This window comes from Chrysemys picta, chromosome 20, assembly GCF_011386835.1.
Source record: "Chrysemys picta bellii isolate R12L10 chromosome 20, ASM1138683v2, whole genome shotgun sequence".
Classification (NCBI taxonomy): Eukaryota; Metazoa; Chordata; order Testudines; family Emydidae; genus Chrysemys; species Chrysemys picta.
In genome coordinates this window covers 16,800,628-16,917,089 of record NC_088810.1, presented here as the reverse complement: position 1 = coordinate 16,917,089, position 116,462 = coordinate 16,800,628, and the positions used below count along the sequence as shown (strand labels likewise).

Here is a 116,462-nt window from a genome sequence, read left to right as displayed (position 1 = left end):
GTACACACACTTCTGGAAATAGATCATGGAATGTACCCAGCTCACACAAGACTGTTCAGGGCTATTACCTAAACCATCTTAAATTGTGGGCATGTTTACCAGACCCTCAGCAGGGAATACTGTAAGCAGGCAACTCTATTTTGCAATCCATTTAATTTCCTTATAGAGGGCATTGCAGTCCTCCCAAGTATAGAAATCTCTTTCAAAGCCATCCCAACATTTGGAGTTGCAAACTTGAATGGAGGTAGGCAGACCTGGTGCTGCCCATTCAGTGACTGACAGCATGGTTCATGGGCGGTGACCAAAGTTTGCTCCATAGGATCCTGAACTGGCTGAGCAGGACGCTTTTAATTGTAGAGGGTCTGTGCTTAGATGGAGACATGCTGAAGACAAAGGCTTCAGGTTATTATAATGAATGTGAAAAGAGGACTGACTTGCCAAGTTCATCAGCCCTTGCAACAGGAACCCTCTTCGTTTCAGATGAGTTAACACTGTTATAAACTCTGTTTGGCTCTGGAGCTGCTGATCTCCAGAGTTTCCTGCTTATTTACTATGGAACTAGGTTTGATGATATCCTATTCCAGTATCTGACACTTCAGTAACATTATTTAACACCATGAGGTGATACAGAGCAAAACGTCACTGTTACATCACTTATTCCCAAGGCTGGTCATTCTAACCCAAAAGTGCAGTGTTCTCCCCTTCCTGCCCACTATGCTCCACAAGAGTTTAGCAGCTGTAAAGAGATCTTACTAGGCCAGCCTTGCATTTACACAACCTGTTACATGCTAATAGCTGAAGTATTAATAAAAACAGAGACTTGGGAAAATAAAACTGTTCTGAGATGCAGTCTCTTTGCTTCCCATGTGCTCAGTTTCACAACTTAAGTAAGCACTCTGCAAAGCTTTAGGGTAGCATCAAGCATTTTGGGATGACTTGGCAAGACTGTAAGCCTGGCAAAACTAAGAGCTACCTGGTTGTAGGCCTCAGTCTCTCAATTTACCTTGAAGCTGAACTGAACTGCATTTCAGAAAAACATCAACATTTAGTAGAGGTGTGACAACCACTCAAACAACATGGGCAGTCTGGAATACCAACAACTGTTGGAGAAACAGGGTCATGAATTTGTATCATGATCGGTAAAAACTTTTAGCTTACCTTTTAATCCAATACCAGGTGCATTACGCAAAGTAAAACTACTTCCCCATTTTTATCCTCTTCCCCCCCCCACACTTCCTTACACCTTCTTGTTAACTGCTGGAAATGGGCCATTTTGATTACCACTACAAAAAGCTTTTTTTCTTCTCCTGCTGGTAATAGCTCACCTTAACTGATCACTCATAGTTTTCAGAGTAGCAGCCGTCTGTATCCGCAAAAAGAAGAACAGGAGTACTTGTACTCCTGTTCTTCTCATTATAGTGTGTATGGTAACACCCATTGTTTCATGTTCTCTGTGTGTAGATCTTCCTACTGTATTTTCCACTGCATGCATCAGATGAAGTGCGGTTTAGCCCACGAAAGCTTATGCTCAAATAAATTTGTTAGTCTCTAAGGTGCCATAAGTACTCCTGTTCTTTTTGCGGATACAGACTACCACAGCTGCTATTCTGAAACCAATTTTTAATAACACCATATGGAGCAAGTGCTAAACTACACCAGCTAGATAACACAGGGCTCCAACCTTTCCTCACAAGTAAGTCTGGAGGGAAAAAAAAAAAATCAACGTGACTGCAAGTGTTGACTAGTGTGCCTACTGTCCCCATATTTAAGCACTACGCAGGAAAATCAGACTTGCAAAGACTACTCACAAATGAGTGTTTTATGAGCAGGCTTGTACTTAAAACATATTAAGTAGTCTAATGTCCTGTGAGGAAAGTACTTCAATATCATCTCCATGGTGCAGATGGAAAAACTTGATACCAAGAGATTAAAGATTTCAATTTTCAAACTTAGGTGCCTAAAGTTGAACAGGGACTTGGATGCCTAACTTTAGACTCCAGTGACTTGGCTGGGGCTACATAATATCAGCGCAGAGCCAGGATTAGAACTTGAGTTGCTAGCTCCCAGCCTGTGCTCTGGTCACAGGCCTAATGCTTTACCGACCTTTGTAAATAGTAAAAACAAAACCTTTGCTCTTTAGCTTATAGCTGTCTTAAGAAAAAAAGATATTGCCTCCAGAGAATTAAAATACCAGTTCATTCAGTTAAATAGATGGTCTGACACATTTATACTTTCACAAATGATTCTGTATCTGACTGGTCTTCGACAGTCTTACAGCTCTTACCATTCACTGGTCTAACAAGAGGTCCTGCTAACATCGAATTCTAAAAGGACTTGGATGAAACCCTTGAAAGAGAACCTCACCTCAACAGTGATTACAGTGAATGAACTAAAACCATTTAAAATTAGGAATTTTAAGAGTTCTGTAATCAAAGGGCCTCATCATAATAGTAGGAGACACAGTAGGATACAACTTGGTATGAACATCATACAAATAACTGCCCATAGCACGCATGGTCTTAAGACACATCATACAAGGACTTAGAGATGAGATGCCTCCACTTTTTTGGGATCGCAGGTCATGTGTCTATAACTAATACATTAGGAGGATAGTAAAGAATGCAGCTACATGTAGCTAAAATACTGAATAGTCTGCTTAAATTGGGCCATCTCTTTGCAACTGATTTACCCTTGTAATTATAATTCACGACTGCTGCTTAAGTTTCATTTAAATAGAGTCCATTTATCAGCATTTATGAGGTAAACAACTTAAAAGCTTTAAGCTGTAGTTTAAGAATGTAGAGGTTGCCAAATAAAGATGAAATGCAATGAATGTTTTACAGTAGACTATAAATACGTATGATTTATGCTTTTCAGACTTAAAAAAAAAACCCCTCAAAGTCAGGACAACAGGCTGTCCCACTTAACCTACTGTAGTTAATATATGGCAGTTAGGGGCCAAACTCTGCTAAAGTCACATTGATTTTGTGGAGGGTTGCAAGGTACAAGTGAGGGCAGAATCAGGCTCTTAAGTGTTAACTACATGTAAACCCATTTCATTACTATCCCATCTCTGGCTTTTTTTCCCAGACACAGTGAGCTACTGAGTCCCTTCCCAAGCAGGGGGTTTGTGTACAAATTGAATCAAATCAGGAATTGGTCATGTCAAACAAAAAACTTCATCAGCTTCACATTTTTTGCAGAGTTCAGAGGAGCAAGAGAATTAATTTAGAATATGTACTTTTCTATCAAATTCACAAGAGCTAAATACTTCTCCATAATAAAAACACATGTTTATAAATCCATTTCCCTGGTTTTATTAAATGTTCCACTTATGTACACTTTAAAGATGAACCATTTACAGGTCTGCACATGCTGCCTCCTGCTTTCCTTGGGTAATAGGGAAGGTTCTCAAAAACCTCTATGGAAACAGAAAGGTGCAGGTGCTTCTGATTTTTGTATGTCAAAATGCTTTCAGTTTATACCATAATACATACAATTAAAAAACCCTCAAACATGCAAATTGTAGAAAAATTTAAGCTGGCAGTGAAAAATAAAAACAAACGTCTTCCTTTTGTGCACATCACAGTTTGTTTCATTAAATCAGATTTTCTAATTCTAAGGAACGTAGTGTCTGATGCCACTGGTTAAAGCAGGTTTATCAACTACTAGTAGTTTAAAAAGGTTGTTTAATGGTCCATATAGTTTTAGCTCCCATCTATTGTACAGGAAGATCAAGACAGACTTGGCTTGTCTCTTCCATCATGTACCCTCTGTCAGTAATTCTTTGGAGCAAGGTGGGTGGGTGTCAGATGGTTTCCTGGGTGGAGGAATGAAACCATCACACACAGTGTCCTCCAGTTGTCATGAAGTCTACTCAAAAACGAGAGGCTGGCTTTAACACTGCACCTAACTCCCTAAATACACATCTCAGTTCAACCCCAGTTCAAATACTAATGGCTCCTAAGAACCGTTGCTGGCATTGAACAGGCAAAATTCTATCCCCGTGTTTTACCCCGTGTCAAGATTCACAAGCAAAGTCATTGCTCTTCTTTTTCTTTTTTAAAAAAGAAACAAAAACCCAAATCTCCATGGCCAATAATAGAAGGTTTCACACATTAAAGCAATAATTCATATCTAAAGTTACTACAGAAACCTAAATCTCTGGGTCAAATGTTAAAAAAAAAAAAAAAAAAAATCTGTGTTAAGACAACCAAAAGATTTATATACTGGTTCATTAGCTACATATTTTTTTTTTCCTTTCTTTAGAAATGGTCACATTGACGATGTAGTATAATTCAAAACATTTTTGCACAATAAAACAGAAAACTATGATACAGTGAGGTAAAGAAAACGCAAAAATATTCACCCACAATATAGCGTCAGAAAATACCAACACAGTGATTTCTTTCTTTTTTTTTTAAAAAAGCACAAAACTTATAAATGAACAGCATAAATGGCTATTAATCTGAGTGATCACCTACAAATTTCCTAATCCCACAAATCCACAGGGAAGTGTAATGGTCTCATCCAACATTTATTTAAAAAATAACCCTTTCTGGATCATGATTCTCAGATTAGTGCTCAGATTTCCATCAGATCCAAATCAGCATCTTCGAAGCCATAGAAGGATTCAGTCTCGCTTTCCCCTTCAAAGAGCTGGTGGAGGATTTCTGGGTCTGTAGATTCTTCGGCACGGGTCCTATCCTGGAATCCAACTTCTTCGTCCTGCAGCTCATCGCTCAGCTTCAGCTGCTCCTCCAGAGAGGCGATCAGCTCCTCCTGCATGTCAGCATTGCGTGTGGGAGAGTTGGCCGTGCCATCGGGGCCAGGCAGCACGCTAGCCACCAGGAAGGACTGCTGCACGAGTTCAGGACAGTCGCCAATGACTTCCAGAACCTCCGCCAGCCAGCATAAAACCAGCTGGAGGAGAATGTCCGAGTCGCATGTGGAGTCCGCCATTTCCTTGGCTTGCTCTTTCCACTTTTTATGCAAGAAGTTTTTCACAGTCCTTTTTATGCACACATCCAGGGGTTGGATTTTGGAGCTGCAGCCAGCAGGGACTACGGCTGGCAGAGTGCTGGATGCATTCAGTAAGGAAAGTACCTCTTCAGACAGATGTGTTCGGTGGCAATCCAGCACCAGCATGCCCTTGCTGTTCTGGCACTCCGTGTGCTTCTGCCACACTCTAGAAGACCACAGCTCCATGATTTCATCATCGCTGTACCCATTCTCCTTTGCTTCCAATATAATAGACTCCGGCACATTGGCAGGCTGCTCTACATGACCCCTGTAGAACACTAGTGTTGGCAGAATGCTGCCATCAGCTAAGATAGCGAGGACAACGTCGCACCAGGGCTCCCCGGTCCCCACTGTCTGCAACGCATTCTCTTTCCTGTCATCGCTGCTCAGTACCTCCACATCAAGGAAAAGAGAGATCTCATCAATGGCTGCGATCATGGAGAGCGGCAGGTCCTGGGTGTGGATCTGCCGCTGCACAAACTCAATGAAGCAGCTGGCATTTTCGTCTACATCTTTGGGGAGAGGGTGAGCCACCGCTCTGCGGGTGTGCATGCTGAGGTTGTGTCTGAGCATGAACCTCACTGCCCATTCGTAGGAGATCTTGAAGCCTCCCTCAAGGGACCGGCCAATCTTGGTTGCCTTCTGAAAGAGAGTTTCCTCATTCACAGGCAGCTGCTGCTCTCTTTGTGTGAGGACCCACTCTGCTAGCTTCTCTTCAGCCTCCAAGCTGAGGTACTTGCCTTCTGACAAAGATGCTAAGTTATCTTCTTGGAAAGCTTGAAACCTCCGCAGCCAGCGCCGGATACGCCTCTGAGGATTCCTGAAGTGCTCTGCTGCCTGTTCAGTGTTGCAGCACAAAGCAAACAGTACAACACGAAGCTTTTTCACGGACAGTTGTTCCTTTTTGCTTACAGGTTCGGGCTCTTTTGCTGGCTGTTCTTCTTCTTGATCATCAATATTTAAGCACTCTTCCTCCTGACTAACTACAGGTCTCTTATATGCCTCTGGCACTGCTTCAGGCTCCAACTCATCCTTCTCAGGTAACGAAGGCTTTGATTTCACAGTAGCAGCTTTACTTGGGGGATAGGTGGAGTATATATTCTTCATGATTCCGTCATGGGCCTGGCTGTGCCTTGAAGGGAGAGAACACAAAGAACCAGCTTAAAACAAGAAAAACAAAAACAGGGAACAAAAACTAGAAGAGTATTTGGCAAATGAGAGATGTCAAACAGTTTACCTTGAATGTGAAATCCAAGTGGGCCCTGAAAAAGGAAATATTTGGAGGTTAGTTTGCAAACATCAAGACAAACAACAACAAAAATCATTTTTCTAGGATGATGATCTTGTACCTCTGCAGTGCCAGTCATCCTGAAGGATCTCAACACAATTTGCAAACACTTTATATGTATAATTTCATACCCATAGAGTAATCACTGTATCCAACACTAAAACGCAGCGACCTCTGGGTTGATGCACAGCAGCTAACAATGCACAGTGACACTAGACAATGACCATTAAAACCAGCAGAGAAATACTGTATTCATTTGAAGTCACAGGAGGAATATAGTTAGGCTGGATATAGGCCAGTAAATTGGAATTTGCCCAGGCCATTGGAGGTAACACTTTCCTTTAGCAAAATGTAATAGGGATATTTAATGACAAGCGTCTAGGATACAAATTTTAAGCCTCATCCAAAATTGTAACTTCAGCAGCAGTACAATGCCTCTTAGCCTCTCACTGGTTCAATAGTCTCTCAGAGGAAGAGTAACTTACTAACAACATTCATGCAGCCCCTGGATGAGTCCCACAGCCCACAGCAATATAGCTGTAACTATTACCAAAAAAGGAAAAAAGAGATATTAAACCAACCCCATAAACCTCCAGAATAGACAAACTCTCTCATTCTGTTATGAAGGGTCCACAACACTACACATCTACCTACAAGTCCTATGGCCTGGGTTATACAGCAGGTCAAAGTAGCTGATCACAGTGGTTCCTTCTGACCTAATCTATGAATCTACTCTATGTTTTACATATAAATAGCATGGAAAGCTAGAGGACTACTAGGCCAAATTCATCCCAAATAGATACACCAGGGAAGCATCTGGCCCATGGTCTATAAATAATTGCATTATGCCCAACATTACTATTACACTACAGTATAATGTGACATTTCTGCTCCATCTCAAACTCTTACCTCGGAAAATGATGTTACTGAACTCATGTGATGGGTTGAAGACCAGATGCTTGGCCATTGCATCACCTTCAGATGTTGCAAAAAGACAGGAGGCACAAGCCAACTTTACCCCGCTAGGAGGGGAAAGAGAAAAGAAGTGTGTAAGAACACCAGCATCACAACAAACATATGCATTTCACAGAAAGCAGCAACCATTAATAAAGAGATAAGGAAAGTTCTCAAGGAGACTACAGAGGCTATAAAAACAGAAAACTTAGTTGAAATCCCCCATTAATATTACCTCCTTATTGACTGGGTATATGTCACCTCGGGATGGATGAAGAGAGAAAATTTCTAGACACCATTACTGACTGCTTCTTGGAGCAGTTAGTCCTGGAACCCACAAGGGGAGAGGCAATTCTTGATTTAGTTCTAAGTGGAGCACAGGATCTGTTCCAAGAGGTGAATACAGCTGAACCACTTGGTAATAGCGATCACAATGAAATTAAATTTAGCATCCTTATAGGGGAGAAAATACCTAAGAAACCCACCACAGTAGCACTTAACTTCAAAAAGGGGAACTACACAAAAATGAGGCTAGTTAAACGGAAATTAAAAGAAACAGTCACAAAAGTGAAATGTGTGGAAGTGGCATGGAATTTATACCCCCCCCCCACCATAATAGAGGCTCAAACAAAATGTATTCCCACTCCCAAAAAACAGTAAGAGGACCAGAAAAAAGCCACCATGGCTAAACAACAGAGTAAAAGAGGCGGTTAAAGACAAAAAGACATCTTTTAAAAACTGAAAGTCAAATCCTAGTGAGGAAAACAGACAGGAACATACATTCTGGCAGGTCAAACATAATTAGGCAGGTCAAAAAAGAATCTGAAGAGCAACTAGCAAAAGACAAGAACTAAAAGTAAAAAAAAAATATTTTTTTTAAGTACACCAGAGGCAGGAAGCTGGCCAAACAATCAGCAGGGCCACAGGACAATTGGGGTGCTAAAAGAGCACTCAAGGAAGACAAGGTCATTGAGGAGAAGCTAAACAAATTCTTTGCATCAGTTTCCACTGCGGAGGATGTAAGGGAGATACCCTCACCTGAGCCATTTTTTTTAGATGACAAATCTGAGGAACTGTCCCAGATTGAGGTGTCAGTAGAGGAAGTTTTGGAACAAACTGATACTTTAAACAGAAATAAGTCACCAGGACCAGATTTCTGAGGGAACTCAAATATGAAATTGCAGAACTACTAATTGTGATATGTAATCTATCATTTAAATCAGCCTCTGTGCCAGATCAGTGGCAGAGAACTAATGTGACACCAATTTTTGAAAAAGGTTCCAGAAGCAATCCTGGCAATTACAGTCTGGTAAGCCTAACTTCAGTACCAGCAAAATGGTTGAAACTACAGTAAAGAACAGAATTATCAGACACATAGATCAACATGATATGTTGGGGAACACCCAACACAGCTTTTGTAAAGGGAAATCATGCCTCACCAATCTATTAGACTTCTTTGAGGGGGTCAACAAACATATGGACAAGGGTGATCTAGTACACTTCGACTTTCAGAAAGCCTTTGACAAGGTCCCTCATCAAAGGCTCTTAAGCAAAGTAAGCAGTCATGGGAAAAAGAGGCAAGTTCCTCTCCTGGATCAGTGACTGGTTAAAAGATAGAAAACAAAGAGTAGGACTAAATTATCAGTTTTCACAGTGGAGAAAGATAAACAGCAGGGTGCCCCAGAGATGGGTACTGGGACTAGTGCTGTTTAACAGTCATAAATGATTAGGGGAAAAAAAAGGTAAAACAGTGAGTTGGCAAAGTTTTCAGATGATACAAAATTACTCCAGACAGTTAGGTCCAAAGCAGACTGCAAAGAGTTACAAAGGGATCTCACAAAACTGGGTGAATGGGCAACAAAATGGCAGATGATATTCAATGTTGATAAATGCAAAGTAATGTACACTGGCATAATTCCAAATATACATACAAAATGATAGTGTCTAAATTAGCTATTACCACACAAGAAAGCAATCTTGGAGTTATCGTGGATAGTTCTCTGAAAACATCTGTTCAATGTGCACCAGTCAAAAAACGTAATATGTTGGGAAATGTTGGGAAACATCAGAAAAGGGATAGATAATAAGACAAAAAAAATCATAATACCACCATATATAAAAGCATGGTATGCCCATACTTTGAATACTGCGTGCACTTATGGTCATCCCATCTCAAAAAAGATAGATTAGAATTGGAAAAAGTACACAGAAGGGCAACAAAAATTATTAGGGGGATAGAAAGCTTCCATATGAGGGGAGATTAAAAAGACGGGACTGTTCAGCTTGGAAAAAAGAGACAACTGAGGGGAGATAAGATAGAGGTTTAGAAAATCATGAAAGGTGTGGAGAAAGCAAATACGGACGTGTTATTCACTCCGTCACATAACACAAGAACCGGGGTCAGTAACAGGCAGCAGGTTTAAAAAACCATAAGGAAGTACTTCTTCACACACCCCACAGTCAACCTGGGGAAGTCATTGCCAGGGGATGTCATTGCCAGGGGATGTCATTGCCAGGGGTTATTGTAAAGGCCAAAAGTACAACTGGATTCAAAAAAGAATTAGATAAAGTTTCTGGAGGATAGATCCATCGATGGCTATTAACTAAGAGGGTCAGGGATGCAATCTCATACTCTGGGTGTCCTAAAAGAAGCTGGGACTGGATGACAGGGTGTGGATCACTCAGTGCCTTGTTCTGTTTTCTCCTTCTGAAGCTTCTGGCACTCGCCACTATTGGAAGACAGGATACTGGTCTGGGATAGATCATTGATCTGACCTAGTATGGCCATTCTTACGTTCTTATGACCAAATTCTGCCTTCAACTGCATAAATGCATTTCCCACATGAAGTTAGCTCACAGTAAAGCTATGTCTACACTACCGCGATAAGTCAACCTATGCTACGCAACTGACGTACCTTAGGTCGAGTTACCGTAGGGTCTACACCGCGGGGGGTCGACAGGAGAAACTCTCCCATCGACTTACCTTACTCTTCTCATCGGGGGTACAGTACAGGGGTCGACTGGAGAGCGATATGCTGTCAATTTTGCAGGTCTTCACTAGACCCGCCAAATCAACCACCGTTGGATCGATCTCAGAGTGTCGATCCGGGCTGTAGTGTAGACCTGCCCTAAGAAGTCATTAGGAGTTGCAGGTTATCAAGGGTAAAGTATGACCCAGGATCTTGTGCTCTGTTTAAACACTTTTTTGCTATTACAGAAAAAAAATATTGGATCTTCTTGAGAAGTGGATAATTACAGAAGATGACAGAGTTAGAAGATCAGAAAATAAATCACTTGAGATGGTTAGGAAATTAAAATAAGATGTAATCAAGTTTGGCATTACCAGGCAGTATAGTTTTTAAACAAGGCCAAGTATTTTGGACTCTTCCGAGGAACGTGGTTGCTGTAAGATAAAAAACAAAGATATTTACTAGAGGCTCAGGATTATTCTGCATATTTAAGCCAGACAAAAAAATCTTGCACACTTATTCAGAGAAACCTGATCCTATTTTAGAATCATTCTGTTGCAAGTTTCCCTATCTTTCAATTAAGATTTCAGGGGAATTGGATTCCTATCCCTGATTAAACTGCTTGACCCTGGCTCTGGGGGCAACTGTGCTGCATCCATCGTTTTCTAGGATCTGTAGGTTTGTGCGAATGTAGCATGACTCATTTTTGATCACAAGGTAACAGATTAACTACATCTTTCAATTAACTATATACTGGAACCTGTTTTAGGAGCAAGACAGCAATATCCCTGCTCTGAAACCCACACCTCTCAGCGATTTGCACCGGAGGGCAGTTAATTACAGTTCTCACCTAGTAATGTCTTATTTGCCACAGTCACTGATGCTTAAGAACTTGGAGAGGTTTTTAGGCCCAGTGGTCTAGAGTAGAATCACCAAATCCTGATTCTGAATGGGGAGGGCAGCTGCAAACGTTAGACGGGATATTTCTAGGTGGCTGGCAAATGAAAAGGCATTGGGATGCGTGCGTGTCCCTTATGTGAACTGAAATCCACTAAGATTAATCCTCATCCAGCATTTGCCCTCAACTGTTCTCGCCCATTACCACCCTCTGCATTGATACAAACCACATGCACACTGCTCTATAACCCACTTCTAGTGAACTGGAATTTACTGATGCCCCAGTAAAAGAGAATGACAATCTAAGGGGGGCTTCCAGTGTATTAGAGAGGTTTGCTTTTCTAGAGAGTCCTTTTACACCTACTTGATCATATGGTTGGCATAAGCTCTGGAGCAGCAAGTGCTATAACGACACAGCGAACAATGGACGTAGGTAGGAAAGTGGTTTGGGAAATCTGGGATTTCGAAGCTGCACTCCAAGCATGTCTGCCTCCCCAGGACACTCCTGCAGATGAAAGGGGACATTCTCATCAGTGGCTGTACAGATACCTTGTGGAGTTACAATTCCTGTTCCTACAAACCCTTTTAGACTGGCAGACACAAAAGACAAAGTTAATCAGCAAACAGTGAAGACTGTCATCGACAGAGGCAAACTTCTAGAAAAAAATGCAGTCAAAATAATCTCCTCTGACCTATACTTTCAGCCCTAGCTATATAGATTGTCTTAGTGTTAGTCTTTAGTTTCCCCATTTGTGACACCTCTTTAAGGAATCACTCTTTTATGCCATGTACTCAAATGCAGTGGACTGCCTTAACCAGAAAAATTAAGGCTGCAGTGTGGGACCTCTAAGGAAGACAGTATAAGAGGGGGAAGAGAAAGAGAGAGGCTCCTCTGGGCTCTCTACAGGGAAAACCCCACAAAAGAGAAAATAAAAAAACCAAAACTGTTAATAATTTGACTTAATCCTGGTCTTGTGGAAAGCTGGCTTCTCCTGGCATGATAGTTCTTCCTGGCAGTGAACAAGCCGAAACTGCACAGTGCCGAGGAGCAGTCTGCCATCAATGGTGGCATAACATAGCTGACTGCATTTTCTTTAACAACCTTTTAGTTTGAAACTTAGCAAGAAGTTCTGACATTTTCTTGACTGCTCTCTTCTGGATGTTCCTCTGGACGGGTGGGTACAGGAAGATGGGCTGGGGGTCCGAGGAAGTCGTCAGTGGAGTGGCTTCCTGCAAGGTGCCCTGTGGCGCATCATTCGAAGATACTGGCACCGTCCGCGGCTGTCCTCTAGATGCTCTAATTGTAACCTGCAGCAAATGACAGATACAGGCTATACCTCAGTTTTGCATATTTAAGACAGGTGCTGCCCCACTCCTGATCTCTGCTCTTCAGCTTTGCAATGGTCTGCTCAATTTAACATGGAATGGCAGGTGGACTCAGTCTGTTCCAACAGGTGTAGATTTGAAGTGATGCACATTCTGCAAACACCTGTTTTATGGCATCTAGTAAAAACCGGTAGAAAAATGCTGCTGGAATTTTTAGGAAGTACATATTGTTGATATACTTCTGAGAAAATGTAGGAGGAGGAGCGAGGGCTGCTGTCTAGCTTGGATCCCTTACCTTGGTTCCAGGTTTCAGTCCTTCTAGCTGTTTGGGCTTTCGGAAAGTTTTGTGGTGCTGCAGCTTGTGTTCAATTTTATCCTTGGCAAATAGGAATTGCAGACGACACTTGTTACAGTGATAAACACTCTTCTTCTAAAGCAAAATAAAAATGAAATAGATTTAATTTTGGAGAGTGGAGGCAAAAAGGGAAGGTTCTTGGGTGGTTTATTTTATTTATTTAAACAAACCAAAACAATGGCTTCTCTTCCTTTTATCCCCTTGATCTCAAGTCCAGCCAAGTTTAGGGGGCATCTGAAAATACTGTATTAAAAGTAGTTACACTGGTGGACTTTGTTCAGTTTCCAGTGGGTAAAGTGTCCACATCACAAAATCACCTTCACCCCGGCAATTGGTCCCTTTATCAGCAGAGCCACCAACAACTGCAGGATCAAGAAAAATGAACTCTTCTCTTTCTCCTAGAGGGGGTTTTCTCCGAGTCACGGCTGAGGCACACTGGCAGAGCAGCACGTGGAAGCTGCTTGCCTTTCCAATGCCTACCCTATATCTGTTCTGTGGGTAAACTGAGGGCTTCCAGGGTTGTCAATGTGCCACCTGCCAAAAGCACTAACTTTACACAATTTAGAACTTAGAACTACTCACACTTAAAAGAGGTGACCATTCTAGGCAATAGATATGGAAATAGAGCTTCCCAACGGCTGTAAAAAATGTGGTCTGGGGGATGGAATTTATTTTCTGGAATCTGAACTTTTCACCCAGAAGGATAAAGGGCTGATATCACCCACCAATAATTACAACCGGGAAACAAATACCGACAGGGAACATTTCTCACAGTAAATAGAGAGAGAGAGAGAGAGAGAGAGAGAGAGTGTGTGCGCGCGCGCACGCCCTGATTCAGCTTTACGCATGTGCTCCACTCCCACTCAATTCTCTGTGAAAAGTGAACCATTTTAACCAAAACTTTGCAAAGACTGTAAATCTAACTCCGTACTTGGGTTACCTGGTGCCTCATAAAATGCTGCTGGAAGGCATTGCCATTCTTAAAGACTTTCAGGCAATAAGGACAGAGCAGGTGCCGTGTGTCCTCGTGGATCATTCGGAAATGGCTATCCACTTCAGAGTAAAGCGACGAACGATATTGACAGACCTGGGGACGGACAAATGCAAACAATTAACATGGAAGTAATCTAGGAATTTATATCACATCTATAACTATAGTATATGGTTACTTTCACTGAAGCATCTAAGCAGCTGCTAACCTACACCCCCTTTAAGTTACTGAATGAACCAGGGCTTATCTGAAGTAAGCAGGAAGGGAGATCTAACAGGAAGTGAGACCTAACAGTGAGTGATCTCTCTCTGTTAAAAATGGGGCTGGTAAATCTAGGTAGATTCCTGAGCACCTGAGGAGTAATGAGCTCTGAAAGAAAGTAAATCTTATGCAGTCTTCATCACTCAGAATACAGGGCTACAAGAAGAGAGAGGTATCTTGAGGAGTCGGGGGAACATCAGGGTTTACTGAGGTATACCCATAAAGAATAAAAATAAGATACTTAGATTTTTTTAAAGAGACTACTATACTCTTAAAATTAATAGTTCTAAGAACAGATCTCTCCTGAGAATTCTGTTCTTTCAGATGGTTATAAAATTAGCAGTTAATGACACTATCCATCCAATCTAAAAAGAAGAGAGGAGTAACAATGCAATCAGGAATAACAGGTAGTTACTGAAAAGCAAGTCACAGTATGTCAGATAGAAAAATTCACTCAGGCCCTGTGTCACACTGAAAAAGGTTACATTTTAGACGTTTCTTATTTTTCTCCTTCTCCCATTGGACAGGCAGCAGTGGGGGCCAATTTATGGAGGGTAGCATCTGGAGAGTGGATGCAAGCACTGATCTCAGGCTTAGACAGCAACTAGGGATGTAGTGAGTGAGTGACAGAGCCTTATCTTCTCCTCTAGAGTGACAGCTTCTCTTTCCTGAAAAAGCTCCCATCTCCAGGCCCTCAATGCAAACTACTAGTGTTTGCTCCCTCAGCACTGACTCCAATGGCACTAATCACCTACTTAAGTGATTTGTTGGAAAGTTCCAGACCTCCTCCTGGACTTCATAGAAACAGTCTAAAGCACAGAGTTTAAAATGTGTAATACCTGACAAACGTAGGGCATTTCTCCAGGCTTGTGGGTATCCTTCATATGCTGCAAGAACATTGGCTCACTCTCAAATGCCCATTCACAAATCTTGCACTTCGCTGTAGCAGGAAAGAAAAGCAAAGTAACAGTTAAAACCCCCACAATACAAAGGTTGCAGTGAATGACTTTGAAATCAGATAATATTTTACTTCCTTTAAAGGAATGATATTACTGGTTCTCTCCTCTTGGATCTGGGGCATATGACTGAAATCTATCTATCAATCTATTCTCAGCATCTTCTGGAAGGCATCACCAAGATCAACTGAGCAGGGAGTAACCTTCTCTTGTTCTTCGAGTGCTGTCCCTGTGGATGCTCCACTCCAGGTGAACGTGAAGCAATACCCACTATGGCTGATGGGACTTTGGAGTTGCGGCAGGGATGACTGTAGACAGTACTGTGTGGCCTACTATGGTGTCTGCCGTGGTATCCTGCATGATAGCATAACGTTTGGTAAATGTGCGTTCAGATGTCCACGTGGCCGCCTTACAGATATCAGGAATGGGTACGTTATGGAGGAAGGCAACGTTTGTTGACAGCTCGAGTAGAATGAGTTCTGATGCCTTCGGGTGGTTGGGCATTCTGAATGCGGTAACAGGATCTGATGAAGTCAGAGATCCACTTGGAAAGCCGTTGCTTAGAGATAGCCGCATCTTTCAATCTCTTGGTAGTGGAGACAAATAGCTGCGGGGACTTACAAAATGGTTTAGTCCTATCTAGATAAAAGGCGATTGCTCGTCTGATGGTGAGGGTATGTACAGCCGCTTCATGCAGAGTCTCATGCGGTTTGGGATAGAATGCAGGTAAGTATACTGGTTGGTTAAGGTGGACACCACCTTAAGGAGAAATTTAGGGTGTGGTCGCAGGGTAACTTTATCTTTAGAAAAGGTTGTGTAGGGAGGGTAGGCCATCAGGGTGCTTATTTCCCCTACTCTCCTTGCTGACGTTATAGCAACCAAGAAAGCTACCTTCATAGACATGTGGAGAAGAGATGAGGTAGCTAAGGGCTCGAAGGGAGTTTTCATAAGACCCAATGAACTAGATTGAGATTCCAGGCAGTTGCTGATGGATAAATCTCAAGGTAGAGGTTTGCAGGCCCGTGAGAAAGCCTTTTATTGTGGGGTGGTCAAAGAGGGAATATCTGTCCAGCAAATCATGGAAGGTGGTGAGGGCTGCGAGGTGTACTCTGATGGAGTTGAGCAAGAGCCTGCCCGGTTTTAGTTTCAAAAGGTAGTCTAGGATGTTAGGGAGGGTCATGGTATGGGGTGTCAAGTATTTATGGGAGCACCACACGGAGAAGCGTTTCCACTTTTGCAGGTAAGTCTTACGGGTGGAGTCTTTTCTACTATGCAGCAGAACATACCGGACTTGCTCAGAACAGGCTAGTTTGTGGTCTGGAACCATGAAGGAACCATGCCATCAAGTGGAGTTTCTGGCGCTGCGGGTGAAGAAGCCGGCCGTTGTCCTGAGAAAGCAAATCTGGTCTGTTGGGGAGAGTCCGTGGAGGACAGATGGACATGCGGAGCAGGTAAGGATACCATGTCTGTCTTGGCCAAGCTGGGGCAATAAGTATGCCCCGGGCCTTATCGTCGCTGATCTTGCATAAAACCCTGTGTATCAGAAGGATCGGTGGAAAAGCGTACATGAAGAGTTGTTCCATAGGATGAGGAAAGCGTCTCCTAGGGATGCAGTCCCAAATCCCACTTTGGAGCAAAATAGGTGGCATTTGCGATTCGGGGTTGTGGCAAAGAGGTCTATTGACGAGATGCCCCAGTGGGAGAAGAGCTGTTGTTGTATCATGGGATGTAATTTCCATTCGTGTTCTTTGGAGAAGTGTCCGCTTAGTGTGTCGGCGGTAGTGTTGTGACATCCGGGTAGGTATGAAGCGGTAATTTCTATGTGGTGTTGTATGCACCAATTCCATAACCGGATGGCCTCCATGCATAGGGAGTGTGATCGTGCTCCCCTCGTCTGTTGATGTAAAACATACATGCTATATTGTCTGCTAGCACCTGGATAGATTTGTTCTTTATGATAGGGAGAAAGCGAAGGCAGGCTTGTCTCACTGCTCTGAGCTCTAGGAGATTTATGTGCAGATGCGTCTCTGGCAGGGACCAGCGGCCCTGTGCCATGTGTCCCCCCAGATGCGCTCCCCAACCGACCAGGGAAGTGTCTGTGGCGAGCATGGGGAGCGTTGCTGGAAGGGAACGCCCTTGCAGAGGTTCTCTGATCTTGTCCACCATTGTAGGGAAGCTAGTACGTTCGCTGGAGGAGTCAGCATCATGCAGAAACTGTGTCTGCTGGGTTTGTAGTTGGAGCTGAGCCAACCCTGAAGACATCTCATGTGCAGCCTGGCGTACTTGACCACGAAGGTGGTGGCTGCCATGTGGCTAAGGCGCTGTAGGCAAATTCTTGCCTGTATCCTGGGACGAACGGAGAGCGTATGTATGAGATGTGTAATAGCGAGGAATCTATTGTGTGGGAGTGAGGCTCTGGTTCGGATTGAGTCCAGGTGAGCTCCGATGAATTCGATCCGCTGTGTAGATGTCAGGGTGGATTTTTGGAAGTTTATTTGCAGACATAAGCTGTGGAAGAGGGAGATGGCGAAATGGGTAGCTTGTAATGTCTTGTCGTAGGAGTTGCCTTTGATGAGGCAATTGTCTAAGTAGGGGAAAAGTATGATCCCGTGTCTGCGGAGTTGGGCCACGACTACGGCTAGGGTCTTGGAGAATACTCTCGGTGCTGTGGAAAGTCCGAAAGGGAGTACCCTGTACTAAAAATGGTTGTGTCCTAGTGCGAACCGCAAGAAGCGTCTGTGGGCTGGATGAATGGGTATGTGAAAATAGGCGTCCTGTAGGTTGAGGGCTGTGAACCAGTCCCCTTGTTCCAGCACGGGTATTATTGTGCCCAGTGTGACCATCTTGAATTTCTGTACACACACGAATTTGTTCAGTCGGCGTAGGTCTGGTATAGGCCTCCATCTCCCGCTCTTCTTTTGGGTCAGAAAGTAGTGGGTGTAGAACCCTTCGCCTCGATGTTGTGTCGGCACAGGTTCCACTGCACCTAGCTGTAGAAGATGAGCCACTTCTACACGAAGTAGGTGCTCGTGAGAGGGGTCCCTGAAGAGGGACGGGGAAGGGAGAAGGGTAGGAGGGTGGGATATAAAAGGGATGGAGTAACCGGACTGAACTATTTCCAGGACCCAACGGTCCTGTGTGATCTGCTGCCAGGCATGGTGGAAAACCTGGAGGCGGTGGCCACATGGGCAAATAGGTGGTAGAGTCAAGGGGTGGTCGTGCAGACCCTCGACCAACGCTTCAAAATTGTTGTTTGTTTCCCAATGGGTGGGAGGTAGCCGGTTGAGCTTGGTTTTGTCTGTGCCTAGGAGGTCTAGCGCAATTCCTGGCTATCTCGTATGGTCTGGGCTGGGGCTGGTGATATTGTTGTGTGCGTGGCCTCTGATAAGGTTGATACTGTTGTCTCCTCGGAAGGGATGGGTAAATGTCCAGGGTGCGCAGGGTCGCTCTAGAGTCTTTCATAGTCTGAAGGACTTTGTCTTTTTTTTTTTTTTTTTTTTAAATCTTATCTTTGTCAAAGGGGAGGTCCTCCACTTTGGTCTGCAGGTCTTTGGGGATACTAGATGCAGACAGCCAGGAAGATCTGTGGATAACCACCGCAGTTGCGGTAGTGCGGGCTGCTGTATCTTCCATGTCTAGAGATGCTTGTAGGGCTGTTCTGGAGACCAACTGGCCCTCGACAAGGACTGACAAAGTCTGCTTTCCTGTCCTCTGGGATATGGGAGGTAAAATCAAAGAGTTTATTATAATTGTCAAAGTCGTAGCTTGCAAGTAGGGCGGAATAGTTTGCAATTCTGAATTGCAGAATGGAGGAGGTATAGACCTTGTGGCCCAAGAGGTAAAGGCATTTGAGGTCCTTGTCTTGCGGGGTGGGCCAGTAGTGCGGCTGTTTCGTCCTGTCTGTCGCTGCATTCACTACAAGAGAATTCGGTTGTGGATGGGAAAATAAGATGTTTATGTCCTTAGCAGGAACATAATTTTATGTTCAACCTTTTTGCAAGTTGGTGGGATAGAGGCTGGAGTCTGCCAGAGGGTATCAGCTGGTTCTAGGAGTGTTTCATTTACGGGGAGCACGATCTTTGAGGGCACAGAAGGTTGGAGGATTTTGAGGAGTCTGTTGTGTCTCCTGGACCTCCTCCTAAAGGGACCTGGCTGAGTGCCACCCTCTTAAAAAGTTCTTGGAATTGTTTAAAGTCGTCCACATTCTGTGGAGGTGGAGGCATGAGGGATCCGTCTGGAGCTGATGGAGAGTTAAGGGTCCGTGAATCAGGGTATGGTCCATAGCCCACCTCTTCGGGGGGGTGAGGGGGGTTCAGGCGCTCTAGAAGTAAACGGAGCTGGAGATAGAGGCGCAGAAGCTTGTGATCTGGTGGAAGCAGCATGAGGACGAGTGGCAGCAGGAGCTGGCCAAGGGTACCACTGAGGCCAAAGCATGGGATAAGAGAAGTTAGGTGCCGCCCACCGGGGGGTGAAGTAGGGAAACTGAGGCTGGTGGTTGTAAGCCGTGACCTAAGGCGCAAAAGTTTCTGGTGGAGGAGGAGAGGCAGGTGGGGAGAACTCCGCCTGCTGGTGCATATCAGGCTCGCTGTCAGTGAAGGTAGCCAGGTCAGGTGGGGAGAGCGGCTGGTCAAAGAGTGAGCATGGTGTGTCAAGGAGAGTCAGGCTGAGGGGCCACTGAGATGTCATCCTAACTTAAGAATTGCTGCTGCTGCTCCCTGGGCTGTGATCCTGCTGAGCATGATCTGTGCTCAGAAGCATGCACTGACTTCTGTTTTGCTTTCCCCGGTGTCACAGGCCGTTTGTAGGCACCCTGTGGGAGGGTCCCTGCCTCTGCGCTCCACAGGAACCGTGGCTGAGGTGCTGGGACGGTAGGAGGCGCCTGCCTTTGGCGCTGTCAGCACTGAGGGTAAGGATCTCACAGGAGACCCTTTACCCTTTTGAAAGTCTCTGGATGGAGACAGTTGGGCTTCCTGCCTCTTCACATGAGGGTGAAGCCGCGCTCCCGATCAGTTCGGACCTGGACAGAGAGCGTGAGGGAGAGGGTTTGCTATTGCCCATTCCCATAGGCGGCTGTAGGGATTTCTCCACCAGGAACATTTTCAGCCGCAGGTCCCGGACATGACGAGCCCTGGATCTGAGGCTGGTATAATGGACACACTTGGCATGGATGTGCGTCTCACCAAGGCACTTCACATAGCAGGAGTGTCCGTCGGACCATGGTATAGCGCAGGGGTCAGCAACGTTCGGCACGCGGCTCGCCAGAGTAAGCACCCTAGCGGGCCGGGCCAGTTTATTTACCTGCTGACGCGGCAGGTTCGGCCGATCGTGGCCCCCACTGGCCGCGGTTCGCTGTCCCAGGCCAATGGGGGCAGCAGGAAGCGGCACGGGATGTGCTTACCCTGGCGAGCCACGTGCCAAACGTTGCCGACCCCTGGCATAGAGTCTTGACAGGAATCACATTTCTTAAATCCTGAAGACCCTAGCATTATTGCACTAGGAATGCCGGGGAGAGTGTCTCAATAGGAGAAGAACTTGAGGAAAAAGAAGGTTTTTTTGTTGTGTGTTTTTTTTTAAACTAGGTAACTATTCTAAAGGAAGGGAAATAACTGGGATGTTACTATTTCTATGTCTTTGTACTTGTTTCCTTCAGAGACCAGGGAAGGGGATCAGCACTGCCCCGAGTCCCGTCTTCAGCCGAGGACGGTTGAGAAGGAACTGAGGGGGGTGCGGGACGCGCGCGCTCAGGCAGACTCTAACGAGGCCGCAAGACAGCAGCTGAGTGTGTGTGTCCCGACCAGACACTGCTACCGAAGATCTCCGGTCAACGGCGCCGGGACACACCATCACCTGGAGTGGAGCAGCCACAGGGACAGCACTCGAAGAAGAACTGAGTCGTCAAAGAGCATGGAAACACTCCATTTCCTTTGGCCCAGGCCAACGCTGCACTGTTTCCAAACATACATTTTTGATCAGATTAGTTTAAGCATCATCTGAAGTCTATTTGGTAACCTCTATGTGAAATGAATTTGGAAGGTCACACCTAAGCTTACAATAACAGAGACTTGATGGGGTAACTGACATGACTGGAGCACTGTCATGGATGGGTTTAAACTGTTCAGGAAGGACAGGCAGGGGAGAAAAGGTGGAAGAATTGCACTGTATGTAAGGGAGCAGTAGGATTGCTCAGAGCTCCAATCTGAAACTGGAGAAAAGTCTGTTGAGAGTCTTTGGGTTAAGTTTAGAAGCGACAGCAACAAGGGTGATGTCATGGTGGGCGTCTGCTATAGACCACCAGACCAGGAGAATGAGTTAGACGAGGCTTTCTTCAGACAACTAACAGAAGTTTCCAGATCACAGGCCCTGGTTCTCATGCGGAACTTCAATTTCCCTAACATCTGCTGGGAGAGCAATAGAGCAGTGCACAGACAATCTAGTAAGTTTTTGGAGAGTGCTGGGGACAACTTCCTGGTGCAAGTGCTGAAGGAACCAACTAGGGGCCATGCTCCTCTTGACCTGCTGCTCGCAAATAGGGAAGAATTGGTAGGGGAAGTAGAAGTGGGTGGCAACCTGGGCAGCAGTGACCATGAGATGGTCGAGTTCAGGATCCTGACAAAAGGAAGAAAGGAGAGCAGCAGAATACAGACCCTGGACTTCAGAAAAGCAGACTTTGACTCCCTCAGAAACTGATGGGCAGGATCCCCTGGAAGACTAATCTGAGGGGGAAAGTTGTCCAGGAGAGCTGGCTGTATTTTAAAGAAGCCTTATTGGGGGCGCAGGAACAAACCATCCCGATGTGCAGAAAGAATAGCAAATATGGCAGGCGACCAGCTTGGCTTAACAGAGAAATCTTCAGTGAGCTTAAACACAAAAAGGAAGCTTACAAGAAGTGGAAACTTGGACAGATGACTAGGGAGGAGTATAAAAATATTGCTAAGCATGCAATTGGAGTTGCAGCTAGCAAGGGATGTCAAGGGATGTCAACATGGGTTTCTACAGGTATGTTAGCAACAAGAAGGGCTCAGGGAAAGTATGGGACCCTTACTGAATGGGGGAGGCAACCTAGTGACAGATGATATGGAAAAGGCTGAAGTATTCAATGCTTTTTTCGCCTCCGTCTTCACAGACAAGGTCAGCTCCCAGATTGCTGCACTGGGCAGCACAGTATGAGGAGGAGGTGAGCAGCCCTCACTGGTGAAAGAACAGGTTAAGGACTATTTAGAAAAGTTGGACAGTCCATGGGGCCGGATGCAATGCATCCGAGGGTGCAGAGGGAGTTGGGTGCTGTGATTGCAGAGCCATTGGCCATTATCTTTGAAAACTCATGGCGATTGGGGGAGGTCCTGGACGATTGGAAAAAGGCAGATATAGTGCCCATCTTTAAAAAAAGAGAAGGAGAATCCGGAGAACTACAGATCAGTCAGCCTCACCTCAGTTCCTGGAAAAATCATGGAGCAGGTCCTCAAGGAATCCATTTTGAAGCACTTGGAGGAGAGGAAGGTGATCATGAATAGTCAACATGGGTTCACCAAGAGCAAATCATGCCTGACCAACCTGACTGCCTTCTATGATGAGATAACTGGCTCTGTGGCTATGGGGAAAGCGGTGGACGTGATATATCTTGACTTTAGCAAAGTTTCTGAGACCGTCTCCCACAGTATCCTTGCCAGCAAGTTAAAAAAGTATGAATTGGATGAATGGACTAAGATGGATAGAAAGCTGGCTAGATCATCGGGCTCAACGGGTAGCGATCAAGGGCTCGATGTCTAGTTGGCAGCCGGTATCAAGCGGAGTGCCCCAGGGGTCTGGGGCAGGTTTTGTTCAATATCTTCATTATCTGGACGATGGGATAGATTGCACCTTCAGCAAGTTCGTGGATGACACTAAGCTGGGGGGAGAGGTAGATCAGCTGAAGGGTAAGGATAGGGTCTAGAGTGACCTAGACAAATTGGAGGATTGGGCTAAAAGAAATCTGATGAGGTTCAACAAGGACAAGTGCAGAGTTCTGCATTTAGGACGGAACAATCCCAGGCACTGCAATAGGCTGGGGACCGACTGGCTAAGCAGCAGTTCTGCAGAAAAGGACCTGGGGATTACAGTGGACGAGAAGCTGGATACGAGTCAGCAGTGTGCCCTTGTTGCCAAGAAGGCTAGCAGCATACTGGGCTGCATTAGTAGGAGCATTGTCAGCAGATCGAGTGAAGTGATTATTCCCCTCTATTTGACACGGATGAGGCCACATCTGGAGAACTCTGCCCAGTTTTGGGCCCCCCACTACAGAAAGGATGTGAACAAATTGGAGAGAGTCCAGTGGAGAGCAATGAAAATTATTAGGGGACTTATGAGGAGAGGCTGAGGGAACTGGGCTTATTTAGTCTGCAGAAAAGAAGAGTGAGGGGGGATTTGATAGCAGCCTTCAACTAGGGGGTTCCAAAGAGGACGGTGCTAGGCTGTTCTAAATGGTGGCAGATGACAGAACAAGGAGCAAGTTGCAGTGGGGGAGGTCTAGGTTGGATATTAGGAGAAACTATTTCACTAGGAGGGTTGTGAAGCACTGGAATGGGTTACCTAGGGAGGTGGTAGAATCTCCGTCCATAGAGGTTTTTAAGGGCTGGCTGGACAAAGCCCTGGCTGGGATGATTTAGTTGGGGTTGGTCCTGCTTTGAGCAGGGGGTTGGACTAGATCAGTGGTCTCCAAAGTGGGGTGCATGCACCTTAGGGGGTGCGCAAGAAGATCCTTCAGGGTGCGTGGCAGGAGGAGCGCCGCTGGAGCAGCATCGCCTCCCCCTCCTCCCTTTGGCAGTTCGGCCGGGAGTCTGAACGGCTTTTTTTTTTTTTTTTTGCTTCGATAGTTCGGCTGGGAGTGCGTGCTCAAAAATTTTTTACTGATGGGGTGCGTGAGCAAAAAAGTTTGGAGACCACTGGACTAGATGAACTCCTGAGGCCTCTTCGAACCCTAATCTTCTATGATTCTAAGCTTATAATGGATAAGTGTCCTGTTGACATTTAGAACAGACCAAAGAAAGAACCTAAGACTTGTATGGAAACAACAGTCCCATCATGCTTTGCAGATAAAATAAAGCTAACTTTAAGGAGTGGAATTTTACTAAGCATAACATTTGGCAGGTTTTGAAATTGCTGTGACAGATATTTTAGCAATATACTAACCACAAAATGCATGCAAGATGTATAACGACTACCATTGTCCAAAGAAAGGTATAAACAATGACTAGTCATCAGGTTTTAAGACAGCTGAAAAGTTACAAGAGATTGAGTAAGGCATAGTACCTGAACTTTCTCATCCCACAAGGTGGCACTGGTGGGCATACACATCTTATGTGTATAAACTGAGGACTTCAGTCTGCTTTCACCTGCACTAGATTTGTTTTATTGTTTAAAAGAATAAATAACGAGCCCCAATAAAAGCTCTGTGGAGCTACATTAGCTCAGAATTTCATTCCTTTAGGAGGTTCATATCAGAACCTAAATATTATCTGATTATGATTGTTTTGGGTCTTGACAATGAAATCGCTTTGGACTAATACTACAATTTAGTTTGAACTTTTGCAGGCATGCAAAAAAAAAAAAATGTAATTCCACGTAACCCCACATCACAAACTGCATCATGATGGCATGGTCCCAGGATGGATAGACCTCTTTCTCCAGAGACTTACACTGAAATCCTGAAATAAACAAACAAACCACCCGCTACCACCACTTACTGGTTGATTCATAGGGACTGTGAACGTTCTCTAAGTGGCACTGCAGCTGGAAGGGGGTGGAGAACTGCCTGTAACAGTGCTGGCAGATAGTATGGACATCTACCTCCCCATTCTGCTGATCTAGTTCAACATGGTGTTTCATATGATTCATAAACCTGAAGGAGAGCAGAGAGTATGTGAACATAAATCCAAAAACATTCACATCCATACCAACCCTGGAAATGGTGTGAACCAGACACTTTTACATTGGTTATTGTGGCATTGCTTTCACTAGTAGCAAAAACATTTATTTTCAAATAGCTAACTAAAATAACTGCATTTTTGGCATAGTATTAAGATACTCTCTTCTCACTAACCCTACCAAAACCAGGCCTGATATGACGGCAACGCTCCCTCCGTCAAAGAGAGATGGACATGACGTCCCTCACTCTGTGGCCCAGAGATGCTTCAACAGCAGTTTATTCAGCCCCTGGATAGCAGGATACATCTGACTCTGCTCTCTAACTGCCCACTGAAGAAGCAGCATCAAGAGGATAACAACTAAAATTCTCCGTCTGCCATAACAAAGCATATCAGCTCAAAGTCAAATTTTAATACTATTGTAGCAATAAGACACTAGAGAGGCTTCTTGTGCATTGTACAATCTGTTCCACAACAGGAAATTACCTCTTCTCTTCAGCTCTCATATTCAAACTTGACTGGATAAAGCAGTGGAGGACACTCTATAGTGGTTTCTAGGGACTGGACTAGTGGTAAGTTAATAGAACTTTTAACATTTGTAATTTCTGATTAGGACTCAGGATTTTATTATTCTAGCCCAGAGGTTCCCAAACTGTGGGCCGTGGCCCACCAGACAGTCCCGGGTGGTCTACTGGCACAGCCATGGGCGGAGTTTGGAGAGGACATTGGAGATTGTGAAGCAGACAGTGACAGAGTGGCAGCCGGTGATGGCCCCTACTCAGTGCTGGAGGAGCCCAGCACCCCCAGCAGGTGGCAGAAGGCGACGTGGAGCCGCTGTCCGGTGGGCAAGAAGGGGCTGGCCCTGAGAGGTGGCAGCTCCTAGGGTGGCTGGAGGGTTCGTGGCTGTTCCCACTCCAAACCACCGCACCCCACAATTAGGGTGACCAGATGTCCCGATTTTATAGGGACAGTCCCAATATTTGGGACTTTTTCTTATACAGGTGCCTATTATCCCCCACCCCCTGTCCCAATTTTTCAAACTTTCTATCTGGTCACCCTACCCACAATCCATGGCTGTCGGGCCTCCTGGAGTATCAGCTCCTCGGCTCTCCCAGTAACTAGGGCACAGCAGTGCTGCTCTGTTTCCTCCTGGACAATGACCATCACAGATAATGGCCAGGCCCAACCTGAGCGCCTGCCTTCGCCCAGCATTGGCGGCCCCCCCGAGCCTCTCTCTTGTTCCCGGGCAGGGGGTTCCTGTGAGGCGCACAAGGGTGCTGGGTGGGTGACTGGGGCAAGGCTGCCAGATGACAAGCTCAAGGCACTCAGTGGGCTGCAGAGGCGGAGGGTGTCAGTGGGGGCTGGATGTGGCATCTGCCTGGCCCCTTCACCCTTTTGCTGGCCCTGCTCCCTGCTGAGGCGAGGGGCTGCGCACGCTCCACGATGCCCTCTCCCTGATAGATGCGTGGCAGCCATGCTGCATGCTAGACAGCCCCTTGCCTGATTTCCCATTTGATCACCCTGAGGGGACGATGGCTCACCTACCTGGTGGGTAAGGTGGGAGGGAGCACTATCAAACTCTATACATTGATAGTGGGCAGGGCATAATTTAAAGGTTCAGCCGTCCCCTGAACAGCTCAAGTCATACACTCCCCCCCCCCGGAAAGCAGCAAGAAGTGCTAATAGTGGGCCGCAGTGCCTACTGCAGCTGCAGGAGGGCCTCAAGGAAAAATGTTTGGGAACCCTGTTCTAGCCAAAAGAGTTCTGGGTTCAGTTCCCAGCTCTCTGTCACTGACTCATCGTGTGATCATGGGCAAATCATTTCACCTCTCCGTGCCTCTGTTTCTGACTTACCTACCCTATAAGGGGGGCTTTGGAACTTAATTGATTGACATAGGAACTCACTTTGAGATGTGCAGATCCAAGAACTGCGAGGTATTGTTATAGGGGCATGTGGCATTCCTCTTACCGTATGTTGTTCTTTAGCCTCTTGGTGCAGTGTGGACACCGGAAGGATGTTGGAACCTTGGGGAAGTTCAAAAGCTGAGTCACTTTGCCACCATCCCTGCCATAGTAGAAATCATCTACCAACATGATGAGTTTGCTCTGGGACGAGTCACCTGCATTTTCACTTTGCTCGGGAGCTTTGGCGGGTGGAGACAATGCCGGGACAGGTGTGGAGGAGGGCGGTGAAGCAACAGCTGCAGTTTTTTCTGGAGATGGAGGCTTTGTAGGCTGAATATTTGGTTCAGGTTCTAGGGATTTTCCTTTCTTGAGGAATTCAACCATTTCAGGGCAGCAGTACTTCAGGAAAAAGAAAAGCCACACTAATGATTAGATTGTACGTCACAGTTACTATATCACTACGCATACAACGTGGGCTGTGACCTCATTAGTTCGCACAAGCTAAGCACGCTGGGTCTCATGATAGCTGGGATAGGAGCCCACCAAGCAACCTTCAGGAAGTCGTGAGGTGAATGCTCTTCCCTCCAAGTCAGCATGGCTGGGTGAGACTGGTGCTAGGATGGGCAGTGCTAGTGGAGGGACAGTCCTTTCTAACAAGATATAAAACAAGGTCCTGCCTGCCTGGAGTTATTAAAGATCCTGTGGCAGATTTTCCATTCCCCCATCAGATTGTCCTACCCAAGCCCCTTCTGTGGGGGGAGAACACTGTTCTTCAGTATTGCCCTATACAATCCACAGTACTGATTAATGAATTCTTCATCTCAGAATGGTTACTTACACACATATGTCCTCTTAAAGCCTCAGTCACTCGAAATTGGGCATTGCATCTTGGGCAGACTTTCCGGCCACCATCTTGTAAATCAAATGTGGGGACAGGAGAAGAGCTGACTGTAATAACAATAACAATAATAACAACAATAATAAAAACCTGGATAAGCCAGAACTGGAATCTGATACTACCCCTACATTTCAATAAAAACTTGGACCTAACTTTTGGCCCCATTGAAAACGATTCATTTCAAGAGTAATAACGTTAACTGCTAACAGGACTTGAGAGGAGAGGTATGAAAACGTGCAGATTTATGACAGCTCATAGGAGATACACTGCACACTCAGCATTTCCCACAACACAGTCACTGGTGTCCTAAGAACTTCCTGATAAACATCTTGCAGCTAAAATCATCTTCTCCCACTACTCCAATCACACTCCACTCTCCTTGTATCCTTTCATTGACTTCCTCCCCCCATCCACATCAAGTTCAAACTCCTTGTCCTCACCTCCAAACCAGGGCAGAAGTCCAGAATCTGGATGGCACAAAAGGTGGCTTAAAGCCAACTTTTGCCTCACTCCCACTGAGATGTGCCTTCTGTGCAGGAGAAGTAGCACAGAAGCTCCCCCTTTGCATGTCTGTAAAGAGCTCTGTATGCCCATGGTGATATGTAAGTAATAATTCTAACAATGGTAGCATGTGCATCCATAACACTGAATACACAGTAATAAATACAAGGAGTAATCAGGAACTCACATGATAAATATAGAACACTCACTAGGAAAAACTTTAGGGCAATGAAGACATGAAATTCAACTGTATAGCTGTTTAACATGTCTGTTTCCCCTTTTATATGCAATCTAGATAACATGCTTAGTTACTTGTTTTCTGCTTCAGAAACGGAGTGTTAGGAACATCTTTAGAAGTCTGTGCTTTCAGCAGAATCTAGAAGGCTGCCACAGACCATACCTTTCAGCGATGAGGATGATGACTCTGAAACACTGGATCTCTGGGAACCATGTGCAGGGCTGCTATTAGAAACCACAAGTGGACCAGGGCTCTGGCCTAATGAAGGAATGGTATTCAGTGTGTTCACCAGCTTAGCAACCTCATTGCTGTTCTCTCCAGTTACTCCAGGTCTCTTCACAGTCACAAAGCTTGCAATGCTCACTGCCAACAGAAGGGACAATGGAGAGAAAAAAAATTAGGAACACAGGATCTGATATATCAGGCAAGACCCCGCATCTATCATGTCCTACCATCCTGATATATCAGATCAGACTATGGATCTAACATGTCCCCCATCATCTACTGTACCACATAAGACCATCAGTTCTAGTATCCTGACTCTGACCGTGATCAATACCTGATTCACCAGAGTTGTACAAGGAGGGTTGGGGGAGGACAACACTCTTCTGACCCCCTCCAGCTATCAGCTTACACTATGAAACACAAGATTTGTCCTGTGAATAACTATACATGTTATTGATTGTCATAAAAATTATCCACACCCCTTTTCTGAATCTCGCTGCAGTATTTGACTCTGACCTCCTAAATGTAATTACATTGTCTGGACCTCTTGCTGAAAGAAGCCGTATTTTTATTTGTTCTAATAGTTGTTTGCCATTACTTTTGAACAATCCATCATTCTTGTATTATTGGACATCATAATAAAGGAATGACTAATTTCCGTTGTATCCTTCTTAATCTTAAAAACAGCTTCATATATAATGTTTCAAAACACACAAATAAGCAACACTCTGCGTTTCTTAGGGTCTTTCATCTGAGTATCTCAAAACATTTTATAAACACAAATTAGTTAATTCTCATACCCATCTGGGATATATGGAAGGATTATCCCCATTTTACAGATGGGTAAACGGAGGCACAGAGCAGTTAAGTGACTTGCTCACAGTCACGCAGTGTGTCAGTGACAGAGACAGGAATAGAACCCAGGACTCCCACTCCCATACTCTAACCACTAGGCCACATATTTGAAGATCAAATTATAAACACTTGAGTCCCACTGCTTTCCCATGGGAGGTCTTACCTAATTTGGGGTTAGTAGCTTGACTGGATTGCCCTGGCTGCTGCACAGTTAACTGTCCAAGTGTTGTTGGCTGCGTTGAAGTAGGAGTTGTGGAGGTGCTGGGAGTGGACTTACTTTGCTGTTGTGCCTGGGACTGTGGTACAGTGCTCCTGATGGTAAGCGTGGCCGGAATGACCGTAGTGAAAGTGTTGGTAGTGGGTCGGACCGGCATGGTTGTACCTGGTCTCACCTGGGCCATTTGAGAGAAAACCTGAGGAACTCCAACGGTTGGTTTAACAAACTGGGTACCTGGGGCTTCAAAAAGAACAGAAAACCTGGTTAGATCTTATGCTCCCACTTGATGTGTCAGATATCTAACTGCAGTTTCCCAGCAGCACTGAGCTCCCACAACTCCCACTAACTTCAGTGGAGGTTATGAATGCTCAGTACCTTTGAAAATAGTTTCACTTTCCAAGATGAGTGAAATGCAAGAGGAAACATCAGAGAGTGAAAACTACATTTTCATATTCTTCCCTTTTTAATAATTTTGGGTGGGATTTTCCAAAGTAGCACAGTTTTCAATGGGACTCATACTCTTAGTCATACAGACCCTGATCCTGAAAACTCTTACACACGTGCTTGGCTTTACTGCTGTGAGTGAGACTACTCACAGTAGGAAAGTGTTTGCAGGACCAGGGGCTGAGGTGCTTAAGAAAATTCCCACTCTTCAAGGGCTACTGGAAACATAGATATGGAAACAAATTTCAAGATATAATATTTTTAGTTTATGTTCCTTTAGTTAGATAAACGCTAAACAACAGATTTCTACCACATGCCAGTTTAGTCTGTTTCAATGGATACACTGCTTACCTGGGACTAGGGTAATGGGTCTAACCGTTTGGCCTTGCTGTACGTTCAGAACAATTCCAACCTGATTCATTGTGTTTTGTACAGGCCGGACATTCCTTACTGGAAATCCCTGCATTTAAGAGGCAAAATTATTTTTAACATATTTATTTCAACAAACCAAAAACAGAGATAATCAGTGTGAAGTTTACCTATCACAATGTGGCGTTAGTTTCTGAATGGTCTTCCCAAATTACTTCTTTTGAGGTTTGCTAGGTATGTTTAGGAGTGGAAGAGACAAATTCAGCAACCACAGCAGAACCAGTATTTGGTCAGTATGAAGTCTTGCATCAATTTCAGTTGGCATTAGATCAGATCCTATATTTGCAAAGTCATAAATCCGATTTCTCTTCCTGTAAAAATCTGCTCAAAAAGATCCTCTAACCCCAATCCCCCTCCCACCACCCCAAAAAAGTAAAGGTGAAAGAGGAATTTTCACATCGACAGCACTAGTCAGAGTAAGTCATATGAAGTGATCAGAGTGACAAACTGATATAAATATTGGCCAAGGCTGGTTATTCTTCCAAGCATTTTTATTCTCAGTTTTCCACAGAGTGTTTGTGTGTTTGTTATTAAAATAAAACTAAAACAGAACTGACTGATCCAAGAGCCCAGGCTCCTCTGTGCCAGTCAATGGACCAGCACCATTCCCTTGTGTTGCCATAAGTACTGATAAAAAGGACTTTAAATATAAGTGACAAGTATATCTTTACAGAAGTACTTAGAAGTACAATTATATTGTGGAAATACTACTTATGCATGTTATAGGTAAAAAATACAAGTGCAAGTACTTTCAATGCCTGTATTCCCTGGCCAATATATGAACAACTATCTAAATAATATAAGCACATAGTAGAAGAGAAAGAAAAAGAGCAACGATTAAACTTTATTTATATACACAAAAGAGAATGGAACAACAATGAAAAAAATCAGTTAAAAACGTAAATAAATGTCCTTTCCATTATATAATTTTATATATATATGTTATGTACAAACAGCAGCTCATTCGATGAAATGGGCATTTTCTTCAACAACAGTAGACTCTTGAACGTATCATCCTGAAGACAGTTCCTTCTTGGCAAAAAGATTTGTCTAGCACCACTGAATAATCTTTCCACTGGAGCATGACTGGCAGAGTAGTATTAAATTTGATGAAAAGTTTAACGACTACTGGATATTTTTTCAGTTGATCAAATTCATGAGATATATCACTGAGGAGTTGCATACCAACAATTCTTAAGTGGGAATCAGATGCCCCCGATCATCAAAGCAGTAGAAATTAGTGGCATCTTTGGATGTTGTTGCTTGATCTGTAGGCTTTGGTAGGCTGTCACAACAAACCAGATCATGTAAAAAGAACTTCCTCTGAAATTTTTCTCTCAATCTGATTCAGCAGCCAACGCAATTTTTAAAAAAAAATCAGTGTAGCACAGAAACAACAACAAATGACTTTGCACTTTTGTCACTCACAGCTGCATCAAATGTCAAAATACGTCCAAACCTTTTCTATGGCCTTCTTTCACATTATCTACCAAGCAAGAATTGTATTTTGGAAAAAATGAGTCAAGTCCTGATTTTAGCACAAGTGTGGTAGGCAGAACCACACCATAGAAAGACTATGTTCTCCTCCCCTTAAGTTTGTCAAGTCCAGTGGCAACTGCGGACATCACCTGCAACAAGTCACCTAGAAATTCCAGCTCTGTGTTGGAGAATTTTGGCAGCGGGAGACGCTCTAACACAATATTAACTCTATCAGGCATGTTGTAAATATGGTGAAAGCTACTGAACTCTGAATTCCATTGCGTAGAGGTAGGTTTGGGGATTGTTTTTCCAAGCGTGTCATTCACAATCTCAGAACTCTTTGAACTCTGGCATGCAGTGTTGCTTAAGACAGAGCACTTACCCACCACACTTCTGAAGAGACACTTGTATTGAGAGTTCTTAGCAAGAGCCCTAGAAGCATCAGTAGTTGCTACCAAGTTCAGAGTGTACGAAAAACAGTCATATGTATTGGAAAAATATGTGGTGGTAAAATATACATGAACAGTCAGCAGTATCGCTTGTCAAAACGTCATCAATACTCACATGGCTACATCTATCAGAACGTGGGCTGTCCACTTGTTTACTAACATCCTCCTCCACTTTCTTATCAGCATCATCCTCCAACACTCCAGGTCCTGAAAACAGCTTGAAGGCTTTAACAAAACTGCTAACACTGTCTTTGCCAAGTGTTATTTTTATTGAGTCCAGATCAAACTATGAGTGGATCTGAGTCAATAGAGAAGTGATCTTATTGTTACCAATGTGTTCCAACAAAGTGTTGGAAGCCTAAGACTGCAGACTCTTGTTGGATTAGTAGTCAATCCAGTGACAAGTAATACCCATTTAGCTTCTCGCCTGACGTGTCCACGCATCTCCAGTTGTATTGTCCCAGTAGTTTAATTTTTATTTTTTCGGGTCACATGACAGCAGCCTTGGGAATAATTCCAGTAAATAAAGTGCGAAAGCCACACCCTTCAACAGTTGACAGAGTCAGCATATCACTAATAAAATTGAGAATTAGCGTGTCTATTTTTTCTTTGGACACTGCTCCATCACAGAGTCATTGCTGCAGAAAAGTATCAAAACAGGGGGCCTTTCACTTTGGGGTTTCCCCAGATGCTGTGAACAAGTCATCAATAGTTTGCTTGCATCCAAAGTCCTTTTCTCCATGACTTCTCTAAAAAACAAATACAAATTATTTTATTTTATTCAGAGCAACTATGTATATATTAATTTGTAATTATTATTCTGCTCAAATACAAAAGGAAAAACAAATGCTAAGTTGTGTATAAAACATACCATAAATACTGCTTGGGGTCTGCGTTTTATAAAAAACTGAATTAGAGTAAATATGGTATTTATGGCCTTTTCTGGCCTAGTAAATCACAATTTCAGGAAACATATCAAAACAGCAGTTCAAGAAAATAATAAATATGTCCAACTGAGGGGAAAATATAGTGAGCAAAAAATGGAATGAACCATATTTAATTAATAATAATTATTTACCTGCATGTTTGGTGAAATCTGAGAATGCCTTCTGTTGTCTGTGAATTTTTGGTTTGCACAAACTACAAACTGCTTCAATAAAGTTCCCATCATCTTCAACAACATCTGAGAAGTAAGTTCTCACTACAATCGGCAACACTATTTTCAGACGCCATTAGTGACTGAAGAGATATTTCCAGATTAAAGAAGACTAAGAATATTTACAATTCAACAGGAAATGAAACAGGAAGTATAATCAATGATACAATGACTGGCAGTGGTGGCACTAGGCGGAAGCTGACAAAACAATTCCTTAGGCCCCAATTTCCCAATAGCCCCTTCAGCATTGGAGCATGCCCAGTACCTGGCAGGCATTTCTTATCCTACTCTGCAGGGTATGCAGCTACTAGGCTTGTTTTCTCAATAAAGCACACTGAGAGGTATGTGCCTGCCTGCTCTGCCCCCTCCCCCATACTGACTCATCCCTCCAATAGGCTGGACCTGTTGTAGTGACCAATCAGAAATGAAGAGGGCAGGGCCACCACCCTCCCTGGCTGGTGGAACAGCAGGAACAACAGAAAAAAGCCCATGGCTGCTGGAACTGAGGGCCTAAAGTGCCCAACCCAGGACAGTGGTTTCTGGGGACGAACCAGAATCCAGGACAGTTTGAAAAAGAACTTGCAGATTTTTTTAATTTTTTTTTTAAGTTACTTATGATTTAGGTACCTTCAACAGCACTTAAATACAAGCACGAAGTACAGAATACATAAAAGTACTTAAGTACAGTTATGTAGAGTGCTTCAAAATATTTAAGAATACTTAAGTACATGGGAACAGAAAACTCACCTGTGTTGTTATGAAGATAGGTTGGCTGCTCACTGGTGAATTAGTAACATGGTTGGCATTCTGCATCACCTGAACAGGTCGTAACACTGGCTGTGTTACCATTGTGCCTAGCCCCGAGGTTGGGTTCTGGGTAAGGATTAGTGGCTGTCCACCTTGCTGAACAAGAGGGTTGCCAGCTGGAAGAAGAAAAACAGAAGTAGTTGTCAAATAAGATCTGCTTATTTTACACACCTTAAATTTTTCACACTGATTCCTCCGTGACTAGTTTTAGCCTCCACAATTTGAATTAGTTACACAGAACACATTTTAAAATATATTATCCAAAAGACCCACCTCTCCCATGCATCATTTTACTAGTCTGCACATCTGAGATTTTCAAAGCTGTCCAGGGAACTGGGCATCCAAATCCCACAGGCAGTTTTAAAAAATTTTGAAGATGGATTTCTCCTACCCCCCGGCATAGCTGTTGAACACTGCTCCGGCAGCATTGTGAGACTAGAAAAGTCTCCAAGCTGACAAGAAGAGAATTCCACTGGCATGCAGGTACTACTTCAGGGTGAGGTAAACTGTCACAGGACCTCTCACAAGCCCCAGTGTAAGGGGTGTGCCAGGAGTAGAACCACAATGCACAGCATCATAGAAATTCTGGGCAGCACTGCCAACCATAGGCAGTCAGAGAGGGCTGAGGGCTGCACTGCCCCCTAGAACAACCCAGTACTGGGAGGGCACAAAAGTGACCTTAAAGCCACCTTAGCCCCTCTTCCTGGACAGTGCTTGCATGTGCTGCACATCCAAGAGACACAGTACACAAACTCACTTTCAGCCTTAATATACAGAAAAATTACTGAGCACGTTTGGATCACACTAGAGCAGGGGTCAGCAACCTTTCAGAAGTGGTGTGCCGAGTCTTCATTTATTCACTCTAATTTAAGGTTTCGTGTGCCAGTAACAAATGTTAACATTTTTAGAAGGTCTCTTTCTATAAGTCTATAATATATAACTAAACTATTGTTGTATGTCAAGTAAATAAGATTTTTAAAATGTTTAAGAAGCTTCATTTAAAATTAAATTAAAATGCAGAGCCCCCCAGACTGGTGGCCAGGACCCGGGCAGTGTGAGTGCCACTGAAAATCAGCTTGCATGCATGCCATGGGTTGCCTACCCCTAGAGTCATGAGAATATCCTAAAATACTTTAAGGCCTTTGCCCCTTCAGTTCAGAAACTCACTTTTTTTTTTTTTTTAATTAAAGAATGATAACTCTTTTTTTGCCTAGCCTACATGCTGGGCTTAAGTCTGTGACAAAGATAGTATCTTGTGTCCTTTGAATTCAATATCCTGATATTACATGGTATGTGAAATATTCCATCACAATCCCTTTGGTCTCGAAGAGTTATTATGCACCTAATGGGTCTCCTTGAGGGAATAGCATTGCCTGTTACTATTACATGCAGTGCTGGTTTTGCTACTCTCGTTATAGTTGCCTAACACTTTCCCTTATAAAATGGCATTTTCAGTTGCAGTTAATTTTGCAAGATTTTGACTGTCCAGGCTAAATTTTTCCATGACAGGTGTCTGCCTCAGGCTGAATTTTCTTAGGAAAGTTTCAGCATAAAATGGTTCACCATTTCAGAGAGAGAGAGATTAAAAAAAACAATGTTGTTCTACTCGTTAGAAAAATTCTTACAGTGTTTTGTTGAGAAGTTCTAACATCTATGGTCTAGACAGTATTTGGTCCTGCCATGCGGGCAGGGGACTGGACTCGATGACCTCTCGAGGTCCCTTCCAGTCCTAAAATCTATGAATCTATGAATCTATTGGCTATGTAGCAGGAACTTTATATTTGCCAGAGGGATGCCCTGATGTTGAGGATGTTTCTTTTGTCATCCCCATGAAAAAATACCCAAATTTGACTATCAGCATCTGAAAATCTTCATTTGCACATGCTCAACAGAGTTTTCCTAAAGGACCACTGCCCCCCCCCCCCCCCCCCAGCCTAAGGGGAGGATCCACAGGGCCTGGAAACCAAATAATTCCAGGGGACAACTAATGAGATAACAGGCACAGGAGTGAGGTCAAAGGGTCAAACAAAGGGAACCTGACGGGGACACCGAGCAGAGAACCCCGGACAGCACCCACTGCTCCTCGAAGGCGTCAAGGGAGCCAGCGGATGCCGCCCAGAGGAGCTCTGCCCGGATGAGTGAGTGGATGGAGGATCGGAAATAGGCCCCACAGTCGCAGGAGACCTCATCAGCCAACCTCCTCTCCCTGGTTTTATAGATGGCCGTTTTAGCCAGGGCCAGGAGGAGCTTGACTAGGAGGTCCTGTGGCTTTGTGGGGCCACGGATGGCTTAACAGAGGTTTGTTAGGCACTGACTCCATTATTCTCCGAAGATTCTACGTGCACCATCCCCATACAGCTCCTTTATGTCAACCACAGTGACCATGAACCATTCCCAGAGTGCAACTAAGCATGCTCAGTCTTAGGGCTGCAGGGAACGTAGGGGCTTAGCAGGACTGTCCCTGCAACTGCCCCTCCTGGCACCCAGAGGGCTGCTGTGGCACCAGAACTGAGAACAGGGAGATAGTTTCTCCTGTGCGCTCAATGCTTCTTCAGTTGGCACCCAGGCAGCACGAAGGATGGAGAAGGAATAGGAGGAAACAACCTGACTGCACAAAAGAAACGGGGTGGGAAGGAGCAAGAGAAGGGAGAGGAAGACGGAGCAGGCTAAGGGGACAGATGCCACAGGGAACTGGAACAGAATGGGAAAGGGACATACTAGGAAAGGGGAAAATAGGGCAAAAAGGCCTTTAACCACTGAAACATACTCTGCTACAGAACCTGCAATAGAATTCAGGATTCTTGAGTCCTATCATACCTCTGTTGCCACTAAATAGCAGTGAAACTCACTGTCAAATGTGCATCTCATTATCCTCCATGTGGGCTAGCCATCTAGGGGAAATAAGTCTTGTTAACTGAAGTCTATGCTGTGGACCTAAAGGTGCCAGTTTTGCTGATGACCCATGTGGGGGCAATAAAATTCCATGTGATGGAATTTCTGTTTTGCAGTTTACTTGTTTTGTTTTAAGCTTAGGAAGTTAAATTAAAAAAAAAAAAGTTATGTCAAAAGAACATTGTGGTTGCAAAGTTCAGCATGTAAAAGTTAGATAATGCCCAATTAAGGTTGCACAGGCAACTTTAATTCACTCCCTTTGTGCATATACATTATGATACGGACCTTAATTACATGATCACAGAATATATTTTCCACAGAATCTCTGCCTCATTCAGTGAACAGACTAAAAGGTGCTCTGGGAATGAATCAAGGTTGTGTAACAAATGAGGCCGTGTCATCTGTATGAACCAGCCTCATTTGTTGCAGAAGTTGGAAGGTGTGTAGTGAATGAAGCAAAGGACTGAAAGAGGAGAAAGTGGGTTTTGTGCTTATGGCAGTTGAATGTAACCCTAGAGAACAGGAATTTATCCCTGCCTCTCCCACTGAGTTCCTGTCTGATACTGGGTAAGTCACTTAATCCAAAAACTTCTCACAAGTGCCCACTGGATCGTCCTCATTTTCTGGGTTCCCACTTTAGAACACCTGAGATCTGTTCTGAAGAAGTGCTAAGAGCTCACAACTGCAACTGAAGTCAATGGAGCTGTGCTTTGAACATATACAGTGCTATAAAAACACTAAGTACTCTGAATAAAAATCAAGCCTGTGGCATCTCAGATTGGGCTCCTGAAATGAGTGGGGCATTTGACGATTTTGGCTTCAATCTGTCTCACATCCTCATCTATAAAATGGGGGATAATACCATCTTACCTGACAGGGATATTGCAAAGATGAAATTCATTCACTAATGTTTATGAACTACTCAGATACCACAGTGACGCATTTCAAAGAAAAGCCCATGAGGAAATTTATAATATTGTATTCAGGATTTAAATTTGTGTGCAGTAAAAAAGGCATGGGGTCAGACATTAAATGATGAGGATAAAAAGAAGTATTGCATAGCTACCCATTCGGTCAGCAGCATTGTTCCTGTGCACTGATTGAGGCAGGGGTCCTGCAGAAAAAACAGTGTGATCATGTAATTAGAGACTGTATCAAAATGGCAAAATAAGATTGTATAGGTAAGAACTCGCCAACCCGAAACAAAGGAATTTTGCTGGGATCTCTTTTTAATGAGTATTTCATATAGTACCACTGGCAATTCAGTAAGAAGTGTTATTTTTCAAATCAGTACTGAACTAATATTAGCAGGTCTGTGCTCGAGGATATGTTATCTTTCAGAACAGTTATAAAACCAAGGTCCTGAACAATCATGGTCATTAAAGATCCCATGGCAACATTTGTACAACAAGAAGAGTTAACAGTAGTATCTTGGCCAAAATCCAACTAGAATAGAACGTTACATACCCTGCAGTAACTGTGGTTCTTTGAGAAGCTTTGTCCACAAAGATTTTGTTTTTAGTGGGCACACCCCATCCATGCAAGATAGGATTATTTTGGTCAGCAGTGTTAGTTGGGGCTATGCCTGTGCTCCAGTTGCCCTTGCACCTCCCACACTCCCAAGCGCACAAAGGGCAGAGTGAACCCAATCACCCCTCAGTTTTTTCACCAATAGAGAATCCCATAGAAGTAGGAATTAGTAGAACTGGGCAAGGAGGGTAGGTTGTGTAATCTGTGTGGACAACACATCTCGAAGAACCCAGTTAATATAGAGGAAATAATCGTTCTTTCTTCAAGTGATTGCCCTGACAGATTTTATTCTTGGTGACTAAAAAGCAGTGTAGTTGTCCCATTGCTTGGAGGTACATATTACGAGTGCTACTTAAATAAATGACTAGCAGAACAGCCCTACTAAACCAGCATCTGATCTGGAAGCTTCTACTAAGGAACAGTGTCTTGTAAGTGTGTGGATTGGACACCATGTAGCTGCCCTACAAATTTCAGATAGATAGAGACATTCCTCAAACAGGCAGCAGAGGTTGCCTGAGCTCTAATAGAATGAGCTCTCACCTTGCTAACTCTCAACATATCCTTAGGCAATTGCAAACATACCTAGGTAACCTCTGAGAGGATACAAGTTGTCCTTTATTTCTATCAGCAAAGGCCACAAATAGTTTGGGTGTGAGCTGAATGGTTTAGTTCTAAGTAAAAGGACAGTGCCCATACTACATCAAGTGTGTGAAGTTTAACTTCCCCTTGGGCTGAATGAGGTTTGGGAAAGAAAACCGGGATGTGAATGGATTGGTTTTCATGGAACTGAGAGACAACCTTGGGTGAGGTCTAAGAGTGAAAATGTACTTATGAAACACCATATAAGGAGGACCAGTCATGAAGACTGGAGTTGCCTCTACCCTTTGAGCTGATGTAATGGCTATCAAAAATGCAGTCTTCATTGACAAGTGGTATAGTTGCTAAGAGCTCAAAGTGGGGATCATCAACCCTGGTAATACTATACAGTACGTCCTCGCTATAATGCCCTTCATAATAACGAACCTTCGGCTATAAAGAACCCGGTCCCTGAATTCCACTTCGAGCTCCACAACTGCAGTGGAGGCTGACAGCTCCTCTAGCCCTGCCACAGCCACGAGGCTGAAGGAGCTGTCAGCGGCCTCCTCTCCTCTCGCTCCTCCCCACACTCCCTTCCGGGCAGCAGGGCTCTTTCACTATAATGAACCACTGGCTATAACGAACAAATGGCTTGGATCCTGACAGGTTCGTTATAGCGAGGGTGTATTGTACTGAAGTCCCAGGAGTGTGGGGCGCCCAAACTGGAGGAAAAGCCATGTATAAGGCCCTTCAGAAATCTTGCCACTGAGGGTGGGAAAATACCCTGTGACCCCTAGATAGGAAGATGATGTTCAGATATTACTACTAGATGGAGCTGATGGAAAGCCCAGATTGTTTCAGGGTTACCAAAGAATCCAGTATTGGTGATTTTAAGGGAGAAAGCTGGTGGTGATGCCCAAACAGAAAACCTCTTCCATTTAGCTTTGCAATTAAATCTAGCTAAATATTTCCTGCTTTGTAGAAGAATGTTCTGAACCTCAGCTGAACAGCTTCTTTTGGTGGATGTCATCTAGCCAGCATCCAGGCTGTCAGATGTAAGGAAACTGTGTCCAGGTATGGGATCTGAATTGTGATGTCCCAGACCATGTCAGGCAGAGCGTAGGTGAAGTCTAGCATGCTGTACAATGTAAGTACATGTATTCTGGAAGTCTGAGATATGTTCTCATTCGTGTTCCTTAAGGAGTTTCAGCTACATTTTGTTTGGAATCTCATTTGATGGTAATCTCTTGCTGATCTGGAGCCTAACAGTGCTCCTATAAATTCTATACTCCAAATCAGTGTGGATTTTTGTCTGTTGTCTGCCACTCGGATATAGTTTTGTAGGTATGATCATTTCTCATGCTCTTGCTGAAGTCGAATGTCTTGCTCGCCTCGCACCAGAGGTTAACCAGAATCCGGCCGTGTTCCTCTGCCCAGCTAGCAGTGTGCCTGTTGAAGTAAGGCTAGACTGTGATTGCTTGTCTCCTCACATAAGCTGTCACAACCTTGGTGAATGCCCTTGAACATAAAAAGAACATCAGGCTAAACTATCCATTCTTAGCAATGGGCATCAAACCTGCTGCCTTGTGGAAACCCCAGTCTGTGGGGCTGCAGAGGTCCATTTGCGATAGTATCTGTCCCCTCTTCAGAGGCTCCGAGGTCCTCCGTGGCCAACTGTAATATTGGATAGAGGAGTGCTTTATGAAGGATGGCTCCTGAAGTGACTGCTTCCCCGTTGGGGTTGGGATATAGACGCCTGAAGAGTGTAGTCACCCTTGAATCCTTCAAGGAGTAGAGGGCCTCATCCATTCCAGTGTTGAAAAGTTTGTTACCCTCAAAGGAGAGATCCTCAATTGTTGCTTGGACCTCCCTGGGAATCCCCAAAGACTGATACTATTACCTCCTCATGGGTACTGCAGCAGCCATTGTGAATGCGGTAGTGTTAAACATGTACAGCTCAACCTGTAGGGAAGTGTGGGCAGTCAGCTGTCCCTCTGCCATGACAGACTTTGTGTTCTCCTGGGGTTCCTTGAGAAACTTGTTTATAAACTAAGACAACTTATCCCAGTTTAAAAAAAAAAACATATTTCGAGATGAGGGCCTGATAATCACCCTCATCCGAAGGCTAGTTGACAAATATACCATGCAGTTGAAGAAGGCACCATTTTTTATCCTTTTTTCTCAGTGTGGACCTAGGAAGTCCCTGCTATTTTGATCTCTCCTGAACTGCTGCCCCTACAAGAGAACCCAATGCTGGATGAAAATAAAAATACTTGAATCCCTGATCAGGAATGTGGTAGTCCTGGTCAGCTCTTCTGAATGTAGACAGGTTGGATATTTTTTGAAGGCTCCAAAAGCCCTTTATTAATGGGCATGGCAAGCCTGACTAGCATAGAGGGATGTAGAATATCCATGAGTTTGTGCTGCTTCTCTCATATCACTTCAAGGGCTAAATCTAAGGTTTCTGCAATATTTTTCATCAGGTCCTAGAATACCTTAGACTCATCAACTGAGGCCAACATGGATAAACTCACTGCCTCATTCAAGGCATAGCAGGCATCAAGAGTGCCCATCATAAATAGGCATCAAAGCATCACACAAGGAACAGGTCTTAAATCCTGGTGACTTAGATTCTGCAATAATGCTAGTACCCCAGCACAAGGGTAACTTATCTAATTATATAGAAATAAAACCAATGGGTGCAAAAAAGAGAAAACTTCACCAATCAGATATTATACACAAGGCTAAGGAAAAAAATGACAGAGTGTGCAGCGCAAGTAGACATTGCAGGGTTTCAACTCGCTGCCATGGGCAGTAAGAAGGAAGTGAGGGCCAGTTGGGCCTGCTTTTCCCTTTATTCAGTCAGATGGGGAGGTGTGAGGGCACCAAGGGTGACCACTGACCAAAAGAATCAGTCTCGTGTGTGTGTGTGTGTGTGTGTGTGTGCGCATGTCAAAAGAATCAGTCTTCTGCACGGGTGTGTGTGGGGATGGGTGTGTGTGTGTGTGTGAAGCACAGCAAGAGTCCAATGTGTGTGGACTATCACTCCAATGAAATTATAATCTGCCTACCAAAATTCCCCTTGTAGTTTTAACTGGGCATAGTATTCTCTCTCACTTCTTGTCCTTCTTGTCCTAAACTGTTGTATTTGCTGTATCCTGTCAGGCTGTTGTTGTGTATTAAAGATGGGGAAAATATTCCCTTATACTGTTTCAATATTTTAAGCGTGTAAAACACTTTGCTTCTTGGGGTGAAAAGTGCTATAGGAATGTAAATTATATTTTTATTTGACAGTGAAATTATTGAATCAAAACTGTCACACTAACATGAAAGATGGACACCTTCCACATTTTCATAAGAGCATTGCTTCTTTTTTTTTTTTTTTTTTTTAATTAGGGAACACTGTCAAAGCTGGCAGAAAATATTGGACCTTCTAGCGATATATGTAAACACCAAGAATTATTTAGGTGGGGCACAGAGGTAGAAGTAGGAATAATTGAAGAAAATAGGGAACATGTAGACTGAATGCCAATTTAAAATACTTGCTGGAAGTGAGATGTATTTATGAAAATCTCCCCAAGGAAAGTGGTGGAAGCCTAATCAATTCAGACATTTAAAACTGAACAGTAGGGAACAATCCTGCTCCAGCAGAGAAATGGACTAGAGGAACCAACAGATATTGTCCATCTTTAACTTCTGCAATTCTGTTATTTGATTCATGGACACACAAAGGTAACGCTGTCCACTCCACTATGTCCTTCTACTCCCCTTCTTCTGAAGGGGAGTTAGGCCATGTCTATACTAGTGAGCTTACGGCGATGCAGCAGTGACGTGTAAGATCGCTCGTGTAGCTGCTCTAGGCTGATGGGAGAGAGCTCCCCCGCTCTCAAAATAGCACTGTGCACACTATCCCGTATGCCTGCAAAACTTACGTTGCTTAGGGTCCCCCCACCACACACACACCTGAGCGACATGAGATTTGCTGACAAAAGTGGCAGTGTAGACATGGTCTTAGAGTCTAGTACATTTTAATACTGAAAAGGACAACATGCCCATAAGGGAATTCCTGCACAGGGTTTGTTACTGTAGGGTCACAGGCCCAGAAGCTGACTTTTTAATCAACATGGTGGATCTTGTTTAAGAGAAGTTAAATTTTAGGTCTGCTAGACTGCATGCAGCATTGAATAAGAAACAATAATGTATTGGCTAGGAGAAGATGGATGAGCTTTAATGGACTTCTGCAACTCTATTTTGGAATTATTTTTAATGAGTGTAAAGCAAAATGCAACAAGACAACCTAGGAATGTAAAGAACTAACTGCTGAAAGTTGGGATGGCTCCAGACATGGCTCCTTTTTTGAGCCTTCAATGTAGTCTGCAGTTTATAACAGGATTTGAACCTCACAGTTACTGGGCCAGTAGATATTGCAGGGATTGTAGAGGTGACAGATGTCTCTCTGGCACTTTGCCACTTCAGACCCTGCTGGCAGCAAGCCTAAAGGGATTCCCCTGTGAGCCAAAGTCACATAGTAAGAGATGGCATCAGCTCAAATAACACCACTGTTCCAGAAAGAAAAGTCCACATTCACAGCCAAAGAATTTTATTCTTATTGGTCTTAAAAGTTAAATGCCCGAGTTTTTCTCTGTTCTACCAGTAATCCAATTGATATTAATGGAGAAGTAGGACAGCAACCAAAAGAAGAATGTAGCCTAATGTATGTAAACTAATGGGCTCTAGAGAGAGATAGAAAATAGTCATGTTTCTACAACTGCGTTCATCTCAAGGGATTGCAAAGCATTTCGCAAACTTAAACTGATATTAGCAACAATTAAAAAAAAAAAATACAAAAAAAAAAAACCTACCACCACAAAACTAAGTTTAGTAGCAGTTAAGGTTGATGGACACATTCCATCCACTTAAAATCTTAAAAGCATGGAAATAAGAAGTTAAGACTTGTGCACTTTCATATTGCCTACAGCGCTCGATAATGCACTCCAACATTCCACAAGGCTTTCACTTCCATCTCCAACAGATACCAAAAAGCAATACATATCCCAACTTCATCAAACTCGCACTCCTGCACAATGGTCTACAGACATTGGTCTCATATACTATTATATCAGCACATCGGACAGTCATACATTCCATGCATTTGGGATGCTATTCTGCCTCAGTACCATGTGGTCATTGTTAAGCTTCCCTCTCAGCTTCTCCAGAGTATTTTCCTCTTACACACACCTCTTTAGTTAAAAGACTTTGCATCAGAATTCTGTAGTAGCCATAGTGTTACTTTTTAGGCCAAATGATGGCCAAGAAATTGTATGAGACCTCAGACTCACTCCTCTTTAGAGCAGGGCCGGCTTTAGACCGATTCCCCCGAATCAGGCCCCGCGGGTAAGAGGGGCCCACGCCTAAGAGGGCCCCGCGCACTAGGCTCACCCGGCGGCGGTCCGCTCCGGCATTTCGGTGGTGGGGTGTCCGCTCCGGGGTCTTCGGCGGCATTTTGGCGGCGGGGTGTGTGTGTGTGTCCTTCAGTGCCGCGGAAGATGTGGAGCGGACCCCCCGCCACCGAAATGCCGCCGAAGACCCGGACCGCCACTGGGTATTCGAATCGAGCCCCGCAGGTCCTAAAGCCGGCCCTGCTTTAAAGCATCCTATGGCAACCATCGGTCCCAACATACAGTATTCCACCGTGATCTGAGAAGTAGGCACAATATTTAGATGCAGCTCGTACGCTCCTGTGCCATTGCCATCCAGAATTGAACAGAGTTTTGGCAACACATGGAATGCTGCACACTATAATTCTTCATTCATTTCTAGGTCAGGTAGCCTGTGACTGAAAGACAGTCTACAACACACACACACACACACACACACACACACACACACACACACACGAAAAATAACTGTGAAGAATGATAGGGACCCTCATTTGGCTTGGCTCAGTCTATGTGACTGAAGTTTTTAATCTCTTCCTTAAGGATTAAAAGAAACAGAAGGCAGTGCCATTTACACAGTGCCAATTGCTAATGCATTTCTGTAAGCCAGACCAAAAAAAAACCCAAAACCAAAAAAACCCCCAAGGTCTTAGTTAACTGAGACCACACCTCTTCCTTTTAATATAACTGTTGGAGAGACAGATATGTAGAAATGTAATACCAGCTGTTCATGGCCAGGGCATTAACAGTATTGCAAGCATCTAATTCATTAGGAAGACAATTTTATATACTTCTGTGATTTACAGAACACATACTGAAATTTTCTAACTAGCCTGCAGCATTATGTTAGTAATCTTGCTAAGCCTCCAATGTTCTAGATGCCCAAAGGGTTTGCTTGACACATTCAGACTCTATGCAGCAGGGACTGAGAAAGGAAGAGAGAACAGTCAGGTTTCGTTTTCAGATGAGACCTTGGAGCTTTGGATTAGAGTATCATGGCAGCAGTTTTCCAAGATTCTTATTTTTAGACAGCCAAAAAAAGGGGGGGAGGGGCAAAATAAGAGTGTGTCAGACTTTGGCAGGACTATCATAGAATCATAATAATTTTAGATGTGACAAAAAACTATTCTAATTCAATTTCTGTGGCTCCAACCTGTTAGAAGATATTTGGAATCACTTGGATAGTGACCACCCCCTAAGTTAAAAAAAAAACAAATTTTGATACTCTTCTAGCAAGTTCAGATTTACTGATTAATGCATATTTCTAACAGACTTTTAAAATATTGAATATTATCAATCAGTAACCCGTAAGCTTTAGTTTATTAGTGTTAATCTAATTAGCATGTCAATACCACAAGGATTTGTATTTTTTTTTGTGATTGATTTAAAGCATCTCCCTAATCAACCTTTATCATTAAAACTATTAAATATTTATCACAAATATGCTATATAGTGATTCTTAAATATATATGGTATTTTTTCAATAAACTAATTACTACTTCAAATAAAGGTATAGCACCTGTCCTATTACCTACACATCTGATCAATTTTTCTATAAAAAAATTGGTATCTGATTATTAAGTAGATTTATTGGACACTGAATAATAATAACCGTGCATTTATACAGCCCCTTTAATCCCAAAGGATCCTAACACTCTTTATTAACGTAATACATTGAAATACAAAGTATAGAGAGAAATTGCTTTAGCCACCTCTGAAATTAAACACGGCAGCTGCTTAACAGCACACCAATTTTAGGATAGGAAGTGAAGAAGAATACCATTATTCAATTCAAACAGCAGGAAAAGTTCAAGGAAATAATATTATTCAAATTTAAAATTGGCCAATGCACCAGTTTAATATCTCTACTCTTCCAAAATGCAGCACTGGTTCTTTAGTGACCACAAGTGGTCAAGACCTTTGTTTTATACCACATCTGAAAGACTATACAACTGGCAACAGCAGTTCCCCTAACATGCTGGGGCACTGGATTCAGCATTGAATTAGAGAAAAGAGAAGCATCTACTCCACTTCCAGCAGAAGAGGTTACTCAACTTGTGCAGTAACAGAGGTTTTCCGAAATGTGTCCCCCTCTGGGTGGTCCACTTCAGGGGTCGGTGCGTCCCGGCACCACTGATCAGAGATTTTCGGTAGCAGTGCCCAGTTGGGACGCGCGTGTGCAGTAGTTGTCTCACAGTATCATTGGCGCTTCATCTTAGCACTCGTGCGGCCCGACCCCCTCGGTTCCTTCTCTACCACAGAGTCCTTTCTGCAAACTCAAAAGTAGAGGGGGGGAGGGCGGGTAGTGGAGCACCCACAGGGAAAAACATCTTGAAGAACCTCAGTTACTGCACAAGGCGAGTAACCTGCTCTTCTTCTTCTTCAAGTGCTGTCCCTGTGGGTGCTCCTCTTCAGGTGACTGTAGAGCAGTACCCCATTATGGAAGGATGGGTTTCAGAGTTGGCTGTACAGTTGAGGCTAGTACCATAAGGCAAAATATTGTATTGGCCTCTGAACTCCGAGTTATTATGTAGTGGTTTGTGAACGTGTGTACGGAAGCTCAAGGGGTAGTTTGGCATATTTCTCTGACTGGAACATTATGTAAGAATGCGGTCCAGGCAGAAATTGATCTAGTTGAATGGGCTCTGATCCCTGTCGGGGTTCTATATTCTGTTGCTGGTAACATAAATGGATGCAATTCAAAATCCATTTTGATAGTCTGTTTCAAAATGGCTGTGCCCTTTGATCGTTCTTGGTGACTTATGGAAAGATTTCATTCTATCTAGGTAAAATGCTAGTGCTCTTCAAACATCTAGAGTGTGGAGAATAGATTCCTGTGTAGACCCAGCTGGCTTAGGGTAAAACGCAGGTAGATGGATAGGCTGACTGAGATGGAATGATGAAGGTACCTTTGGTATGAATTTAGGGTGTGGTCCCATAGTCACTTTGTCTTTAAAGAATATGGTACAAGGAGGATGGGCCATGAGGGCCCCAATTTCACCCACTCTACGTGCTGAGGTGATCACGACCAGGAACGCTACCTTCATTGATAAATGTAGTAAAGAACAGGTTAGCAAGTGGTTCGAAAGGGGCTCTGGTAAGGCTTTGGAGGACTAGGTTTAGGTCCCATGCTGATGTAGGGTTGCAGACTTCAGGGTACATGTTCTAAATGCCTGCAAGTAAGTGTTTCATAATGGGGTGCATGAAGGCTGAAAAACCATCTATCTTGTGGTGGAAAGCATCTATGGCTGCGAGGTATATCTAAGTGAACTAATAGATAACCCCAAGTGTTTCAAATGCAACATGTGCTCCAAAATCGAATGTATCGGCGCTGTAAGTGCTGATATGTGGCTGTCATGACACCATGAGGAGGCTCTCTTACATTTATGGAGGTAAGTGGTAGGCATGGTAAGTTTCCTGCAGTTTAGCAACAACTTTTAAACCTCTCCCAAACAGGTTAGTTTGTCGTGATGGAACCATAGAGGAGCCATGCCTTCAGGTGGAGTTTTCCCAGATTCGGGTGAAGAGCTTGACCCTCATCCTGAGAGAGAAGATCCCAACGGAGAAGAAGGGTGTATGGGGTGCAAAGTGCAGTTCAAGTATGGAAACCATGTCTGTCTGGGCTATGTCGCAGCTATCAGTACAATCCTGGCTCTGTTGGTCCGTATCTTGTATATCACTCTGGATAATAACGGTACCAGTGGGAATGCGTACAGGAGGGGCACATTCCATCGGATGACAAAGGCATCTCCTAGGGATTGCAGTCCTAGTCCTGCTCATGAGCAAAACCGTGGACATTTGCGGTTTTGTGATGTTGGGAACAGACTGATGTGCGATGACCCCCACATGAGGAATATGTGTTGTGCGATGTCATTGTTCAGTTCCCATTCGTGTTCTTGGGGAAACTGTCTGCTCAATGTGTCTGCCATTGTGTTCTGTTGGCCCAGGGAGGTACGACGCAGTAATGGCAATATTGTGGATAATGCACCAGTTCCATAATTTTATGGCTTCTGTGCACAGGAATGAGATCGTGTTCCTCCCTGCTTGTTTTGTAGAACATACAGGCTACGTTGTCTGTCATTATTCCTAGTGATTTGTTTCTTATCATTGGTAGGGAATGTTGGCACTCATTTCAAACTGCTTGTAGTGTAATAACGACTCCGCAGGAGACCATTTCCCTTGGATTGTGTGTTGGTTCAAGTGTACACCCCATCCGATCAGTGAGGCATCTGGATGGATGTTGGGTCTTGGTGAAACGGGACACCTGCGCACATATTGCATGGGTTTATGCTCCATTGTAGTGACTGTATGACTTTTGGTGGTAGTCTGTTTAGACTGTGCTTGCGTGATATGTAGACTGTGCTCAGACATCCCTGGAGACTGCGCACGTGTAGTCGTTCGTGCTTGATCACAAAGATAGAGGTCACCATGTGTCCTAATAGTTGTAGGCAAGTGCATGTAGAGACCCTTGGACTGTTTGTGACTACGGATAAAAGAGTGGTCATTCTGGAGAATCTGTTCAATGAAAGCTTTGGCTTCTATCGAGTCTAGGTAAGCTCCGATGAATTCTAGTTGTTGAACCAGAACTAAAGTAGATTTCTTATTGTTTATTTGTAACTGTAGGGTATGGAAAAGTGTCATACTCTTCTATGTGAAGTGTATTGCTTCTGCTCGAATGTGACCCTTCAACAGACAATCGTCCAAGTATGGGAATATCATAATTCCCTGTTTACGTAGGTGTGCTGTTACTATGACGAGGGTATTGGTAAAGACTCTTGGAGCCATTGAGAGTCTGAATGGTAACACCCTGTATTGAAAGTGGTCTCTCCCAACTGTGAACCGTAGGAATTGTCTGTGTGCGTGGTGTATAGCAATATGAAAATATGCATATTGTAGGTCGAGGGCTGAAAACCAGTCCCCTTCTCCCAATGCCGGAATTATTGACTTCAGCATAACCATTCTGAATTTGTGGGTATGTATAAATTTGTTGAGTCTTGTGAGATCTAAAATGGGTCTTCATCCTCCATTTTTCTTTTGAGTCAAGAAGCAGTGGGAGGAGAACCCCTTCCCTCTGTGTTGTACTGGAACATGTTCCATGGAACCTAGCTGTACAAGATAGTTTACTTCTTCTCATAGATGATGCTCGTGAGAAGAGTCCCTGAAGAGGGATGAGTAGGTGGGATGGTATAACCAGATCATACTATCTCAATACCCAGTGATCTGTGGTGATGGATGCCCACACTCGGTAAAATGGCCTTAGTCGGTGTCCAAACATCTGGATAGGTTGTGTAATATGTGCTGGTTGTTAGGGGAGGTCGATCAGACCCTCGACCAAATTGTCAAATTGCATCTTGGCCAGTGGTGCCTGTGACGCAGGTTCACCGCATCCACCACCAAGGAGTTTGGTTGAGGGGGCGAGAATAGGAAATCCATACCTTTATTGGGCACGTAATATTTCCTATCTGCCCCTTTGCCCGTGGGGGGTATGGTAGCTGGAGTTTGCCATACTGATTCTGCAGTTCCAGCAGGGCATTATTAATTGGTAGTGCTATCCTTGTCAATGATGCTGGGTGTAGTATTTTTAAGAGCTGATGTTGCTTTTCAGTCACCTCTTCCAGAGGGATGTTCTGACTTTGTGCAACCCGTTTGAATAAGTCTTGGAATCGTTTTGAGTCATCTGCGACAGTAGGCGGAGGCAGCATTACCGCCTCGTCCAAAGATGAAGATGGGTTATGGGCTGGTGAGCAGCCTTGAGTACTGGAATCCTCCAAATCCTTGGAATCCTCATGCGCCTCCGAGGGCTCAGTGGCTGTCACTGTAGAAAGGCAAATCTATTGCCTCTGTGGGGTGCGAGGTCTTTGGGTCTGAGATCTGTAGACCTCCCATGGGTCCCATTGCACCCAGTGCATTGGGAATGGTATAGGTGGGCACATCCATGGGTTAGCCAGCCATAGAATCATAGAATATCAGGGTTGGAAAGGACCTCAGGAGATCATCTAGTCCAACCCCCTGCTCAAAGCAGGACCAATCCCCAACTAAATCATCCCAGCCAGGGCTTTGTCAAGCCAGCCCTTAAAAACCTCTAAGGAAGGAGATTCCACCACTTTCCTAGGTAACCCATTCCAGTGCTTCACCACCCTCCTAGTGAAAATGTTTTTCCTAATATCCAACCTAAACCTCCCCCACTGTAACTTGAGACCATTACTCCTTGTTCTGTCATCTGCCACCACTGAGAACAGTCTAGATCCATCCTCTTGGGAGCCCCCTTTCAGGTAGTTGAAAGCAGCTATCAAATCCCCCCTCATTCTTCTCTTCTGCAGACTAAATAATCCCAGTTCCCTCAGCCTCTCCTCATAAATTATGTGCTCCAGCCCCCTAATCATGTTTGTTGCTCTCCGCTGGACTCTTTCCAATTTTTCCAGGTCCTTCTTGTAGTGTGGGGCCCAAAACTGGACACAGTACTCCAGATGAGGCCTCACCAATGCCAAATAGAGGGGAATAATCACATCCCTCAATCTGCTGGCAATGCTCCTAATGATACAGCCCAAAATGCCATTAGCCTTCTTGGCAACAAGGGCACACTGTTGACTCATATCCAGCTTCTCGTCCACTGTAACCCCTAGGTCCTTTTCCGCAGAACTGCTGCCTAGCCACTTGGTCCCTAGTCTGTAGCAGTGCATGAGATTCTTCCATCCTAAGTGCAGGACTCTGCACTTGTCCTTGTTGAACCTCATCAGATTTCTTTTGGCCCAATCCTCTAATTTGTCTAGGTCCCTCTGTATGCTACCCCTACCCTCCAGCATATCTACCACTCCTCCCAGTTTAGTGTCATCTGCAAACTTGCTGAGGGTGCAATCCACGCCATCCTCCAGATCATTAATGAAGATATTGAATAAAACTGGCCCCAGGACTGACCCTTGGGGCACGCCACTTGATACCAGCTGCCAACTAGACATGGAGCCATTGATCATTACCCATTGAGCCTAATGATCTAGCCAGCTTTCTATCCACCTTATAGTCCATTCATCCAGACCATACTACTTTAACTTGCTGGCAAGAATACTGTGGGAGACCGTATCCAAGGCATCAGGGCATGTCCCTGTGTAACCAGTCCCTGGTACTTGTGTGCGATGGCGGAGGCTCGGTGCCTGATGGACAGGAGTGCCTCTTCTAGGTCATCTTCCTTGTCACTTGAAAATTGCTGGGCATTAGGTGAGTCCATCGGTACCAGTGCAATCGGCACTGGAGAACCGTCGGTGCCGAGTATAGGTGACTCAGGCTTGGATGCTATCTCAATGTCAGTTGAGTGAGTGAGGAAGCGCAGTGCAATGGGCATCGGTGCCGTGCTTTTATGTGTAGATGCCTGTGAGGTCGGTCCTGTCGGTCCTGCCCGCTTGTGTGTGGCCTTGGTTGGTGCTGACTTAGTACATTCAGGCATCGGCTCCGTAGCATGTGGCACCAGTGGAGGTGGCATGGTAATCGGAGGCACTATTGGCACCATGTTCTTCCTCGGGGTATTCGATGCTGTGGAAGAGGAGGCCAATTTGTGCCTACTACTTGACTCCTTATCTCTGCCAAAGAGGTCCCAGTATGGATGGTGCCGGAGGTGCCTGGAGCATCAAAAATGCTCACCCCGCTGGCCGTCAGCACCGAAGGTAGTGATTATGCTACAGACCATTTCCTCTTCAGCAGTTCTCCATGGGTTGGAGATGCTGCCCTCTTCCTCGATTTTCTGGAGGAAAGGGAACTCGCCCTGTCCAGTGGGGAGGCACCCGGAGAATCCCCGATGGGGTTTTTCCAAGACAGACGGTGGTGTTAGGGATTTCTCCATAAGGATCCTTGTAAGTCTGAGATCCCAATCCCTCCTCACTCTGGCTGTAAAGTTGCTCCAATGGTTGCATTTTTGAGGGATGTGCATCTCCCTCAGGCAATGGATGCACTGTGAGCGTCCAACGGAGACAGGCATAGTTTCCTTACACAAAGTATAGCGTTTAAAACCAGGGAAGCCTGGCATTTTCATTGTCCAATTTTGTCATGGTACAAGGAGATAGAAACGAAGAGGAAGGCTCTCAGAGATTTGTTTTTTTTGTTTTGTTTTTTTTTAAATGGGGAAAGTCTAAGTCAGGGGTCGGCAACCTTTCAGAAATGGTGTGCCGGGTCTTCATTTATTCACTCTAATTTAAGGTTTCACGTGCCAGTAATACATGTTAACGTTTTTAGAAGGTCTTTCTATAAGTCTATAATATATAAATTAAACTATTGTTGTATGTAAAGTAAATAAGATTTTAAAAATGTTTAAGAAGCTTCATTTAAAATTAAATTAAAATGCAGAGAGTCCCCCAGACTGGTGGCCAGGACGTGGGCAGTGTGAGTGCCACTGAAAATCAGCTCGCGTGCCGCCTTTGGCGCCCGTGCCATAGGTTGCCTACCCCTGGTCTAAGTCATTAAACGGAAACCTAAGACTAACTATGAACTAACTACTGGGAATTAAACTTAACAATAAGATTACAAATCATTTTCTAGGTAAATTTCTGACACAGCCGATTGAGTTCTGTCCGCAGCCAAGGACAGTTGAGAAGGAACTGAGGGGGTCGGGCTGCGCAAGCGCTAGATGAAGTGTTAACAGTACTGCAAGACAGCTACTGCGCATGCGCATCCCGACCAGGCACTGCTACCAAAAATCTCTGATCAGCGGCACCAGGGTGCACCAACATCTGAAGTGGAGCACCCATAGAGACAGCACTCAAAGAACCTACGCTTTTTAAAAGAGGTCTCCCATCCAAGTACTAACCTGACCCATTCCTACTTAGCTTGTGAAATCTCACAGGCTCACAAGCACAAGAGCATATAGCTACCATTATGGCCTAACATTCCCCCCTGAACACCCGCACCCATAACATATTGAAAGCATTTCTGCTTACCATTGTTGTTTGCAAACAGCGTCACTAGTGTCTTCTTAGCACTGTCACTGTTTTGAGCCCCACTGCTACTGACCGATGTAGCTGTAGAGAGATTACCTCCTATGGATGCATGGGCAACAATCGGCAGAGGGGCAGAAACAGGCTGCAGACTCACTGAAACTGCCAGGAAGGAATTTCATAGTCACATTTAGAAAAATGACACAGAGACACTACAATGTTTGCAGAGATGCCATAACAGCATGCTGTTTGGGCATATTGCTATTGTATTACACTAAGTAAAACCTGTAGTTTCAGTTATCCTGTTTTCTAAGCCCAGTATTTCCTACCAAGCAACACAAGCAAAAAAGGCATTTGGCCAGTTCAAGGCCATTGTTACTTATTGATTATTCCCCATCCCCTACTGGATCGTTTTCTCTTTGCTGATGCCACTCTGTCTGCCACAGAAATCTTCCTCTAGCTCTGCTTCGGCCGGAAGAGCATGAAGAAGCAGATGGCACCAAAAAGCAGCAGAACTACACCCTCCCTGTTGGAGACAGTGTCTTATCCTACTCACCTACCAACATACCCAGCATCTACTAGCTTGTGGTTTCTTGTTAAAGCCTTGGTGTTGAATCCTTCCCCAAATATCCCATGTTAACAACAAGATGCAAAAAGCAGCTAGTCAAAAGAAGTTAAAAAATTAGCTGCCAAGAACACCTCCAGAGCACTGCATAACAGGATTAAAACCTAGGTTCATAGTAGTTAAAGAGGCAATAGGCCAACTACCCTTGAACTAGAGCATGAGATAGTCCCTAAAAGTACCAGATATTTAAACTGATGCTATTCTTGATCTTAGCCAAAAGGCCAAGAAAAAGCAATTCAAATGGCCAAACAAAAGACTAATTTATTAAATATGCCAGTCTGTTCCACCCACATGCACAGCTAGGAAAGGACTTAAAAAAAACAACAACAACCCACAACACACTCCAGACTCAAGAATTTGGGATGAACCAGAAGGATAGTGAGTAAATATTTTTTGATTTTATTCATGTTACTTCTACTCTTGAATTTTAAATCAATCATCGAGTGATAATTACCCAATTTCAATATTTATTACTTTATACCCAGCCCCATTCAGCATGTTCATAACAGCTCAAGTCAATATTTACGATGCATCATTCTTATACAAATACCTAGATTGGGTAATTATAACAAACTATTAAATCAAAACTGAAAAATGAGAAGTGTTGTATCTACCTATTAAGTCCCTTTAAATTAGTCTTAACATTTCTCTTAAAGAAAAACAACAATATAATAAAAAGATATTCTAATCACCAAATTTAATTATAAACAGTAAGGACTTGAGATCCTTCAAGCATGCATGTTTTGAAGTCAATAGAACTACTTAGGTGTTTAAAGTTAAGCATACATGCACCTGCACGATCAAGGCCAAAATCAGTTAAAATAGTGAAATAAAGTGATTTTTAAAAGTAACTAACAACCACACAGGTTGCCATCTTGACAGCCTGATAATATAGGCTAGGACATAGGAAATGCAGTCTGCTGTTGAAATTAGTGGGAGAGTCAGCTTTTCAAAGCTGTTGGAATGAGCATACTACTTAACAGTAATATTTGCAAAAGTATTTGTAAAATGTAAAGCACTATATACACACATACCCACAATGTTATTTAATATATTATTCTTACATAAGTTATAAATTGGGTACTTTTTAAAACAATCACTTTGGTTGATTTAACAATAGATGAACAACTGTTAACCAAAGTTTCCTCCCCCCCCAAAAAAAATCATACCTTCAAATAACTTTGAAAATCTCAGTACATTAATTCCATTGTTAAACTGCATTTCCTGCCTCTTAATAAGTAGGAGGTCCAGTCTGCTGAAGTATCACCAGAATGTCAGCTCCTGCAGAGCCATATGAAAGCTCTGTTCACAGTTACATATCAGGAATTTCTAACTGTTCAGAAAATTTATATTTTAATATATGTATTATATGATAGCTAAATATTTACTGAACAGCACATAAAGGGAAACTTCAATGATTAGTTAAATATAAATACTGTGCTATGCAACATCCGTATCTTGCACAACTCTATACTAAAATAGCTTATTACCCGTAGCAGTTTTATCAACTGAATTATAATCTTCAACAACAGAATCTTCAATCACGTCACTGATTTTCTGCCATGGCTCCAGCTCCTCCTCCTCACATTCCATAAAAAGGTCGGTGTCTGCCATCCTGTAAAGGGAAGAGAGGAAAGCCCCTTTATTGGGTGTTGAGAAAACTAGATTTCGTCAGACAGCAGAAGTCTCATAAAACAAAGAATCCTAATTCCAGATCCACTAGTAATGTCCATTATTTCTTCACTGGGGTGGGGGAAAATGTGAAACTTGGAACTGCAAATTACTTTTTTCTTTCTTGTGTTTTAGAATTTAATCCACATGCTACTTGAAATGGATTTGTTTGTTCCCATTTCAAAAAGAAAATTGTTTTTACCTTAAAACATCAGGATTTCAAATCTTTACATTTCTGTTTCAGTACTGCCAACCATAGGGGCCAACTTCCTCAGTTCCCAGGGGGTGCCTGCCCAGATTCCGCCCTAGGCCCCGCCCCCACTCCACCCCTTCCTCCAAGCCTCCACTCCTGCCCCGCCTCTTCCCGCCCGATTGCGCCTCTTCCTGCCCCTGCTCCTGCCCCCAGTGCCTATGCTGCCAACCTTGATGGTTCAAAAATCATGACCCAGAATCCCCAAATTCATCAAATTTATTTTTAAAAAATCAGGAGATTTGAAAAATAATAATGATTTTTGGTCTATCTTCTGGTTTTTGAGCACTCCCTGACTACCCTCAGTATGTGTGTGACAACTGAAGGCTGAAAACTTCAATCTTAAATGCATACAAGATGTGCACACACAAAAATGCAGGCCTCTGCTCCCCAACCCTGTCCAGAATCCTCCTCAGCTCCCCACTAGCAGACTTTCACAGCCACTAATTCCCCAGCAGGCTCCTATAGCCATCTCTGTCAACACTATGCTTCCTTGTGGCAAAGAGTTCCACATGTCGATTATAAGCTAGTTTTAAAAAAAGTGGATTTCCTGTTAACAGTCTTATAATCATTTCCTTTCCAATTCACTGATTGATTTTATATTATGATAATTTTAAATTGGAATGCCTAATTTACTTTCTCTACACCATTCATTTTCTATACCTCTATCATGTCCCCTCTTATCTATATTTTGTCTAAAGTAAACAATTCCAAACATTTTAATCTCTCCTCATGTGGAACTCTCTCCTTCCTGATAATCATTTTTGTCACTCTTCTCTGAGCTCCAATTTCTTCTACATCTTTTTGAGATACAGTGACCAGAAGTGAATACAGCTGAAGGTGTACCATGGATTTATACAGTGGTAATATATTTTTCAGTGTTATCCACTCCAGTCTTTACACATCCTAACATTTTGTTTGCTTTTTTGACCACCATTGCACATCAGAGAGAAATTCTCACTGAGCTGTCTACAACAATGGCCACGTCTTTTTCCTGTGTGGTTATACTTAATTTAGACCTCAGTGACACATATAGGAATGCAATACTAACACTTATAGATTGTACATCTTTAAGTTATCTAAACATTCAGACCAGCAAGCCAGTATTAAAACAAGATGGAAACTGTTTTACAGTTTTTGATATTAGCCTCTAGCATCACAAAGAATGTCTCTTCTCAGATGGTAAGACAAGTGTCAGTATCAGGCCTCCAAAAAGCTGGTTTTCATTATTACTGTTCAGTTCTACATATAGGTCTCCAATAGGGCTTTACACCTTGATAACTCCTGGGCCAACCAAAATGGAAGCATCATTCTTGTAGAACTAGCTCTGCATTGTTTCATTTAGCAGGAATTAGGAGTCTCTAAACTCCATCTTGACATGTGGTTCACCAAAAAATTCAATTCAATTTAATGGCATATTTATGGCCATGTCTACACTAGAAAGCTTACAGAGGCACAGCTGTACTGATACTGATCGCTTGTGGAGCTGCTCTATGCCGATGGGGGAGAGCTCCCCCGTGGACATAATAAAACCACTTCAATGAGCGGCGGTAGCTATGTCAATGGGAGAAGCTCTCCCAATGACACAGCGCTGTGCACATCACCACTTAAGCTGGTGAAACTTATGTCGCTGGGGGCGGGCGGGGAGTTTCACACGGGGATAGTGTAGACATGGCCTTAGAAATCTTTAACCCAAACCAGTAATTTCAAAAACTGTATTGCATTTTTTTAAAGAAACAAGAGGTTTTAATAGGTTACCATGAAAACTTATTTCCTAATCTTCAAGCTTGCTTTATTGATGTAACCTATTGTCCTTTCCATCTACTATAGACCCACCTGAATGGGCCGAAAGCAAAACAAGTGGCAGTTCTGTAGCATAGCTAAATGAGGCTTCACACTTGCAGAAAGGATTTTTCTCCTCTTGATTATGTTTTGGTGGAAGAGGAGACTGTTGTGATTGCATTTTGTCATCTCTACTACCATTTGACAGCCATTCAATCTGATGAGAAACATTCTGAGACAGATTGGCCAAAGTAAACAGCTGACAATAGAAGACAAGCAAGAAAGTAATCCAGCTCATTTACAGGCAATTTGTGTTATCAATAGCCACAGAAGTAGAGCTGACCAGAATGCTTAAATACAGACCCAGGTTTTCATTAACTTGCTGCTGTAAGGCAATTTTAATTTTATACAGTATACCATAGATTAAGTAATCATACTGGGACTAAACTGGAAATGTAACTCAGATCATTGAGCTACAGTCATTTTATTCCTAATACAATCAAAGTTCTAGCCAAACAAAAGTTGTATCTCTCACAAACTTCAGGACATAACTCACTCGAAAGCAACTGTCTAAACGAGAATGGTTTTTAATGCATCCAAATATTCAGTCATGATTGCTTATGAGTTATCTGTTTGCTGGGTGATGTTAATAGATCACAGACCTGGGTGGGGTCAATTGGTGTACTAAACACCTTCCATTCAGGCTAAATGAGGGAACCATTAAATGATCCATTGTTTACTGATAATTGAAACAATGGAAACCATCACCTGTGAACTGAAGCAGCATGGCAAGCCTGAACAGTGACTGGACCGTGCTGGCTAAGGGGTCTTCCTGAAGGCTGATAGCAAATGCAGGGATTGAGCATCCTGGTAGGTACTGAGGGGGGATGTAAGTGTCTGAGAGAGATATGCAGAAGCACTAGAGCAGACAGACTCTCTGAAGTGGTGAAGGATACATCCAGAACCAGCATGGCCCTTAGAGAAGCCTAGGAAGAGAGCTTTTGGTTTAAGTGCTGCTGACTGGAAAGGGGCTTGGAACTGTGGACAAAAGAAACCATTTCCCGCTGTTTGGTTCCTCCTGGTTTCAGGGAAGCAGAATGTTGTAATTCTTTGTAAATAAACAGGATTGCACCAAAGATACCTGACTCGATCATCAATTTCTCCTCCCAAAAGAAACATCCCTCAGAACCCTGAAATTTGGCTATCACTTCCATCAAAAAAGGGGTAACAATACTGACTTGAATGGGACTTCTTTAAAAAAAAAAAAAAGAAGAAGAAGAGATTGGGTAGTAAGCGCATGAACCAACTCCACAGAGTAAAGTTATACATAACTGTTTGCAGGACTAAAGCCTAAATAAGACTATACACAAGGAAACAATGAGTTATGGGATACAACAAATACTCTGCAATTATATTAAAAAACAGAGGAACTCAAGAGGGTTAGGTTGTTAGGGCAACACAGTGGTGGTATGTGGTTAAGCATGAAAATCAACTTGGGGAAAGTACTGAACCATTTTATCTTTTAATATTAGTTCATAGACCTGATTAGAAGCTTAACTAGGTCACATGCAGTTTTATTCAGAGTAATAGCAGTAGCCCCCACTTTTCTCCACTTTCATATCTGTACGATAGCAGGGTACGGAGGTAAAAAACAAACTGTTGCACATGACTAGAGATATGGGCTTCGTCTAAATATCTTTTTTTTTAATCATTCTTAAAACATATGTTTATGTATTTAAAAATATAACCTGAAGTGACAACTCTTTGCAAAATTAATAGATTGATATAAAATAGGCATTAAACCTGAAACAAATATCTATTAGTAGGAAAACAGATTGTCATTACATATCGTGAGAAGTTTACATGGCATAGATCTGTGACATCCTTTTATTTAAAAAGGGGGGGGGGGGCAAAATGTGGCACTTGGTGTAAAATGTAGTGTTCATATTCCATTGGGGAAGAGTAGGCTTAAAGAACTGGATACACTGTTTCAAAATTGTAATTTTTCATTAGCAAGCACTCAGCAGCCAAGTTTTGTGCAGCTCCATCCGTGACATTTTATTTTAATTATTTAAGTAGATAAATTTGCATGTCAGTACAAAGCAGTTTTGAAAACATTGTGGATTTAGTGCTCATGAAAAGTGCTGGATTGACACTAGATTTCCTTTACAAGGTTTCCCAAGGAGAGAAGCAGGTGTGGGGAGCCATGTGGCTCCTGGGCAGGAGGGGGTGTGTGGCGGTTGCTATAACCGGCCATGTCTGAGCAAGGATCATTCACATAAGTAAGGGTTTTCAGGACTGGGCCTTTCCTCATCACATCTATTTATGATATTTTGGGTTTTTTTACTCTTCACTTCTTTCTCTTTTAATCAAAGAATGTTTACAGGATACCAGGAACTCAAGACAAGTATGTTAAGTTACATGACAAAGACAGGTCATAACTCCACTGGGAGGTAAGTAAAAGAAAAAAAACAGAATGAGGATTTGAAATTGTACACATTCATCAACAAAATGGCTACTACTGCTTTTCTTGCATATCTAGCAAATAACAAGCAAGTGCATTTATGTAGCTGTTGCTATGAGAATCCCTACTAAGAAAAATGATCAATTCACCCCAATAGTTTACTCTTTTTTCTCCTGACAAGATAATGAACAAAAAGTTCATAAATTTAACATACTTTTTGAGCCAGGTTGTTCCAGTTTAGAACAACCAATCTCCTTTACATCTGTTTAACCATGTGTCCATTCAGTAACCCCGTTACTCCATATGTCCACTGAACTCATACAAATATTTGCTTAAAAGAAGCTTGTTCGGTGAATAAAAAAACCTGGTAACCAATGGGAAAATACAACAAATGAACAGCTGACTGGTAAAAATAATAAGTCAATCTTAATTGTCAAATAAAACATTAGAAAAAAATCCATAACTCATCATCATGCACTTGACTAATTGTACATTAGAGTTAGTATGTTAGGCTTCTGTATTCCTTTAAAATGAATTAAACAAGTGTTTTTCATAAGAACTTAAGTGAAGATCTCTCACAATATGGAACCAGCTCCAGTATCACTTTCAGGGGAAAACTATTTTTCTTAAGTAAATTATTCTGTTGAATTATATCACCTCTGCTATTTCTATTATTTAAGTATCACTACAGAGCACTCATCAACATAGTATCTGAGCATTTCAGAAACATTACTAGTGTATTTATCTTAATAACCCCAGGAGGTAGGGAAATATTCTCCTAATTTTAAAGATGCTAAGACTCAAAGTGACTTGCCCAATATTCCACAGGAAGTCTTTGGCACAGCCAGAAACAGAATCCAGGTCTCCAAAGTCCTAGTCCAGTGCATTAACCACAAGACCAAACTCCCCCTCATTCAAAATAAGAATCATTTCTGGATGACAAAAGATAAGGAAACACACCCTGACAAATAAAACAAAAGAAGGCTCTGCAGCATCAATCTACCTTTAAGCTCTGCATAGCAGGAAAAAATAAGACTCTATATGTCCTAAATACAATTTTTTTATTTCATTTGGTACAAATTTATAATAATTACATTTGAACTTATTTTAAAAAATCCAAAATCGTGAGATAGATCTATACATGTTTCTAGTAGATCATTGTCTCAATTAACAAATGCCTGCATATTCGTGATTTTAAATATTCATCCTCTTAGAAACATCTAGAAAAGAATTCCATGCAATAAAGCTCCGCTGAGATAATAAAAGAATGGTGACACTTAAAACAGTAACCATTTGTTTGGAGTCATATTACTCCGTACTAAATGAGCAACAGTGCCTAGACATTATATTGATGGGCACTTTATAAATATTTAAGACAGACAGTCAGATCTGTAAACTAAAGCATGCATGGTACGTCTATCCAGTAAGGTAAAAGCTATGAAGTTTAAAATTACATTAAGGAAATCTTTCCACACATTATTAAGAATACATAATTCAACACCTCATAATTATTCAAAAGACGCTAAGGTAAAACGTTAAAGAGACTGTAGCTACAAGCTTCCTTTGACACTAACTTGCATTAAGTGCGTGGTATTTCATCTGTTCATATCAACTCAACTAAGAAAATGTCTTCTCTCTTCTACAATGTAGCAGCTTTGTTTTTCATAGCTTTGATCTTGAATATTTTTGTAAGTAAGAAGCCCTTGCTCAATAAAATGATTAATCCCAGTGATAAATACTCTACATTTAGCTTTTCAGCTCATAACTGGCAGATTGCTTGCTTGCAAATATGGATGCCAAAAAAAAAAAAAAAAAAAAACCCAACAATCACTAAATGTGCTAAATATACTACGAGAAATAAAACATTTTAGATGCATTTCCCCCCGCCCCCCTGCTGTCAGCTGAAATGTGGGAAAAGACCTTTATAGTGTTGAAAGCCAGTGTGTATTAATTATACATAATTAATTGGCACAATTACAAAATATGGCCCCTTTGGCTTATGTGGACCAACATGGCTCATATTCATCTTTACCACAAGGAAAAAAATCATTAAGCCAATGGTCATTATGTTCTTGTATTAAAAAGGTTAGCATTTGATTATACATTCTGCTAAAACAGCTACCTTCACTGGTGGAGAGCCAGCAATAAAAATTTGAATTTGCATCCAAGTAGACAGATTACCCTAAATTTGAAAAAGGTCTTTTTTCCTTCTCGCCTAGCAGCAAAAAGCTGCTTGTCTCTTTTCTAATTTCAACTGAAATTTGGCATCTGATCTAGGCTCCAATTGTAGTTATTAAAATTAATGATCTGCCATCCTGTACAATTAGATAGATATAAAATGTAACAATTATGAACTGCCATTTTTCTCCAGAAAGCTTGAGGAAAAGGCTAGGAAGAAGAAGAGTTTTTCTTTTAAAAATGTAGTGCTATTTTTAAACCTTCAAAAAGCATCTCACCAAACAAAATTCAGTTAATTCAAATCCTACCACCAAAAAGTCCACAAATTAAGGATCTGATTCTCAACTAATATAACTTTTACCCTAGTGTAGCTCTATTAACTTCAATGTAGTTAGCAGTAATTTATACAGATGTAAGTAAGTGAAGAGAATCAGGTCCCAAATGTGTTTATCAGAAGCACCTGTGGGTACTGGATTCTACATGACAGCTGTAGACTAAGGCAGCTGTGGCTCACTGAATTGATATCTAGGTCATGAGATTATATATTTACTATAAAAAGAACAGGAGTACTTGTGGCACCTTAGAGACTAACAAATTTGTTAGTCTCTAAGGTGCCACAAGTACTCCTGTTCTTTTTGCGGATACAGACTAACACGGCTGCTACTCTGAAACCTATATTTACTATTTCTCTTTCAAGTCTATAATACTTGACACAAAATGAGTTACACCCCCAGATCCCCCCATACAAAAACTTTTTAAGGACTGCAAATTCAAGATTCTCTCTACAGTATTCTTGAAAGCTTGCATGACAGGACATGCTATTAGTGTATAAGCTTTATTTAAAGTTTTTAATTTAAAAAAATAAATCTATATAAATCAGCACATGTTAGGCTACTGCTGGTGGCCCACTTTCTGCTAAATAGTGACCTCATCTCCAACACAGGTAGTCTTGGGGACAGAATATCGGATCACAAAGTGAATATCCATCCTACTATATGGGGGGTTAAAAAACAACTTTATTTTAAGATTAAATAATATTTTCTATTTCTATAGTGTCATTTATTCCAGAAATTCAAAGCTTTTTACAAACATTAATTAATCCTCACAACATCCACATGAAGTAGGGAAGTATTTTTATAACCATTTTATAGATGGGGAAAACTGAGGCAAGGAGATGTGAATTGACTTGCCGAGTATCAAATATAGCAATTTATATAAGAGACTTAAAGAGAATCAAGGAGCTTTGACTTCTGGTCCCCTGATGAAACCACTAGTTAATACTTTCTCACTCAACATAAAGCCCTCCTCATTATTAAAACCAGAATCAAAGCAAAATGGAAACAGATTTCCAGTCTCTGACCTTTCAGCTCCCCCAAATTAATTAATTGCAAATTATGTCATTTTAAACAACATTCACCACCACTAATGCTCACAAATGTGGATTTTAATTTAAAAAAAATTTATTCACAAATACAACAAACATGGTGAGAAGTACTTGACTTCATCTAAATTTACAGGGTATAAAACGAAGATAGTTATCTTTTAAAACAAGGGAACCTGCAAGGATGATCAATCTAAGTATTGGACCATATCATGTTGTTAATTATTTTTTTAGACAAAATTCTGCATTGATTCCAACGGGGATCTTACACTCATGGCCCATTGTTTGCAATTTAAGATTGAATGCTCTTCATGGAAATAACACAACACAGCAAACCTATAAACCCTGATTTAAAAGTCTGGATTTATTTCTCCCCAAAGAATATGGCAGGATAATTTTAATTTGAACACAAAGAGATGGAATCCTGCAAGTCTTAGGCAAAATATCCATTGAAGGCAATGGGCCCTGATTCATCATTGCCCTGCAACCCCTCTTATGCCAACTAAGATAAACTGGTGCAAAGGAGGTGAAAGCCTCTCCAGGAGATCTTTGCAACCGCTCTCAGGCTCTCAATCAGAGGGCATTCTGGGATGGGGACAGGAGAGGAGGTGTGTCAGGGGCAGGAGGCATGTCCAGCACACACCTGTGCCCTTATGATTCTGTGCCTACAAAAATGCCCACAGAGGCCACTGAAGCAGATGCATGATTTGGGCTGTCCTAGCTAAGAATAGGGTTGAATTAGTAGATGCACAAACTGCCTTCTCTCTGTCCCTTCACTAGTGTAAAATCTAATCCAATGAGTTTTGACTAAGAATTGCAGGATTTGACCCAAAATTATCTGTATCCCAGAAGATTAATTTTTAACACTAAATTATATAAGCTTTGTGCACATTCCTTGCCAAACAAGTTCATCACCATTTTTTTACACTAGTCTGGATTTGCTACCAAAGATTTTATTCAAGAGCACTTATAATATAATATTTCAGTCCTCTCCCGCAATTGTTGTTTTTCTCTCAGTGTGAAAAAATATCATCTGCATTAATATGTAATTGCCACTTACATTTTCTTTCCCATTTACTAAAAAACAAGACCAGGATAGGCCTGAAAACAAAATAAAGTTAAAAAAAAAATTGAACCCCCTCACTTGAAAAACAAAGCTAAAACTCTAATGATGCTTCATTTGGTTCTTTATCAAGGACAACGTTAGACATAAATGGAATGTATAAATGCATTGAGTTAACTACTCTCCCTCCTCTAAGCCCATCTATTCTCTCCGTCCCACCTCCCTTCTTGCCTCCACACACTCCCCTCACCTAAACTGTCATCTTGTTTCTTGTCTTCTGCATGTCGTCCCCCTATTTTGATGGTAAGCATTCAGGGGCAGGGAACATGTTTTATCTTTATAAGAGCTATGATAATTGATGGCACTGGAATGTTTCTTAATAACATATAATAAATTAACCCCATGATTAGGGCAGGATATATTCCTCTGCTATTAGGACAAATCCTGCAATCCTTACTCTGGCAAAACGCCCATTGACTTCAAGGAGTATTTTGCCAAGGCAGCATATTGGATATAAAACTGATACCAGACTGGATAGTCGAAAAGCAAAGAATCTATAATGGGTTTTATATGATGTTTTAATTGTTGTCGATATCACTATTTTGACCCTTTTTACAGCACCTCAGGTGAAGTTTGGAGGGGTGGGAGAGTTGTTTGATATGTCAAAGTCTAACAATTACCTCCTCTAGGGCAAGGCAAATTTATTTTTCGTTGGCTGACGTGGTTCATTTTAGTTCACTGGCTACCAGGATTACTTTAAAGGGCATATTAAAATGTGTACAAATGTTATCACTTTGGTTTGTTACATGTTTTATTAAAGGCTTTCAAGTGTGGGATAGCTATTAATTAAAATGTATTATTACTGTACATTAAATTATCATCTGCTCTTACATTTTGAACTGGAAAAGAAAAAAATGTATTTAACTTGCTTTCTGACATACTTGTGCATCTAGACTAGCTTTATATGAGACCCCAAAATTATAAGAGATCCAGGCTATGGGAGAGACTTGCTGGGAGACTGGGCCTGCCCATGAACAGCAAGTCTGTTCAGTCTAGGTTCTTATAACATGCTCATCAACTTTGGCACTGATCTTGCAAATGGCTCTGTGCAGGAGGATTTACAAAGAACCCCACTGACTTCCATAGGGCTCTTTGTGGATTCAGGGGTCTGGCCATATGAACCCAGTTGAAAAATAAGGGGAGTAATTAGTGTCTGGGCATTTGTGATGTGATGCTCATAACTACTAACAATGTATCCATACATACACATAAGCAGGGGCGTGAGGGGGGAGAGAAACCAGAACATTTGCAAAACCCCAACCCAGACTGGGACTCCAAACAGATAGGGGCCGGAGGCCATTTGGAATGATGTGGTGGGTGGATGAACCAAGTAGTGTCTTGTGTAATTCACACTGATGTGTGATTTAGAAATGTGCATTGAGATACACCTCGTGAGGCAGATTGTTAATTTCTGTGACCTCCAAACTACTGGACAGCAGGTAGTGGGATATGGATCAGGGCCATTAGTCTCAAATGCCTGCAGGATGTCCACCAAAAGGAATGGCAGCCTCACAAGAATAAGTCACTTGTGCCCTGCTTGATGTGACTTGGTGACAGCAACTGCTGCCAAGTTCACAAAGCAGAGAGCTTGTTGTTGGTGCATGTGGGATGTTGATGTCTGTACCCATCCCCATATATTCTTCACGCCACAACCTGGTGAAATGGGGTAAGCAGAGGGCAAGTTAAAAGATGCCCTAATGGCAGGTGTCTGAGGTTTCTCAGACACCCACCCAAAACAGACGCTCTGAAGGGGGAAAAGCAGCGAAGAAGCTAAATGGTTCCACCTCACGCTGGGAGGAGCGAAAAGCACATTATGGGGACCTCCAGGTTCATTGAGGCAGCCAGGCTGAGGGGAGCCACAGTCATTCCCTGGAGGGAAGTGGCTTGCAGGCTAAGGAGACCCAACCCCCTCCACTCTGGGGAGCAGCAAGTATGGCCAGAGCAACCCCTCATTGAGGCACTCAGGCCAAGGGGTACCCTCTGAGAGTGACAGCCAGGCTAAGGGATCCCCCTCCTTTCTCTGAGGAGAGCGGCGGGCAGGCTAAGGGGACCCCATCGTTGAGGTGGGTAGGCAAAGGGGGGGCTCACTCTGAGGCCAGGGGGAGCAGCAGGAAGGCCAACCCCCCCTCACTCTCAGCAGGGCAACTAGGTGGACTCCCCCAGTTCATTTTCAATAAAAAGAGTGGGGATGACACCTTCCCCACAGGAATAAAAACAGACTAGCTTCCATTTATTGCGGCTGCTTGGGAAGAAAAGGTAGAGAAAATAATCCCTGTGCCCAACATGGCCGCCCACCCAGCAGCAGCCCTAGGAAGGGGGTGGGAGGCCAGGAGACAAGGGAATCTGCAATCCTTCTCCCCGCAGGGACGGGAACCAGCATGAGGGGCGCGTGGGAGGCACTTTAGGACGGCGCATGGGTTGCTCGGTGCAATGTTTAACCCGTTATGTTCGTCTCCAGCCAGCCGGGAGAAGGGAGGGGGGGGGGGCTGACGCGGAGGGAGCAGCCAGGGCCGCATCACTCCCCTCCCCTCAGAGGGAGGAGAGGGTATGCGGATCACTCCGCCTCCCCAGTCAGCGAAGGCGAGAGAGCGAGCAAGGAGATATTCCGCCGCCCAGCGGGAGCAGCTCCTCCCCCCTCCCCTCAGGAACCCCGATCCCTTCCTCCCTCCCTCCCCGCTAAGCGCGTCTGGCGGCCGCTTTGTGTACGGCGCGCGCTGCCCACCCCCCACCCGCTCACAGACCCGGGCGGTTCGAACCGGTTCCAACGGTCACCGCCACCCGCATTCTTGTCGTGCGCGCGCGCCGCCAACCTCTCCCCCCGCGTGACCCCCCCCCCCGAGTCAGATTGATTCTGCAGCGTCCGCCCCCCCACATAACGGACTCGCGCCAACTCACCTTTCTCTCCGTCTCCCGCCGCCGCCGCCGCCTCCTCAGCCGAGCTTGGCTCGCTCGCACACGCTCTTAAAGTGACACGCACCCCACACAACCTCTTACAGGGCGAAGTGGCCGGGAGGGGAGGGCAGGTTGCATGAGCTCCCCCCAAATATTTTTGCCCCCCCTTCCGAAAAAAACAAGCTGCGGGTTGATACACACAGAAAGGACCAACAGACACACACACACACACACAAAAAGGGGACCGGGCCGGCGGAGGGATACGGTGACGTCATTTCCTCCTCGGCTCCAACGCCGTCCTCTGATTGGCTGACTGAGGTGACATCACTGGGAGCCAGGCGCATCCTAACTTGTCATGGGGAAGTTTGTCTGAGGCACAAATTTTTGGGGGGATTCTCTGGGAGGGAGGTTGGTGATAGAAGGGGACTTTTTTTTTTAGGTTGATCCCAGTGACACATGTCCAGAAATGACTGGGAAGATGGAGATTTGCGGGGAGGGAACCAAGAAGTGGCCAGTGCTGCCTTTTAAGGGCCTTGTGGCGAGTAGGTCTGCCTCGGTTGTGCTGCCTGATGAAGGCCAAATAGTTAATGGTCCAAACTGGTATCCAGTGTATCCTAATTTTTCCTACAGGTGGCAAAGGGAGTTTGGAGGCAGGACTCGAACCCACCACTTGCAGTGGGTATTGCCTTTGGCATGGCTAGTGACGGGGCAGCGTCTCAAACCCATCGCCTGCACCAGTTATTGGCTTTGGCATGATTAATGATACGGCTGAGTCTCAAGCCCACCATCTGCAGCAGGTATTGGCTTTGACATGGTTAACGGTATGACTAGGACTCGAACTCACCAGCTGCAGCAGGTATTGATTTTGGCCTCGTTAGTAACATGGCTAGGTGCCAAATACACCACCTGCAGAGGATATCGGCTTTTGGGTGGTTGGCAACATGGCTAAATCTGGAACCGAGCCCAACACCTGCAGTAGTTAATGGCTTTTGGGTGGTTTGCAACATGGCTGGTACTAGAACTCCCCAGCTGCAAAATATAATGTTATTTGGTGGTGTAGTAACATGGTTGGGATTCAAACCTGTCACCGACCGTCTTCCTCCCTCTCCTACCCTTCTTAGTGTAGCCACAGGATTCAAACGCATCACCCAAAACAAATAACATTTCTTTGATGGCTAGTGATGTGGTTGGGATTAGAATCTGCAGCCTGGAGCGTGTAGGAGTTTTTTGTGGTTAGCAATGTGTCTACAACTTCAAGCTACACTTGTAGCAGGTAACTACTTTTGGTGATTAGTGACATGGCCAGAATCTGAATCACGTTTAGTCAGTCAGGACCAAAAGACATTACCAGCAGACATTTTTGGGCCTCCGTGATAGGAGTTGGAGTTAAAAAAAGGTTTAATGTCCTCTCCATAAAACCCATAATTCTATCAGTATTTGGCACTAATTTCTTCCCTTGCTGGCAGCTTGAGCAGAGAGACCAAGGAATAAATGGACCATGGAAATTGAACATCTCTGCTGTCCTCCAGGGGGATTGTTGCAGGACAGGACTCAGGCACACTGACATGGAGATGAGAGAGTGTATAGCAAATCTGTAGGCACTGCCCAAGTGGCTATACAAGCCCTGTTCAGTAGGATGCTTAAGCACATGCCTAGCTTTAAGTATGTGATTAATCCCAATATAGTCATTGGGACTACTCCAAGCTTAAAGTTAGGCACTTTCTTAAGAATCTTGCAGGATCGGCACCATAGACTTTTGATTTCCAGCACATAACATCAAGGGCTAAAATTCTCACACACACATGAAATGTTTTAAATCCTTAATAATAGTAATCACATTTATAATTAATACATACATTTTAAAATAATCAGTTATATATTTTATAGTAACTACATACAATTACAAAATGAACAATGACAGTATGCTTAACTGATAATACATATAACAGTAATCAAATAATATATTATTAGGAATATATATTTAACAATAAAATGTATTATTAATCTTTATCAATACTGAACAATAATATATTAAAATACATAAATCATTATTTTGTGTAATAGTAAATAGTTAATTTATATATTTGTTAATCACTATTAATAAATAGCTATTTACATCTTCAGTGCACATTAAAAACATTAACTTATGTTTTTTCACTACACTCCTGTTAAGTTGGTGAATAATCGTCTGCCCAAATGGACCAACTTCATGAGGCATTCACCTGTTGCTAGCATGTTATTTATTATCCTGAAATTTATTAAACATGCATGTTATTCTTCTTCCGATGGACCTCTATGAATTACCAATCATTCTTCCCAGCTCACACTATGCATTAGGTTACTTGACCACTTATTGGTGGGAAGTGTTTGCATGTAACTACCTGTGTATCACTTTTCTGCCATTTAAAGTTCCAAATCTCTGCTGGGGTATTTCCTCTGAAGTCAACAATAGTAGTAGTAATGTGTATTTATTTGTTTATTTGCACTGCAATAGTACCTAGGAGCCCCAATCATGGTCCTGCACCCCATTGTGTTAGGTGCTGTACAAAGGAATCATTTCAAGAAATACCAGCAATTTTTGCTTGCTTTTCCATGAACATTTTCTGGAGCTAGCTGAACAAAGAGTGAAATATTCAGGAAACAAAAATTAAGAACAGTTCATTAAAGTTAATTATTTTCATTGCTGATCTACACTTAGAAGTGGAAATGTTAATAAAAATGTCTCTCCAAGGAATTCAGATATCTTTAAAATAATGGAACTAAAAATGGCAATATTTTATAACAATAACACATCAATAACTATTGTGGTAACCACTTAAAAATCAACATTTACCACACCACAAGATTTGATTTCTCTATTGTATTTACAATATTTCTTAGAATAGAAAACAGCAGGATTCACTATGACCTCTGTCTTCATCCAATGCATACAATTAGGATATCAAATTCAAGATGAGCCTAATAAGCAGGACAAAAAGAAATAGAGGATTTAACTGTATTCAATCACCTCAGTACTCTCAAGTTGTTTATAACCGTGGTGGGTACATGTGAAACAAAAGGGAAGACAATGCCACTTTAGACAACGTATCAAACCTAGGATTTCCTGGTTGCCACTGTGCTGCACACTAGGCCTCTCAGAAATTCACAGTGATAATAGGGTTAGGATTCAGATCCTCATGCTCCAAAAAGCTCAGACAGATGTCTGAGAATAAGGGAGAATCTTCTTTAACTGATGGCTGTGTAGGGTTTATGACCCACAACTGATCACTCCTGATTCTACCCAGCAAAGAACATTAGCACACAAACACTGGCAAGTTAGTTAGGCATAATATAGATTTTTGGATTTAGGACCTACTATTAAATAAAATAAAAAGACTTAGTAGGCTTACTATTAAATGTATCAGTCTCTTAAGAAAAATTAACTATTTCTCTGAAAGCTAGGCTTCATGGAAAAATGGGAGTAGGTAAGGTCCAAGTGTGTCAACTAACCTTGACCTACCTATGTCATTATTCCTAGCATGGATACATTGTAATGCCTTTTAACACAATTGAGCAGGTTGAGATATATACCCCAACCTAACCTCGACACATTTGTCTAGTGTAGACTTGCCCTTAAATTGCAGTTTAGCAAAAGTATGAGTGACACAGCAAAGATTAATTGATACATCAAACTAGCTGTTCCAAAGATAGTAAATTGGAGCATTGTGTTTAGCTTCTGCAGTCTGCCAGTTTTCTTGGATGCCTGCCATGTAGGGTTTTTGCCATGAGTCTAAAATTGGAACCACCTGCAGCTTGGTTGGTGTCAAGGCAAGAACTCTAAAGGTTTCAACATGTGGTTTCTTAACCACTGAGAAAGTCATTGTAAGGGTGTACTGTAGCTTGGAAATGGAACAACAGAAAGCTTTGCTACATCAATTCACAAGCAGTTTTTCACACCATATAATCTGGGGCTGACTGGAAGAATCAGTAAAGAGGTCCACAAAGCAGAAGTTGCCACTTGGGATTATGATTTTGTTGTTGTTTGGATGAAACAAATGTATTGAACACATCAGGATTTCGTGGTTTAGAACTTTAAAGAGGCACGAGCAATTATACTTTTACTAAAATGTTTTTCCTACTAATAGTCTCAATTCAGCAAGGTACTTAAGTATGTGCCTAACCTTAAGCATGTGAGTCCCACTGCCAATCTAAAATGCCCAACATTACTATAATGGACAGATTAGAGGGAAAATTTTCCCTCTTATATTTTCCATGTAATTTATTCATTTGTCAGTACTTTGAATATAGTAAGATTCACTATTTCCTTTTTATTCTTGAGATGCTGTTCTCTCTCTACTCATGCAGTTGAATTCATGCTTGGGATCTAAAATGATTTTATTTGTGATAAATTAATATATATTTGAGATTTCTTCAGATCTGAAAGTTTCAAACTTCTGCATGTTCTAGTATTGCACTTAATTTAGAAGCTTTAAACATAAGAACAGCCATACTGGGTCGGACCAGAGGTCCATCTAGCCCAGTAGCCTGTCTTTTGACAGTGACCAATGCCCGGTGCCCCAGAGAGAATGAACAGAACAGGTAATCATCAAGTAATCCATCCCCTGTCACCCATTCCAGCTTCTGGCAAACAGAGGCTAAGGACACCATTGATGGATCTTTCCTCCATGAATTTAAGTTTAAAAACTTTGCCTTTCTTTCCTCCCAAATAAATATTGAAATAAATGCCTCCATCTTTCTAAAATACGCCTCCCTAATCTCTATGGGAAGCATCTGAGAGAGAGTATTCATCTGTTAAGAAGAAATCAACTGCATTACGTTACCCCACAAGATTTGTATTTCCACCTGTCAGAATCTACTTTAATATTTTGCATAATCAGCTCCTAATACTACCTAGCTATATTAATTTGTTTAATTTAATTCCTAAATAAATTGTTAATTTGTTACTCATTTAAATTTACAAGGTATAAAAATGGCTGAATTGCTAATTCTTGGTAAGAATAAAATTCTGATTAAGAATTGTTCAGTTTATATCTATTAATTCCCCCCATCTCCTCCCTACCTGACGCCACACTCCCAAAAAACCCAAACCTCCATGATTTTTAAATGTGCAGAAATAATATTCCTTGGATCACTTATTGATTAAGTATTAGTTTCGGTTATTTAGTATGTCTGCATAACAACAGAATTAAGTCAGAATAAAATTTTTAAAATGCAGTCTGATGCCCATTCTAGCACCAGAGTTGCTTTCTGTATCTGATAATGACTTCTAAGGGTTCCAAAGCAGTGGCAATCAGAGGTAATCCTACCTTGTGTACCTGTGAAGTAAGAATGGAGATCTTAAACCATATATCTGTAATATGATTACATTTATTCACATCCAACATCTGAACTTTAACACAGTGTTCCTAAGGACACAGTATAGACACAATCATTCAGCTGTCAAAGGCCTAATGTCTAATGATATCATTGCCAGCTGATTTCAATTATCTTTAGATTCCAGTATGACACAGAACCCAATAGTTTTCTGAGATTATCTGATGCTTGCTTCTGTGGAATAACCCCCTCCTGACCTCTTTCCCTATAATTTTATTTAAACTATTACCCAAGATTTTAATAGGTACTTTGTAGTCCCTGTTTCACCACAAGGCTATTCTGTAATTAATACGTGGTTTTGGTCTTTTTAAAGTTTATAAATGAAGAAGACCACAGCTTCAGTCTTGGTATCTGATAAAGGTATTCTTTCATTAAATATACCCACCAGATATTGAGTCCAAAAAGTCCTCCATCTGGTGTACAAAATTCTTCTAGTAAGCTGTCTTGTCCTGCAAAGTTATACATTTTCAACCTCTTGATATAACTTCATGTAGCAAATAGCCAAGAAAATGAGCACATTAAAAATTGGGAATTTAATTTTAAAGCTATGTGAAAATTATATTATCCAATGTAGAGAGTTTGTACTTTATTTTCAACCCAGCAATCAACATTTACTCTAGAATACATTATATTTATTGTCACATGTTTTTTATTAAACTGTTCTGAATTGCAACTAAGCACTAGATTGTCACTAGCCCTATGTGCTGGTTTGCTCTCTTGTGCCGGCTTTCCCTACTGCTGCTTACGGTACTTAAAGGGAAACAGACTCTGCAGAGCTGCTCTATTCCCATCTGTTGGGATTTTTTTCCAAGACCTTTTCCAATCGGGTTCCCAAGAAATCAGCTCAGCTCTGGACTTGTCACTGAGGTGTTTGTTTTTTTTATTGGTATACAGCAATATTACACTAAAGTAATTAAAGTCAAATGCAGGAGGGAGGGTGTAGAAGTTTACCACAGGGCCAAAAGCTCATAATAAAAAAATCAAATTATATACATACACTAATGCATGCATATTCCATATTGCATTGTATCACACATAATAATTGGTTTCATAATTTTTATAACCAATCCTTGTACAATTCCTGAAATGCCCACAAGCTACAAAATATGCTAGTAAACAAAACTGCAGCTGCAAGCTTATCACACATTATTCTTCCTACTATTTCTTTGTCTTTGAACAACAAATTATTTACAAGGCCATTTGTAAATTCATATTTTGTCCATTGTTAACCTCTATTTCCCTACTTCTGTTTTCTTTCATTGTTTATGCAAGGCCTACACCTCCTTGCTTAAAAGGGTAGAGAGGGTTCATCCCCAGGATGGCCAGCATAGGTACACCAACATGTTGGGCAGTGTATACAGTGCCAAGTATAGATCTGGTGCAGTTTACTTACTCCCTGGAGCAGTCAGGAAACTGGGAGAGAGATTGTGACTTTCTCCTGGGCTGTTCCAGAATCTGTTCTGCATCTACCTACCCACCCATTACTCTGGGCAGATTGCTATCTCACAATCTAGGCTGAAAGAAATATAGAGACAAAATGTGATACCCACTGGATAGTACTTGCATCACAAGAGGTCTTGCTGAAATCAGTGGGATTTTTTGTGGAGTAAGATACAACCAGTCAGTGATCAGTCAGTGTGAATGAGGGTATCACAGTCTGTCCCACAATAATTAGGAATTATGGTTCAGTGGAAATATTGCTTGACCTTTGTCTTTAGACTCCAGTGATTCCCTATTGATGGCTTAACACCTCTTTCTTAAAGGAGCAACACAGTGCTTATGATTTTATCATGAATCTTGCAATATTTGATGTTTTCCTTAAAATCCCAGCTGCTGGAATCAAGAAACTATTGTTTTTGTTTTTGTTAAGTAAGCCTCTAGCCTTCATGGTTAGAAAGAAAAGTTTGAAAACATTAAATGAGTGTGCCCTAAAGGCTCAGAAACCAGAAGGCAATTAAAAAGAACCCAAAGTTGGGGCTTGTTTTTGTTTATGTTCCCTAGTAATCATGAGATCTTAAAACAATCTAATGATTTTTGGGGCCTGACTCCTGATTTTTGAGTGCTTGGGATTGGCAATATTGGAACAGCAATTTGCAAAGGGAATAAAGCAAGAACTTGAATATGACTTGCAAAGGGGGAAAAATGGTCTTAGGCCCTTTTTGCACATTTTTGATATATGGAAAGATTCCCTCCCACCCCCCGCTTTTCCTTAATATAGGACATCCAGGTCTTGTCTGCCTTGTTTTTCTTGGAAAACTCCATGGATGGCTAAAGAATGGGCAGGTTTAGTACATCCTGGATACCAAGAAAATTGAACCTGATTAATTGCCAAGGGAAGTGATTTTCTTTTGACTGTCCTCTTTGTTTTTATTAACATCTATTTAACCCAAACAGTTGGAAGTCTTTTGTTAAAGACTTCAGACTCTTAAAATTTAAAGATTCAAAAGCCTTCAGTTTGCTCTCAGTCCACATCTCCGTGTCTTGCAAGGGAGCACAACAGCAAAATTTGACATTCATGATATTCCAAGACTTTTCAGGTCTTTTTTATGCATCATAAAGAACCAAATAAGGATGCACATTTTATTTTATTTCCTCTTTGGGGCATTTAAAAAGGTTTATTTCTTTGGGTTCTTTTTATTACTTAAATGAGGTATTTCAGTATGAAGTCCTATGGGACTTTATCTGAGACAGGTGGAGGTATGTATCAGAAGTTACATAATAAAAATATTCCCTTTTAAGCATAAACCAGTCTATGGACAAGTTATATCCTTAGAGTTCTCTCTGAAATTTTTGGGTCCATTTGCCAAAAAGTTACTTGAGAATTTAATCTTGTATGTTTTAATAGGGTAAACAATTATTTAAATAAATTATTGGCCAATAAAGCTGAATATACATTGTGCAGATTAAACCTGAAGAATTATTATTCTTTTAAGAAGACGATAACCATGTGATCTAGCAAATATGGAAACTAGCAAACACCAGGGCCCAGATTCTCAGCTGGTGTAGGTCTCTTATTATTCTGGAGAAAGCCTTATTGGACCCCAGAGATATAAATAAAGAGCTTGACTGCTTTTCTAGAAAGCTGCTAACACATGCTGATTAATCTTTTCTTAACTGTTTTTAATTCTGGTATTGGACAACTGACAATATTATGGGCCAAAATGTGAGCTTCTTACTCGGGCAAACTCCCTGAGGAAAGACTGTAAAAAAATTAGTAAAAATTATGTTAAGTACCTCAGAATTCATACCCTAATGATCCAAAGGACCTTAGGATTTGGCTCTGAACCAGGATATTTCTCTGGAGGAAGCTGTTGTGGCTATAAAAGTGGTTTTTTTAAATCATCAGTTTTGTTTGTCTCATCAACTCCCTGCTGGGATTTCCTCTTGCAGTTTCTGTAAACATCCATTTGTTATAATTTCAGCATTACAAACCACAAGCATTTAAAAATCATGAATCAGCCCCTCAAAAATCATGAGATTTAATTTGGGGTCCTTTTATTGGTTCTGTTTTGACTCACACTTTGGCCATGTTTTTAAGTGAATAGGAGCAGAGCAGGATGAAGCTTAAAATTTCTCAGGCTGGGTGTCTGCTTTAGGATGAATCTTTTTGGAAAGTTTTAGGTAAAACGGTTCAGGCATTTCCAAGAATGAGTGTAGGGAAAAATACGTTAACAAATTCTTGCAATAGTTTCATTGAGAAGCTTGAGTGCCTTTGTGTTTTAAAACATTGGAGATTTGAAATTTGGTAGGGGGTTTCCCTGGTGTCAGTGATGTGCCTTTTGCTGTACCTGTAAAAATTCGCCCAAATATGGGCAAGTTGTAAGTCTCTGAAAATCACAGTTTGCACATGCTCAGCAGAGACTTGTTAGGGTTTGGCAGCTAAGAAGTCCAGCGAGTCCATAGGCTCTGAGCATACGCCATCCCTCACAGCTCCTACACACCACCAGTCTTGGCATTTACCATCCTGATAGCTCGACTGGGCATGCTCCCTCCATGAGCAGCAGGAGCTGAGATTGCTCCTTCTGGCTGCTGGAGCTGCTGTGGCACCAAGCACAGGAACTGAGAGCAGGCAGAATATCTCTCGTGCCCTCAATGCTCCTCCATGCAGCAAGCATGGGGGAGGAGGAAGCTGCCTAATCCAAATGCAGAGGAATGATGGTGGCGAGGACTAAAGGGAGAAGAAGTTGCGAGAGCCAGAGGCTGCCGAGGAGCAGGGAGGGAGAAAGGCAGAAACTGAGCCAGGGCCGGCTCCAGGCACCAGTTTAACAAGCAGGTGCTTGGGGCGGCCAAGGGAGAGGGGCGGCACCTGCGGCAATTCGGGGGCGGCAGCTCCCTCACTCCCTCTAGGAGCAAAGGACCTGCCGATGAACTGCCGCCGCCGCCGATCGCGGCTTTTTTTTTTTTCTGCTTGGGGCGGCAGAAATGCAGGAGCCGACCCTGAGCTGAGCATTGGAGGGAGAGGATAGGAGCAAAGCTGGAAGGAGACAAGCTAGGGGCACAAGGGCTACAGAACCTGGAATTTAACACAGGAGCCCTCAATCTTTGTTCCTTTGTTGTCAGCAAATAACTGTGAAACCCACTTGCAAAGGGTATGACTCATCCCATCTCCGAAGACTGGTCCACGTAGAGGATAACAGCCTACTATTGCTACCAATTACTCCACTAACTGGTACATTAACTCCATTACATCAAGAATTGTAACTTTCAAAAACCAGTAGGAGAGCACTTCAGTCTCCCTGGACACTCAATAACAGACTGAAAAGTGGCAATTCTTCAACAAAAAAACTTCAAAAACAGACTTCAATGAGAAACTGCAGAACTGGAATTAATTTGCAAACTGGACACCATCAAATTAGGCCTGAATAAAGACTGGGAGTGGATGCGTCACTACAAAAAGTACTTTTTCCCTCTCTTGATATTCACCCCTTCTTGTCAACTGTTGAGAATAGGCCACATCCACCTTAATTGAATTGGCCTCATTAGCACTGACCCCCCCACTTGGTAAGGAAACTCCCATCTTTTCATGTGCTGTAATAGTTGTAGTGCTTATTGTATTTTTTCACTACATGCATCTGATGAAGTGGGTTTTAGCCCACGAAAGCTTATGCCCAAATAAATTTGTTAGTCTCTAAGGTGCCACAAGGACTTCTCGTTGTTTTTCCATTAACTGAAGTGATAGAGGTCTGTGTGTGGATCTGAAGGTCTGAACCCTGCTGTTGACCAAATTTTGGGGTCAATATGTTTCCACATGATGGAATTTTTTATTTTTTCCCCTTTATTTTTTTTTAATAAACTAGGAAATTACATTCCAAAAAACTATATTAAAAGAACATTAAGGTTGCAAAGTCAAGCACTGACAAGTTAGGAAAAGCCAGAATGAAGATTTTCCCATGGAAACTTAATTTCTCTTGTATGTATACATTATGAAAACAGTCTTTAATTACACAATCACATAGTATTTTTAACACAGAACCCCTGTCTCATTCAATGCAGAGAATGTATGGTACTTTGAGGATGAATCACGGTTGTGTAGTGAATGAGTGTTGTCGGTAGGACCTCTGCCTCATGTGTTGCAGAAGCTGAAAGGTGTGCAGGTTTTGTTTTTGTTTGTTTCTATTGTAATAGGGATGCTGCTTTTTATGACAGCTGGGACTGCAACACATGCTGCTGGGATGTCTTGGGAAAGCCAAGCAGCATACATCTTAGTGAATCTTAAGCAGCTCTGGGTCTCTGTTGGGAACAGGAGATCTTGCAATAGGAGACAGATTGTGACCTGTCTAAGTACTTATGTGGACTCCCTGAAAGGTGTGTTGTGAAGGAGAGATCGCAAAAAGAGAAAGGATGGTCTCCTGGTTAAAGAAGTAGAATACCACCTTGAAGAATTGAGGTATGAATACACTGTGATAAAAAACCTGCAGTAGTGAGTCTCAGAGCCCCGATCAATTGGCTTAGATTCATGGGGCTCGGGCTGTGGGGCTATACCATGAGTACCATGAGCCCGAATCTGGTGACCCAGGCCAATCATGGCTGTGCCACAGGTCTTTTATTGCAGTGTAGACATACCCTTACATAGGCGCCGACTCTGTGGGTGCTCCAGGGCTCCCCGCCCCATCCCACCTCACCTCCGCCTCCTCCCCTGAGCGTGCCACGTCCCCTCTTCTCCCCCAGCCTTGCCACCGCAAAACAGCTGTTTCACAGTGTAATAAGCTCCGGGAGGGCGGGGGGAGGAGCAGGAACATGGCGTGCTCAGGGGAGGAGGCAGGGAAGAGGCGGGGACTTTGGGGAAGGAATTGGAATGGGGGCGGGGCACGGGCAGAGTCGGGGTGGGGCCAGGGACAGAGGGGGGTCGAGTACCCACCAGCGCCAGCAGAAGTTGGCGTCTATGTTCCCGTGGAGTCTATTCCTGCCTCTGCCACAGGATTCCTATGTGATGCTGGGCTAGTTGCTTAAAACAAAATTTTCACAGCTGGCCACTAATAGGGTGTTCCTCATTTTGTGTCTGCTCAATGTGAGACATCTGGGGCCAGATTTGCACATGTGCTGAGTGCTTTGATCACTATGCAAAATGCTAAGTGCTCTGAAAAAATCAGACCATAGGCATCTCAAATTGAGCACCTGAAGTTAGTGGACACTTTTGGCCTTAATCTCTCTGTGCCTCAGTTCCTAAGCTATAAAATGGGGGTAATAATGCCACCTCATCTCACAGGGGTGAGATGAAGATAAATTTGTTAATGTATTTGAAGCACTCAGATGGAAAGATACATCTTTGAGGAAATTAATAACTATATATTCATTTCAGGGTGGCGGGTTTTACATAAGATCTGGGGCCGCACATTGAATGTGGATGATAAAAAGAACTATTAAATAACTACTGATTCATTGAGCCAGGGGTCCTGTGGAAAATATACCAGGATGATCTTGTAATTCAAGACACATTATCCTTATTCTGCATGATAGTCTTAATTCTAGCATTTCCTAGTTTTTGAAGGTTAAGCTTGAAAAATCAATCTTTTCATGTCTTTTTTCTGGATGTAATTTTGTGTCAGTTCCTAACCCACCCGCATCTCTGAAGGACTGAATTCTTTCCAGTCCTGCACTGAGCCACTTGACTAACATCTGTCACATATAGTTCCTTCTCCTCTCTCTCATCCTCTCTACGGTAAGAGAATTCCGTGTGCACTATAATGTTTTGTTTTGGTAGGGGGGGTTGGTTTTGGTCCTTTATTTTGATACTTATTTCACAATCAGAAGAGGAAAAAATTAAAATTATTGGGCCAAATCCTTGAGTCCTTACTCAGTCAAAACTCTCAATGCCACTTTTCCTAAAGACTGCACGATTTACCCTCTTATTTTGTAGACATCCATTTAAACATACACAGTGCTTTGCAAACACTCAAAGGACAAGATCCCAATCCCAAGCTGCCTGTAAAGACAAATATGAGACAGAAGAGTATTGTTTACAATTGGATGATATTTATTTTCCTTGTATGCTTACCCTGACTTCGTTGGCCAACATATTTTGTTTGGATTAATGATATGTGACAACCATAAAAGCTGAGGAGAATGAAGGTCAGAGATCCATGCTTCATGAGGAAGGTTTGCAGCTGGTGTGATGATGGGACAAATGATACAAACAAAGTGTTGCATAATTTTTGGTTTCTTAATGTGTTAAAGTATTGGGTGTGGGGAGAGGTCAGTGATGGGGTAGATAAATAGATTGATGGATGGCCAGTTTCAATCTTATCTAGGGCAGCTTTGAGCAAAAGTAATTACCAACTCAGATTGTAATTGTTTGTTGACTTGCACCATGTGAAATATGTTTGATATGTCTCAGTCCAGTTCTTAGTGTAACAATTATTATTATTTTTATCATGGTAACATCTAAGGACCCCATTTTACTAGGCTGTCTGCAAACAAATAACAGAGACAGTTGTTGCCTAAGACAGCTCACGATCTAGTATCCACAGCACACTCTTAATTGGTACAATTGTTGGTGGTCGTAGCACTGAGACCGAAAATTGAAAGAACCTGGGGTAACTCAATGTACATGCTGTCAGCATTTGAAGAATTATAGCTCAGAACATGAAGACGTGCAAATCATCTTGTGCTGTTTGAGAATGGACTATATAGACTCTCACAAAGAGCTATAAATAAAAATAATGGCACCTGAAGTTATTTGCTTAATCCATACCTTCATTTCACATTCTGTACCGTGCAATCAAGCTGTCATCTATTATTGCAAAAGTGGGGAGGGCGGCAGGTACTGTTAAATCTCATGCTTCAGGGCATAAGATGATTGCTTTAGGTATGAAGAAAAACTCAATCATTCATCACATACAGAATTGCACAACTGGCCATGGAGGAGAAGAATTTGTCTTCCTGCAATTACTGGGGATGTGGGACACCAGAACAGATGGGCCAAATGTCTGATTTTCTATAACAAATTCAGGGTTCTCATCAGACATCAGCTGCGGCTCAGATATCAATTAAAAATCTGTGGGCTAAATTAAAAGGACATACAATTTTTTTATTGCTAGAAATATACTGATTTAGAAACTGATATAGTTATTCTAATACAAACCCCTTCTGTGGATGTAGGTATGTTATAAAGGTACTTTATAACAGTATAGCTTATAATCGCCTAGTTGTGTTGCTTTAACTATATTGGTTTCTAAACCAACATAATTATAACAGTACAAAAACTGTGTGTAGATCAGCCCAAAGCGAGGTATAAATGGGTCTAAGGGAATAGAAGTTGGTCATCAACACTTAGATGTCATGGTAATAAGTGCTATACAGAAACCTTAGACAGATGGAGAGGAAGGACTAAATTAAGTTGTACGTTACTCATGTTTTTTTTTTTTTCTTAAACAGAGTTTCTGTCCTGCTCTGAGTGTTATAGTTTTGACCTCAAGGACTGGGTGAATGTGCTGTACCTGACTTCACCATCTTGCACCCAGTGCATTGGGGCTCCCAGCTCCACTCTCCTGGCTCCCCACCTCAAGGCTGAGTCCAGTTCTTCTCCAACGTGTATATGTGTGCAATATAATCAAGGCCTGACTACAATTCTGTGCTCATGATAGACACCTTCCAAGGTGAGTACTAAGTCTCACTTCTTCCACGACACCCACTAGACATAAGTCAACAATATTTATTATTTTATATTGTTATATTTGTTATTTTTTTAATTAACTGAGCCAACGTGAAGCACACATGGCTAACCTGAATAACAACTTGATCATATTGCTGTAACTCATATCCTTCCTCTGGTCAGACACTCCCTGCTGTTTGGCACTCTCGCTCATTGAGTGGGATTTTCACAAGCCAGCAGTAGTCTAATTCTGCTCTCCATGCCTTCAGTAGGTAAAACTCCCCATGATTCCAGTGGGAACAGAGATAGGCCAATGTAGAGCACTTGTGAAAATCCCACTCGGTGTCTAAAATTTAGGCCCTAGACCCCGCAATTGGAGTCACATGAACAGACCCTCGGAGCAGTTTGGCGCCCCATTGACTTCAGTGGAATGCTACAGGAACATATGGGTCTTCCTAGGGAGATCTGATTGCAAGATCAGAGCCTTAAAATGCAAACTCTTTGAGGCAGCTCTTCAGTATATGTTCTGGTGGTTCTTTAACACAGTAAGCATGCTTTTGGGTACTCTAAAAATAATACTAAGGTAGACTGGGGTGATATAGTTACTCTTTTAAATGGTAGCTTGAAAAACACTGAAATAGGCAACTATTTTTAGCTAAAATTATATGTTAAAAACAAAAAGTTAAGGTGGGAACAGGGTGTGGGGTAGGCAGTGGGGATCCTGTTGTATTAATTTTGATGAAATAAATGGGCCAAAGATATTAACATAACCAAAATGTTAAACAAGGTCTGGGTTTGGTATATAGAGACCTCAGCCTGCTTAATACCATGGCAAACACACTATTAAAAGTACTTTGAATCTTTTATTAAAGATACAGAACAGAAGGAAACGCATTTGAAATGTAAAGTATTAAGTAAGGCTTTCATTTTAACAACATCCTTGTTCCCTTTCCCTGCAGAGAGATTTAGAAGGAAAAACCTCTTCTTTGACAGTCTTGTAGATGTTGTTAAAGATGGTAAAAACTGGTCTTCTGGGGAAAAGAGAAGACGTTAGTTGAAATGGGCTGGAACAGTTGCTAAAGTTCAAACTGGTTTCATCTCAGGCACTGTCGGGATTCAGGTGGAGCTGGTCCGGGTTGCGATGTCACCAGGGTCCCTCTCTGGCCCGAGTTGGTCAGAACATATCTAAGGATTAGGACAAAAAGGGTCTGGAGTCCTAGAAGATGGTGGGGGTGGCAACCATGATGTGAAGCTCACTCCAGTAGCCTCCATCTGTTCTTCCTTCTGATTTTTTTTTTCTATTCTTCTCCCCACAAATTCTTTTTTTAAGGACCCCCAAAGGGAATGGTGGGTGGAATAGCCCATCCCCTCATTATTTTGTCTACCAATTATACCTAATATTCAACATGCCATTTGGGTTTGTTGATTTCCAGTTCCACATATTTTGTTTTTACCAACCATGATTTCAAATCAGTCCTTGAATCATATTATCATGGCCTTTTTGTTCAGACTAATTCAGTTTTTCTGTCTCCCTTTTGTTCCTTTTCCCATCAACTTTTCTTGTTATAGGTTATTGTATCATCTACTTTTTACAACTGAGCTCACAATTAAAGTACATTTGTCAGCCCAATTATCACAACATCCCCCAGACATTAAACTGTGTAGAATTTGATGAGGTACAAAAGTAACTATTAGCAGAAACACCAACCCAAGGACAGGTAGGAGTTGTAGCCTCATGTTTCTCTTGAGTGATTCTTTTTGTCTGATTAAAGGAGTGGCTTTGTTCAGAGCCAGAGGGTGAATGTGCCTGGAGAGCAGGGTGAAGAGTGAGAAAAATAATAACACCTATCTCTTATAATGCTTTTCATCTGTAGCTAACATGGCATTATCCCCATTATTAGAGATGAAGAAACAGAGGCACTAGGGGTATGTCTACACTACGGGATTAATCCGAATTTATATAATTCGAATTTTGGAAACAGATTGTATAAAGTCGAATGTATACGGCCACACTAAGCACATTAATTCAGCGGTGTGCGTCCATGTACCGGGGCTAGCGTCGATTTCCGGAGCGTTGCACTGTGGGTAGTTATCCCATAGCTATCCCATAGTTCCCGCAGTCTCCCCCGCCCATTGGAATTCTGGGTTGAGATCCCAGTGCCTGATGGGGCAAAAAACATTGTTGCAGGTTGTTCTGGGTACAGCCTCAGCCCTCCCTCCAGGGAAGCAATGGCAGACAACCATTTTGCGCCTTTTTCCTGGGTGAACAGTGCAGACGCCATACCACAGCAAGCATGGAGCCCGCTCAGCTCAAGACAGCAGTCATGAACATTGTAAACACCTCGCGCGTTATCGTGCAGTTTATGCTGAACCAGAACCTGCAAAACCAGGCGGCAAGGAGTAGGCTATGGCAGCGTGGCGGCGAGACTGATGAGGACATGGACATGGAATTCTATCAAACCGCGGGCCCCAGTGCTTTGGAGATCATGCTGTTAATGGGACAGGTTATAGCCGTGGAATGCCGATTCTGGGCCCGGAAAACAAGCACAGACTGGTGGGACCGCACAGTGTTGCAGGTGTGGGACGATTCCCAGTGGCTGTGAAACTTTCACATGCGTAAGGGCACTTTCATGGAACTTTGTGACTTGCTTTCCCCTGCCCTGAAGCGCCAGAATACCAAGATGAGAGCAGCCCTCACAGTTAAGAAGCGAGTGGCGATAGCCCTGTAGAAGCTTGCAACGCCAGACAGCTACCGGTCAGTCGGGAATCAATTTGGAGTGGGCAAATCTACTGTGGGGGCTGCTGTGATGCAAGTAGCCAAAGCAATCACTGAGCTGCTGCTACGAAAGATAGTGACTCTGGGAAATGTGCAGGTCATAGTGGATGGCTTTGCTGCAATGGGATTCCCTAACTCTGGTGGGGCGATAGATGGAACCCATATCCCTATCTTGGCACCGGAGCACCAGGGTACCCAGTACATAAACCGCAAGGGGTACTTTTCAATGGTCTGCAAGCACTTGTGGATCACAAGGGACGTTTCACCAACATCAACGTGGTCTGGCCGGGAAGGGTTCATGATGCTCGCGTCTTCAGGAACACTACTCTGTTTAAACGGCTGCAGCAAGGGACTTACTTCCCGGATCAGAAAATAACTGTTGGGGATGTTGAAATGCCTATAGTTATCCTTGGGGACCCAGCCTACCCCTTAATGCCATGGCTGATGAAGCCATACACAGGCAGCCTGGACAGGAGTCAGGAGCTGTTCAACTACAGGCTGAGCAAGTGCAGAATGGTGGTAGAATGTGCATTTGGCCATTTAAAAGGTCGCTGGCGCTCGTTACTGACTCGGTCAGACCTCAGCCAAACCAATATTCCCATTGTTATTGCTGCTTGCTGTGTGCTCCACAATCTCTGTGAGAGTAAGGGGGAGACCTTTATGGCGGGGTGGGAGGCTGAGGCAAATCGCCTGGCTGCTGATTATGCGCAGCCAGACACCAAGGCCATTAGAAGATCACACCAGGAAGCGCTGCACATCAGAGAAGCTTTCAAAACCAGTTTCATGACTGGCCAGGCTACGGTGTGAAAGTTCTGTTTGTTGAAAACTCGCCCCCTTGATTGACTCATGCCCTGTAAGCAAACCACCCTCCCCCTTTAAATCACAGCTTGCTTTTAAAGGAAATAAAGTCACTATCGTTTAAAAATCATGTATTCTTTATTAATTGATTATAAACATAGGGAGAAAACCGACAAGGTAACCTGGGTGAGGTTTGGGAGGAGGATAGGAGGGAAGTAAAAGGCCACTGAAAAAATTCAATATAATGACAGCCTTTTGGTTGGGCTGTCCACTGGGGTGGAGTGGGAGGGTGCACAGAGCCTCTCCCCCTACCCCTGCATTCTTACATGTCTGGGTGAGGAGGCTATGGAACATGGTGAGGGGGGAGGGAGGTTATACAGCAGCTGCAGCAGCAGTCTGTTATCCTGCTGCCGTTCCTGAAGCTCCACCAGACGCTGGAGCATGTCCGTTTGATCACGCAGCAGCCCCAGCATTGCAGCCTGCCACCTCTCATCTCGAGCGTCCCTCATGACCTCACGTTCACTGGCATCTTTCCTGTACTTAGATACCGTGTCCTTCCACTCATTCAAATGAGCTCTTTCATTGCGGGTGCATTCCATTATTTCCGAGAACATCTCGTCTCGCGTCCTCTTTCTCCGCCGCCTTATCTGAGATAGCCTTTGGGATGGAGGAGGGAGGCTTGAAAAATTTGCAGCTGCTGGAGGGATGAAAAAAAGGAGAGAAGTTTTTAAAACAATACATTTTACAGAATAATGCTTATACTCTTTCATGGTGAACAACACTATTCACATTACATAGCACATGTGATTTCAGTACAAGGTCGCATTTTGCCTCTTAATATTGAGTGCCTGTGGCTTTGCTGCTAGAGATCACAGACGCAGGTCCAGGCAATAGAATTCAGCTTGCATGCGGCCATGGTAAGCCATTGTCTTTCGGCTTCTGCGCCCTCTTTTCCCACATACCAAGCAAAGCCCATTGACTGCTGCGGTTTTCCTGTTAAACTTCAGCAGCAGAAAACAAACTAACCCCCCCCCCCCCCCCCATCCAATTCTCTAGGATGATCGCTTTATCCCTCCCCCCACCGCATGGCTGGTATCAGGGAAGATCCCTGCAGAAACCAAACTAACCCCCCGCCCCCCCCCTCCCGCCACGAATTATCTGGGATGATCGCTGTACCCCTCCCCCCACCACGTGGCTGGTATCAGGGAAGATCCCTGCTAGCCAAAGGCGAAAAGCTCAGGGCCAATTCCCTGCCCCCCCCCCCCCCCCCGCGCTTGGCTAACTGCAGGGAAGGATTTCTTTTCAGCCACAGGCAAACAGCCCAGTAGGAATGGCCACCTCTGTCCCCTTAATTAAATTCCCGTATTTCAACCAGGTTACCATGATCGATATCACTCTCCTGAGGATTACACAGTGAGATAAAGAACGGATGTTGCTTGAATGCCAGCAAACACTGGGACCATACACCGCCAGGTTTTGTCATGCAATGATACCAGATTACTTGCTACTAGCATGGCGTGGTCAAGTGTCCTACCATGGAGGACGGAATAAGGATGCACTGCCCAGAAACCTTGTGGAAAGGCTTTTGGAGTACCTCCAGGAGAGCTTCATGGAGATGTCCCTGGAGGATTTCCGCTCCATCCCCAGACACGTTAGCAGACTTTTCCAGTAGCTGTACTGGCCATGAATGCATCCCAAGTCCTCAGGGCAAATTAATCATTAAAAAACGCTTGCTTTTAAACCATGTTTTATATTTTAAAAGGTAAACTCACCTGAGGTCCCTTCCATGGGGTCATGGTCTTGGGTCCTGGCTTGGGAGGGTACTTCAGTCAGGCTGAGAAAAAGTTCCTGGCTGATGGGGAGAACGGAGTGCTGTGTGCTCTCTGCAAGCTCGTCCTCCTCCTCCTCCTCCTCTTCCCCATCCGCAGAATCCTCAGGTGTGGCTGATGAGATTACCCCCGCCTCGGAATCCACGGTCAGAGGTGGGGTAGTGGTGGCGGCCCCCCCTAGAATTGCATGCAGCTCGGCTTAGAAGTGGCATGTCCGCGGCTCTGACCTGGAGCAACCGTTTGCCTCCTTTGTTTTCTGATAGGCTTGTCTGAGCTCCTTGACTTTCACGCGGCACTGCTCTGAGTCCCTGTTGTGGCCTCTCTCCATCATGCCCTTGGAGATTTTTTTCAAAAGTTTTGGCATTTCGTCTTTTTGAACTAAGTTCCGCTAGCACTGAATCCTCTCCCCATATAGCGATCAGATCCGGTACCTCCCATATGGTCCATGCTGGCCCTCTTTTTCGATTATCGTCCTGCATGGTTATCTGTGCTGATGAGCTCTCTGTGGTCACCTGTGCTCTCCTGTGCTGGGCAAACAGGAAATGAAATTCAAATGTTCACGGGGCTTTTCCTGTCTACCTGGCCAGTGCATCCGAGTTCAGATTGCTGTCCAGAGCGGTCACAATGGTGCACTGTGGGATAGCTTCCGGAGGCCAATACCATCGAATTGCGGCCATGCTAATCCTAATTCGAAATGACAATATCTATTTTGGCGCTACTCCGCTCATCGGGGAGGAGTACAGACATCAATTTTTAAGAGCCCTTTATTTCGAAATAAATGACTTCGTTGTGTGGACGGGTGCAGGGTTAATTCGATTTAACGCTGCTAAATTCGAATTAAACTCATAGTGCAGACCAGGCCAAAGACATAGATTCACAGAGTCCAATGCCAGAAGGGACCATTGTGATCATCTAGTCTGACATCCTATATAACACAGGACAGGAACTTCCCCAAACTAATTCCTAGAGCAGGTCTTTAAGATAGACTTCCAATCTTGATTTAAAAATGGTCAGGGATGGATACTCCACCACAACTCCCAGCAAATTGTTCCAATGAGTAATTACTCACTGTTAAACATTTACATCTTCTGTCCAAAAGACTAGCCAAACAACACCCAGCAGGTCAGTGGCTGAGCTGGGAATACAACCCATACTGGCAAATATTAAATGAATTCTCAATAGAGCATTGCTAAATTTTCTTGCATCCTTTTTTATGCACTATTCTCAAAGTGTCATTTAAGTGAAGCTTTGTTCATTCAAGCATTTGCAGAATACAGATTTCAGGCCCGTGGTCAACATTAACTTAATCACAAAACAAGCAATTGATAGAGGCCAGAGTATCCAAACAGGAAAGAGAAACAATGCCATGTGACTTAAATGGCCCATCACATAGCTGGAATATTGAATTGTAACTATCAAGTACTTGGAGGAATTCACAGCAAATAATTTTCGAGCAACCATTAAGCTGGAATTTATTTGCACAAAACATTTGGCAAGTGGTTTGGAATGGCAAACAAATTAGTTAAAAAATGCAAACTGTTCATGTACAATTTGCATACAGGAAAAAGGGCTAAACTCACCAAATAAATAGTTAGCTACAGTTTGTTCATTTTATTCTACCTACCAGTCCCTTGGCTCTAGTATTGTCAAGGGGGTTCTCAATGGTGGGTTTTGAGAAGCGGTTAGGGTTTCAGTTGAGTAATTTGTGGATTGTGGAGGAAGGGATAGATGTGCGGCTCTACACTGCTACATCCTCCCCGGGAACATTTTTGGAAATGGGAAGGCAAAACGACTGCATTCTAGAACAAAAAATTATTGCTCTTTAGAAAGCCAGGGGGGAAATATTATATTCGTTCCCGATCAGGCATTATCCAAAGTGGAAGACGATCTTTCCTGGGAGTAGAATAATCCCTCCCTTCAAATCAGCTACTGGGTTGTGTGTGCGGGGGGGGGGGGGGTGTCTATTGTGAAAGAGGGCTCCCCTCAAAAAAAAAAAAAGCTCTGAAGTTTTCATGGGAGAAATGGATCAAACTGCAACTAGCAGGAAGAGCTTTTGCAGCTGTCTTGCTTAGAGGGTTGAAAAAACATGTCAATGAAAAAAAACACCGGCCTGCCAAACAAGAGACAATTGGGAGCTGTAACTAGGTCATGCATTCACTGCCTGCTGGAGAACTTGAAATATTGCCCAGAAGCAAGAGTTTTATGAACAGAATTATTTCCTCTCCCTTTCACTGTTAAAAGCCTGTTTTTTCTCTGTGTAAGAACGCTATTGGTGTGCAGCAAACATACACATGTCCCTAGTAGATGAGTAGAAGCAGGTGGGAGCTCCACCAGAACCAGCTGCATTACCCAGGGTTTGGGGAAGGGAGCAGCAGAGTCCTTCAAAGCTTCCCTGTGTATTATTAGCAGGGAAAGAAGGAGGTGGCGTGCTACTCTGGAACCTCCCACATGCTTTCCACCGTTAGACCTCCCCTTGGCAGCTACCTCTTCCAAACCCTCCTGCCCGCCCACTGAACTGCTATATATGATCCCTCAATACCAGCCTTTGCTCTGTGGAATCTTCTCCTGTTACACTGCAAACACTGCTTATTCCAAGTCATAAGCAGCTGAGAAGATCTGACCAGAAGGCACTCAACATGGGTAAGAAACTGTCCCCAGTCTGCAAGTAGCATTAGGCATGAAGACCCATGGTTTTGGCTGGTGTTTCCAACCTGTTATCTTGCTGCTGTTGGTATTTGCAGACAGCAGCATTTATCCTTTGAAACTTCCTACCTTTCCCCTAAGCAGGGACTTGCGGATTTGCTACTGCCTAACCAATGCAGAGTACATGTAAAGGAACAGTGTAGGCTAAAGTTTTGTTGGACTGATAAAAAGTTTTTCTTTAAGCTACTTAAACTAACTAAAAATAAGACTAAGTTTTAAAATCTTTAAATGCATCTCTTGGTATGTGAGCAACAGCTGCATTTGTTTGTTTCAGAATTTGGAAGCTGCATGAAATGTGTGATAACAGTAATCTTGCTGAGTGACTAATTCTCCCCTCCTTTAAGGGAGACTGTCAGGTAGCTAAGGACCAACATTTAACGTTGTATTTACTTGCTTTCTGCAAATCCTACTACTAATGTAAACTCCTTTTGGAAACATTTTTCGGGGAAACAATGAACATAAGTAGAGAATTTTTTTCTTTAGATATAAACATTCCCCTATAATATTTACAGCCTGAACTATTATATTGTGCTTGTCATGGTACATGAAAAGGTGCTTGGAGACCATGGTAAAAAACTTGTAGAGGCAGAAAGCTAAACTGACTAGACTGGTTTAACTGTCCAACCTGAATGTTTCCTTTTTGCAGTTCTGACAGCATAAATGGTGAAAAATAAACTAGAATTTGGGCTCTGTTTGTTTATTGGGAGGGTTTGATTAGTAACACAGACAAGGCTCCTGTCATAATGACTGCAGTGTACATGCCTAAAGAGTGATCCGAATACCATACATGTAGAGAAAACTATGTCTCTGTGCCATGCTTCATGGATTTCTGATGAGCCCTACATCAATCTCCGATGGGAGAGGCGGGTGAGGGTGAAGCCCTCTTGTGCAGGCTTTTAGAGTTGAGACAGAATCCTCAATCTCCATGATCATGAGTGATCTGTTGTTTGGGTGGGGTGAGGTCTTGTCTTGCTTTTTCACAGGAGTGTTACTTTTGGCCCTTTCATCCTGCTAATGCTTAGGTTGTGACTGTTGAACAATGGCATAATTGTTGTCCTGCTGTTGTCCTCCAGGTCTGCTGTATACTCCCATCAGTTTAATGTGGGCAAAGTTATGTCATAAAACTAACTTATTTGTCTACCTCCTTCTTTTTTAATATGTTACTGGATAAGTTAAACATAATCTTGTAGCTTGATAAGAGAACTGCCCGTTTGTTCAAACTCTAACAAGCAGATGATGTGCAAAAGACACTCCACCAATCTAATGCTTCCAGTATGAAGAGGAAAACTAAAGACTTAATCCCATTTGATTTGCTGTAAATGGGTTCTCCCCGCCCCCCCCAAAAAAGAGTATAGCACAGGCATGCTTTAATGTAAGCTAATTTACAAAGCATACTGTAGTAGTGGTGGGCTGTGTTGATCAATGTGAAAGGTCTTTTAGGCTTGTGATACAAGTTTTTGTTTTAGGGGAGGCAGTTATAACTTGTCTATAAAAATGTACTGTTGCTAAATCATGGGACACAGTGTCTAACTCAGAAATTGTGCAATCATATACATAAAAGGGTACTTGTTTAGTGGTGTAGTTAAACATGCTGGAATCTTTCGTACTCCTTTAACCTCAAACATATTGCTTTAAACCAAATTATGTAGGAAGGTATCCCTTGATTGTGCAAATGTCTGTTACATTGAGCTAACTAGCATGCAATACTCTATTCAGAGGCTAAAACAGTTTTTATTATCATATTGCATGTTGTAAATCTATAAAATCTAATCTCTTTAGGCAAACTTCCAACAACTCCCATTTTATCCTAACAGTCTGCAAATTTACTGTAGCTGCTTCATTGGCTTTATAGCTCAGCCATATAATGTAACAGCCAGGTTGCTTAAGCATAAAGGGAATGACCTTTTATTTTTAAAAGATTGTTCTTTTCAGAAATTATACTGAAAATAGGCTCCCACTTCCCATTTTTATCACTTGCATGGTACCCAGTGTCTTTGGGCTTCCTTGTAATTCCATGGTATCTTTGACCTAAAAATCTGAAAGCACTTTACTGCTATTTATTAAAAGTCTACAACCCCCTGGGACTAACATGATCCAACGGCTGGAAGTTGAAGCTAAACAAATTCAGACTAGAAATAAGGCACATATTTTTAAAAGTGAAAGTAATTAACCATTGGAACAATTTATCAAGGGTCATGGTGGATTCTCCATCACTGATAATTTTAAAATCAAGATTGGATATTTTTCTAAAATATCTGCTCTAGAAATGATTTTGGGGAAGTTCTATGGCCTGTGTTATACAGAAGGTCAGACTGGATGATCACAATCCCTTCTGGCCTTAGAATCTATGAAAGTATTATTCCCAAACAGGCAGAGAAATCAAGTGACTTGCCCTAGGATCATACAGTGAGTCAGCAATAGCTACAAATAGGCATCTTGAGGTTAGTCCCCTGTTCTGACCACCAGACTAGAGCAGGGGTTCTCAACCTTTTTCTTTTTGAGGTCCCCCCAACATGCTATAAAAATTTTCATGGGCCGCCTGCACCACCATAACTGTTTTTCTGCATATCCTCTAGATTAAAAGACACGGCTGGCGTTAGGGATAGCAAGCAGGGCAATTGCCCAGGGCTCCATGAAGCTAAGTTACTTGGGCTTCAACTTCAGCCCTGGGTGGCAGGATGGTGGCAGGGCTCAGGCTTCAGCTTTCTGCCCTGGGCCCCAGCGAGTCTAACACCAGCCCTGCTCTCTGGTTTATTTTGGCAGACCCTCTGAAACCTGCTTGAAGCCCCCCAGGGGAGCCCAGACCTCTGGTTGAGAACCCCTGGACTAAAGGATACAGTCTTAACTTTCTGACTTTGTACAGCATGTTATATCATTTAGCAGAACTTGGTGTGGTTAAAAAACTAGGGTGGGGATGTACTATCATTCTCGGGGATGACCTTTGGTTGTATGGGGGTCCTTGGAATCATCAAAAGAACGGCCCTTTACTATTTCCATGAGGTCATGAAAACTGTCTCCCCCAACTTTAAACCCTGCTGGATGGCAGGAGAAGGGGGCGCTGCAGGCCCCTGAGGTCTGTTCCTTCACTGTTCTGTTGGGAATTATGGTTCATATCTTCAAAACAACTATAAATGTTGCAGCAGGCCATCCATATACCCTCTTGTTAACTAGAACAGAGGTTGCCAAGCTGTGGCCTATGGAGCACTTGCTGGTGGTTGATTGATTATGAGCTGGCTGCTCACATGGGGCTGGCTCACCTCTTGGTTTAAGATGTGGGAAACAGGACAGATAGAAGAGGAAGACGAAATAAAGAGGAAAACTAAAGACTTAATCCCATTTGTTTTGCTGTAAATGTGTTTCCAACATCTGCCAACATCAGAATGGCAGTGTCTTACTCTCACTTTGCACAGGGGCAAATGATTGCACAAGATACAGGGAAACGAAGAATCAAGCCTAGTGCGACATCTTTGTGAAAAAGGACAACACACTCTGCACTAAAAACAGCTTCCACGTGAGCAATTGCTGTAATTGCCACAAGGCTGTTATCTTTATGGTGACCGAGAGGGGAGGTGGATTGCATGGCATAGAAGCTGTGTCAATAAAGATATCCTCCACGTTTTGGGGGGGAAAAACCTCAAGTATTCCTGATCTAGCAGTAAACTGAACTAGCTACTTATCCCAGTCACACTGTGATAAATGACAGTAGTTTGCAAAGCATGTTGGTCTTTCGCTAGATTTCTATTACAAATACAGTCCAACTTCAAGATATTCTAAACATTCAGTCAGACGCCAAGATAGCTGGGAAGCTGCATTTAATGACAACTATTAGTATGTGTAATGACACGTTAATATCTCTAATGTAAACATTTTTATCAACATCTTGCTACAAAAATGGTACAAATAGCAGATTCATGACGTGTGTGTTCATGAAGAGTCTGACCCAAAATACAGTGAAAGCTATATGTCAACTTCAAACAGATGCTCAACAGTTTATTACAACAGAATATTTGAACAAGTAGGGAAGGAACGGAGAGAAAGTGGGAGGGAAGGAAGAGGAGTAAGGGGAGGGAGGGGAAGAGGAAAGGCGGGGAATGTCCCCATCTTGCCCTAGGTTATCTCTAGCAAACATTCTAATTTAAACGGTCTCTTCCTTTATTAATCTGCAAAAGAACAACGTATTTGTGCACTATTAATCTAGTACCGGTCTAATCCATGTTTCGTCCCTGCTAATTTAGCTGACTAGGAAAAATAGGATGGAGTTTAGTTATATGTATCTATTTTTAATAAAGTTTACATTGTGCCTTTCAGGGCTTAGACATTCAATGGTGTGGAATACATCAGATTTTCTGTCCTTTTGCCTATTTTCAGACAATCTTCTAAGACAGCCTATTTAGTACTAAAGAGCCCTCGCTTTTTGAGGAAAGCATGTTTTAAAGTAACAAACCTCAGAAGGTAGTGAGTAGATTCTACAAAGTAACTTGTCATCTTTGTTTCCTAAAGAATAGCAACCTGATTTAATGGGGAAATACAGCTATCACATCCTATTGAGTTGAAGGTGTCGGATTCTGTAGGGTTTGTTTTGAAGAACTTGTTTGTCACACTATAAGGTTATAACACAGTGGTGAAAATGAGCAAAATGGCAAGTCATTTATCAGGCAGATGCTTGAAGCACTGCACTCAGCTGCAAAGCGGGCATTACATTATTTGGTCCTGCTCAAAATTGTCTCAATTTATCACATTGCTGCTTATTATTTGTATAAGGGGGTGGGGAGGGGCAGTTGGACTCTCCACCCATGTTGGAATGGGTTCAGCAGGACTGGAGCATTGTGACTATAGCAGTGCAGAATCGTATACTCTGATAAGGTGTATAAACTTGCCATGTGGTGTTGATGTGTTTTTAAACAGTGCGTCAGGATAATATTTTCTTGATCCTAGATAGTTATTTGTTAATGTAAACCTGAAACAGGAATCCTGTGACTGTCTGGAATACTGACTGTTACAGTAGCAACTGCTATACAGTAGATTTTTATTATTATTTTATTCGACTGTCAACCATAGTGCTCCTAAGTAGTTAAAACGAATATGCTTCTGCATTGATACAAAGGGAGCCAAGAAACCTTTAGAAAGAAGGCTAGTAACTGGCAACTGTCTGTCCAGTGTCTGTTTGCTGAAGAATGCACCTGTACTACTACTTCTACATGACCTGGGTATGGTGTTTATCACAGTTCTGATTTGAAAGTGATCAACAGCTCCAAATTGTGAGGCTTTGTGCCAAAGAAACATGTGTAGTCCATGGAGCTAGCTTTAGCATTTATTTTATTCAGCAGTAATGTAAGGAACCCTCAGGCCTGTATCCTGTAAGACATTGGCTTCAGCGGTTAGCATAAGGCTTGAGGCCTATGGACTTTGGCACTGATAAATGGCCTATTGGTCACTCCTAAATTTTGGGGAACTGAGAATAGAACGGTTAAGGGGGAAGCTGGTCCATAATGACACCAGCCAACCACAGGAACATGAGCAACACCAGCTTTTGGGTAACTTAGGATGGGAACATCTTCAGATGTCTAACCACAAGAGTGCCATGTCTATGAATTGACATATATGATAAGTTGAGATCTTTAATATACTAATCTATAGGGGAAGGGCACCCCAACATTAGTAGGGCGAGGAAATACAAATAAGGAAGGGGGAGAAACCCCTACTGAAAATGCATTAAATATAGTGGCATCAGCATACCTTATTATAAAATTTGTATCCCAGTGTGGGCAGGGAGAGCAAGAGATGTAGCCCTTGGGTGGTGCCAGAATGATGACCACTAGTGATGATGATGAGGAAGACAATGGCTAACATTTCAGGTTGTTCTGCAAGGGATGGTGTGAGTAGATACATGTTCAGATCTACGTTCTGTAGTTTCTCTGTCTTTCTGGGTTAGAGTGTTTGTGACTTTGCTAAATGTATTGATAAACTATTGCAAATACAGAAGGTTTCCCAAAGTGTGAGTGCTGCAACTGTGCACAGTGGGGTTCCCAGCTGAACTAATTATAATAATACTGGGCCTGATTTTGGGACAAGAACCTGTCAAATCTCAAAATGATAACTGAGAATTCTTAAGTATTCAATATGGTTAATATACGATTCATAGATCGGGCTACACATGGAATGCACCTTGAATCCACTCAATTCCTGCTTGAACCCTTAAAGCACAGAAGAACACTTGTTTTCAGTTCCTCTACTGCTTTATCTCCCCTAATAAAGGAACAAGCCCTGAGTCTCCAGCCAGATTTGAACTTCACCCGCTGCTTGTCAGATTCCTCCACTGACACTTGTCAGGTTCCTTCCCAGTCTCTGGGAACGTGGACTCGCAGCTGAGCTGCCCCCACTTCTGCTGGTTGAGACTAGTTGAAGAGTGCAGAGAGGGATCAATAAAGGTTACAGTTAGCAGGAAGGTGGGATGGAGTGCTTAGGAGCAGAAGCTGGGGAACTGAGTTTCTAGCAGTGAGGAGGTGGTACAGGTGAGGATTCCCACTAAGCAAAACACTCTGCACTACTGGCCCCCAACCAGCTTCTAAATCTCTAGAAACAGCCACTCCCAGGGTTAATACCCGGAAGAGGCCTGCACAGTGCTCCTACAATAATAAAATGAGTTGGTCAAATGGAGCAATCTGTCTTGACAGTGCTTCACTACTAATCCCTAAAACCTTTCACAAATCAAGTCTTCCTAAATCCCCGATGTTTATCTGACTGCTTATGATTCAGTCATTTGGTGTTAAATTGCAGGATGGGACTTCTTGAAAACTAAGACCCAAACTTTCTTGCATTTTTGGATCTCCAACCTGACATGCTGGGCCTCGTTTTCAGAGGTCTTGAGTTCTCTCAACTTTTATTGGTCCATGGGATTTGTGGGTGGCACTTCTGAAAACTGGGTCTAAGATCTCTTAAGCTGAGCACCAAAAGTCAGTGACCTCTTTGGAAAATGTGCAGGTGAATAACTTGGAGATATCTAACCTTTTTTTTTTTTTTCCCTCCTCTTTTTCATCAGCAAAATGTGGAGCATGTGGTCCTGGGTACAAGACTCCTTTAGATGCCATGAAAGGCAAGTCCTGTCAATTGCGTTCTGAAATCTAGGTTATCAAAAAAAGAGCTTTATTGAACTACCTTCAGATTAAGTGAAGATTAACGAGATGCCTTTTGGGTGTAGCATTAGCTAACTCTATTCTGCAGCTGGCATAATGGAAGGGCTGACAAGCCCTTGTAAGGGGTAGGGAGATTCCCTGGTCTCTCCATCTTCAGGATAATTTTTTGAAGGTGTGTGCACTTTACATTCACGGGGCCCTTCAGAAATATCTCTGATCCAGGGATGAGTCCTCCTGGAGCAAAGATGGGGTAATAGAACCCCAAACTGCGAATGGGCCACACCACAGGCAGGGAAATCCCCTTCAGACTGACCCCTGCCTAGTGTGCTTTCCTGCATAATGAAGACTCTGATAATATCTACCCCATCTAGGGTGACCAGATGTCCCGATTTTATAGGGACAGTACCAATTTTTGGGTCTTTTTCTTATATAGGCTCCTATTACCTCCCATACCCTATCCCGATTTTTCACACTTGCTGTCTGGTCACCCTAACCCCATCCCACCCCTGAAGACGACTAAGGAGGAAGGTTCCCAACCTCCAGTTCAGGGGGGCTGGAACCATTTTTAAAGTGGAGGTGCTGAGAGCCATTGAACCAAACTGTAAACTCTGTATATAATGGAAACCACTTCAAGCTGGGGGTGCAGCAGCATCCCCAGAACCCCTAGCACCTATGCTCCAGTTGGGCAAATCCAACCCAGTGAGAGATTCCTCCAAGGCTTGCTTTGGGGATAGCGTGGAGCTGATTTGTGTTGACCTAAACAAGCTCTCTGCCTTGCAAGGTCCCAGAGAGGAGATTGTGTACCTGCCCTGTATCTACAGAAACACTGGGATAGAGAAGCCTGACTATCTGGCAACAGTGGATGTTGACCCCAAATCTCCACACTACTGCCAGGTACTCCCCATCAAGATTCTGGTTCTAATCCTCTTTACTTAGCCTGGGCTGACTCCAGGCAGCTTTACTGCCATTTAGTAACACTCTGTAGCTGCAGCTCCTTGAACCCCTGCAAAGGGAAAAATTTTCTGTGCTTGCCAGTGGTGGCTAAATGGGGACCTGATGCACCATAATTTAGAGGACTCTGAACAATCTCTCTCTCTCATACCTATCTATCTATCCTGGATGGATTTTTGTCTTGTGCCCACTCCTAAGCCATTAATTTTCCTGCCAAATGGGGCAGGTCAGCTTTATGTTGCCATTTCTCCTTCTGCTCCACTTCTTGCTATCCTATCCGGGACCTCCTAAAATTAAGGTTAGATCCCAAGGGTCCTGTCTTAATCTTTCTTTGTCTGCTGTCTCCTTGGTATTTGACTCTGGTAGATCTTTCTCCATGACCACTTTCAAATAGATGTCTCAGTATTGACTATCAATCTAACTTCATGTTACGTTTCTTAGAAATGTGCAGCCAGTTCACAATGAAACCCCAAACCATGGGTAACTCAACTTGTTTCCTATTTCATTAGAAACTCTAAACTCAACCTTCCTCCAAAAGGTTCCTCTTGGATTTGCCTGGTTTATGATTTCACATAAAAGCTATATGAAACTTGGTGGCTTAGCCGTGTGTTTGCTTTGAGTTTTCAGCCTCTTTCTAAACTTGGTCTTGGGAATCTTCCAGGGATTACTGAAGGCTAATATTTATCTGTTGTTCCAGGTCTCTTTCAAAGCCTTTCTGTGCTTAGTAAGCATTTGAGTAGCTCCCTCTGAAACCCCATTGTCAGTAGGTATTGAGCAAGATTACTAATCACTGCAGGATTAAATTTGTTTGGAGCATCCAACAGGTTTGACAGTTACTTGTTTGTTTAAGGTGAGTAAATTGATCCAGCTTTAGGAACTCTATAAAACTAATCTGTTCTGTCATAAAATGGGAAAGCAGAATCTTCCTGGCCAAAACTATTGCTTTCAGTTAACTGGTAAAACTGTATTTTAGAACCAATTGGTACATGGTTAAAAAAAGTGTAATCTAAACTGCATTTAAAAATACTAGATATTTGTATGTCTCAAAATGCTTAATGCATTTTAGCCTCAGATCTCTAGCATTACAATGCACCTGAGGAGCAGTTTATCTGTGTTGGCAAGACATCTTGTCACAACTGTTCCTTTGCATAACTATTGCTAAGACTCTTACTGGAGGGATGCAGTTTCTTAAAGTTTCTTAAGCACTGATCTCTTCATGTTTCTTAAATGCACACAATATGCTACTAACGACCAGCCGCCAGAGTGTAAAGTATTATTAACTCCAGTCAGTTTGCCACAACTTGTCCCAACTGAAATCGGATAAACCTTGTAAAGTCAGACTGTTGCTGCCTAGATACAATTATTCTTTTCTCTCTATCACTGTTCTGTGTCTCTTGCAACTGCTAGCCAGTCTTTCTACCTTCCAAATATTAGATACATTTAATAGCACACCCATTAAAAACAAATGTTAGGACGTCATGATGTCCAAATTCACGTGCGATGCTGTCACGGGGCTCTCTACTCACCGCTAGAGCACCTCCTTCTGGCTACATCTGGGAATTATCTCTGCCAAGCCAACAACCCTTCCTGCAGTTGCACTCTATCACTCTGTCTTGCTCTCTCAGGACTCAACTGCTCTTGCTTCATTTTTTTGGCCTTCCAGCCAGATCATTGCCGTTTTCCCTTTCTGGGGAAATCATGTGCCTCAAAGTGTCTCAGGACTCACTGTCCCTGTCATTCTTCTCTTTCACTGCCCCTTAATGGTGCCACTTCCAGTGGCTTCTAGGGGATCCCAAGCCCATGGGAAACCAAGGCTCACCCTCTACATTGGGTTTCAGCCCAGGGACCCTACAACAAGGTGTCAAGGTCTGCATAGTCCTATCCCTTACTGCTTTATCCCTGGGTGACCTCACCTTCTCTCACCCTAACAGTGAATGCATGCCTGCCCATCACTCTCCGCTACAGGCCCCTCCTGTTCCTCTTCAGCTGAGCTTCATCTCTAATTAGTCCTCCTTGTTCCCTGGCTCCTCCAGGTGCAGCCTAAGCATTTAATTGGTCCATCTGGCCACCTTAACCTCTTCATGCCTTGTGTGGGATGGACACCCAGTCACAGATGCACGGAGAGTGATTTGCCCAATATCACACATGATGGGTGTAGAGAGCCAGGAATAGAACTCAGGAGTCCTGGCTCCTGGTCTCCTGTGCTAAAGACCCAGAATGGGATTTTCTTCAAAACCACCTAAGGGATTGAGCATCAAGGGATTCTTAAACTACTCTGAAAATCTCGACCTAGAACTACTCACTGGATAACATCAACAATTTCCCTCGTGTTTCCTATGCTATGTCTGTATTTCTAAAGAACTGTTTTTCTTAGGACTGCCTGTCTTACAGACTGAATCTGAACCATGCCTTTGACTTCATAGGTGATCCACCGCCTGCCCATGCCCAACCTCCGAGACGAGCTCCATCACTCTGGGTGGAACACCTGCAGCAGCAGCTTTGGGGATGTCACAAAGAAACGGAACCGTCTCCTTCTTCCCAGTCTGATTTCTTCCCGCATTTATGTGGTGGATGTGGGCACAGACATGCGGGCTCCCAGGATTCATAAGGTATGTCTGAGGTGACTCCAAGAGATGTATCTCACTTAGGAGATGGGAACTAAAATTTCCCACTTATGAATGTGAATGAGGAAATCCAGAACAATTTTTTAGGGCTTTTGGGGAACCTTTGGGGAACCTTAAGAACTGGTCAGTCTCAAAAGTCTTAGAATTTTTAAGAAAGTTAATCTTCTTTGGCTGTGGAAAAAGAGTAAGTTCTCAAATCCTTGAGTTCTATATGTAGAGCAACACCCCCTCCCTCAACCTGATATAAATTGGTGCTCGCAACGTACAACTTGTAGTTCAGGGTAACTTTGCTTCTTTGGGTAACAAGCATGACTAAACAGTACATACAAGGGGATGAGGGGGGGAAAACTGCTCTAGAGCAATGACGTCTGCTGTGAACTAGCTCACTTGATAGCTGGCACTTGAAAATCAGGCAGTGTTCTCTTTGCCTTTAATACAATCCCCAGTAATAAAGATGTTGCAGTCACAATTTACCTGACTGGTATCTTGCTGATTCACAGACAGACTAGACTCCATCTAGTTCTCCTGGAGATGTATTGAGGGAACAGACAACTCCAGTGTGTCACAGACAGCTCTGACTTTCAGACGTACTGAGTAACTCGGGGCCACTGGTTTCACATAACTTGTCTTTTAAATAGAGACATGCTCTCAATGTAGCAGCAGGGTACGCGTTCTTCAGGAGAACCACTTAGTGACAGTGGAATTGATTAAAATTTATACAAACTCGTACCTTTGAACTTCAGGCAAGCAAAGCACTGGGGTTTTGTTTATTCTCTCTTTATATAGTTCAAGCTGGGCAAACAACAGATTTTTCAGTTCACTTGCAATTAAAAAGGAAATTAGTTTGGGGCCGAACAAAACATTTTGTTTAACCCAAAATGATACATTTTGTTTAAATTTCAAGCATTTTTTTAACTTTTTTTAAATTTTGAAACAAAAATTCATCAAATGGGAAAAATCTAAATGTTTTAATTTTTTTCCTGAATAGTTTCGATGTGCTCCCCCCCCCCCCCCCCACCAAAACAGTTTGGTGAAATTGACATGAATTCATGAAATGTTTCGATGTCACCAAATCTGCATTTTTTTTGCTGAATAAATTTTTCGGTTGAAAAATTTTGCCCAGCTTTATTCATAGTTTCCTTCTCTCTGTCTGGCCAAGCCCAGAACACACAGGGGTTGAGTTTTCAAGTGGAAAAAATCCAACAGCCTAGAACTTTGAAGAGTTTTTTAAGATGGCAGGAAACCCTCTTCGATGGGGATGGGGGTTGACACTCTGATTTTGACTGGGAGTGGCCTGACCAAGAAGGGATTGACTATGTGCATATAAACTCTCCTTAGATGATTGAGCCAGTGGATGTATTCTGGAAGTGCGACTTAGCCAATCCCCACACAACTCACTGCTTGGGCAATGGTGAGATCATGATCAGCAGCATGGGAGACCCATCTGGCAATGGCAAAGGTATTTATCGCCTTTAGTCCTTCAAGCGAAGGAATACTTGCTACAAAACTGGCAGCCTTGTTGAGAACTTGCAATCCTTTTGAGCTGCTGGCCAGCTTAGCAGCCCTGTAGCAGAAGTTCTCTACTTTACCACAGAATATGTACTTCAGGAGGCATGGGAGGGCAAATTTCACAAACACAGTCCCCTGTCAATGTGATTCAATCCTGACTTGGAGTACCCACCTCCAGTGTTATAGGGGAGTTCAGGATCTAGGGCGCATTCAGTCCTTATAGAGTCATAGATTCTAGGACTGGAAAGGACCTCAAGAGGTCATCGAGTCCAGTCCCCTGCCCGCATGGCAGGACCAAATACTGACTAGACCATCCCTGATAGACATTTATCTAACCTACCCTTGAGAGCTTTGAGCCTAACAAGGGGACAATTGTGAATGTTTGTAGTTTGGACACTTGCCAGCAGGTGTACTAGGCTGAGACTAATAGGACTTTCTTATTGCATGGTTGCTGTCAGTTGTTAAGTAGGATAGGGCTGATCCCCCAGATGTGCTGGCATTGCTTTTCAGAACACAGGGAACTGAAACACTTTGGTTTAGAAGAGAATGCTACGTGTCTGGAGCTCTGTGGCTCTGTCCCCATTCCCTTCTCCTCCTCTACCCGGGGCTCCATGCCCGCCATCCAGATCCCTGCTTCCCTCGTCACCACTACTCTCCCCCAGTCCTCCTCAGGCCCAACTTCTCCACTGCACCCCTACAAACCCTCCTTGTAAGGCTCTGATTTCTGTTAGTCCAGTCTACAGACAACTTCCTCGTTCGGCAAGTTAAGCAGCTGCCTCTGATACATGTTGGCAGCAGCAGAGAAATTCCTCTGCCTGCAGCACCAGGCAGTCTGGGGCCCCTGGTTTTCCTCTGAATCAGGCTTTTACCGTTTTCTGATTTGCACCCAAATCAATATCTTGTGCCCATCGATACCTAGATTGTTCCCTGAAATTTTGGAATTGATCAGATCCTCCGTTCCAAAGTTATCGCATACAGACCAACAGAAATGCCATTGAGTTGTGCTGGGCCTCACTTTGCTTGGTCAGTTGGCATACGTATCTGGTTAGGAGGACACTTCTGTTAAGATACTTCATTGTTGAATCTTTGGGAGGAAATTCTCTTTGAGTTAATTTGCTTACTGTTAGAAATACTAATGAAAGCCCTGAAAATGGAAAGCACAGAAAAAACATCTCCTTCCAGAAAGCTTTCTCCACCCTCCCTCAGAGTACATGTAACATGCTACAGCCTATTAGAGAAAGAGTTCACTATTGCATTGTGTCTTATCCTGCTTAAGCTCTTAAACTGGGTGATTAAAATCAAACAATTTGTTTTGTTTTTGGCATCAGGTGGCTTTATCTTGCTGGATGGAGAGACTTTTGAGGTGAAGGGGAACTGGGAGAAAGGATCCAACATCCCTGCACTTGGCTATGACTTCTGGTACCAGCCACGGCATAATGTCCTGATGAGCACGGAATGGGGAATCCCAAAAGTCTTGGCAAATGGGTTAGACCCAGCAGACCTAAAGACTGGTGAGGGCGTGTTTGTTTAAAATTCGGTGACATTCTGGTCCAGCTTTCAATAAAGCGAGGACTGCATCCAGGGACTCTCCTGTCACCCGTGGAGGCTGGTGATTTCAGAGTACATAGGCAAAATTGTCATGTAAAGATGTCTGCAGAGCTAGTTTACACCAGTTGTTAAAGATCACAATGTATATAACCCCAAACAAGGCAGGACAAACCTACTCTTAGTGTTCTTCAATAGTTCTAGCTGGTGACATCAGAAGCTCAGCAAAACCTTGGGCACATATGAACTAGACTGGCCACAAGGGCTGCTGTGGAGCTGTACTCAGTGTCAGAATTCAGCTGTGAGGAGGGAGGGGCATCTCAGTTTAGTCTGACCTCCTCTCAAAAGGTCATCTTGTTCTTCTCTATCACCTCCACGGGAGACAGTCACATACCCAAAATGTTGGAGGCCACTCATACTGCTTTTGAAAAGACCCATATGTAGCTAACCTGGGGTGTTCAGCTCTGAAAGATCAATGGATTGAGACCCTCTGTCCTCCGGTCTCCCATTGAACTCAGTCTTTCTCTGTTTTCTACTGCACACGGGCCAAGGTGTTGTAGTGACAAGAATCCCACAATCTGATGCCTGACCCCTCACCTGTGACGATTTTTAAATGGATGAAGATGTTTGGCATGATTATATAGTTAAGAGCAAAGGTCCATTTGCTGTGCTATTAAAACCCTTGAAACCTTTCATAAAATCGTAGGACTGGAAGGGACCTCGAGAGGTCTTCTAGTCCAGTCCCCTGCACTCAAGGCAGGACTAAGTATTATCTAGACCATCCTTGACAGGTGTTTGTCTAACTTGCTCTTAAAAATCTCCAGTGATGGAGATTCCACAGCCTCCATAGGCAATTTATTCCAGTGCCTAACCACCCTGACAAGAAGTTTTTCCTAATGTCCAACCTAAACCGCCCTTGCTGCAATTTAAGACCATTGCTTCTTGTCCTATCCTCAGAGGTTAACAAGAACAATTTGTCTCCCTCCTCACTGTAACAACCTTTTATGTACTTGAAAACTGCTATCATGTCCCCCCTCAGTCTTCTCTTCTCCAAACTAAACAAACCCAATTTTTTAAATCTTTTCTCACAGATCATGCTTTCTAGACCATTAATTATTTTTGTTGCTTTTCTCTGAACTTTGTCCACATCTTTCCTGAAATGTGGCACCCAGAAATGGACACAGTAATCCAGTTGAAACTTTATCAGCGCAGAGTAGAGCGGAAGAATTACTTTTATCATGTTTTGCTTACAACAGTCCTGCTAATACATCCCAGAATGATGTTTGCTTTTTTTGCAACAGTGTTACACTGTTGACTCTCACAATATTAAGTTTGTGATCCACTATGATCCCCAGATTCCTTTCCACAGTCCTTCTTCCTAGGCAGTCATTTCCCATTTTGTATGTGTGCAATTGATTGTTCCTCCCTAAGTGGAATACTTTGCATTTGTCCTTATTGAATTTCATTATATTTACTTCAGACCATTTCTCCAGTTTGTCCAGATCATTTTGAATTTTAATCCTATCCTCCAAAGCATTTGCAACCCCTCTCAGCTTTGTATCATCCTCAAACTTTATAAGTGTATTCTCTATGCCATTATCTAAATCATTGATGAAGATATTGAACAGAACTGGACCCAGAACCCATCTCTTCAGGACCCCACTTGATATCCCTTCCAGCTTGACTGTGAACCAAAGATAACTACTCTGTGGGAATGGTTTTCCAACCAGTTATGCACCCACCTTATAGTAGCTTCATCTAAGTTGTATTTTCCCTAGTTTGTTTATGAGACAGTCATGCAAGACCGTATCAAAAGCCTTACTAACGTCAAGATATAGCACATCTACCACTTCCCCCTATTCGCAAGGCTTGTTACCCTATCACAGAAAGCTTTAAAGTTGGCTTGACATGATTTGTTCTTGACAAATCCATGCGGACTGTTACTTATCACCTTATTATCTTCTAGGTATTTGCAAATCGATTGCTTAATTTGCTCCATTATCTTTTGGGTACTGAAGTTAAGCTGACTGGTCTGTAATCCCCTGGGTTGTCCTTATTCCCCTTTTTATAGATGGGCACTGTATTTGCCCTTTTCCAGTCCTCAGGAATCTCTTCCGTCTTCCATGACTTTTCGAAGATAATCGCTAATGCCTCATTTATCTCCTCAGTCGGCTCCTTGAATATCCTAGGATGTATTTCATCAGGCCCTGGTGACTTGAAGACATCTAATTTGTCTAAGTAATTTTTAATTTGTTCTTTCTCTATTTTACCTTCTGATGTTACCTCATTTTCAATAGCATTCAGTATGTTAGATGTCCAGTCGCCACTAAACTTTTTGGTAAAAACTGAAGCAAAAAAGTCATTTAGCACTTCTGCCATTTCCACATTTTCTGTTATTGTTTGTTTTTTCCCCCTCATTGAGTAATGGGCCTGTCCTGTCCTGGGTCTTCCTCTTGCTTCTAATGTATCAATCCTAGTATAGGCTGCAGCTGCAATAACTCTCCTTGCCAGAGGCATTTAATTGTTTAGCTGTCTGTCTGCACTCTTGGAATTGGTTGTTCTCCAATTCTAAAATCAACACTCCTGACTTTATTTTTGTTTGATTTGATCTCTCAGGGAGCTATGGCCGTCACATTAACGTGTGGGACTGGACCACTCATGTCTTCACTCAGTCAATTGACCTGGGGGAAGACTCCATCCCTCTGGAAATCAGATTCCTCCACAACCCCGATGCAGCAGAGGGATATGTTGGCTGTGCTCTGAGTAGTGCAATTCATCGCTTCTACAAGACGGGGGTAAGCACTCTAGCAGCTGCCATGTGACAGAAGGCAAGGTTAAACATGAGCATGTTTCAGAAAGCCATTTAAACAATGGGTCACTTAGACAATGGAATTCAGTTAGGATAGCCACTTTAAAATGAACTCTTTGGCTCTTGAGAACTGGGTGGCTTGGAGGAGTCTTGCCAAACAACCTGTTCTTACAATATTGTTCTTATTCATGGAGTTAATTTGAGGTGACAAGCTGGGTGAGGTAATATCTTGTATTGGAACAACTTCTGTTGGTGGAAGAGACAATCTTTCAAGCTTACCCAGAATTCTTCCTCAGGTCTGGGAAAAGTACTGGGTCACAGCTAAATACAAAGTGGAGTTGATATAAGGGACATTCATTTTACGTCTTAAGATGGATCTAGAGAACAGCTTAAATAGAATTAAACTGGTTTTTCTATGTGCGTGTATAATTATCTAGACTCTTTGTAGTGAACTAACTGCCCAGTGGCTACTATATTTTCCCTGCCATGTTCTTTATGGCCTGTGCTAAAGGCTTCTGCAAGGTGGTTATGTTGGGGAGATCTAGCCCCAGTTCCATAGACTGCACAAAGCCTCCTAATCCATCATGTATATATCCCCCTTTCCCTGGCCTATACCTAACAGTTAGGTTGACTTAGCTACAACATATAGGATGTGAAACATTCATACCTCTGAGAGACTTAGTTTTAAGTTGACCTAAGCCCTGGTGTAGACACGGCTAGGTCAACTGATTCTTCCATCAACCTAGCTACTGCCTCTCAGAGGGGTGAATTGATTAACTACAGTGTCTACACTGCAGCAGCACAGTTGCAGTGCTGTAGCTGTACCACCGTAGCATCTGTAGTGTAGACATAACTCCATGGCTGTGCTCCAAAACCTAGGCTATTGTTGAGGTCCAATGGACAATGCTTCTATTTTTAGTATTGACAGATATATAATCATTAACTCTGTGTTTCTAGCTAGTCACCTATTTACTGTTCACATCAATTGTTAACATTTATTTGCAGTACCTTTGTATATGCTAGGTACACACCATCACATGCTTATTCTGCCTTTGTCATGTATAATTGGGTTCTTGCTGACTTACCGCAAGGGAATATTATGTTTACTCTTGTACAGAATGGAAATTGGGCAGCCGAGAAGGTGGTTCAAGTCCCCAGCAAGAAGGTGAACGGTTGGCTTTTTCCTGACATGCCAGGTTAGTGTAAGCACGTTTCAAAATTTTCCTCCTTATGCTTTGCAGCTGGGCTGAGCATCTTATCATTGAATGACAAACACTTTTTGCATGAAACATATGGAGGAGCTTATCAGTTAGACAAGGACTTTGGCATACCTTCAAAGAGATGCAAGTGTCCCTCCAAAGAGGGAATGGCTTAGAATTGCCAATTGCATACCTATTTGTATTAAGATCTCCCAATGTGTGTTATGAGTGGGAATCTGGCTCATCTTGACTGACGCTCTAAGGAGGTGGCCAGTGTCTCTTCCTATGGAAGATTCTTTTGCAGTGCCCTTTGGATACCATCCATAGGCACCAACTCCATTGGTGCTCTGGGGCTGGAGCACCCACCGGCAGCCCCCCTATTAGCATCCCCCCAGCGCCTCCCGCCCACTGGCTGGCCCCACAGATCAGCGCCTCCCCCTCCCTCCCCATGCCTCCCACCTGCCGCAATCAGCCCTTTCACAGCATGCTGAAGGCTGTGGGAGGTAGGGGGAGGAGCGAGGACACAGCACGCCCGGGGAAGGGGGCGGGAAGGGGTGGGAAGAGGCAGGGCTGGGGTGGGATCTTGGGGGAAGAGGAGGAGTGGGGGCAGGACCTGGGGCAGAGCTGGGGGTCGAGCCCCCCCTGGCACTTTGGAAAGTCAGTGCCTGTGACACCATGTATCTGCCTCTTGTCATCACCCTTACACAATAGTTATCACATTCTTCCTCAAGTAGCTGGTTCCCCTAAAGCAGATTTATGGGCTGGTGAATACCAACTGGTCCCTGTATTTGGGAGACCCCCTTCTGTATCCAAAGGGACTTGAGGGCCTCTCAATTGAGATCCCAATTATTGGTTGGTCAAGGGGAGAGCCCATTTTTCAGTTGGACCCTATCTTTTAAATCCATGCCTCCGATTCCCCCACCTCTCCAATTTAATGACCATGACATCACCTCTTGCCGTTTTCTCCCCCTGCCCTGCCTCCAACAGTGGAAATTGTGGCTGTAAAGGAGCAGCTGGGAGCAGTACGCTGCCGGCATGTCTCCCCAGCCCATGAAGGACTCACTGCCACGTTGAGTCTTTTCCAGGCACATTTTTATTCTCCTTACATAAAACTTAAACAAAACCGTTCCTCAGCCCATCCTGGGCTACAGCTCCCAGGGGTTTCCCCACTTTTCCTCTCTGTCCCTCCTGCTTCAGGACCTACTACTGGAGGCCATGTCCTCTTGTCCTTCTTCAGCTCTCCTCCAGGCCATTTGTCTGGAAGTTACCTTTCTCCAGCACCTTCCAGAGCAGCCAAGAACCCTTCTGCAGCTTCTCTCACTAGCAGAGCTCTCACCCTTTGTAGGCAACCCAGGACCCCCTCCCAGCTGGGCACAATAATTAAACAGCCACATGATCTCTAGCTGTCCAGGATCAGATGGAAAGGGAGCCAATCAGTCACAGATGAGGCTGGGCCTGACTCTCTTGCCCGTGACAAACTGGTTGCATCATTTTTGTCTTGGCCTGAAGGTTTGATTCAGAGTAGCACAGGGTGTCCTATTCCTTCCCAAAGCAGCTTAAACATGCTGATCCTGGAACAGGTTGGGTTTGGATTCTCCAATATAGTACCTCTGGTCTGGGCCCTTATGTAGTGTGCTATATTCTGTCACCAACTGCTAATTGGGAACGTTCTAGGTTGAAGAGTGGCTTCTGCTCAGCCCTGCTTGTGAACTACCGTGCAGGCGACAGGGTTTGGCTCCTCCTCCCAGGTTGGCTGCTTGAAGCTTGATAGACAGTGGTCTCTAGAAAGAATGTGGGAGTCCTTGTGTCTTTCAACAGGAACTCACAATAGTTGTGTTCTCCAGGGAGTGGGTTGTTCCTGGCTGGAATCCTGGTAATTAATGAGGGCCGAAAAGAGACCTGGAGAGGAAACAGAGTGAATACAATGATATGGCTAAGACCACCTTTTGCTTTGGGCCTGGGTTTCATATCTGAACTAGATTTGTCTGATCTGGGTCTGCGCTGATGCTCTAGGACTGGGGTTCTAACAAAGATGGATCTATGGCCATATGAGCCTTGTCATTGTCTGCTGCTCTCTGTGTGTTTCCTGACTCCACCTCTGACTGCCCTCTCCAAGGTCTCATTACCGACATCCTGATCTCACTGGATGACAGGTTCCTGTATTTCAGCAACTGGCTCCATGGAGACATTCGTCAGTATGATATTTCCAACACTCGGAAGCCCAGACTGGTGGGACAGGTAAGTCAGAGTCATAAAGGCTTCTATTACTAGGTTGCGAAGCTGGGGAATCCCATGTCTTTAGGAGAGAAAAGGACAGTTTTCTTTTGCATAGGGGTTAGATGGTCAATTCCGTACCCTCATGGCCATGTTCCTTTCATACACGGACACCCTGACATCTTTGTGACATCTTTGCTTACAGGTGTTCCTGGGAGGCAAGATTCCAAGAGATGGGCCAATCGTTGTGGTGGAAGACCAAGAGCTGAACTGTCAGCCAGAGCCTTTTGTGATCAAGGTGAGCAATGCTGGCTATTTTCCCCACTGCTCCATTAATACTTCTCTACTGGCAGCTGTCTCTTGGTGCATGCCAGCTCCTATATGAGTGCCAGATTCTGCACATCTTACTGAGGCAAAGCTCCCATCCAAGTACAATAGGACTTGCCTGAGTAGATGCTGTGGAATCAGGCCCTTTCTGGCATAACCCAGTCTGTGTGTGCACAGGTTAGCCAGGAACCTGCATCAGGCAAGCAGTCAGTCTTGGTTAGAACTGCTCCTTGCCCAAATGCAGGGGTTCACCACCCCATGCATTCAGGAATGCTGGTTGTCAGATGTTCTGCCAGGAACAGAACCTGCCATGCTGTTGTACTCCCTCCTGTTGCATTTTTTTTCCTTTGTGATGCCACTAGCAGCTTATAAACCCAGGAATTGTTTTCCTGTAACACCAGGGGAAGAGGGTGCAAGGTGGACCGCAGATGATCCAGCTGAGCTTGGATGGCAAGAGACTATATGTCTCCACTTCCCTCTACAGTGGATGGGACAAGCAATTTTACCCAGACCTTATCAAGTAAGAAAACTTTCTTGGATGGGAAATCCCAGGGCCAGCTTGCAGCAGAAGTCCATTTTCATGAGCCCCGCAGCGGAAGTGAGTGGTGATTGCACCACCTCCAAGGGCCCATTGATGTGTGCAGGAGGACTGGCTTTATTAGCTCATTGCATACTACTCACCCATATCAGGGTTTCACACACCAGTAAGAATCAGGCCACACTTAATAGGCACAACAGCCTCTGAGCATCTGTGAAATTTAACAATGTCTGATATTGAAATCATTCCTCTAATGGTGGAGGTGTGGAAGAATTCATTAGATACTAGTATTTTGAAGATGACCTAGCCTACAGGAAACCTGTATTACTTCAAAGCACCCGCAAATACATTATTTTTATTACATAAAGAAGATGATTTTCCGCATGACCACATGAGGGCGTGGTGTGGCTTGCCCATCACTTGCAGTTAATGTATAACTGCACATCTAGTTGTAATCCCCTCCGGTTCATTGGCAGCTCTAAGTCAAGGTTTTCAATGGAGCAGTGTAACTCTCCGTAGGATGCTTCTGAGTGTGACCCCCAGGCCTCTGTTGGGCGGTTCAGTGTAGTGCAGTGAACCTGCACTATAATGAACCTGAAGCCTTTGCCTGTCACAGTGGGCACTACAGTCTGAGTCCCAGACCAAAACAATTTTTTTGCTCCAAACACCCCTGAATACTGGTGTGCCCAAACATTGAAGCGGGGGGCTCATCTCCACTCTGTCTAAAAGACCTTTTGGTTAACTAGAAAATCTGGAAGAGAAGAACAAAGTGTAGGAATCTCTTAAACCAGGACACAGCCTCTTTTTTCCCCCTCCCCCCAACGTCTGCTTTCTTGTTTCTTGTTCAGGGAAGGCTCTGTCATGCTGCAGATTGATGTGGACACTGTGAAAGGTGGACTGAAGGTGAATAAAAACTTCCTAGTGGATTTTGGGTCAGAACCTGATGGACCCGTCCTTGCTCATGAGATCCGCTACCCTGGTGGAGACTGCAGCTCTGATATCTGGGTCTAACTGTTGTGTGTGGGTGCCCCCGCCCCTCTCTCTCATATCCTAACTATACGTGTGAAAAAGGCATAGGTGGGTCTGATCTGCTGGGGCTCTATCCACTACAGATGTCTAGATTTCCATGGGTGCTGAGCCACAGAAGCCCTGCACCTGCTTGCACACTTGGCTGAGGCAGCCAAGTGAGTGTGTTTAACCATGAAACATGATGTCTCGCTTACTTCTCTACCCTCCCCTATTCTTGACGGCCTGTCTATTCACTGATGGCCGTAAACTTCAAGGTGTATAACTCCCTCTGTTGTGGGAGTCCTGATGAGATGGATTCTGGCAGCTGCCTTCATGCCAATGTCTCCGAAACGATGCTACAGACCTTAACATCTGCTAGACTTCCTAAGTTGGCAGAGTTAATGGAGAGGGCAGAGCTACAATTTTGAGCACATACAATTAGGTTTAGAATTAAATTCTTCACCCCAGTCTCTGGGTCTAACAATAAGGAATCTGTGATCTGTGTGCCCAGAGCTGTAGCCAAGACTAAATACAACAAGCCTCTGACCCCCAAAGGGTCCAACAGCTCTTTGAGATGACTAGATTTTTAGTTAACTAACTTTACAAGAGATGGGATTAAACACTTTTTTCTCTTTTCTGTAAACTTTAATCATTCAAGCTTTAGGGCTTGTCTGTGCTCAAACATTAAATGGATTAAGGTAGGGTGCCAATTTAAAGCACAATAACTGAATAACTGCATGTAGGGACATCCTTATTCCAGAACAGAGAACTTGTTTCTGTTTAGCTTAATACACTTATTACTTAGTCAATGCCCTATTGCACAGTACTATGTAAACAGGATTTGATTGTAGTCTGCAAATTGGTGTCTGTTTCCTGAAGCTGGATTGTATTTCAGTTCTTGTGCAGTAATGCAGCACTTAAACTGCTTTAACAAACAAATAATAAAATTGTTCTTTGCACCAGCTAAATCCTCATGTCATAATTTTTAACTCTTCCGCATCTTTCAGGGAGCAGAAAAATGTAAGATGGTGATTCATGAATCATGTGTCTGAAAATTAAGAAGACCTGTGTGCCTGAAATCTCTTACGGGGGAGACTTTCCAAAATCAATTAAAAAAAAAAATCCAGAAACCAGCTGGTACAAGGTCTTCCTGTTCCCCAAAAAACAAAGTATATTTGTGTTACTGCAGTCAAAGACACTGAAACATAGCATTTGTCTAGGAACTATATTCTCAGTTCCTGATCAGTAAAATGAGGATAATGGCACTTTGCCATACCACTGTGAGAGTAAGGGACCGGGGCATAGGCAGTCTTGCCTAGCAGTCACAGCTGGGCTGAGGTCTGCCCACCGGGACAGGAGTTGCTAGGCTGGAGTTGGAGGAATTGCAAGGTCAAGTCCCATAAACAAGAGTCAAGGTTGGTGGCTGGGGTCCAAGACTGGAGATCAGAGGTAATACCAGGTTAGAACTGAGAGGCAGGAATCCGGGTCGAAGTCAGGCTGGAGTCAGAGACCAGAGGATGAGGCGAAGTCTGGCATTTCAGCAGGCCAAGGTCTGTATGGCTGCCCAGACAACTTTCTGGGGCAACCCCTGTGGTTAAGTAGGCGGAGTTGGCCAATCAGAGGGCCACAGTGTACTGTCACTCTGGGTCTCATGGGCAGTACTTCCTGCAGCACCTACTCTTCACAGCTCCCTGGCTGTACCTCTGCATGACCTCCTAGTGGCACTGTGGGATTATCAGCCACCCACGGGTCATTACACTAAGGTTGGGAGGATCACTACACTAATGATTGTGAAGTGCTCAGATAGTACAGTATTGGGGGCCATATAGGTCCCATAGAGGATCTAGTGCAATCTAGTTGGAACTATTAGCGGCATGATCCTTTCAGTTCTCATAGGGTCGATCTTGACTAGGATAAAAGGTGTGTGTAGAAATCGCTGTGTCGCTCTAGCATGGCCTTTAACACTGGTTATCTGGTCAAGTTGATGTTAAGAGGATATTTGGACTTCACCTTGATCAACTAGCGCATCAGTCTAGCACGGACAGGGCAGTGTAGTGCAGAATGGGGTACTGAAACCTTCTAAATACACCTTTTAAATCTTGGTCAAGATGATCCCGGTCCCGATAAGATATTTAATATGCTCTCTACAGTTGCTCTGGATTTACACTGGTATAAATTAGATTAAACCCTCCATCTAAACAGGATCTAGTTTCTGCTCTTCCAGCGTTTTGCCATGGGCTTCCTAGACAGTGATACTGAACTCCCGCTAACTCTCCCACGTTCCCATCCTAACTCTCCTGCAAACTCTCCCACGTTCCCATCCTCACAGGTAGAGTTACATGCACCCTTTGCAGCAAACGCTTTCTGTGTATCTTGGACTCCCCTAGCTTTGGTTCCACTTGCTCCAAGCCTCTTGATGGGGTGACGACTTCTGGATGATTTTTCAGTCAGAAGATTTTTTGTTTCGGCAGTAAGATCAACTTTGAATTAAAACCTAGAGACAAACTTCAGCTCTTGCCAGCCTTCTTCCTTGGACTCCTGGATGTGATCTGCCTCCCTGGGCTGTGATAGAGCTCGTGACAGAAGGAAAACACTTCAAAGAACAAAAGATCTAAAGCATACGTCTAGGTTAGCAAGCTGCCAAGGTGAAACCTACAACTGAAGTGAATACAAAGTCCGGTGTTCTGATGCGGGGAATGTTCAGGGATGGGGGGGCAGGGAACAAAGCCTTTCACATTGATCTTAACTCAGGGAAAATAACTCACTTGCCATTTAAAATGTCAGCATTTGCCACTTATTTCCACAGAGGTCTACCCTAATGGTAGAGCGCAGTGTCTCCGAGCACCAGTGGTAACTATTGCCAGACACGGAGTATTCTTTTTAAATGGCAACCTATGTCTGCATGTCACCTGCTGCGATCACCTGCTTCCTAACATTGCTCTTCAGCATTCTCTGCCTGGCAAGGACAAGTCAGTGAGGGCTGGGAAGACTCCGCAGCAGCCAGCGAGGGGTAAGAACCCCTTTAGAGTTGGATGCGTTCCTCTGCAGAGAACAAACCTTCGGAACGCTGGCACGCCAAGCCTCTTGACCCTGTTTTTGTTAGAGATGTGGTGGCTGCACTCCATTACTGCTTTCAGTTCCGCAAATCATTGTCACCTTAACCTTCTTGCCGGAGCTCTGCAAGCTGCTTCTTTCTTATCAATTACACTAGCGGCACACACTGAAATCCCCACTTCCCCTGGAAGCCAGGCATGAGTCTCAGCCCTTCACCGACCACTATCAAGAGGGAACCACTTCCCTTTTGCTGGTGGGTGATACGTAGGGGGCAGGGAGTCAGTTAGTTACCAGCTGTGTTCTCGTAACTAACGGGAGCCGAGTCATGGAGCATGGCCCCACGGTGCTGAGTGCTGTGTGGACACATAACTGTGATGGTCTCTGCTGTCAATAATAAAGGAGAGAAGAGGTAGGTGGGGCTAGGCTGTGAAAGTGAAGACAAGTCACTTGTGTTTGATGCATGGAGAAGGGGAGCCAGAGCAGAGCTGCAGAGAGAGGGGTGATGTAGTCAAAGGGGATGGGGGGTAAGCCAGACAAGCGAACTTCACTGCAGCATTCTGAATGGATGGGCAGGATGGGATTCATCCAGGCCGGAGAAGAGGAGGGTGCAGTGGCTGAAAAGCAGGATGATGTGGACCTGCATGGGAGCTCCAGTGGGGTGGATGACAAGGAAAGGCCAAATCTTAAAGATGTGATGCAGGAAGAATTGCCAACTTTTAGGCGCGTCCTGAATGTAAGGA

At 43.3% G+C, this 116,462-nt stretch overlaps 2 protein-coding genes and 1 long non-coding RNA gene across 32 annotated transcripts; 2 read left to right on the top strand and 1 right to left on the bottom strand.

Annotated features, from left to right (window-relative positions):
- Positions 1–3,293: 3,293 nt before the first annotated feature.
- POGZ (pogo transposable element derived with ZNF domain) lies at positions 3,294–68,514 on the bottom strand. Of its 28 annotated transcripts, none has more exons than XM_008170333.4 (20): positions 68,245–68,514; positions 55,991–56,115; positions 53,879–54,037; positions 38,480–38,527; positions 34,462–34,637; positions 30,553–30,661; positions 29,704–29,997; positions 28,623–28,823; positions 27,662–27,771; positions 26,888–27,222; positions 24,739–24,893; positions 14,903–15,003; positions 13,752–13,898; positions 12,752–12,886; positions 12,266–12,438; positions 11,495–11,635; positions 10,608–10,667; positions 7,220–7,332; positions 6,260–6,284; positions 3,294–6,154 (listed from the first exon to the last, which is right to left on the bottom strand). In XM_008170333.4, exons 2-20 carry the CDS (start codon positions 56,112–56,114, stop codon positions 4,585–4,587), a joined length of 4,176 nt encoding a protein of 1,391 aa, XP_008168555.2. In that variant the 5' UTR covers position 56,115; positions 68,245–68,514; the 3' UTR covers positions 3,294–4,584. The 28 variants fall into 28 exon arrangements, with proteins under 28 accessions (XP_008168555.2, XP_065430800.1, XP_065430795.1 ...); XM_065574728.1 differs by having other exon boundaries at positions 29,818–29,997; positions 68,245–68,498; XM_065574723.1 differs by having other exon boundaries at positions 27,662–27,735; positions 68,245–68,487.
- Positions 68,425–82,709, top strand: LOC135976912 (uncharacterized). 2 transcript variants are annotated; one of them, XR_010594171.1, is made up of 3 exons: positions 68,425–68,559; positions 68,872–69,038; positions 82,489–82,709. It is a non-coding gene; the product is annotated as an uncharacterized LOC135976912 (long non-coding RNA). The 2 variants fall into 2 exon arrangements; XR_010594172.1 differs by lacking the exon at positions 68,425–68,559 and adding an exon at positions 68,618–68,783.
- Positions 82,710–90,581: 7,872 nt separating this feature from the next.
- Positions 90,582–113,630, top strand: SELENBP1 (selenium binding protein 1). Of its 2 annotated transcripts, XM_005293720.5 has the most exons (12): positions 90,582–90,748; positions 97,851–97,904; positions 98,726–98,838; positions 101,319–101,504; positions 102,858–102,978; positions 104,357–104,539; positions 107,190–107,368; positions 108,500–108,578; positions 110,698–110,819; positions 111,001–111,093; positions 111,524–111,642; positions 112,509–113,630. In XM_005293720.5, the coding sequence occupies exons 1-12, from the start codon at positions 90,745–90,747 to the stop codon at positions 112,669–112,671; spliced, it is 1,416 nt and encodes a 471-aa protein (XP_005293777.2). In that variant the 5' UTR covers positions 90,582–90,744; the 3' UTR covers positions 112,672–113,630. The 2 variants fall into 2 exon arrangements, with proteins under 2 accessions (XP_005293777.2, XP_042699288.2); XM_042843354.2 differs by lacking the exon at positions 98,726–98,838 and having other exon boundaries at positions 90,661–90,748.
- The last annotated feature ends 2,832 nt before the right edge of the window (positions 113,631–116,462 follow it).

Excerpts from the sequence above, each read along its gene's own strand:
- POGZ (XM_024107020.3), bottom strand. The coding sequence starts at position 56,114 with ATGGCAGACACCGACCTTTTTATGGAATGTGAGGAGGAGGAGCTGGAG. Across the intron at positions 38,528-53,878 it reads GCTGTTTGCAAACAACAATG|GACCCCTGCCTCAATCAGTG; the intron begins GTAAGCAGAAAT and ends TTTTTTCTGCAG. Across the intron at positions 15,004-24,738 it reads CAGTCCCTATGAATCAACCA|CGAAGTGCAAGATTTGTGAA; the intron begins GTAAGTGGTGGT and ends TTCCTGCTACAG.
- SELENBP1 (XM_005293720.5), top strand. Across the intron at positions 102,979-104,356 it reads CCCATCTGGCAATGGCAAAG|GTGGCTTTATCTTGCTGGAT; the intron begins GTATTTATCGCC and ends TTTTGGCATCAG. Across the intron at positions 108,579-110,697 it reads GCTTTTTCCTGACATGCCAG|GTCTCATTACCGACATCCTG; the intron begins GTTAGTGTAAGC and ends GCCCTCTCCAAG.